Raw genomic sequence first — 130287 nt, 5'->3', positions numbered from 1 at the left:
CCTATTGATATAACAGTGTCCAAAAATTTTCGTCGGCATTGTAATAAATTCAAGCATTTACATACATTTCATAACTCTTAAAGTACGATTCTTGGTTTCCAACAACCTTTTTCACAAACCAGAGTCCCTAACTTCTATTCATTATTCATATACATATAAACACATAATCACATTCCTCATATAGCATGAGCTTATTGATCATAAACATACCTCAACAGCATAATACACATAGTCATCGTAATAATATCATAACACCTCAGTCAAATTCTCACAATCGTTGTAGCTTCCTCCAATAATTTCAAAACCTAAAAAAATTCTCTGCTCATGTCAGAAGTGTCATCTGCCTCAAACGTACTTTAAAAATCATGATCCCATACCAAATACATAATTCAAAGCTCTCATAGTATACAATGGTTCTGAAAAAATATGAACATTTCACAAAGTACAGACAAAATACAGTTTCATAAGTGTGAAGTTATCTAACTGTGTAATTGCGTTAACATATCACTGATGTAGTAAAAAAAATGTTTGTTTCTCTGTTAAATAATCAGGTAGCTGTGTATTTTGTGTTGGAGAAATATGGTACCGATGTGTAAAGTTGTATAAGCAAATACCATACTAGCTAGGGCTCCTTGTGCTTGCCACACACATGGTACACAAAGTAAGCGTGTACCCCCTTGAGGATTAATGTAATTATACCCTCAGGCGTTATATATTACAGCAATGCAATGAAATGTATCATGGAAAACTTTCTTCGTAATTGAAAAATTTTGAAAAATAAATGGTTTAAGTACAAAATTAATCACTCAAATGCGTGTCCTGTAGCGCTAAATGTGCGTCTTGCTGTAAGATAAATCTGTGGAAGTATCATAGTTATCGTCCTCTGTATGCAAAGTTCTCAATGTACTCACCTCTTCATTAAAGTGAAATGCTTTGCGTATAGATATCGTAGTTATTACGTACCTTATCGTGATCAAGAAAGTACTATAATGTAACGTATTGTTGTGCTATGGAAAAGGCTGTCTCCTTGTAGCTATACCACAAAAGTTACTACTAAAACATGTTTTGTTTTCCAGAACAATACAGAAAAACTGTGCAGATATAAAACAGATACACCGCAAAAGCAACAATGTAAATTGTGTCACGTATTAGTAGTGTCGTGATAAAATCGTGTAGTTGTCACATAAAGTAACCACTGTGTCATCTGGTATCTCACACAAATTACTTTAAATCCAGAATGTATTTTCAAGTAACTCAATATGTTGCATTAAAATCTTATTAGCAGTGCCATTATATGCTCTATGTCAGCCTGATAGTCGTTACATAATAGTGCAACTAACAAGCAAGAATGTACAAATAACAACACTGTGTCGTCTGTTCACTATAACAATGCATCTGTAATTTCTGTTTAAAAATGTTCCCTAGGTTCTACACTGAATAGTTAACTTCAAAACATTGTTGCATGTTAACACTTTCTCAGTGTGACAAATTTACTAGTAGCGTGAAATGAAAAGTTTTATGGCAAAGACTAAGTTAAAAAAGCAGATTATCCCTCAATAAACGGTTTTACATGTGAAATGTGGTGCAATCATTTACCCTTTCTAGTGCGCAGAGTTTTCAATTATCATGTTGTGTACGTCGGTAAGGAATGCTAAAATTTTTCTCAAGGCTAGCGCTGGCGTACGCGGCTGCCTGCGGTGCAAGTCATTGTCTACTATCTCTTTGTAGGCGTGCGTCGTTATTGGGATTAGGAGACCTAACTTCTACAAATTCACCTTGACGAGAAGGCCCTGCCCTGTTTGAAGCTCGCCAGTTCTGATGGAATTCAGGTCTGTCGTTTTGTCGATAGTTCCTGTAGTTTCTTTCTTGTCGGTTAAGTGGTCGAGAATTTCTCCCTGAACTATCACTGCACGGTGGTCCGTTGCGCCTGAAGTTATTCTGTCTCCCGTGATAATAATTGTTTTGGTTCCCATATTGTGTTTCTATGGTAGTCTCTGTGATAGTAATTACTATGGAAATGCGATCTTTCTCTGTAATTATTACTACTCTGCCAATAGTTGTCATACAGGTGGTGTCTGTTTTGGTCACGATTTACGTTGTAAGACTAGCCTTGTCGTGTATTATTTCTGTCATCGCGGAATTGTGACAGATGTGACCTGTAATTGTTGTGCTCCTGTTTTCGCGTTCCGCGATTGTCAATGTCAATTTCCAGTTCTTGTAACAGTCCCTGAAAAGCTTCAATGTCGTCTTTGCAACGTACTGCCAAAATAATATGTCGTAAATGTTCAGGTAATTTAGTTAAGCAAATGCGGATGAGTTCTGAGGGGCTGTATGGGTTTGACAGGTACTGATTCTTGTGCAACGTGTCTTCAAAATATTTCACAAGAATGGAAAATTCAGATTGTTCGAAACGTTTCATCATTATGATGCTATGTTTTACTCGGTCTTGTGTAGCTTGAGACCAATACGCTGAGAGGAAGGCATGATAAAATTCTCCTTCACTGTGACAATCGTGAATGACCGATCGCATTCTTACAGCTGGTTCATTCTCCAAGTAGCCACACATAAATTCTAACCTGTGCTCTAATGACCAGTTGGGAGGAAAACAATTAGAGAATTGATGAAGACACGCTCGTGGATGAATGTCGTTGCCGGAATTCTTAAATGTTTTGAATTTACGTGTAGTAATAAACAGCTTATAGTCAAAATCATCATGTCGGCGAGTAGCATATCGGTCATTGTTACGTCGTGTCGGCGGTTCCATCTCAAAATTCGGTGCACCTTGCCAATTTCTTTCATAATTTCCGAAATGTCCTGTGTTATTATTTTGTGGCTTTTCCGTATTTCTAAGTCCCCCTTCCCGTGTTGGAGCGCGAGTGACCTCTGAAATACGTAATTCTTGTATTACCTGTGTCAGCTGATCTTGTACTTCCCGGATTTCTCTTTGGTGTTGCGTATTAATTTGATTCTGATTTTGTTTGAATTTCCTAATTTGTTCGCACTCTTCTGTATCATTCAGATCATCATCTACCTTTGCAGTAAGTTAATGAACTGATCCGAAAGTTCGGCTACTTTCTCCGATAGTGTACTTATTTCCTCAGTGTGTTTTTCTGAACCAAATTTCAGAGTGTCCATTTGTGTTGAAATCGTATCTACTGTGTCCTTTATGTTTTACTGAGTTTTTGCAAGTTGCGTAACCGAATCAGTAGATGTAACTGAGTCAATTTTAGCTTGCAACGTCTCATGATTTTCATGAACAATAGTTTGCAGTTCTTTTATGGCTGATTCGTGATTCTGTAATGTATTTTCATGCCGCGAAAAAATAGGTTGGAAATGCTCACAAATTTGTGTTTTTACGTCATTACAGACTTTTTGACATTTCGATTCGATTTTATGCAACTCAGTAGTTAAATCTTCACGTGTTTGTTCAAGCGTATGTTCCACTGAGTCTAACTTTTGAAGCTTTTCTCCCATTTGTTGCATTAATTCTAATAACAATGCACTGGTGTCTGAAACATGTTCCTCAGTGCTATTCGGCAGTGCATTTGAACCGGCAATATTCGCATTTTGAAAAGCAGAAAATGTGTCTTGATTTATTTGAGAAAACGGTGAGGACGCAAAATCTGAATCTACAGTATTTGAAAGATTGTGTCCTGTCATTTCGGAATCCTGAGGCGAGCTGTTGCCGACCGATCGATCGATAATGCTCCGCTGTTCACTAATTGTTTCACTGCCTACACCATTATTTGCAGCCCGCACCGTTTCCCTATGCACAATTACCAAATCACTACTTTGAACATTAGTTAATTCATTACATGGTGGCTCTAACACACTGCTTTCGTCTTCACTGTCATTTCTCAGTTTACTTTGGAGCCTAGTATTACGTTTTTCACACGCCATTATTGTCACAATATTTCACACGATAACACATAAAAGCACAATTTGAAGAGCAAAAATAAGAGAACACATTAACATAGCACTGAAAATTAAATCTAGTTAATTACAAGCGCAGCTGCGAAATACTTGGTGCAAATCAACATGCATGCCACAACTGTTTTACTGTACAACAATGAAAGACTGCAACTACAAAGGAGATTCTCTCTACAATTACGCGCTAGCAATAAACAATATCTACACAAACTACAAGAAAAAATCAGAAGATTCCAGTGAGGCATCCTAGGCTAAGGGTCTACATATGAAACGTTCCCTCAGAAAAATTGTACAAGACTGTGCTTAAACTGACACATAATATTTTTGGCGCAACGCAATCTGACTTTCAATAATCCCTACAAAAGAATGGCGCTGAGTAACATTAACCTATACCTTTCACAAATCACTTACCTCACCAAAAATCTTCGTTACTCGAACTATTGCAATACAGCGAGCGCCACTACTGCCAACTAAATAAAAGATCCAAACTACTGAAGGCACTAACTACTGATAGGCATAGTCAGCAAATGAAAGATTTTGATAGAGAACAAACAATGTATTTACCTTAATAATCATAATACATATAGCAGTTCATGACATCCATTCTTACAAATTTCAAAACTCCGCCATCTCTCTCCCACATCCACCACTGCTGGCGGCTCACCAATTGCGCAACGCTACGCGCCGCTAACAGCCAACTGCCCAACGCTACAATGGCGAGTATTACAACAATGCCAACCAGCCACAGACTGCACACAGCACAGCCAGTGATTTTCATACAGAGGTGGTGTTAGAAATAAAAAAAACCTAAAAAGACTCCTTACAAAATGTACCAAGGATATATAGATAAGCAGGTACACATGTTTGCTTATTATTTTGACGCGACTTCCACTGAGCAAAGTTTCTGGGAAATAGCCAAAGCAGTTAAGGCTACCGCTTGCGTAAAGTGCGGAATCTGGGTGGAAGTCCTGGTCTGGCACAAATTTTCATTGTTTTCATTCCATTATACACCTGATACTCGTGTGTATTTGCAACTACAAATACATTTTGTATATTTCATGACAGCTGTGCCTGTTCCTTCAGACATGCATGCTTGTCTGAAGGAACATTGCGTAGTACCTCGTGACAACACAGGCACGGCAATATTGTATGTTGGTAAAGATAAGGATGGACTTGATAAGGCTTTTGTAAGTGTAGGAGGTTGTTGTAGATGTAATCCAGATGTCTGACCTGTTAACAGTTTTGTGAACCTGTCTAAATTTTGATAGATCTGATTTTGAGATACCAAATGTTTGTTAGAATAGGAGGTCAAGTTATTGTGATGAATATATAGGGACCATTGAGAAGCTTGAAGAGTTGGTCAAGGGAAAGGAAGCCATATTCAGCTACGTACTGTAGGAGATTGGTGTGGCACATATCTTGATCATATCAGCTAGGGAAATAGGGGATAGGGTATGGGAGTTACTCTTGAGGCACTCTCGTAGGTGGATGGATGTAAGATACAGGATCAGATATAGTTTATGTTGACAAAGTTCAGGCTGCGTGTCAGAAAAAAAGCTATAAGGCAGATGTAATTAAGCAGAAATACATATATTTGCAGTCTGAAAAGGAAACTAGAATACTGGACTCAAGGCTTTTTCAAGGTCAATAGAGACAAAGAGACAAATACAGCATTTGTGCATGGACTAGGTTGAAGAGCTGATCATCTGTGAATATTTGGATGGAAGATACACAGAGTGTTATTGATCGATATGTATGTTTCTACATGTTTGTGGATGAGCTGGGTCAAAATGGATTCAAATGTCTCGCTTAACATGAAAAAAAGACTATTTGTTCAGCTGGAGGGTGGTTCACTGAGAAGTTTGTTAGGTTTGAGATACTGGTGTATTTTGGAGGGCTTCTACCTCTTGGGGTAGAGATCAATGTGTAGGATAGCATTCGGTAACACTGCTAAGTTTGAAACAAAGAACAAATTTGACTGCAACTGAGTCATCTTTAATTTTTTTATTTTGACATCATGTGATTATACAATAAAAAGTTGAAGATAATTTACAATAAGACTGCATTTCCACAGTTTTGTCAACTTGCCCTATTTTCCTCGTCAGTAATTACGCACAATGGAGACTTTACCCATAAATATTCAAAAAAATTGAATTTTGCAGTGTAGGCATACCAGCCATCTGCAAAGCAGGCACTCCAGCTATCAAAGGACTTGAGATACAACATCTAGCTCCGATAATCTGAATCTTCACAAGCTGAGTTTGAATTTACACGAGTACAGACACAAAAATTCCCTTCAGCAGGCCGGCCGCGGTGGTCTCGCGGTTCTAGGCGCGCAGTCCGGAACCGTGCGACTGCTACGGTCGCAGGTTCGAATCCTGCCTCGGACATGGATGTGTGTGTTGTCCTTAGGTTAGTTAGGTTTAAGTAGTTCTAAGTTCTAGGACACTGATGACCACAGCAGTTGAGTCCCATAGTGCACAGAGCCATTTTTGAATCCCTTCAGCACCCGACTCAAAGGAAAATGTGCCCTCAGGTTCCTTCTGGTTGTTAAAAGTTGCCTTAGGAACCGTGCTGACGTGCCACGTAGTAGGGCCTGCCACACCCGATAAAGTCTCCGAGGATGAGAAGAGGTGAAGCTGTACCTTTCTGCCATAAACGGTCACAGCTGGCCATCCAAACAGTGTTGACCAGGTCACTCTGTTCCAAGAAGCGTTCTGCCTGTGCGAATGCGTCGCTGCTGCACAGCCTGCGGGCGTTGCGTGCGTCCTCTAGCGCCTTGGTGGCGCGCGGGTCGAGGCCTGGAAATTCAAATTAGTGCAGCTGGCAAACACGGAAATGTCACATGTCCAACACGGTACTTCCTGGGATAGCAACCCTCAGGATAGGAAACTGTGAAGGAGGACAATGTTAGTACCTTTATCCTTAATAGAGATTTAAACTGAAAATAGCTTATGTAGCCAGAAGGTATTCTTCGAGAATACAAAATTTAGCCTACATATGGACATAAACACACTTGTCACTAACCACACCTTCACATACTTAAATTAGTACAGTTTACCAATTGCATTGTCCAGTCACATTGGTGTGATTGTCAGAAGCCTGGATAACCATCTTTTGTACCGCGAACCCCTGTAAGACGTGCAGGAAGACAGTCAGTGAGGTTCTGGAAGGTATTTACAGGGATGTGCAGTCATTCTAACTGGAGCACCGTGGCCAGCTGCGGTACGTTACTCGATTGAGGATTCATGTTGCGTACAGCCCGAAAGCGGTGGTTCCACGCTTTCTCGATTGGGTTTGAATCCGGGGAGTCTGATGGCCAGGTGACTATAGTAAACTCATCCTGATGCTCTTTGAATCATGGATGCACACAACGAGCTGTGTGACACTTTGGGTGCTCCTGCTAGTATTTGCCATCGTACCGAGGAAAAATGGTTCAAATGGCTCTGAGAACTATGGGACTTAACTTCTAAGGTCATCAGTCCCCTAGAACTTAGAACTACTTAATGCTAACTAACCTAAGGAGAGCACACACATCCATGCCCGAGGCAGGATTCGAACCTGCGACCGTAGCGGTCACGCGGTTCCAGACTGTAGCGCCTAGAACCGCTCGGCCACGCCGTTCGGCGTACCGAGGAAAACTGCATTTAAGGGATGCATATTTGTGCTAATCCATTGTGCCTTCTAGAATGACGAGATCACCCAGAGAATGCAACGAAAATGTTCGCCAGACCATAAGGCTCCCTCTTCCAGCATGGACCCCTCCGACGATAGCTGTAGGGTCCTTTTCTTTTCAGGCGTTTTATGGAGCATAAAACGTGATTCATATGGAAAGGTCACTTGTCGCTCAGTAGACATGAGGTTGCTGTTGTTGTTGTTGTCGTCTTCATTCCTGAGACTGGTTTGATGCACCTCTCCATACTACTCTATCTCCTGTGTAAGCTTCTTCATCTCCCAGTACTTACTGCAACCTACATCCTTCTGAATCTGCTTAGTGTCTTCATCTCTTGGTCTCCCTCTACGATTTTTACCCTCCACGCTGCCCTCCAATGCCAAATTTGTGATTCCCCGATGCCTCAGAACATGTCCTACCAACCTGTCCCTACTTCTTGTCAAATTGTGCCACAAACTCCTCTTCTCCCCAATTCTATTCAGTACCTCCTCATTAGTTATGTTATCTACCCATCTAATCTTCAGCATTCTTCTGTAGCACGACATTTCAAAAGATTCTATTCTCTTCTTGTCCAAACTATTTATCGTCCATGTTTCATTTCCATACATGGCTACAATCCATACAAATACTTTCAGAAACGACCTCCTGACACTTAAATCTATACTCGATGTTAACAAATTTCTCTTATTCAGAAACGCTTTCCTTGCCATTGCCAGTCTACATTTTATATCCTCTCTACTTCGACCATCATCAGTTATTTTGCTCCCCAAATAGCAAAACGCCTTTACTACTTTAAGTGTCTCATTTCCTAATCTAATTCCCTCTGCATCACCCTACTTAATTCGACTACATTCCATTATCCTCGTTTTCCTTTTGATGATGTTCATCTTATATGCTCCTTTTAAGACACTGTCCATTCCGATCAACTGCTCTTCCAAGTCCTTTGCTGTCTCTGGGAGAATTACAACGTCATCGGCGAACCTCAAAGTTTTTATTTCTTATCCATGGATACCTACTCCGAATTTTTCTTTTGTTTCATTTACCGCTTGCTCAATATACAGATTGAATAACATCGCGGAGAGGCTACAACCCTGTCTCACTCCCTTCCCAACCACTGCTTCCCTTTAATGCCCCTCAACTCTTATAACTGCCATCTGGTTTCTGTACAAATTCTAAATAGCCTTCCGCTCCCGTGTTTTACCCATGCCACCTTTAGAATTTGAAAGAGAGTGTTCCAGTCAACATTGTAAAAGCTTTCTCTAAGTCTACAAATACTAGAAAAGTAGGTTTGCCTTTCCTTAAAGTTTCTTCTAAGCTAAGTCGTAAGGTCAGTATTGCCTCACGTATTCCAACATTTCTACGGAATCCAAACAGATCTTTCCCAACGTCGGCTTCTACCAGTTTTTCCACTCGTCTGTAAAGAATTCGTGTTAGTATTTGCAACCATGACTTATGAAGTTCTGTTCGCCCTTACACATCTCCGCAGCCTTCATTCAACCATGTCATCTGTCGCCCGTAGTCCACCACAGCTGTCCCGATGGTAGTTTTGGACAGCGCCGTTTTGCCGTGCACGGTATACTTTAACCACGGCGGCCTCGAACAGTTAACATACTTAGCCGTTTCGGAAATGCTTCCACGCTTGGCCCGAAAGCCAGTGATAATGTCTTTTTGGACATCAGATGAGACGTTCCGTTTACGCTATACGACAACGATTGCCCTCTATTCCGCGTGTCCCCGACACGCTTTATATACTGTGGCGTGCGTACTGTAAGACCTTCGGTACACACACCATCAGATTATTTGACTTGTCGCTCTAACGAAGTAGGTGAGTGTCAGCAATATGTCCCGTGGTCTTATCGCGGCGTGTTTATCTTCTGCCGTTAGGTCAGACGATAGTAATGCCACTTGCACGCTTACAGTAGCAGATTGATGGTGACCAATTTTAAAAAGAACTTGATTAATTTTCACACATTTATTAAAATAATAACAAGCATAAAAATAACTTGGTTCTGGATGTTACACTCCTGGAAATTGAAATAAGAACACCGTGAATTCATTGTCCCAGGAAGGGGAAACTTTATTGACACATTCCTGGGGTCAGATACATCACATGATCACACTGACAGAACCACAGGCACATAGGCACAGGCAACAGAGCATGCACAGTGTCGGCACTAGTACAGTGTATATCCACCTTTCGCAGCAATCCAGGCTGCTATTCTCCCATGGAGACGATCGTAGAGATGCTGGATGTAGTCCTGTGGAACGGCTTACCATGCCATTTCCACCTGGCACCTCAGTTGGACCAGCGTTCGTGCTGGACGTGCAGACCGCGTGAGACGACGCTTCATCCAGTCCCAAACATGCTCAATGGGGGACAGATCCGGAGATCTTGTTGGCCAGGGTAGCTGACTTACACCGTCTAGAGCACGTTGGGTGGCACGGGATACATGCGGACGTGCATTGTCCTGTTGGAACAGCAAGTTCCCTTGCCGGTCTAGGAATGGTAGAACGATGGGTTCGATGACGGTTTGGATGTACCGTGCACTATTCAGTGTCCCCTCGACGATCACCAGAGGTGTACGGCCAATGTAGGAGATCGCTCCCGACACCATGATGCCGGGTGTTGGCCCTGTGTGCCTCGGTCGTATGCAGTCCTGATTGTGGCGCTGACCTGCACGGCGCCAAACACGCATACGACCATCATTGGCACCAAGGCAGAAGCGACTCTCATCGCTGAAGACGACACGTCTCCATTCGTCCCTCCATTCACGCCTGTCGCGACACCACTGGAGGCGGGCTGCACGATGTTGGGCCGTGAGCGGAAGACGGCCTAACGGTGTGCGGGACCGTAGCCCAGCTTCATGGAGACGGTTGCGAATGGTCCTCGCCGATACCCCAGGAGCAACAGTGTCCCTAATTTGCTGGGAAGTGGCGGTGCGGTCCCCTACGGCACTGCGTAGGATCCTACGGTCTTGGCGTGCATCCGTGCGTCACTGCGGTCCGGTCCCAGGTCGACGGGCACGTGCACCTTCCGCCGACCACTGGCGACAACATCGATGTACTGTGGAGACCTCACGCCCCACGTGTTGAGCAATTCGGCGGTACGTCCACCCGGCCTCCCGCATGCCCACTATACGCCCTCGCTCAAAGTCCGTCAACTGCACATACGGTTCACGTCCACGCTGTCGCGGCATGCTATCAGTGTTAAAGACTGCGATGGAGCTCCGTATGCCACGGCAAACTGGCTGACACTGAAGGCGGCGGTGCACAAATGCTGCGCAGCTAGCGCCATTCGACGGCCAACACCGCGGTTCCTGGTGTGTCCTCAGTACCGTGCGTGTGATCATTGCTTGTACAGCTCTCTCGCAGTGTCCGGAGCAAGTATGGTGGGACTGACACACCGGTGTGAATGTGTTCTTTTTTCCATTTCCAGGAGTGTATTTACAGTTGACAATCTGAAGTTCCTTTGGTCTTGGTATGTTAATCTTATTCTCACATCTCTGATACTTGACAAAGTGTCTGTACATTTGTCTTCATGGCTACATCCAGGAATATCATAATCTTATTAGGCGCAGACTGAAACTTGACTATAGACTGGTGCAGACTAATGCAGACTAATGCAGACTGTTGCAGACTGACTAATCAGAGGTCTGTACACTCGTTGTAATACCTCGTACGTTCAGGTATCACTCTGCGAGTGTGATCTGCGAGGAGAAAAGGTTCTACGTTAGCAGCAATCTTATTGGCTGCATTACATATTAATACGTGGATCACCAGAAGCAGAATTTGGTCCAAGACAGCGCCATCTCGTAGTGCGGAGACGGACGAGCGCTGCACCTGCGCTGTTGTGCTTAGCGGGGCGCGCTCTAGTGTGAAAGTTTTGTACGCCCTGACTAAGCGGATCTATGTACACGACATAAACCCACCAGTGCCAGTGCTGCCAACTGCCGTCTATGAGTGGTTATGTCGTGTTGACGTAGATGGGCGGTGTGACTGGAACGTGAATAATGTTTCACTTGAGATAAATGCACACGGAAGATTCGTTTGACCTGCTGTTTCTTGGCCAGTAGGGTGACTGGAGTTAGACTGAAGTTTTCGCACAGGCATCGTAAACTTAGGCAGCAACTTGTGCATTATCTTGTATCCGGCTTTAATGACTGGAAGGTCTGCAGCCAACCCGTCACTCGGTTTGAGTCGAGTAGGACTCCTGTCTTTGTTGTTATGATGCGCTCCTCTTTCATGACTACGTTTAATATTCGCTCTCTCCCTCTTCTAGTGGTATAGGATCTGTGTTGCATCAGTTCTCTCAGGCAGCAGTTGGTAGAGTGTCCACAAATTCCCTAACGGCGAGTTGGGCTTATCTGCAAACTTGAGGCTAGCGCCAATCTATTTGTGGGATACATGTACCACCGTTCAAATGGTTCAAATGGATCTGAACACTATGGGACTTAACTTCTGAGGTCATCAGTCCCCTAAAACGTAGAACTACTTAAACCTGACTAACCTAAGGACAGCACACACATCCATGCCCGAGGCAGGATTCGAACCTGCGACCGCAGCGGTAGCGCGGTTCCAGACTGTAGCGCCTAGAACCGCTCGACCACCCCGGCCGGCTGTACCACCGTAATGAAGCAAAAACTAACCAATGGCGTGACTAGTTAGAATTATCATCACGGTTGTATGCTATGAGGGTGAGACGTAAATTGCGGGTGACCCGTTCCGCAAGTGAATGGTTAGGATAATAATGCCTTGTGGGTGTATGTGAAGTTTCCTTCTCGAAACGGAGGCCCACAAACAGTCTCGTCGTAAATACTGCAGCATTATCAGATACGAAATATTGAGGTTGCTCATAGGTACCAAACAAGGACTAGAAACTACTTATAGTACCTTGCGTGGTCATTACATAGATCGGAAATAATCAGCAAAATCGGGTAAAGCTATCCATACAAAACAGACTAAACCTATTAACACCTCGTGACTGCTACAGATGGTCTACATAATCTATGTATAACCTTTCCACAGGTAAAGTTACCGTCTCAGAAGCCAGCAATTCCTGTCATGTACTCGTCCTTGGTTTAGTCATTGGACAGACCTTGTATGACAGTACCACACGTTAGGAAAAGAAGAGTTTCATGGACCACTGCCTGATAACTCGAAAGATTTTCCAGCAGCAATCCGTATAGTACCCCTAGCTACTGCTGCTGTCAGAACTGTAATTTCCCCTGGCTGTTGAAGATCACACGAATTCATTAAGTTAGACATGAAGACATCCTGCAACGAGAGATCGAGAAAAATAATTATTTAAATATAAAACGCTTTTGATATTTTGATATAACCCGCTTTTAAAACGAACTGAAAAGTATAAAACAATTTCTCCCAGCCACGTACAGGTTCTTAAGCCCATACAGACAGCCCTGAAAATTTGTGCATTTGAAATTTTAGTATCTATGGCCATACCTGAAAAATTTAAAACGAAAAATAAGGGGGGCATACAATAAGATAACTGATATGTGAATACTTCACCTCAATCACTAGTAATTTTATTGAGCTGCAAATTATATGAACTGTTGTGTGATTTATTTTAACGACAACTGCTCTCTGAGCTCTTTACTATTATCCATTGCATGAGCCTCATGTTTTTCGTTGTAAATTTCACAAGTATTGTCACAACTACTAAAATTTCACAAGCACAAATTTCCGGGAGTGTCTGTATTGGGTAAGAGATATGTGTGGAAGTAGGAGACGTTATTTTATTCTTCTTACCAAATTTGAAAAAGTTTTTATTCAAATAATTGTTTTGTGCCTTTTAGTCTTGATGCCTGTGTGACTTTTTCAGTCGATTTCAAACATTTTGACGAGATTACTACAGAGTATGTTGTACATTTCGCATTTTTTTCAGTTTCTCTTCACATGAGTCAACCAATATATTGCTTTGTCCTACGTTTATGTCGCGAAAAGGCCGTGAAGGTAAAACATGGTGCGAGCTCACGCAAAATCTTATCAGGGATCGTTCTTTCCGCGAAGCTTTGGCTTCTGGAACAGGGAAAGAGGGAATTAGCAGTGTTGCACAAAATACCGTCCGCCAGACGCAAGACAAGAAAGCTAGTTTATATTGTATTGTGATTCAGTTGCGAGGGATGCTGAACGTTTCAGGTCTATGGCTCATCAGGAAGTTAGTTTGAAACCAATTGCAAAATGTTTACCAAACAGTCAGTCAGCCCGAAAAAAGCGTCCTCCGACACTCATCATGCAAGAATGCCAGTTAAGTCTGCATTGTTATCCACTTCTGAACTACACTCATGGAAATTGAAATAAGAACACCGTGAATTCATTGTCCCAGGAAGGGGAAACTTTATTGACACATTCCTGAGGTCAGATACATCACATGATCACACTGACAGAACCACAGGCACATAGACACAGGCAACAGACCATGCACAATGTCGGCACTAGTACAGTGTATATCCACCTTTCGCAGCAATGCACGCTGCTATTCTCCCATGGAGACGATCGTAGAGATGCTGGATGTAGTCCTGTGGAACGGCTTGCCATGCCATTTCCACCTGGCGCCTCAGTTGGACCAGCGTTCGTGCTGGACGTGCAGACCGCGTGAGACGACGCTTCATCCAGTCCCAAACATGCTCAATGGGGGACAGATCCGGAGATCTTGCTGGCCAGAGTAGTTGACTTACACCTTCTAGAGCACGTTGGGTGGCACGGGATACATGCGCACGTGCATTGTCCTGTTGGAACAGCAAGTTCCCTTGCCGGTCTAGGAATGGTAGAACGATGGGTTCGATGACGGTTTGGATGTACAGTGCACTATTCAGTGTCCCCTCGACGATCACCAGAGGTGTACGGCCAGTGTAGGAAATCGCTCCCCACACCATGATGCCGGGTGTTGGCCCTGTGTGCCTCGGTCGTATGCAGTCCTGATTGTGGCGCTCACCTGCACGGCGCCAAACACGCATACGACCATCATTGGCACCAAGGCAGAAGCGACTCTCATCGTTGAAGACGACACGTCTCCATTCGTCCCTCCATTCACGCCTGTCGCGACACCACTGGAGGCGGACTGCACGATGTTGGGGCGTGAGCGGAAGACGGCCTAACGGTGTGCGGGACCGTAGCCCAGCTTCATGGAGACGGTTGCGAATGGTCCTCGCCGATACCCCAGGAGCAACAGTGTCCCTAATTTGCTGGGAAGTGGCGGTGCGGTCCCCTACGGCACTGCGTAGGATCCTACGGTCTTGGCGTGCATCCGTGCGTCGCTGCGGTCCGGTCCCAGGTCGACGGGCACGTGCATCTTCCGCCGACCACTGGCGACAACATCGATGTACTGTGGAGACCTCACGCCCCACGTGTTGAGCAATTGGGCGGTACGTCCACCAGGCCTCCCGCATGCCCACTATACGCCCTCGCTCAAAGTCCGTCAACTGCACATACTGTTCACGTCCACGCTGTCGCGGCATGCTACCAGTGTTAAAGACTGCGATGGAGCTCCGTATGCCACGGCAAACTGGCTGACACTGACTGCGGTGGTGCACAAATGCTGCGCAGCTAGCGCCATTCGACGGCCAACAACGCGGTTCCTGGTGTGTCCGCTGTGCCGTGCGTGTGATCATTGCTTGTACAGCCCTCTCGCAGTGTCCGGAGCAAGTATGGTGGGTCTGACACACCGGTGTCAATGTGTTCTTTTTTCCATTTCCAGGAGTGTATGTTGAAAGCTTCAAGGCTTTAACTAATTGGGAAGTTAGTTTAAAATCAATTGCAAAATTTGTACCGAACAGACAGAAAGAAAGGATAACAAAGTGCCATCCAACACATACCAGCCTCAGGCATGGATGTTGGTGATTTCCTTAGGTTAGTGAGGCTTAAGTATTTCTAAGTTCTAGGGGACTGATGTTCTCAGATATAAAGTCCCATAGTGTTCAGAGCCATTTGAACTATTTGAACAAACACCAGACGCGAAAGCAGGTTAATATGATTGTCATGTCAGATCGGAGAGCTTGACCTATTTTCGTTGTTGGTCTAAAATCCGCTGTAATGTCATGATACTGTAAAATTTGTTCCCATTTCATGTGATACCTTTTTAATAAAAGGGAGGCAGACTTATTCTTCCATCTTTTCTTTTTTCATGCTTGTCCTCCGGCCTTCCGTTATATGGTCGTAGAATCCAGTTTACTTCTTTCCCCGAGTAGCCATTTTTCTCGAAAGCGTGCTTCTTTAATTCGGCGTCCAGGTATTCCGGCAAGCAAATCCTTGTGGCTCTATCGGACAGACTTTCAATGACACCTCTCTTTTGTTGTGGTTGGTGATTATAGATCTTAGGTAAATATCTGTCCGTGTGCGTTACTTTTCGAAAAACATGATATTCCAAATTTACATCGGTCTGCCTCATAACTAAACCATCCATGGTGAACTGAATTTTTGGATGTTGACAATTTCTAGTGTATAGCTCATTGGGAAGTTAGTTCGAAATCAATTGCAAACTCTGTATCGAACCAACAAACAAATAAGAAAGCGATCTAATAAATAATAAATATGTGTTGGAAATGGCAAAAAAAGCGAGGAATCGAAGATGAATGGTTAGGAGCATACTACGACATTTTTCGTAGTGAAAACTAAAGTTGAAGGATAATGGAAGGAAACAATCACATTGACAGACCAAGATGTGTACACTGATCAGCCAGAATGTTGTGACGGCCACCTACTATCGACATAAATCCGTTCAGGCGACAGTAACGTCACCTGGCGAGGAATGGTTGCTAGTCAGACACACACTCGGTGTATGCAGTATTAGTGAGCGTGCTGTCCGTGTGTAGAATGGGAAAGGCACGCGATTTATCTGAGTTTGACCGAGGGCAGACTATGTGTGTGTGTGTGTGTGTGTGTGTGTGTGTGTGTGTGTGAAATCTTGTGGGACTTAACTGCTAAGGTCATCGGTCCCTAAGCTAACACACTACTTAACTTAAATTATCCTAAGGACAAACACACACACCCATGCCTGAGGGAGGACTCGAACCTCCGCCGGGACCAGGCGCACAGTCCATGACTGCAGCGCCTAGGACCGCTCGGCTAATCCCGAGCGGCGCCAGACTGTAATGGCCAGGAGGCTCGGCACGGTCATTTCGGAAACTGCGCGACTTGTCGGGGGTTCGAAGAGCGCTGTGCTGAGTGTCTTCAACACGTGACGGAACCAAGGTGGAACCACGTCCAGGCGTCGTCCTCACTACAGGTGTCGGACGTCGTAGGCTGGGAAGACGGGTGAAACAGGACAGGCGGCGAACTGTGGCGGAACTAACATCATCAGACTTTAATGGCGGGCAGAGTACCATTGTGTCTGAACACACAGTGCACCGAATACTCCAAACGATGGGCCTCCGCAACCGACGACCCATGGATCTACATCTACATCTACATGGTTACTCTGCAATTCACACTTAAGTGCCTGGCACAGGGTTCATCGAACAATTTTCATACTACTTCTCTACCATTTCACCCTCGAATGGCGCGTGGGAAAAAGGAACACCTAAATCTTTCCGTGCCAATGTTAACAGTACGACTGAAATGGGCACGTAACCATCGGCACTGGACGTTGGGGCAGTGGCAGAGTGTTGCATGCTCTGATGAACCCCGATACCTTCTTCACCATGCCTGTGGGACGGCGCGAATCTGTCGTCTTCCAGAGGAACATCTCATTGGTATTTGTACTGCCGGACGGAGACACGCTGCCGACGGCTCCATTATGTTTTGGGAAACGTTCACGAATGTGTCCATGGATTCAGTGGAGCTCGTGGAAGGCACCATGATGACCAAGGAGTATCGTACACTGATTGCAGACCCAGTACACCCCTTCATAATGATCATGTTTTCCCGACTGCAGTGGCATTTTTCAACAAGATAATGCGCCATGTCACAATTGTGATAGGGTGGTTCGAGAAACACACTGGCGAGTTCAAATTGATGTGCTGCCCCATCAACTCGCCAGATCTGAAGCCGATCGAACACAACTGTGATGTGACTGAAAGTGGCGTCAGATCTCATCGCCTCACTCCCTGGAATTTGTATGCGCAGATGGGGTGCCAACGCCCTCTAGAAACTTACCGAAACCTCATTGCTCTCATGCCACAACGCATCGCCGCTATTCACAGTGCCGAAGGTACACATAACGGCTGTTAGGGAGCTGATCATAACGTTGTGGCTGATCATTGTATATGGCACAACATCCATTATGTGGGATGCACAGTTGTACTGGAGTGGATTGGTGGCAAGCTATTGCAATGGAGAACTACATTCAAGTCATCGTCAAAGACAAAAAAATAGCTCGAGTGATTGTAAACACTATCCAACGTAGGTAAACAAAATATCCAATTTGTAGAACGGAGTGTAAAAAATGGTTCAAATGGCTCTGAGCACTATGGGACTTAACATCTGAGGTCATCAGTCCCCTAGACTTTTAGAATTACTTCAACAAAACTAACCTAAGGACATCACACACATCCATGCCCGAGGCAGGATTAGAACCTGCGACCGTAGTGGTCGCTCTGTTCCAGACTGAAGCAGAGATTCCGAAATCAGATACTGGATTGTAAGGCCTACCAAGGAGCAGATATAGACTCAGATCAGAATGTAGTAGTGATGAAGAGTGGGCTGAAGTTTAAGAGATGTCAGGAAGAAGCAATATGCAAAGATGTGGAGTACGGAAGTTCTAAGGAACGATGAGATACTCTTGAACTTAGAAAGCTGTAGGTACAGCAATAAGGAATAGCTCAGTAGGCAGTATAGTTGAGGAGAAATGGACTTGTCTAAAAAGGGAAATAACAGAAACTGGAAAGAAAAACATAGGTACGGAGAAGGTAACTGTGCACAAAACCAGGGGTAACGGAAGAAATACTTCAGTTGATCGATGAAAGAAGGAAGTACAAAGCTGTTGAGGGAAATTGAGGAATACAGAGATACAAGTCGCCCAGGAATGAAACAAACAGGAAGTGCGGGGAATCTAAGACAAAATAGCAGCATGAAAAATGTGAAGAAATCGAAAAAGAAATGATTGCCGGAAGGACTGACTCAGCATATAGGAAAGTCAAAATATCCTATGGCGAAGTTAAAAGCAAGGGTGTTAACATTGGCAGTGCCACGGGAATTCCACTGTTAAATGCAGAGGAGAGGGCAGGTTGGTGGAAAGAGTACACTGAAGGTCTCGGGGAAGATTTGTCTGATGAGACAGAAGAAGAAACAGGAGTAGATTTAGAAGAAATAGGGCATCCAGTGTTAGAATCAGAATTCAAAAGAGCTTTGGAGAACTTAAGATCAAATAAGGCATAATTTCTGAACTCATTGGGGGAAGTTACAACAGAACGACTATTCACATTGGTATGTAGAATGTACGAGTGAAGAGTGTATTTGTCTGACGACATGCCATCTGGCTTTCAGAAAAATATCATCCGCACAAGTCCGAAGACTGCAAGAGCTGACAAGTGCGAGAATTATCGCAACATCACCTTAACAGCTCATGCATCCAAGTTGCTGGCATGAATAATATAGAGACGGAAGAAACAGAAAAGTGAGGCTGTGTTGGATGATGATTAGTTTGCATTTAGGAAAGGTAAAGTCACTAGAGAGGCAGTTCTGACTTTGCGGTTGATAATGGAAGCAAGACTAAAAAAAATCAAGACACGTTCTTAGGCTTTCTCAACTTGGAAAAATGTGAAATGGGGCAAGATGTTCGAAACAGGGGTAAGCTATAGCGAGAGACGGGTAATATACAATATGTGCAAGAGCCAAGAGTGAATAATAAGAGTGGACGACCAAGAACGTAGTGCTCGGATTAAAAGAGCAATAAGGCAGGGGTATAGTGCTTCGCCCCTTCTGTTCAGTATGTACTTCGAAGAAGCAATGATGGAAATAAAAGAAAGGTTCAGAAGTGAAATTAAAATTCAAAGTGAAAGGATATAAATGATACGATTCGCTGATGAAATCGCTAAAACCAGTAAAATTGAAGAATAATTACAGGATCTTGTGAATAGAATGAACAATCTAATGAGTACAGAATATGGATTGAGAGTAAATCGAAGAAAGACGATAGTAATGACCAGTAGCAGAAATGAGAACAGCGAGAAACTTAACATCAGGACTGACGGTCACCCAGTAGATGAATTTAAGGAATTCTGCTATGTAGCGAGCGAGATAACCAATGACGGACGGAGCAAGAAGGACGTAAAAAGCAGACTAACATTGACAGAAAGGGCATTCCTTGCCAAGAGAAGTCTGCTAGTATGAGACATAGGCCTTAATTTGAGGAAGAAATTTCTGAGAATGTACGTTTGGAACGCAGCGTTGTATGGCAGTGAAATATGGACTGTGGGAAAACCGGAACCGAAGAGAATCTAGTCGTATAAGATGTGGTGCTAGGGGCGAATGTTGAAAATTAGGTGGACTGAGAAGGTAAGGACTATGGAGGTACTACGCAGAATCGGAGAGGAAAGGAATATGTGCAAAACACTGACAGGGAGTAGGGACAAGACGATAAGACTTCCGTTAAGACATCAGGGATGACTTCCACGTTACTAGAGGGAGCTATACAGCGTAAAAACTGTAGGGGAAGACAGAGATTGGAATACATCCAGCAAATAATTGAGGACGTGTGTTGCAAGGTTGGCACAGGAGAGAACTTCGTGGCCTCAGAAGACTGATGAAAATAAATAAATAAATAACGGTGGCATATATACAGTCTTTTTCCCTCGTTCTATTCATAAGCCGAAAAGGAGAGAAAACCACTAGTATGGGTGCAAGATATCCTTCACCGTGCACCGTATTGTGGCTTGCTGAGTAGGTATGTAGATATGGATGTAGATGAAATTTCATCAGTGGAAATAGAACAAGAGACTTCAATACACTCTACATTACATTTTACAAAATACGTGCAATTATTACAGTGCTAATACCTTGCGATAAAGCACGGTGATATCTTTTAACTCCGAAATGTCAAGTTTGACGGTTGAATTAATCCATTACGTTACCTTGCGCTTTCAACTCCAGTATAATCTTTCCTGTGCTTGTGCCACATCCTGTTCCAAGAAATCGAAAAGGTCAGCAGACAACATTTTAAACTTAGGGCTTGCAGGATGGGAGGAAGGAGGAAGCTTATTTGCGAAGACTGAAAGGACGTTTAAAGCGCATCTGACGCCAGCGAATTCACGGAAGTGAAGTGATGGCTCGAAGCGCTCGTGATGCCGAATGTACGCAGTGAGTGTTAGGAATTTGTCTCGGTGAGGTCTGTAAATAGAGTGAAACAAACAGGAAAGAGACAAGTAATAAAAACCTGTGTTAGAGATCTAGAGAATTCCGAGAAGCATCTGGCATTTACAAATTCATCGCTGCGATCAAAAGACACGAAATGTTCGGTCACGGTGCTTATCTTTCTTTCCAACTTGTCCAGAGCGACTACTTCACTACAAGGAAGTACATTTAGTAGTAATAATTCTTTTAATTTGCAGTAACTTTGTTGATAAAATTGTGTATCTGACAGCCATTCTACACTCCTGGAAATTGAAATAAGAACACCGTGAATTCATTGTCCCAGGAAGGGGAAACTTTATTGACACATTACTGGGGTCAGATACATCACATGATCACACAGACAGAACCACAGCCACATAGACACAGGCAACAGAGCATGCACAATGTCGACACTAGTACAGTGTATATCCACCTTTCGCAGCAATGCAGGCTGCTATTCTCCCATGGAGACGATCGTAGATACTGGATGTAGTCCTGTGGAACGGCTTGCCATGCCATTTCCACCTGCCGACTCAGTTGGACCAGCGTTCGTGCTGGACGTGCAGACCGCGTGAGACGACGCTTCATCCAGTCCCAAACATGCTCAATTGGGGGACAGATCCGGAGATCTTGCTGGCCAGGGTAGTTGACTTACACCTTCTATAGCATGTTGGGTGGCACGGGATACATGCGGACGTGCATTGTCCTATTGGAACAGCAAGTTCCCTTGCCGGTCTAGGAATGGTAGAACGTTGGGTTCGATGACGGTTTGGATGTACCATGCACTATTCAGTGTCCCCTCGACGATCACCAGAGGTGTACGGCGAGTGAAGGAGATCGCTCCCCACACCATGATGCCGGGTGTTGGTCCTGTGTGCCTCGGTCGTATGCAGTCCTAATTGTGGCGCTCACCTGCACGGCGCCAAACACGAATACGACCATCATTGGCACCAAGACAGAAGCGACTCTCATCGCTGAAGACGACACGTCTCCATTCGTCCCTTCATTCACGCCTGTCGCGACACCACTGGAGGCGGGCTGCACGATGTTGGGGCGTGAGCGGAAGACGGCCTAACGGTGTGCGGGACCGTAGCCCAGCTTCATGGAGACGGTTGCGAATGGTCCTCGCCGATACCCCAGGAGCAACAGTGTCCCTAATTTGCTGGGAAGTGGCGGTGCAGTCCCCTACGGCTCTGCGTAGGATCCTACGGTCTTGGCGTGCATCCGTGCGTCGCTGCGGTCCGGTCCCAGGTCGACGGGCACGTGCACCTTCCGCCGACCACTGGCGACAACATCGATGTACTGTGGAGACCTCACGCCCCACGTGTTGAGCAATTCGGCGGTACGTCCACCCGGCTTCCCGCATGCCCACTATACGCCCTCGCTCAAAGTCCGTCAACTGCACATACGGTTCACGTCCACGCTGTCGCGGCATGCTATCAGTGTTAAAGACTGCGATGGAGCTCCGTATGCCACGGCAAACTGGCTGACACTGACGGCGGCGGTGCACAAATGCTGCGCAGGTAGCGCCATTCGACGGCCAACACCGCGGTTCCTGGTGTGTCCGCTGTGCCGTGCGTGTGATCATTGCTTGTACAGCCCTCTCGCAGTGTCCGGAGCAAGTATGGTGGGTCTGACACACCGGTGTTTTTTTTTCCATTTCCAGGAGTGTAAATAATAAAACATGTAGATCATTTGTACGCCTCACGTACAGTAGATTTCATTACACCTTATTGTTAAGCTATCCCATTTTATTCTCGGCTGGAGCACACCAAAAATAATTGTTCTCACGGTTAGTGGTGTACTCCAAAATGGTCAGACGTATTTGTTTCCACTTCATGCGCATTTCGCAGCAAGTGAAGAAGACGACTGGTTCCGTCGTCGAATTTCTTTTTGAGTTATCAGTCTTTTGACTGGATTGATGCAGCCCGCCATAGATGTTCAGATGGTTGTGAAATCTTATGGGACTTAACTGCTAAGGTCATCAGTCCCTAAGCTTACACACTACTTAACCTACATCATCCTAAGGACAAACACACACACCCATGCCCGAGGGAGGACTCGAACTTCCGCCGGGACCAGCCGCACAGTCAATGACTGCAGCGCCTGAGACCGCTCGTCTAATCCCGCGCGGCAGTCCGCCATAATTCCTCTCCTCTGCCAATCTCTTCATCTGAGAGTGGCACTAGCAGCTTACCTCTCAATTGTTTCCTCTACAGCTTTCACCCTCTACAGCTTCCTCTAGCACTATGGAAGTTATTCCCTGATGTCTTAACATATGTAATACCATGTTGTCCCTACTTCTTGTCAGTGTTTTCCATATATTCCTTTTCTCCCCGATTCTGAGAAGGACCTCCTCATTCGTTAGCTAATCAGTCCACCTAATTTTCAACATCCTTCTGTAGCACCACACCCCAAATGCTTCTTATGTAAATTGAAGGTATGGATGCGTGGGGGGCGGGGGGAGGGGGGACAGAAAAGGAAAGGGAAAGAACTAATGATATCAGTTGTATCAGACTGCATGGGGAATCGGCGGTGACGAGTGAAAATGTGTGCTGGACCGAGACTCGAACCCTTGATCTCCTGTTTACTAGGCAATTGCATTAACCACTGCGCCACCTGGACACAGTGTTTATGGCAAATGTACAGACTACCTCGGCATGCTCCGGCTCACATCTCATCCTTACGCCACGTATCCACATTCCCTGCATGGAGGAGATACATGGAGGACTGCGATTTGGGGCACAAGTTGGTAATACGAATCGGCTAGGGAGCGGGCCGAGATAGTCTGTGCATTTGCGATAAACACTGTGTCTGGATTTCGTAATGGTTGATGCAAATGCCTAGTCAGCAAGAGATCCCGGATTCGAATCCCGTTCCGTCAAACATTTTCACTTGTCGGTGCAGAGTCCTCATGAAGCCCTTATTTAGCTGATATCATTAGATCCTTTCCTTTCCTTTCTCCACCTTTCACCTTCGATTTACATAATGTGTATCACAGTTGCGGATTCCGCTGGTTTCTGTTCTTTTGGACATCACTGACAGAACAGACCGCCCCGATAGCTGAGTGGTCAGCGTGACGGACTGCCGTCCTACGGGTCCGGGTTAGATTCCCGCCTAGGTCGGGGATTTTCGCCGCTCAGGGACTGGGTGTTGTGTTGTCCTCATCATTATTTCATCCCCATACGGCGCGCAGGTCGCCCAACGTGGCGCCGAATGTAATAAGACCTGCACCAAGGCGGTCGGACCTGCCCCGTAAGGCCGGCCTTTGTGGCCGAGCGGTTCTAGGTGATTCAGTCTGGAACTGCGCGACCGCTACCACTTAGAGAATGATTTCGAAGATGCGTAATTGGAGACATTGTTGAGTGAAGATTCTCGTCAAACTCAAGAAGAATTGGCACAATTAGTAGGAGTGTCGTAGAAAGCCATTTCAAAACGTCTCAAGCCTATGAGCACGATTAAGAAAGAAGGAACTTGGGTCCCGTGTGAGCTGAAACCAAGAGACGATGAACGGTGTTTGTGCGTTTGTGAACAGTTGCTTCAGAGGCAAAAACGGAAGGGATTTCTGCATAGCATTGTGACAGGGGACCAAAAATGAGATCATTACGATAACCCTAAACGCAAAATATCATGGGGATGTCCCGGCCATGCTTCCACGTCGACGGCTCCAAGATCATGCTCTGCATTTGGTGGGACCAGCTCGGCGTCGTGTACTATGAAGTGTTAAAACCAAGTGAAACAATCACAGGTGCTCGTTATCGAACGCAGTTATTGCGTTTAAGCAGAGCATTAAAAGACGAACGGCCGCGATATAGCGAGAGACACGATAAAGTGATTTTGCAGAGCGTTGCTAAAGAGGTCGAAACGTATTTGGAAACGTTAAAATGGAAAGTCGTACCCCACCCGTCGTATTCTCCACACATTGCTCCCTCTGACTATCACCTGTTTAGATCAATGGCGTCTGGTCTGGCTGACCAACAATTCCGATCTCATGAAGAAGTCACAAATTGGATGGATTCGTGGATCGTTTCAAAAGACGAGCAATTTTTTCGGCGCGGGATCCCTACACTGCCCGAAGGATGGGATTAAGTAGTGGCCAGCGATGGAAAATACTTTGAATGATAGACGTCTAACCAATTTGTTTCATTAAAGCCTCAAATGGTGGGGAAATAACGGGGGAAGCAAAGATGTACATCTTGTATATAAATAATTTACTTTAGAGCCACACTTCAGTTTAACTATTACTAAGGCTTATAGGAGAAAAACGTACGCTATTAAAGAAACAAACAAGAAGAGGAAGGGAGTATGAATGAGGCTGGAAGACGGTGAAGTAGGGGGGAAGAAAGGCGGTTATCTAAGTACACAGATGTGAGGAATAATAAAAGTAAATTACGAAAAATGATGAAAAGTAAAGAAAGTAATATAACGATGGTAAGCAAAATTACTGTTCACACAGGAACAAATCAGGAAGAGGACAAAGCGAAGAGACGAGTGGGACTTTTTAGGCACAGCAGACGCTGCAGACTCTGAACCAAACATGTTACACCATCATCCCTCAAGGATGAAAGGATGCCATTACATTCTATTATAGTATTATCTCCACATGACGACAGGTAACTAAAAATTGGAATCCATGGCTTCAGAGCACTACAAAAAACCAGCATGTGTCTTCATTCTGGCAGATTTGCACTCTTTAGTCTTTTATAGGTACGTATGGTATCACCCACCACATACGACTGTGACTTCTTGTTCAGAAGCCTCTGACCTGCTGCATTCCCTCCACCGTCGGGATCGTGCAATTCATACCCTCCGATCTTGCAATGCACAACAAGCCGGAACCGGTGGTAGTCTGCAGGAAGATTCATGGCACTTCCCGAGAACATCATTCCCTGTGAGCCAGGCGTTGACAGTGAGCCAGCGGTAGAGAAAATGTCTTCTAAGTTCTCTTTGTTGGGTATGCACTGTCGCAGTGCTGTTTTACCTATGAATGATGTGACACGAGACTGCGAACAGTCTCACTCGCCAGTGTAATTCTCCGTATAGTTATACTTGTCACAACATACCTTCAAGTTCTGCACCTGTTTCACGAGTTAGATACTTTTGTGGATCATGCTTGGAATGTCTATCCGCTGCTCTATTCAGAACAGCAAGTGCTCCTTCGCCACTTATAACTTCGTACAAACTAGAGCCTGTTGAATACAGTGGGGTGACAAATATCATGAAATACGTCATCATATCGTGTCTGAGGTCATTTGGCCCACCGTAGAGCAGCAAATGACTTGGTACGGATCCAACAAGTCGTCGGAAGTCCTCTGCAGAAATACTGGAGCGCGCCGCCTCTACAGCCGTCCACAATCGCGAAAGTTTCGCCAGTGCAAGAACTTTTGCGCGAACTGACCTCTCGATTATGTACCATAAATGTTCAATGGTTGCTCAAATAACTTATTCGAATTGTCCAGAATGTTCTGGTAACATGGTGCACTGTCATCCATAAAAATTCTATCGTTGTTGGAGAACATGGAGTCCTTGAATGTCTGCGAATGTTCTGTGTGTGGCCGAACATAGCCATTTCTAGTCAATGATCAGTTCAGTGGGACCAGAGGACCCAGTCCTTTCCATGTAAACACAGCCCATGTCATTACGGAGCCATCACCAGCAGGCACTGTGCCTTGTCGACAACTTGAGCCCATGATTTCGTGGAGTCTGTGCCACACTCGAACCTTGCCATCAGCTCTCACCAACTGAAATAAGGACTCCTCTGACCAGGCCACGGTTTTCCAGTCCTCTAGGGTCCAACAGATATGGTCACGAGCCCAGGAGAGGCTCAAGTTAGCAAAGGCACTCGCCTCGGTCGTCTGCTACCATAGCCCATTAGCGCCACATTTCGCCACACTGTCGCAACGATTACGTTCGTCTTACGTCCCACATTGATTTCTGTGGTCATTTTACGAAGTGTTGCTTGTCAGTTAGCACTAGTTATTCTGCGCAAACACAGCCTCTCGGTCGTTAAGTGAAGCCCGTCGGCCATTGCATTGTCCGTAGCGAGAGGTAATGCCCTGCAATTAAGTATTCTCGGCATACTCTTGACACCGTAGACCTCGGAATACTGAATTATCTTACGATTTCCGAAATGGAATGTGTGGTGTCACTGCCAGACACCACACTTGCTAGGTGGTGGTAGCTTTTAAATCGGCCGCGGTCCGGTAGTATACGTCGGACCCGCGTGTCGCCACTATCAGTGATTGCAGACCGAGCGCCGCCACACGGCAGGTCTAGAGAGACTTCCTAGCACTCGCCCCAGTTGTACAGCCGACTTTGCTAGCGATGGTTCACTGACTTTTAGACTCTCATTTGCCGAGACGATAGCCTTCAGCTGTTATTTGCTACGACCTAGCAAGGCGACATTATCAGTTATTATTGATATTGTCAATCATGTAATGTCAAGAGCGACGTTCACCATTAATGGATTAAAGTTAAGTATTCCACCAGCTACGCACGTTGTTTCTAAATTCTAATTTCCTGGTCCTGTTCCAGACCTCACGCCAGCCTGCGTCAGCTAAAACGCGTGCCTTTCGGCCTCCTCTAGGAACACGGTGTTGGCTCTCCTGCCAACCAACACAGAATGTCTCATGCCTCTAGCTACAACTACCATTCCGCGGTCTGAGTCTGTTATTTCCCGTCGAGCAGCCACTATCACTCCAGAAACCGTTTCACATGAATCACATGAGTACAAATGACAGCTCCGCCATGTACTGTCCTTTTATATCTTGTGTGCCAGATACGATCGTCATCTGTAAATATGCATATCGCTTTACCATGACTTCTCGGTGTAACCGTCTCTAAACCGCCTGTAACCCTCTGATTACTGTGCGATCAGGTGAACCAGTTCCCACACAAAAGGATTTGTCTTTGCTCCTATTGCTATAAACATGGCATGGAATCGGAGCGAAGATCTGTCAGAGATGCCTGAAGATCCTTACAGGGAGATTACGCTGCGGCCATCGGATGGTTTTCTGGATAGATCTAGTTTTAACGACCAAGCACTTGCATAGACACGAACTAGAAACATAAATATACGATCATGATAATGTTACAAAATATTGGGCAGTAGCCTGAAACCTTCGGCTGAAATTGTGGCTACTTTGTACAACAGATTAGAGAATTATTCACAGACTTCAGAAATAAGTGCATTATACGTTTCCTCATCAAACTAAATCCCCAAATATCGCCTTATCAATTTTTCACTAATCAGGAAACCATGTCATCAAGGATATCTGCTCCAGATTGTAGTAATCCTTAATTTGTTGCTTTCAAACCATCGATAAAAATGTGTGACTAGGGCCTCCCGACGAGTAGACCGTTCGCCGGGTGCAAGTCTTTCGATCTGACGCCACTTCGGCGACTTGCGCGTCGATGAGGGATGAAATGATGGTGATTAGGACAACACAACACCCAGTCCCTGATGAATAATGGTTAAATCTACGTTACACTTATGCTCTGTCTGAAGTCTAGCATTTCCAATAACTAATATGAGAATTGTTGATGCACTTGTACAAGTGACCATTGCACTCACTGTGATTTTGCAGTAGTGAATCCATCACTACATGCCAGAAGACGAGACCATATAAAGATCCTTTTATTATCTTCTTTTATCCGTCGTATCAGGAGATTTGCATCTCACTAATGTATCATGATAATGTGAAGAAGTTATAGAAAGATTTAGATACCTGCGAAAAATGAGGGGCATTAGAGATTATCAATCGCTCCTGCGGAGTCTATCATGACAGTTAATTTTTTTATCATTATTATCAATAATGGCAATTGCACACAGAAGAGGCAAAGATAATGAGCTTGTTCAGTCAGTGTAAGGGCGCCAGAAAAGTAGCTAAGTTCAGTGGAAGTCTTTACAAAAATGAAGGGGACTGTGCATAGCGGTGAACGTATTCTGAAAGACAGCATTCTGTTGCGAGCTAGGAAACATTTTACTCCCTTCAATTGGTATCTCACGTACTGAGCACGAGGGTGGAATTAAAGAAATTACATTGTAGACGTATTAGAATCGGCAGTCCTTCTTTTCTCAGATCATCCGCAGTTAGAACAGAAAGGGGGAAGTTATTTTAGTACGCCACTGTACTTCGCAACCCACCTTGCAGTAAATTATGGAATGTTATGGAAACGTACTCGTGTGTGTCATCATGCGGAGCACGTGTCACGCATACGCATCAGAGGCGTTCACGTGCATTTGAATATTAGGATAACAACAGATGAACTGAAAAACAGTAGCAAGGAAATATAATTATTACTTCTCTTCACTTAATGTCCGACAGCTTAGGGCCATTAACATTTTTCACAGTAACGGTCAGTGCTACTTCAGCAACTTTAACTGAGTACCTTTTTTCCCTCTTGTTCAGTCTCGTTTGTGTGTGTGAGGAGAGAGGGGTCGTCAGAGATAGGGCGAGGGAGAGAGAGGGGGGAGGAAGAGAGGGAGAAAGAGAGAGAGAGAGAGGGGGGGAGGGGGGAGTTGGCTGGGCGGAGGGAGTAATACTGCGGAATACCTGTCGTGACCGGGATGGATAAGCGATATAAAAACTAGTCAGGTTCCTTCCTCTCCACGTGCAGTCGTACCATTAAGCATCAGAGAACTTAAGGAACCTGCACGGGTGATTTGTTGCAGATTACGTCTTCTGTGGAAGACGAAAAAAAAGATCCTCCAGGGCCTTGAAATAGCATCTCGCTCTCAACACGCTCATCAGTTCGCTGGCGTCACACCACAGACTGTGTAGTTTCGCGGCTCCTACTGAGTAAGTACGTGCATTATTGATACTAGAGGCCTACTAGTTATTAAAAAAACTCGGATTTCTGTTTAGAATTATTTAATGCTGTGCTCGTGTTTGGTATCCATACTAAACTGTCTCACGGATAACTGGAACTCAAAAGAGTCTGCTAGAGTTCGGAGCAGCTTTTTAATCAGTGTCAGTAACGCTAGGTCTCCCGAAATTTGACGTGGGAGTTTTTCGAAGAACTCGTACAAAGGCCATACTTCGCAAAAGTACAAAAAGGTACGGCCAAACTTTCAGGAATCATTCCTCACACACAAAGAAAGAAAATATGTTATGTGGACGTGTGTCCGGAAACGCTTACTTTCCATGTTAGAGCTCATTTTATTACTTCTCTTCAAATCACACATCACGGAATGTAAACACATAGTAACAGAACGTACAGCGTGACTTCAAACACTTTGTTACAGGAAATGTTCAAAATGTCCTGAGTTAGCGAGGATACATGCATCCACCATCCGTCGCATGGAATCCCTGATGCGCTGATGCAACCCTGGAGAATGGCGTATTGTATCACAGCCGTCCACAATACGAGCACGAAGAGTCTCTACATTTGGTACCGGAGTTGCGTAGACAAGAGCTTTCAAATGCCCCCATAAATGAAAGTCAAGAGGGTGGAGGTCAAGAGAGCGTGGAGGCCATGGAATTGGTCCGCCTCTACCAATCCATCGGTACCGAATCTGTTGTTGAGAAGCGTACGAACTCTTCAACTGAAATGTGTAGGAGCTCCATCGTGCATGAACCACATGCTGTCTCGTAATTGTAAAGGCACATGTTCTAGCAGCACAGGTAGAGTATCCCGTATGAAATCATGATAACGTGCTCCATTGAGCGTAGGTGGAAGCAACTAAAATGAGCTCTAACATGGAAATTAAGCGTTTCCGGACACATGTCCACATAACATCTTTTCTTTACTTGCGTATGAGGAATGTTTCCTGAAAGTTTGGCCGCACCTTTTTGTAACACCATGTATATACAGGGTGAGTCACCTAACATTACCGCTGGATGTATTTCGTAAACCACATCAAATACTGACGAATCGATTCCACAGACCGAACGTGAGGAGAGGGGCTAGTGTAATTGGTTAATACAAACCATAAAAAATGAGCGGAAGTATGTTCTTTAACACAAACCTACGTTTTTTTTAAATGGAACGCCGTTAGTTTTGTTAGCACATCTGAACATATAAACAAATACGTAATCAGTGCCGTTTGTTGCACTGTAAAATGTTAATTACATCCGGAGATATTGTAACCCGAAGTTGACGCTTGAGTACCACTCCTGCGCTGTTCGATCGTGTGTATCGGGGAGCACCGAATTACGTAGGGATCCAAAGGGAACGGTGATGGACCTTTGGTACAGAAGAGACTGGTACAGCACATTACGTCCACATGCTAACACCTTTTTATTGGTCTTGTTCACTGACGCACATGTACATTACCATGACGGGCGAGGTAAACGTACACACGTGGTTTCCAATTACGGAGTGGAATAGAGTGTGTCCCGACATGTCAGGTCAATGTGGTGGCCATCATTTGTTGCACACAATTGAAATCCCTGGGGTAATGAATGTCATCCACGCCGCAGTACATCTGGTGTAACGTCGCCGCAGGCTGCCACAATACGTTGTTTCATATCCTCTGGGGTTGTAGGCACATCACGGTACACATTCTCCTTTAACGTACCCCACCGAAAGAAGTCCAGACGTGTAAGATCAGGAGAACGGACTGGCCAATTTATGCGTCCTCCACGTCCTATAAAACGCCCGTCGAACATCCCGTCAAGGGTCAGCCTAGTGTTAATTGCGGAATCTGCAGGTGCACCATCATGCTGGTACCACATACGTCGACGCGTTTCCAGTGGGACATTTTCTAGCAATCTTGGCAGATCATTCTGTAGAAACGCGATGTATGTTGCAGCTGTTTGGGCCCCTGCAATGAAGTGAGGACCAATGAGGTGTTGGCCAATGATTCCGCACCATACATTTACAGTCCACGGTCGCTGTCGCTCTACCTGTCTGAGCCAGCGAGGATTGTCCACGGACCAGTAATGCATGTTCCGTAGATTCACTGCCCGGTGGTTTGTGAAACCCGCTTCATCGGTAAACAGGTAGAACTGCAACGGATTCTCTGTTAATGTCCATTGAAAGCATTGCACTCGATGTTTAAAGTCATCACCATGTAATTGCTGATGTAGCGACACATGAAACGGGTGAAAGCGGTGACGGTGCAGTATGCACATGACACTACTTTGACTCAGTCCACCGGCTCTGGCAATGTCCCGTGTACTCATGTGTGGGTTCACGGCAACAGCAGCTAACACACCGAGTGCACCCGCTTCTCCTGTGATGGGCCTGTTACGGACGTGTTTGCGTGGTACAATTATACCTGTTGCATACAGTTGGCGGTAGATGTTTTGCAATGTGCGGCACGTTGGATGCTCTCTGTCCGGGTACCGTTCTGCATACATCCTGCAGGCTTCAGCTGCATTTCGTCGACACTCGCCATAGATGAGTATCATCTCCGCCTTTTCAGAGTTCGAATACACCATGGTCACAGTTCCTACAACACTACACTATCACAGACGTCTGGTAACACGGTGTACTACAGTTGGTCTGCGTGCGGAGACGAATGCAGAATAACAATAGCAGCAAGCGCTACATGCGGACACTGCGACAGCTAGACCAAACCACAACAGTGCACTACAGCCACACTCGTAAACACGATCGTCATCGTAAACATGTCCCTGCAGGATGCTGCTCGCCGACCGTGGCTCGTGTTTGTTACAACACGCAACTGAACGCCGGTGGTTTCAAGCGTCAACTTTAGGTTACAATATCTCCGGATGTAATTAACATTTTACAATGCAACAAACGACACTGATTACGTATTTGTTTATATGTTCAGATGTGCTAACAAAACTAACGTGGTTCCATTTAAAAAGACGTAGGTTTGTGTTAAAAAACATACTTCCCTGCATTTTTTTATGGTTTGTATTAAACAATTACACTAGCCCCTCTCCTCACGTTCGGTCTGTGGAATCGGTTCGTCAGTACTTGATGTGGTTTACGAAATATATCCAGCGGTAACGTTAGGTGACTCACCCTGTATACAGGGTGTTACAAAAAGGTACGGCCAAACTTTCAGGAAACATTCCTCACACACAAAAAAAGAAAATATGTTATGTGGACATGTGTCCGGAAACGCTTACTTTCCATGTTAGAGCTCATTTTAGTTTTGTCAGTATGTACTGTACTTCCTCGGTTCACCGCCAGTTGGCCCAATTGAAGGAAGGTAATGTTGACTTCGGTGCTTGTGTTGACATGCGACTCATTGCTCTACAGTACTAGCATCAAGCACATCAGTACGTAGTGCAATGTTTACAAATGCGGAGTTGGAAGATGCCCATTTGATGTATGGATTAGCACGGGGCAATAGCCGTGGCGCGGTACGTTTGTATCGAGACAGATTTCCAGAACGAAGGTGTCCCGACAGGAAGACGTTCGAAGCAATTGATCGGCGTCCTAGGGAGCACGGAACATTCCAGCCTATGACTCGCGACTGGAGAAAGCTGGGGAGAAGCTGTAGGAGTACAAAAACACGCTAACATTTTGAGCAAGAAAGAGGAAAGCCTTAAGGTAAACGGATCCTGGCTTCCCGTACTGCAGCGAACGACCGTCGCAGGTAGCAAGAGGAGAACCGCATGGGAAATGACCGCGGAGAAGCCCTCGGACATTGGCGCGCCAGATACAGTCGTGGACAAAACGAGCGAGACCCCTCGCCTTTTCGTTATGCTGATCCGCACAGCTTTAAAGTCAGCTACACAGTATAACAGGCAAAGCGACGAAGTGCTACCAACATACTGTGCACAGGCGTGAAACTGACAAACTATCCGAGCTTCGTCAGACTTTTTTCAATCATGTGTAAGACTATGTAAATGCTGATTAGTGTGTTAAACACAACACGTAAATATAAGATATAAGTGAAAGAAGAAACGCTAATTAGTATGAACTGTACTAATAAAAATGAGTTTCAGCTTATCGAGATAACACAACTGTTTTAGTAAGACAAAGTACCCAGATCGTTACGAATTAGCAAAATAATATGCTCATTCGGCCGCGAAACACTCTGTGTCAACTTTCAGACCAGTAATACTGGATTACCGTTGCTGACCTACCATGAAAGTGTGCAAATTTAGCAATGCGTGAAGATTCATAACGAAATTCAGTTAAAAATTATTCAGTGCCACACGTAAGTCAATTCAGTTATTGACAGAAGCGGAAAAAGGAAGGCAGTAACAGGTATGAAATTCTACAAGAGTTTCAAATGGACATCCACAGAGCACCAGTACAGAATAAATTTAGCAATAAAACATATTGGGGGCGCGAGAATTTCTTAAAATTGCTTTACTGCTAGTCTATCTGACTCCATGGAGATTAAAACCAAAAACAAACCAGACGTCCCTTGCAGTAGCAAATACCTTTCACTACGCTGGCAGACAAACCAGGCAAATAGCCCTCTATTATTACCCCAGACATGAATAAGCCGGTAATTTCGCAATGAAAATGACAAAATGATCTGCAGTTTCTGTTGCATTGTGCTTTCTGGACTCTACAACATGAATTTTCTACCTTTATGTCACCGCTTATGTGACAATCATTCGGGATGTTTATCGAAGTAACAAAATACTGTTACTAGCGAATAACGGCAACAGGTTCTACATAACGCTGGAAACTACTTTGAAAAACAGTAACAGGTGCAAACATGTAACTCTTTTGTATCGGTTGTGAATAAATAGCTGCCACTATTTAAGTTCCAACCCTCGTTTATAGTCTTACATATGACTGAAAACAGTCTGACAAAGTCTGGATAGCCGACCGAAGTGGCCGAGCGGTTCTGGGCGCTACAGTCTATAACCGCGCGACCGCAGGTTCGAATCCTGCCTCGGACATGGATGTGTGTGATGTCCTTAGGTTAGTTAGGTTTAAGTAGTTCTAAGATCTAGGGGACTGATGACCGCAGATATTAAGTCCCGTAGTGCTCAGAGCCAAAGTTTGGATAGTTCGTCAATTTCACGCCTGTGTATAGTATGTTGGTAGCACTTCGTCGCTTTGCCTGTTATACTGTGTAGCAGACTTTAAAGCTTTGCGGTTCAGCGTAATGAAAAGGCCAGGGGTCTCGTTCGTTTTGCCCACGACTGTACATATAGTCTGCGGCCGCGAACTCGGGTCCAGTTCACCACCGGCAATGGAGGGTGAAGCTTTGACAATGCTAGCCACTCGTGATGGCGAAACGTCAGTAAAATCATTAGATGAACGTCGGCCGAAGAACCCGAGACAGAAGCCAATAGGCAGTTTGTCAACAAGTGGCCACGAGAGCCTTAACAATTTTGTACTTTTGATTTTTATCGGGGGGCGGGGTGGGGGGGAGGGGGGGGGGGTGTTCAACACATTATGCACAGCTCCACTCTGCTGCCTCCATGTCAACAACTGATTTTTGCAAGTGACACTGTCCTGAAAATACTCAGCGTGTTGGATTGCCATTCTCTGGATATTTACTAGTCTTTCGTTTTATAATATGATATAAGCACATTAATTTTGAACTTATGATTCATCTCTTAAAATTGCGATCCTTTGTCCTTCCAGGTTCTCGACAGAATGGCTGATGGAGATTTCGGTGATGCTCTGCAGACGGTGTCTCGAGCGAATGACCTCTTCACATCTGACATGTACAGGGTAGGACTCCACACAATGTCTCACATTCTTCGCTACACTGAAAGGCTGCCCCCTCCACTGTGTTCTTATTATTAGTACGCTAGGAGACATACTGACTGTGCCTGTAGCTAAAAGCGAAAAATGACGTATTCTGGTTGTGCGAGGCGCAAAAAAGGGAGTGGTAACTGGAATGAGATTGTAGAGAAGAGTCTTGCCAAGCATGTAACTCCACCACCAACATAACAAATATTTAGGGGATTTGACAAGGTGACGTGTGTGCAGCAGCAATAACCGATATCACAACAGGTCACTGAGAGAGCTCAACGCACTCAGCAATTATCAGAAGAAAGAGGGTGTGAAATGAATCTTTGCGTGGGGCGGGGTTTGTGGTGGGAGGGGGGGAAAGGGGAACGTACTTGCGTCTTCACGTGAATGTGCGAGCTAACATCCCAAAGATGTTCGGGCTCACATGCGGTTCCTCTTCGTCGAAATGTATAGGGGTTGAACCACACGTGTCGGATTACACGCCCTAAATTAGACAGTTGTGACCCTTTCGTTAAATTGTCTGGCTGATGGCAAGTTTGTGAAATGCAAAGCTAATATAACATGTAACAATAGTAATAATAATATCGGGAATTAAATTAACGACCCATGAATGATGAAGGCCACGCAGTTGCGATTTTGTTAATCTTTATTCAGAAAGGAAACTTAGAGCGAAAGTGGTCGTATTTAGAGTTACTGTTACCCTCGAGCACATATCCATCTGGCACAGTTCAATCATTCACAATCTCATCGCGAAACACACTACTCCATCTCGATATTCACACGAAACGTTATGAGTTCACTCCAGGCGTGCGACTGCTCACCGCTCAGAGACTAAGTCCCGCGATACAACACAACGCGACATTTTCTGAGTCGCTTCACTTCCTAGCTGCCTAAAAACCGACTATTCGCTTTCGCGTCTCAGTCTGAACTGTACCCTGTGGTGTCTCCAGCCGAACTGTCCCCTATGGTGTCTGGACCAGAATTCCCTTTGCTCGTCTCCGACCGTGTTTCCCGCGCGCCGAAAATCCTAGCACAAATGACTGGCGCAGTTCCCTTTCCTGAAGTCGTCCATCTCATTGGCTACCGCTTATTCTATGTTACTTTACATTTTAACATACACTCCTGGAAATTGAAATAAGAACACCGTGAATTCATTGTCCCAGGAAGGGGAAACTTTATTGACACATTCCTGGGGTCAGATACATCACATGATCACACTGACAGAACCACAGGCACATAGACACAGGCAACAGAGCATGTACAATGTCGGCACTAGTACAGTGTATATCCACCTTTCGCAGCAATGCAGGCTGCTATTCTCCCATGGAGACGATCGTAGAGATGCTGGATGTAGTCCTGTGGAACGGCTTGCCATGCCATTTCCACCTGGCGCCTCAGTTGGACAAGCGTTCGTGCTGGACGTGCAGACCGCGTGAGACGACACTTCATCCAGTCCCAAACATGCTCAATGGGGGACAGATCCGGAGATCTTGCTGGCCAGGGTAGTTGACTTACACCTTCTAGAGCACGTTGGGTGGCATGGGATACATGCGGACGTGCACTGTCCTGTTGGAACAGCAAGTTCCCTTGCCGGTCTAGGAACGGTAGAACGATGGGTTCGATGACGGTTTGGATGTACCGTGCACTATTCAGTGTCCCCTCGACGATTACCAGAGGTGTACGGCCAGTGTAGGAGATCGCTCCCCATACTATGATGTCGGGTGTTGGCCCTGTGTGCCTCGGTCGTATGCAGTCCTGATTGTGGCGCTCACCTGCACGGCGCCAGACACGCATACGACCATCATTGGCACCAAGGCAGAAGCGACTCTCATCGCTGAAGACGACACGTCTCCATTCGTCCCTCCATTCACGCCTGTCGCGACACCACTGGAGGCGGGCTGCACGATGTTGGGGCGTGAGCGGAAGACGGCCTAACGGTGTGCGGGACCGTAGCCCAGCTTCATGGAGACGGTTGCGAATGGTCCCTAATTTGCTGGGAAGTGGCGGTGCAGACCCCTACGGCACTGTGTAGGATCCTACGGTCTTGGCGTGCATCCGTACGTCGCTGCGGTCCGGTTCCAGGTCGACGGGCACATTCACCTTCCGCCGACCACTGGCGACAACATCGATGTACTGTGGAGACCTCACGCCACCACGTGTTGAGCAATTCGGCGGTACATCCACCCGGCCTCCCGCATGCCCACTACACGTCCTCGCTCAAAGTCCGTCAACTGGCCATACGGTTCACGTCCACGCTGTCGCGGCATGCTACCAGTGTTAAAGACTGCGATGGAGCTCCGTATGCCACGGCAAACTGGCTGACACTGACGGCGGCGGTGCACAAATGCTGCGCAGCTAGCGCCATTCGACGGCCAACACCGCGGTTCCTGGTGTGTCCGCTGTGCCGTGCGTGTGATCATTGCTTGTACAGCCCTCTCGCAGTGTCCGGAGCAAGTATGGTGGGTCTGACACACCGGTGTCAATGTGTTCTTTTTTCCATTTCCAGGAGTGTATTTAAATAATCAAAGCTTTACCACTTTCTCGTTCTAAATAAAGTAAAAATAATATCCCTTACGTAATAAACGTTAAATTCTTTTACATAAAACCAGTACAATTTCCTTCTTAACTTTGAATGTTACGGCCAGTAGCCTTGCACCAATGTGCTTTCTGATAAATAAATAAAGAACAAAGGTAACTATTATGCACTAAACTTTACAACAAATATTCTGTTACCTAATGATTCTATAAGGTGTCATGCTGTCATCGTTAAATTTCAATAGACGGCTGTGAGTTTCCCCAACTGGTGGTGAATCTGCGCCCTTTGTGCGATGCGATCCTGGACGACAGAGTTCGTTTCACAATTCCTGTAGGCTGACTCTTTCGGCCATACAGTTAAATGTCAGCGCAACGCTCGTTAACACACAAAGGGATCGAAATAGCTTAGTATTTAGCTGCTGGGTCGTGCATTCAGTTAAGTGTAGACGTACATTAGAGCTGTCATAGAATCCGCAGCAGCCTCCTTAGGGGCTGAACGACTTTACTCGACCGAAAGACGACTTTTACGCAGCATCTGTAGATTGCCAAGGTCACTTCCAGTGACAACGTATATGACCTCACAGGCGTGGAGCCGATACAGAACAGACTGACTAAACTCAGAGCAAACTACGGGAGACACATATTAACAAAACGCCCAGACATGGAAGACATTCTGACAACAAGACCACGAGTGAACAGGCCACAAAAATTCAAATACACCCAACCAGCGCTTACAGTAGCACACAACACCAGCCAAGAATACCAAGACCTCGCTCCCATCATGGAACCACTAACCCAAGACATCCCATTTCCCCCACACCTGACCCAAAGACACAGAAACTAACCCCATAAAATACCAACAAACACACTCACACACACACACACACACACACACACACACACACACACACACACACATAGACACACACACATGAACCATAGAACTAAGTTAGACGTTAAAAGTAGCATATACATAAAATTATGTAATGGTTCACCACTGCCACGAAAGTCATCCCCATAAGGTGATTGGAGGACTTGATGTAAACATGAGAGCACCCAATCAAATCAAATCAATTGTACCTCATTAAACTATCCTCGCCTCCCACCTATAGCAGGCAGTATAAAGAAAAATGACACAGTTAACGTTAATGTTAACGCTAATGTTAAAGCATAACTGTCCATATCTATCTATACACATATAGACACATGTGGTTAATAATTAAATAAATTACTTAAGTAGTAACATAAAATAACACCACGACAACTCACACACATAAAAAGAACCACATTAAAGCACAAACGTCAGTCGCCTCAAAGCATTTTACGCAGTGTATATTACTTCTAAACATTCATGGTGGTGACTGATTGTACTATATCGTGTCTCCCTACCACTTTCGCGCAACGACGCTCTGAGCGTGTTTTTTAGGGAATTAACTAGTTTGAACCTGGGACCTGTTGCTGGTAAGGAGACGCCAGACCACACATGACATGTAGAATTCAGAAGCGTTCAGTGAGACTAGCGATGATACAACCAAATACTAAATGATCTCAGCGTCAGCTCCACTGCACTCCCTGTAAAAGAATCTTAATACTAACTAAATTTAGTGGAAAGGGTTCAAGGCTTTCCTATTTTTAGTTAGCTGGTAAAATAACGTCGAAAAAGCAGTTAAGTTTACCATTGGAAATTTTATTCTACTCACATAACATCATTTATAAATTGCACTATTGATAAAAAGAAATGTTTCAATACAGGATGGTAAAAACCAACTGCGTTCAACAAAAATGTGAATGAATATTCCCTGAATGGGTTTCCAAGTTCTACAATCAATCGAAGGATGACCCATGCCATATCACATCTATAATCTAGGTTAAATTTAAGTTTCACGAAAGAAAAAACTATCAAAATGGTCTACAGTGACCCTCAATTATCTTCAATTACCTATCCAACCTGTCGCAAATTACAGTGGCTGATGTGGCTTCTCAACAACTATATAAAAGAAAAATCATCGCGCTTCAGATCTCTACTTCAAGTGGCAAATGTGAACACCATAAGCTTTAATTAACGATCGCCACTAGTATTACGCAAAAACGGGGTGTAACATATGAGACTTCTGCAGTTCTGAGGGAAGCCTTATGCGCTCAAAAATGCGGCATCGCGTGCGTTCATTACCTTGTCGGTGTTTAAGCAGCGTCAGGGCGGCAGCGGCCGGCGGCACAGCTCCGCTCACATCGCCATCTCGGAAGCAACTGTCCTCTTAACTTCTCCTTACTACAATTTACCGAAGTTAGTTTAAAAAAAAACTATCTGGCTATGTTTTCATCTGACCAATCAGGGTCTCAATGTTAACCTTAAGCTCCGCCTACAAAAATTCTGTCTATCCAATGAGAAACGTTATACTTTTCGTGGTGGGGCAATGTTTTTTAAAGTTTGCAACGTAACAGAGACGCGAAAAAGTCTCACGCTAAAACTTGCGGGTGGTAGTGGCCCTTTTTGTGTTATCGCAAGATCTATACTGCTTTTCTGGAGGGCTCTAGCTTTTAACATGGGCTGGGGATTGTCCTTGACATACCTAAGACACGAAAAAGCCTCACGCTAAAACGTGCGGGTTGTATAGTCGTACAGGTAGGCTCGCGGCGTGGGTGCCCAGCCCCTCCCTTATCTAGCTTAACACGGTTCTGCTCTCGGCTTCTGTCCTCGTTTCTCCCCTCGGAACTGCGTCTGCCTCACGGTGGGAAGGTACGACATGCATTTAGGCATTCTTGTGTTAGTCTGTGGTATTCCATTTGCTCACTCGTTACTCGTATTACTTTGGTTAATTTAATGTCACGATTTATTCCGAGCTAAGTGACATACTACTGGATTTGCTTATCATGTCAGGGTTTTCATGTAAGGTGTTGGATTTGCCTGACACCTTACATACTGAACTGTATTTTTATCGTGTGCTACAACTTTATTGTATTCTAATGTATTCAAACAGGATTTATGGTGTAATCATGATGAAAAACATTGTGTAATCTATAAAACTTACACCTTATTTCAATATGAGTTAAAATCTTTAAATTTTCTATTTCTAATTTATTTTATTTTACTTTTAATGTACTTTATTTTATTTTATATTTTTGTGTACTGTCTCATACTCTAAACTGTAAGTATGATCAAATGCAATTTTGCAAGAAATACTGAAATAATAAATAAATAAATGTACTTGTACAGCAAAAGGCTGAAAAGGGTAATGCAAGCCCTCAGGATGGGAATGAAAAGTGCATATATAGTGTGCGGAAAACTGTACGTGGAAATTTCTTTTTTAAAATCGAAAGAAGTAATTTCACGTATGTTTATCAAGCCCTGCAGGCACGCGGCCGATCCACGTGGTCATGTGCGGCTGTGGTGCTCGAGATAAACAAGAACCAAGTTTACATAATTTGGGGGGAAGTTGCTAAATGGGTCACATGTCGGTAAGCATTATGGGACTTAACATCTGAGGTCATTAATCCCCTAGACTTAGAGCTACTTAAATCTAACTAACCTAAGGACATCACACATATCCGTGCCCGAGGCAGGATTAGAACCTGCGAACGTAGCAACCGCGTGGTTCAGGACTGAAGCGCCTAGAACCGCTCGGCGACTGCGGCCGGCCTTATTTGCTAAAGATCACCTCATACTACTTGGCCTGATGACACAGCCAGTTAAGTGGCGGCTATGACCATACGGATCTCAGTGGGGCGTGTTTTCTTGCACATAGGCTGATACGCTGTGGAGATGCAGAGTGCGCAGGCACGATGCAGTTCCTTCACGGAGCACTACATCGCGCGCTGCGTTGTGACGTAGCTAGCCGCTGTGTTTGCTTGTCCGCATTTTATCCCGCACTCGCGCACTAACCCATGTTAAACCGGCGTGTTCAGCGAGCCGTGGCGAACGAGGGCGGCTCACACGGCTTCGCCAGTCGGATGCTGTGCTCTGCGCCCCTCCAATCTCCATTCCATCGTAGTAACAACCACTTTCAAATTTCCGCTTCAGTCTGTTATCTGATCTGTTTGTTATTACCCTGTCTTTCCTAGGGATTCCCTACACACACTGAGGTGACATAACTCACGGTGTAAGGTGTCAGGCAAATCCAACACCTTCAACGAAAACCCTGAAATGATCAGCAAATCCAGTAGTATGTCACATAGCTACGAATAAATCGTGACATTAAGTTAACCAAAGTAATACGAGTAACGAATGAGCAAATGGAATACCACAGACTAACACAAGAATGCCTAAATGCATGTCATACCTTCCCACTGTGAGACACACGCAGTTCCGAGGGGAGATACGAGAACAGAAGCCGAGAGCAGAACCGTTTTAAGCTGGAAGGCCCCATGATAAGGGATGGACACCTACGTCTCCAGCTAACCACCAGGACCACCCGCCAGCCCATGTTAAAAGCTAGAGCCCTCCAGAAGAACAGTATAGATCTTACGATAACGCTAAAAGGACTACACCAGCTGCAGGTTTTAGCGTGATACTTTTTAGCGTCTCTGTTACGTTGCAAACTTTAAAAAACATTGCCCCACCATGAAAAGTATAACGTTTCTCATTGGATAGACGGAATTTTTGTAGGCGGAGGTTAACATTGAGACCCTGATTGGTCAGATGAAAACACAGCCACATAGTTTTTTTAAACCAACTTCGGTAAATTGTAGTAACGAGAAGTTCGAGGAGAGTTGGTTCCGAGACGGCGAGCTGGATGGCTGGTGTGCCTGCCGCTGTCGCCCTGACGCTGCCTGAACACCGACAAGGTAATGAACGCACGCGATGCCGCATTTTTGAGCGCATAAGGCTTCACTCAGAACTGCAGAAGACTCATCTGTTACACCCCTTTTTACGTAATACTACTGTCGATCGTCAATTAAATCTCATGGTATTCACATTTGCTACGTAAGTTAAAATCTGAAACGCGATGATTTCTCTGTTATATAACTATTGAGAAGCCACATCAGCCATTGTACTTAATGACAAGTTAAATAAGTATTTAAAGATAATTGAGGGTCACTGTAGACCATTTTGATAGTTTTCTCTTTTGTGAAACTTAATTTGAACCTAGATTACAGATGTGATATGGCATAGGTCATCCTTCGATCCGCCCCCCCCCCCCTCCCCCCTTCCATGAACCATGGACCTTGCCGTTGGTGGGGAGGCTTGCGTGCCTGAGCAATACAGATAGCCGTACCGTAGGTGCAACAACAACAGAGCGGTATCTGTTGAGAGGCCAGACAAACTTGTGGTTCCTGAAGAGGGGCAGCAGCCATTTCAGTAGTTGCAGGGGCAACAGTCTGGATGATTGACTGATCTGGCCTTGTAACACTAATCAAAACGGCCTTGCTGTTGTGGTACTGCGAACGGCTGAAAGCAAGGGGAAACTACAGCCACAATTTTTCCCGAGAGCATGCAGCTTTACTGTATGGTTAAATGATGATGGCGTCCTCTTGGGTAAAATATTCCGGAGGGAAAATAGTCCCCCATTCGGATCTCCGGCCGGGGACACTCAGAAGGACGTCGTTATCAGAAGAAAGAAAACGGGCATTCTATGGATCGGGGTGTGGAATGTCAGAACCCTTAATCGGGCAGGTAGGTTAGAAAATTTAAAAAGGGAAATGGATAGGTTAAAGTTAGATATAGTGGGAATTAGTGAAGTTCGGTGGCAGGAGTAACAATCCTTCTGGTCAGGCGAATACAGGATTATAAATACAAAATCAAATAGCGGTAATGCAAGAGTAGGTTTAATAATGAATAAAAAAAAATTGGAGTGCGAGTAAGCTACTACAAACAGCATAGTGGACGTATTATAGTGGCCAAGATAGACACGAAGCCCATCCCTACTACAGTAGTACAAGTTTATATGCCAACAACTTCTGCAGATGACGAATAAATTGAAGAAATGTATGTTGAGATAAAAGAAATAATTCAGGTAGTGAAGGGAGACGAAAAATTAATAGTCATGGGTGACTGGAATTCGACAGCAGGGAAAGGGAGAGAAGGAAACATGATAGGTGAATATGGATTGGGACTAAGAAATGAAAGAGGAAGCCGTCTGGTAGAATTTTGCACAGAGTATAACTTAATCATAGCTAACACTTGGTTCAAGACTCATAAAAGAAGGTTGTATACATGGAAGAGCCCTGGAGATACTAAAATTTATCAGATAGTTTATATAGTGGTAAGACAGAGATTTAGGAACCAGGTTTTAAATTGTAAGACATTTCCAGGGGCAGATGTGGACTCCGACCACAATCTACTGGTTATGAACTGTAGATTAAAAGTGAAGAAATTGCAAAAAGGTGGGCATTTAAGGAGATGGGACCTAGATAAACTGAATAAACCAGAGGTTGTACGGAGTATCAGGGAGAGCATAAGGGAACAATTGACAGCAATGGGGGAAAGAAATACAGTAGAAGAGAAATGGGTAGCTCTGAGGGATGAAGTAATGAAGGCAGCACAGGATCAAATAGGTAAAAAGACGAGGACTAGTAGAAATCCTTGGGTAACAGAAGAAATATTGAATTTAATTGATGAAAGGAGAAAATATAGAAATGTAGTAAATGAAGCAGGCAAAAAGGAATATACACGTCTCAAAAATGAGATCGACAGGAAGTGCAAAATGGCTAAGCAGGCATGGCTAGAGGACAAATGTAAGGATGTAGAGGCTTATCTCACTTGGGGTAAGATAGATACTGCTTACAGGAAAAGTAAAGAGACCTTTGGAGAAAAGAGAGCACTTGTATGAGTATCAAGAGCTCAGATGGAAACCCAGTTCTAAGCGAAGAGGGGAAAGCAGAAAGGTGGAAAGAGTATATAGAGGGTCTATACAAGGGCGATGTACTTGAGGACAATATTATGGAAATGGAAGAGGATGTAGATGAAGATGAAATGGGAGATACGATACTGCGAGAAGAGATTGACAGAGCACTAAAAGACCTGAGTCGAAACAAGGCCCCGGAGTGGATAACATTCCATTAGAACTACTGACAGCCTTGGAAGAGTCAGTCCTGACTAAACTGTACCATCTGGTGAGCAAGATGTACGAGACTGGCGAAATACCCTCAGACTTCAAGAAGAATATAATAATTCCAATCCCAAAGAAAGCAGGTGTTGACAGATGTGAAAAGTACCGAAAAATCAGTTTAATAAGTCATAGCTGCAAAATACTCGGGGAAGATCAGTTTGGATTCCATAGAAATGTTGGAACACGTGAGGCAATACTGACCTTTCGACTTATCTTAGTAGGGAGACTAAGGAAAGGGAAACCTACGTTTCTTGCATTTGTAGACTTAGAGAAAGCTTTTGACAATGTTGACTGGAATGCTCTCTTTCAAATTCTAAAGGTGGCAGGGGTAAAATACAGGGAGAGAAAGGCTATTTACAATTTTTACAGAAACCAGATGGCAGTTATAATAGTCGAGGGGCATGAAAGGGAAGCCGTGGTTGGGAAGGTAGTGAGACAGGGTTGTAGCCGCTTTCCGATGTTATTCAATCTGTACATTGAGCAAGCAGTAAAGGAAACAAAAGAAAAGTTCGGAGTAGGCATTAAAATCTACGGAGAAGAAATAAAAACTTCGAGGTTCGCCGATGACATTGTAATTCTGTCAGAGACAGCAAAGGACTTGGAAGAGCAGTTGAACGGAGTGTCTTGAAAGGAGGATATAAGATGAACATCAACAAAAGCAAAACGAGGAAAATGGAATGTAGTCGAACTAAGTCTGGTGATGCTGAGGGAATTAGAATAGGAAGTGAGACACTTAAAGTAGTAAAGTAGACTGGCAATGGCAAGGAAAGCGTTTATGAAGAAGAGAAATTTGTTTACATCGAATATAGATTTAAGTGTCAGGAAGTCGTTTCTGAAAGTATTTGTATGAAGTGTAGCCATGTATGGAAGTGAAACATGGACGATAACTAGTTTGGACAAGAACAGAATAGAAGCTTTAGAAATGTGGTTCGTCAGAAGAATGCTGAAGATTAGATGGGTGGATCACATAACTAATGAGGAGGTATTGAATTGGATTGGGGGGGGGGGGGGGAAGAGAAGTTTGTGGCACTACTTGACTAGAAGAAGGGATCGGTTGGTAGGACATGTCCTGAGGTATCAAGGGATCACAAATTTAGCATTGGAGGGCAGTGTGGAGTGTAAAAATCGTAGAGGGAGACCTAGAGATGAATACACTAAGTGCATTCAAAGGATGTAAGTTGCAGTAGGTACTGGGAGATGAAGCAGCTTGCACAGGATAGATTAGCATGGAGAGCTGCATCAAACCAGTCTCAGTACTGAAGACCACAACAACAACAACATCCTTCGATCCATTGTAGAACTTGGAAACCCATTCAGGGAATATTCGTTCACATTTTTGTTGAACGCAGTTGGTTTTTATCATCCTGTATTAAAACATTTCCTTTTATCAATAGTGCAATTTATAAACAATGTTTTGTGAGTAGAATAAAATTTTCAGTTCTAAACTTAACTGCTTTTTCGACGTTATTTTACCATCTAACTAAAAATAGGAAAGCCTTGAACCCCTTCCACTAAATATAGTTAGTATTAAGATTCTTTTACAGGGAGTACAGTGGAGATAACGCTGAGATCATTAAGTATTTGATTATATCATCGCTAGTCTCACTGAACTCTTCTGAACTCTACATGTTATGTGTGGTCTGGCGTCTCCTTTCCAGCAACAGGTCCCAGCTTCAAACTAGTCAATTCCCTAAAAAACACGCTCAGAGCGTCGTTGCGCGAGGGTGGTAGGGAGACACGACTTAGAACAACAGACACCACGTAGAATGTTAGAATGGTATGGCTATATGCACGTATATAGGGACAGCGGTAGTATCGGCTACACAAAGTATGAAAGGGCAGTCATTTGGCGGAGCTGTCATTGGACTCAGGTGATCCATGTGAAAAGGTGACTGACGTGATTATGGCCGCACCAGGCAAATTAACAGACTTCTAACGCGGGATGGCAGTTGGAGCTAGACAAATGCGACATTGCCTTTCGGAAATCGTTAGGGAATTCAATATTAGTGATCTACAGTGTGAAGAATGTGCCTAGAATAACAAATTTCACGCATTACGTCTCATGACTACTTAAAAGATGGAAAATATCTTCCAAACAGAAAGTAAATAATGATGGTGCAATATTTGAAGTACATTTACTGTGTCAGGAAAGACTTTAAGAATACATAAGTGTAAATATAAAGTCGGATAATATCAACCAGGAACGGAATAATATAAAAGAAGTACTAACTGAAGCAGGAACAGAAGCACTTGACACAAGAAAGAAAAGATTTGTAAAAAGGGGGCTGCGGTACTGAAGATAAGAAACATGCCTACTTAAGAGACGTAAGCTCGCATTTTGAAGTGTAAATACAGGCAGTTTGTCGTGCAGTTTCAATTTCTTCTGAACAGCTAGCTACATAGCTCACTGAGGCATCAGCGTATCTTGATAACACATTAGGAGAGTAGCAAGTTGCTTATCTATATGTCTGCGTGCTTTTATAGTTTACTTTCTCTATGAGTCTTCTTAGGATGAGTAGGATGTGTGTATTCTGTGTTTGGACACGGGAGGAGCAGGCACAGTTTGTTGGTCGATTGGTTGATTTGGGGTAGGGGACCAAACATCGAGGTCATCAGTCCCATCGTATTAGGGAAGGACGGGGGATGGAAATCGGTGCGTTTTCAGAGAAACCATCCTAGTATTTGCCTGATGAAATTTGGGGGAAATCATGGAAAACCTAAGTAAGGGTGGCCGGGAATGGATTTAAACCCATGCCCTCCAGTATGCTAACCACTGCGCCATCTTGCTCGGTCCGCAGCTCGTTAACAGCTGAATGCGCTTTTGGCACCAGTCAGTCACCTTCATTTTGCTGCCTTGGGGTGTAGCAGTAGTGAATAGTCTGGTACGTCACAATGGGGACACCTCAGGTATCACTTGTTTTGCTCAAGGGCTCTGCCGCCGAGGCACCTCCTAGTCTACCCAACTTAATAGATCCGCCCACACAGTGGCGGGTAGCAATACGTTCGCGTCGCTCGAGGTGGAGGACCAATGTGGACACTGTTCTCCTTGCCTCACCGTCACGCTATAAGGGAGACAGGTGGCCGCTCCTTCAGCAGGTTCGGAGCAGGCACACTGGAGGAGATGTTTACTAGTTATCGGGAGCTCCAACGTTAGGTTCAAATGGTTCAAATGGCTCTGAGCACTATGGGACTTAAGATCTATGGTCATCAGTCCCCCAGAACTTAGAACTACTTAAACCTAACTAACCTAAGGACCTCACACACATCCACCTGCGACCGTAGCAGTCGCGCGACTCCGGACTGAGCGCCTAGAACCGCTAGACCACCGCCGCCGGCTACAACGTTAGGTGCATAATGGAGCCCCTTAGGCAAGGAGCGTTCTGGGTTGGAAAGAAAGCCAATGTGCACTCAGTATTGTTTGCCAAACCCGACCGGCTAACCACGCGGTCTAACACGCTGCTTCCCGAGTGGGAAGTCGTGCCAGTCCATGGCACGAATTCGCCTTGTGGGTCAGTGTCGAGGTCCAGAGTGCCGGCCAGCCTGTGGATGATTTTTAACTACTACTCTACCACGCAAACATTTCGTGTGGTATGAGACGTTCCTAGAGGGGGGGGGGGCGTGGAGTGAATGGACTGCTGTAACCTGTTGTGGGGTTGAGAACCACTCAGGGCTACGGAGGGGACGAAGCCTTTCCGTCGTTCCCAGGACCCCAGTTCAGTACAACAGAAATTGTTTGTCAAGGTGTCTTAGCCGAGATGTGGAGGCGGCCTTGCCTGCAGCTATCGAGTGTGCAGGATGCAGTCGTCTGGAAGTTGCAGCTCACATCAGCACCAACGACGGCTCTCAGACGGGTTCTGAGGCCATCCTCATTTCGCACAAGAAGCTGACGGAAGTGCTGACGTCTACTGGTCTCACATGTGAGGTGCAAGCGGAGCTTGCAATTTGCATCATTGCTCCCAGAGTTGATTGGGATCCTTTGGTTTGGAGCCGCGTGGAAGGTCCCAGTCTAAGGATTCATGGACGGTCTAGGCTGCAGATTTATAGACCTGCATTATCGGTTGGGGATTTGTAAGAATCGCCTTGATAGGTCAGGGATCCACTACACAAAGGAAGCAGCTATTCTGGCAGCAGAGTACTTATGGAGTGAGTTTTTTTTTATCCTAGGCAATGGTTTGAGGTACTCTGACGAACACCCACCAGTCGATACGCAGTAAGCGAAGTCAGACACATTCAGAGTAAAGACACTTCGATTGTCAAAATTTTACCATAAATTGTCGAAGTATTCGTAACAAAGTTCCCTAACTTACTGCCCTCCAGAGAAGTTCTAATGCTGAAATTATTCTTGGGACAGAAATCTGGCTGAAACCCGAAGTGGAATGCTCTGAGATAGTTAGCAAGTCATGGAACCTATGGCGGAAAGACACATTGGGGTCCATAGGAGAGGGAGTGTTCACTGCAGTTGAAAAAAAATACTGTCTCTGTTGAGGTCGAAGTTGAGTACCACGGTGAAGATATCTGGTCGAGTCTAGCAGCTCTAGATGAAACCAGATTAATTGTTGGCTATATTTACCTGCCACCTAATTCTGCTGTAACAGTTCAGAGCCATTCAAAGAAATCCTACGCTCAGTAGTGCGTAAATACCCAAATCATCCAATACTACTTGGAGGCGACTTTACCCTACCGAGTATAGACTGGGATCTCTATGCATTCATTGTAGGGAGTACAGACAGACAGTCGCTGAATCACGTTTGAGCACATTCTCTGAAAAATGTCTGGAGCAGCTAGTTCGGCAGCTCACAGGCAAAGGAAATATCTTTGACTTTGTACCTACAAATAGGCCGTGTCTTATCGACAACGTCAGTATAGAAACAGGGATTAGCGATCATGAAGTCGTTATAGAAACTATGGTCATGAAAGTAAACAAATCAGTTAAGAAGGCTACGGGAGTTGTCGGCTAGAAAGAGCAGACACGCATCTGTTTACATCTCACTTAGACAGTGAACTGACATCATTTCCAGTAAGATGGACGTAGAGGAATTATGGGCGAAGTTTAAGTAGACTGTAAATCGTACTCTGGAGAATTATGTGTTTAGTAAGTGGATTAAGACCGGAAAAGACTCATCACGGTTTGGTAACAAGATTCTAAAAATTCTGAGGAAGCAGAGTTTGTTAAGCTCTCGGTTCTAAAGAGAACGTGCAAATGACGACAAGCGAAGGGTGGTCGAAGTTCGAGCGTCTATGAAAAGATCTGTGCGTGGAGCGTAGAACAACTGCCACAGTCATACCTTAGCATACCTTGCAGAGTACCCGAGAAAATTTTGGTCTTATGCAAATTCACTAAGTGGTCCTAAGGCTTCCACCCAGTCACTGGTTGGCCGGTTGGTGTGGCAGTTGCACGTGGAAAAACGAAATCAGAAGTTTTAAATTTCACCTTTAAGAAATCGTTCAAAAAGAAAAATTTTACATCTACATCTACATGACTACTCTGCAATTCACATTTAAGTGCTTGGCAGAGGGTTCATCGAACCACAATCATACTATCTCTCTACTATTCCACTCCCGAACAGCGAGCGGGAAAAACGAACACCTAAACCTTTCTGTTCGAGCTCTGATTTCTCTTATTTTATTTTGATGATCATTCCTACCTATGTAGGTTGGGCTCAACAAAATATTTTCGCATTCGGAAGAGAAAGTTGGTGACTGAAATTTCGTAAAAAGGTCTCGCCGCGATGAGAAACGTCTATGCTGTAATGACTTCCATCCCAACTCGTGTATCATATCTGCCACACTCTCTCCCCTATAACGCGATAATACAAAACGAGCTGCCCTTCTTTGCACCCTCTCGATGTCCTCCGTCAATCCCACCTGGTAAGGATCCCACACCGCGCAGCAATATTCTAACAGAGGACGAACGAGTGTAGTGTAAGCTGTCTCTTTAGTGGACTTGTTGCATCTTCTAAGTGTCCTGCCAATGAAACGCAACCTTTGCCTTGCCTTCACGACAATATTATCTATGTGGTCCTTCCAACTGAAGTTGTTCGTAATTTTAACACCCAGGTACTTAGTTGAATTGACAGCCTTGAGAATTGTACTATTTATCGAGTAATCGAATTCCAACGGATTTCTTTTGGAACTCATGTGGATCATCTCACACTTTTCGTTATTTAGCGTCAACTGCCACCTGACACACCATACAGCAATCTTTTCTAAATCGCTTTGCAGCTGATACTGGTCTTCGGATGACCTTACTAGACGGTAAATTACAGCATCATCTGCGAACAGTCTAAGAGAACTGCTCAGATTGTCACCCAGGTCATTTATATAGATCAGTAACAGTAGCGGTCCCAGGACGCTTCCCTGGGGAACACCTGATATCACTTCAGTTTTACTCGATGATTTGCCGTCTATTACTACGAACTGCGACCTTCCTGACAGGAAATCACGAATCCAGTCGCACAACTGAGACGATACCCCATAGCTCCGCAGCTTGATTAGAAGTCGCTTGTGAGGAACGGTTCAAAAGCTTTCCGGAAATCTAGAAATACGGAATCAACTTGAGATCCCCTGTCGATAGCGACCATTACTTCGTGCGAATAAAGAGCTAGCTGCGTTGCACAAGAGCGATGTTTTCTGAAGCCATTCTGATTACGTGTCAATAGATCGCTCCCTTCGAGGTGATTCATAATGTTTGAATACAGTATATGCTCCAAAACCCTACTGCAAACCGACGTCAATGATATAGGTCTGTAGTTAAATGGATTACTCCTACTACCCTTCTTGAACACTGGTGCGACCTGCGCAATTTTCCAATCTGTAGGTACAGATCTATCGGTGAGCGAGCGGTTGTATATGAGTGCTAAGTAGGGAGCTATAGTATCAGCGTAATCTGAAAGGAACCTAATCGGTATACAATCTGGACCTGTAGACTTGCCCGTATCAAGCGATTTGAGTTGCTTCGCAACCCCTAAGGTATCTACTTCTAAGAAACTCATGCTAGCAGATGTTCGTGTTTCGAATTTTGGAATATTCCATTCGTCTTCCCTGGTGAAGGAATTTCGGAAAACTGCGTTCAATAACTCCGCTTTAGTGGCACAGTCGTCGATAACAGTACCATCGGCACTGCGCAGCGAAGGTATTGACTGCGTCTTGCCGCTTGTGTACTTTACATACGACCAGAATTTCTTCGGATTTTCTACCAAATTTCGAGACAATGTTTCGTTGTGGAACCTATTAAAGGCATCTCGCATAGAAGTACGCATAGAAGTACAAACCGACTATTGTTTGAAAATCGAATAGACCCCAGTATAGACTACATAGTAATAAGGATCCGTGGCATAGAGAAACAAATGTCAACAGGTCCGGATGGAATCCCAAATCGCTTTTTCAGAGAGTACTCTACAGCATTAGCTCCTTACCTAGCTGGTGACCCAAAAAAACTCAGGTGACTCCTGTATATAAGAGGGGCAAAAGAACGGATCCGCAAAATTACAGACCGATATCCCTAACATACATCTACTGCAGTGTCCTTGAACACATTCTCATTTCTCATATAATAAATTTTATTGGGACCGAGAATTTTGTGTCTACGAATCAGCATGGGTTTAGAAAGCATCGTTCTTGGAAAACTCAGCTTGCCCTTTTCTCACATGATGTACTGTGAACTATGGAAGAAGGGCAACAGGCAGATTTCACGTTTTTAGCTTTCCGGAAAGCGTTTGACACGACGCCCATTGCAGGCTGTTAAAGAAGGAACGAGGTTCAAAGATACGTGAGTGGCTTAAAGAGTTTTTAAGAACAGAACCAAATACGTTAACCTCGATGGACAGTGTTCATCAGAGACAAGGGTATGGTCAGCAGTGCCCCAGGGAACATGATAGGCTCGATGTTATTCTCTATGTATACGCATGATTTCGCAGACCAGGTGGGCAGCAACTTTCTGTCTTTACTGATGATGCTGGGATGTGCGGTAAGACGTCGAAGTTGAATGACTGTAGAAAGACATCGGAAAACAAGGAACAGACTGAGCACGAGAGGCAGGTGACGTGCTGTATAGAGATTTAGTAGGCAGAAGAAGATGTTAATGCGTACGTGACGTGCTGTATAGAGATTTAGTAGGCAGAAGAAGACGATATTAATACGTATGTCCACAGGGTACTTGTTTCAAATTCTGGGTCACACTTAAGCTGCTTTCCTGGTGCGTCCTTTTAAATGAACATTTCTGCTGTGTAAGAAATATTTCTATCCGCTGAAGATAGCTTGTCAACAATTTATGTTTTTGTTTCTAGGAGTTGGCCGGTGGGCAAGGTAACTTGTTCTTCTCACCTTGGAGCATACAAGTAATTCTGGCGCTTGCGTTTCTCGGATCTGGCGGACGGACAGCCCAGCAGATGGCGAGAGGTCTGCGTCTACCTGAAGACAAAAATGCCACTGAAGAAGGTTTCAGTGAAATACTGAAGCAGCTGAAGGTGACAAAGATTATATTATAAATTTCGTACTTTTGTAAGGTTCCTTTTAATACCAATGGGATTCTGAATTTATTTGACATTTTAAACAATAGAAAGCATTTCTTCCCACTCGCAGTGATAACTGTCAACAAAATTTCAGAGGTGTTATTTAGATGTTGTGCGTGTTGGTCCTATATGACACCCTTAGTAAGGCCAATCACTTTGTCTCCTACCTCTCTGATATCTTTTCCATCCCTGATGATCCCCAGTTCGATTACTCCCTCTCCCGGATGTTTGCGATCAAACTGGCACCTCTGTCCCTCCCCTCACACCTGGTTTCCAGTACTTGGACAACATTGCACACACGGAACTCAATGCCCCTATCACTACATGGGATCTCATTGCTACGCTCCGCACAAAATTCAACACTGCTCCTGGTCACGAGCGTGTCACCTACCGTCACCTTCATGAAGCTCCTGTCTCTTTCCTCGCCATCCTGGACAGGCTCTACAATGTAGTCCTGTCCACCGGTTACTACCCCGACCTGTGGAAAACCTCCCTATCCTGATGTTCCTTAAACTTGGTAAACCGCCGTCCGCCGTCTCCTCCTACCGTCCCATCAGCCTTACCTCGGTCTTCAGCAAGGTCCTGGAATCTGTCCTCACCTGACACATCCACCAGCATCTCCGCCAGCACCGCCTCCTTCGCGTTGCCCAGTGTGGCTTTCGGCCGTCCTTCTCTTCCGATGACCTTCTCCTTCACCTCACTCATATCCTTTCCGAACAGCTTAATTCCCGTCGCTCCACAATCTTCCTCTCCCTGGACCTCGAACGTGCTTATGACCGCTTATGGCATTCCGGTCTCCTCTTCAAGCTCCAAACCTTCGCTCTTCCCATTAACTACGTCCGTCTGATCGGCTCCTTTCTCTCCCGCCGTCCTTCCTACGTCACCATCGATAATGCGGATTCCTACATCTTTTTCCCCTCCGCCGGTGTGCCCCAAGGCTGTGGCCTCTCCCCCCTTCTGTACCTTTTGTATACGACGGACATGCCGTCGCCGTCACCCCCCATCCACCTTCTCCAGTTTGCTGATGACACCACCTTCCTTGCCCTTGCCCCCACCCTGCAGCGCTCCCAACACCTTCTCCAATCCCATCTTGACTGGTTCACTGCTTGGTGCAACCAGTGGTTGCTCAAGGTCAATCCCTCCGAAACCAAGGCGATCATTGTTGGCAAAACCACCCCTTCCTTCCGCCTCCTCGATTTCTATGTAACCATCTATGGCCGTCCTGTCGCCCTCAGCCCCACCCTCAATTACCTTGGCGTCACCCTCGACCGTCGCCTCTCCTGGACCCCCCCCATCTCTGGATAATCCAAGCCAAGGTACCCTCCCGACTCTGTCTCCTCAAGCACCTTTCCGGCCGTACGTGGGGTCTGGACCCCTCCACCATACTCCACACCTATAAATCCCTCATCTGCCCTATCCTTTGTTACACACATCCGGCCTGAATCTCCGCCCCCCTACCTTTTATAAATCCCTTCAGATCCTTGAACGCCATGCTCTCTGCCTTGCCTATTGCATCTGTCTCCCCTCCCCCACGCAGGTCCTGTATGACCTCATTCCGTTCCCCCACCTCCTCCTTTTCCTTGAAAGGATACAGATCCTGTACTCCTTCCATAAACTCGATCATCCTCGCCCGCTTGTCTCACCCATCCTCTCCCACCCCCGCTCACTGCCGCGCCTGTATTCCCACATCCCGCCCGGTCTTCATCTCTCCACCCTCCTTACTCTCTCCCAAGGTGGCTTCCGCCAGCTCCCCCTCCCTGATGATGTTCTCCTCCCCTCCATCTACCCCTCCTATCAACTCTTTCATGCTCCCCTCCCACTTCCTGTGTCTTTTCCTTTGGGCACCCTCCCTTCCCTCTCTCTCCTTTTACCCCCACCGCCCTTCCCCCACCCCTCTTCCCCCGGGCTTCCCTCCCCCTTCCTCCCTTCCTCCCTCCCCCCTATCCCCCTGTCTGTGGCATCTCTGCTCTCCCCTCTCCCTCTCCCACCCCACCTCCTCCTCTCATGGCAGGACCCCGGACTCGTACACGCTCAGTGGACATTTGCGCACCGGAGATCAGTGTCTTGTGTGTGTGCCTTCGTTTTGTGTTTAGTGTTCTTTCGCCATCACGCCAGCACTGTTCACCTGTGCCGTCAGTGTTCTGTGCGCGGTGTCATCGGGTTTTAGTGTTTTTTCTCGTACAGCGTGAACGGCTTCATGTTTCTTGTTTTTCATGTCTACAGTTTTTGCCCACCATTTTTATTGTCTTATCTGTACCACCTTTGGCGAATTTTTATTGTACCATTAACGGCTGAAGAGCAGCGTACGATGCTGCTGACATCCCACCTTTGTATAAGGTGCTTAAAATAACAATAAAGAAGAAGAAAAATTGGTCCTGTAAGTGCTCTCTTGCACTTATTCGTCAACTTCCGTTAAATTGCGAAACTTTTGTAGAAATGTGATACTAATTTCACTGTTTACACGATTCCAGGCACTACACTAAACAGCATTCCAGTTGATAGACATCCCTCTGCAACTAACAAGTTTTTCTTCTTCACACTAATTCTTCCACTTCGTGTACTTTTTCATTCTCCTCTTTTAGCAAGCCACTTAACAGTTTTTCAACTCTTTTAACGCATCATATCCACAGAATCAATTTTTTCTGTAACTTTTCTCTGTTTTCATTATCTTTATATTTCTTTCTTGTGGTTTTGTATATCTTCTTTTAATTTGATTTCTAAGCAATCTGTATTGATGTTTAATGTTTGAAGTCCTTACAATCTTCTGTCAGATAGAACTAAGACATTTGTGGCACCTTATTTGTTGCTTGTGTTGAAATTGTGCTGGACGTGTTCCTCCTCATTTAAGTTATGATCATAAGAAGCTACCTTCAGTGCTTTCGTGTACGCCCTTGAAGCTGAAATGTTCAAATTCGCTAGATTATTTCAAGATTAGTATAGATTTGACTTAATTCTTATGAATTTAATCTTTTTGGTTGTCACTACTGTGTTGTGATAGTTCAGGGCCGAGCATCCCAGTTTTAAATACATCTATGCATGCTGCAGCTGAGTTTTAATTTTCTTTGTTTTTCAGGTAATTTTAAAGTTTCCTTCAATCTTATTTGTATCCTCAATCGCATGTTCATCAACAATTTTGCTTTACAGTTGTGCACTCTGCTGTAACTATAAGTTTATCTCTTGGGTAACGTCCTTTATTAATTTATGAACGTTTACATACAGTATGTTCCGTATCTTATAAGAGTTGGATGTAATCTGTGGGGAGGCTCAAACTAGAGACAAGAAATCCAACATCAATCTAATATCAGACCCTCTGTGTAGAGAATATTACCGGATAGCGTGGCACCTATATACATTTGTACAGATCCAAATGCAGTTTCGCTATGGACAAAAAATAAAATGGCTTTAATTACCAGACCGCGCCATACCACCAAAACTTTGCGTCATTTTTTCCAGCTGGACTGTCATAAATGCTCAGAAAAAAAACTGGTCATATACTTGGTATGCGGCCCATTTCACGGAACCATTCAGTAACCATGGCAACTTCCGATGTACTGGACGTACAATCTTATCCACAGAAGCTACATTGGTGGACTACAAGCGACAAAGGTGTGGCAGAAAGTACAGTGAAAAGTTTCAAAAGTTTGTAGTCATCATACCCCTGTTTGCGTTGACGAGAAATGCAAGCTGTAAGTAAACGAGGACCGACCACGCTCTCGGAGAGTTCATTGTCTTTGTTTTCGTTGTTTTGTTGTGGTATTCGGTTCGAAAGCTGGTTAAATGGAGCTCTGCACGCCACTTTATCCTGCGAAAATCTCTACATCTCCGAATAACTAGTGTAATCCACTTCTGTTTGAACCTGTTTATTGTACTCGTCTTTTGGTCTCCTTCTGCAATTTTTGCTCCCTACATTTCCCTCCAGAAACAAACTGACAGTACTTTGAATGCCTCAGACCGTGTCCTATCAACCAGTCTCTCAGTTTAGTCAAGTTATGCCACAAATTTCTTTTCTCCCCAATTTTATTCAGTACCTCCTTATTAGTTACGCGATCTACCCATCTAACCTTCAGCATTCTTCTGTAGCGCGGTATTTTGTCTGATCTGTTTATCACCCACGTTTCACTTCCGTACATGGCTGTACTCCAGACAATGCCTATAGAACACACTTTCCACCACATAAATTTATATCCGATGTTTACGAATCTGTATTTTTCAGAAACGCTTCTCTTTTCTGGAGCAGAATGAATATCCTAATCCCGAAGAAGAGATTAAGCACAAAGAATTTTAGTTTGAAGAATTAATATTAAAAAAGAAAAGGCAGAGAAAGAAAAAGTAAAACTTTAAAAAGTAAAGAAAAAACCCAAACATAACAGTTCAGTCGCTCATGTACGTCCGAAATGCAATTTCAATCTGTTAGGAAGTTTCAGTGCTCAAGAAAATGTCGAACGAAATTATAAATGACCTCTTTAGTGTATGGCTTACGCTTTCTTACAGTTTCTCCATTAAATATGAGTCTTTTTTCTGCTTTCTTCGCCGCTAGACATGTGTGATCGTTTCACCTTGAATTACCTGGACAGAAAATGCTGGATACTTGACGATTGTGACTGATTCCAGTGGCTGATCATCGACAGCGTAATAAAACGACGTCGGATCTTTTCGGCTCTTTACTCACATTGCTTCACATTCATTTATGTGAATACTCACACGGATAGCGGAGAATGCTGAAGCACACGCTTCAGGGGGGCGCGGCGAGGAGCCGGCGTCGCATCGAATCCGCCTCGCGCTTGGATGTGATTTTTAGGCGGATTCTGGATTAAACCACTTTTCAGACTAAATACCAGGCTACTACCCATGTCCCACCTCAGATACACACTTCGCAAACGCTAATAAAAGATTATCACACGTGAACGAGAGATATACACTATGCACAGACATCTTCACAGGGTGAGATTGGTGGTGTCAGGAAGGTGCATCCTGCGAGCAAATGTTACTGACACGGCCTGAACCAATATATAAAATGCTAGTCACATAGAGCAACGCCAAAAAAGGAATGAAGGAAATCTGCTGGTAGTCTTTTGCATTAATTGGGATGGTGCAATAGTTGATATTGCACTTGAATTACGCGAGAGCGGGGTTCAAATCCTGTCCGCTCATTCAGATTTAGGTTTTCACAAGTCTCAGACCGATTTATGAGTGCCAGGATGGTTCCTCTAACGCTCCCTATTTCCTTCCTCTCCTTGTCTAATCCGATATCGTCGTCCAGTAGACATTCTACATTATCCTTTCTTACTCGCAACTTTCGCGTCAGTCGATAGTAATCTGGAAGTCTCTCTGAATTAAAGAACGCCTTTCTAATAATGTAATCTTCATGCAGTCTACTGCCATATACATGGTGGTCCAGCTGCCCCTGCCGATGGGTTTTATGCAACCCCTAATGCCTTCAAATAGCATGCGCAAAACTTTCAGATTCTCACGCTCGCTACAAGCAACCCATTAGCGTCTCTCTCTCTCTCTCGACAGTACCAGCCGCGTGATTCCGGACTGAAGCGCCTATAACCGCTCGGCCACCGCGGTCGGCTAGTCTTCATATTATTTAAGAAACAAAATCAGTATCCAGAAGAACCACCTCAGGCCGTAATAACGGCTTTGATACTCCTGGGCATTGAGTCAAACAGAACAGCTTCAACACGATACCACAGTTCACCAAGAGTAGTGACTGGCGTATTGCGACGAGCCAGTTGCTCGGCCACCATTGACCACACGTTTTCAATTGGTGAGAGATCTGGAGAATGTACTAGTCAGGGCGTCAGTCGAACATTTTCTGTATCCAGAAAGGCCCGTACAGGACCTGCAACATGCGGACGTGCATTATCCTGCTGAAATGTAGGGTTTCGCAGGGATCGAATGAAGGGTAGTCACGGGTCGTAACACATCTGAAATGTAACGTCCACTGTTCAAAGTGCCGTCAATGCGAACAAGAGGTGACCGAGACGTGTAACCAATGGCACCCCATACCATCACGCCGGGTGATACGCCAGTATGGCGATGACGAATACACGCTTCCAATGTGTGTTCACCGCGATGTCGCAAACAGGGATGCGACCATCATGATGCTGTAAACAAAACCTGGATTCATCCGAAAAAATGACGTTTTGCCATTCGTGCACCCAGGTCCGTCGTTGAGAACACCATCGCAGGCGCTCCTGTCTGTGATGCAGCGTCGAGGGTAACCACTGCCACGGTCTCCGAGCTGATATTCCATGCTGCTGCAAACGCCGTCGAACTGTTCGTGCAGATGGTTGTTGTCTTGCAAACGTCCCCGTCTGTTGACTGAGAGATCGAGACGTGGCTGCACGATCAGTTACAGCCATGCGGATAAGATGCCTGTCATCTCGACTGCTAGTGATATGAGGCCGTTGGGATCCAGCACGGCGTTCCGTATTACCCTCCTGAACCCACCGAGTCCATATTCTGCTAAAAGTCATTGGATCTCGATCAACGCGAGTAGCAATGTCGAAATACGATAAACCGCAAGGCTACAATCCGACCTTTATCAAAGTCGGAAACGTGATGGTACGCATTTCTCCTTACACGAGGCATCACAACAACGTTTCACCAGTCAACGCCGGTCAACTGCTGTTTGTGTATGAGAAATCGGTTGGAAACTTGCCTCATGTCAGCACGTTGTAGGTGCCGCCACCCGCGCCAACCTTGTGCGAATGCTCTGAAAAGCTAATCGTTTGCATATCACAGCATCTTCTTTCTGTCGGTTAAATTTCGTGTCTGTAGCACGTCACCTTCGTGGTGTAGCAGTTTTAATGGTCAGTAGAGTAGGTGCCGGTGTGGAAGTGTAGTGAGGGATTTACGACATCGAGGAACAGGATCACTTAGGAACTTAGCTGCGCTACTAGCTGTCTTTTGGATATCACGGACGGAGAAAGCTGGTGTCACAAAGATGACCACTACAAAGGAATTGTTTGAACTTCCCACCTGGTCCAGTGGCGTAAGTTCTGCCAACAACATTTCTTAAATTTTTAAATACTTTACAAATTACTTTAAGGTGAGGGCCTGAGCATACTTCAGTTACTACTATCTCTTCGAGCTGTCCTCTGCGAGCAGAAGATCCGTTCCGCAATCATCAACGAAAATTTTTTTTCGTGTTCTCCGAACGCCACTTTCCTCTAGTCATCTAGAACTCCAGGAAACAGCATTTCCTCGTTTGTTGTTTTTAAGGAGACGTGGTTCGTTGAGAGCAGTAATTAATGTTTGCGTACTTTGCTTCAGGAATCCGACGATGTTATCCTTAGAGTAGCCAACAGGATATTTGTGAAGCAGAATTTTACCGTTAAAGAGCGGTTCAAGCAGTCCGCGAAAACATTCATGGCTGGAGCAGAAGAAATGGATTTTAAGGACCGAGGAGCGGCTGGAGCAATAAATTCTTGGGTAGCAGGCATAACAAATGGAAGAATAAAAGAAGTAATTGGAAAAGGTAAGTGACTTAACGTTCATCAGGTTTTATCTTATCGTTTACAAATTTTGTTGTGACTTTATAATAATGTCAGTGTGGCTTTAAATCGTTTTTAACATCGAAAAGTTTGTGCTAACTATATTATTTCTGCTTTACTCCTGCTGCACGTCACCCGTTTCATGAAGAAATCTTTATTTATGCTTGTCGTGTGTGGCAGCCTACACACAATAAGTGCGCCATAAAGAAATGAAAACGCGCTTGATAATAAGAATTACTCTCGGAAAGACACCATGTGTCAGACGAAGCCAATTCGGCTTTCCAAACGGGTGCAGCTGAGAGGTTGTACGCATTAGATACCTGATTCTTCAAAATATTCCATGCAGAAACAAATTCTAACTCACTACAAAGCCGCTCACAATATTACTTCCAAATGCCAAGATGATACGTGCAACAGGTACCTGTTAATTCCAAGTATTAAACATAAACTAGTATTTCATGAAAGATCACCAGGTGGCTGTAACAAAATCTGCACAATGTCCTCCCTGACATGGCTTAGCGACTGCCTTATAATCAAACGTAATAACAGTATAAAATGTGCCAAAGGAACAGCTTCCCTATGCTAGAGTCACCCACGCTCTATATCCATTCAATGATACCATTAACAGAGCTACATAAAAGACATAACATTTGATGATGGTGCACTAAATCAGTTCTTCTTAAACTGGTAACAGTGGACAGTAACTTGTAACACGCGGCGTGCGAAAGCACTATTGTACTTCTTTTTAAGTTACGCCTCGCAAAAAATTTGTGCCCACTTAGGTGGGAACTTCTTCTAAGAGGTTACATTTAAAATATATTTATACTAACTAGGACAGTACTAGATACTGAAGTCAGTGGTGGCTAATTTTCGCAAACGGCTCTTTAGGGCACCCGTGTTTACTGGAATGTTTTTGCTTCTGTTATCCTCCACTTTCACCAGTGTCAGTTTCCCCAATTTATCATATAAACCCAGTGTCCAAATTTTACACTTGGTGCCCCAATCAGCCACTTGTGTCTTAAAGTGGCCCTGCTTGTGGTCCAGCCTTTCACCATTACGTAATAACTCAAGACGCTAGAGATGTATCATATTATCTCCTCAAAAATCTTCGAAACATATAGAAACAAAGCAAACAAATTTTGCCAAACACTTTTCACGAGAATGTAATTTAAGTGAGCAGAATTCTTTCCAACGACGATTTCCCGACAACGAAGCAACAGAAATATAGCAGTAAAACGAAAAGAACGAAAACGCTTTCACTTTTGTGAGGAGGTTTCAATAAGTAATGCCACACATTTTTTCCTTTAAAAGTAGGTTGATTTTATTCAAGATTCCAATACAGCATGTTATTCACCACTCTTTTGCCTGCAAAATCCTATTTTTCGACTTATACCTGTTCAATGAACATCAACAAAAGCAAAACGAGGATAATGGAATGTAGTCGAATTAAGTCGAGTGATGCTGAGGGAATTAGATTGGGAGAGATATGAGACACTTAAAGTAGTAAAGAAGTTTTTCTAGTTGGGGAGCAAAATAACTGATGATGGTCGAAGGAGAGAGGATATAAAATGTAGACTGGCAATGGCAAGGAAAGCGTTTCTGAAGAAGAGAAATTTGTTAACATCGAGTATTGATGTTTCTGAAAGTACTTCTATGGAGTGTAGCCATGTATGGAAGTGAAACATGGACGATAAATAGTTTGGACAAGAAGAGAATAGAAGCTTTCGAAATGTGGTGCTACAGAAGAATGCTGAAGATTAGATGGGTAGATCACATAACTAATGAGGAGGTACTGAAAGGGATTGGGGAGAAGAGGAGTTTGTGGCACAAGTTGACTAGAAGAAGGCATCGGTTGGTAGGACATGTTCTGAGGCATCAAGGGATCACCAATTTAGTATTGGAGGGCAGGGTGGAGGGTAAAAATCGTAGAGGGAGACCAAGAGAATGCACTTAGCAGATTAAGAAGGATGTTTTTGCAGTAGGTACTGGGAGATGAAGAAGCTTGCACAGGATAGAGTAGCATGGAGAGCTGCATCAAACCAGTCTCAGGACTGAAGACCACAAAAACAACAACAACAACACATGTTCAATGCGACGGCCTTATGCCGCCTTGATGGGAGGGCCAATACAACCATATGGTACCACTCTACTGGTCGAAGCCAACATTTTGCTGCATCAATAACCTCCCCATCATCCACGTACTGCTTCACTTGGAGTGCATCCTTCATTGGGCCAAACAAATAGAAGTTGAAAGGTGCGAGATCAGGGGTGTAGGGTGCATGCGGAAGAACAGTGCAACGACGTTTTGTATGTTCCTCTGGGGCGCACATACTTGTGTGAGCCTTGCGCTGCTTCTTAAGTTTCATCAGTATCCTGAGGGTAGTACAATACACTTTAGAGGTGATCGTTGCGCTGTGAGAGAGGACTTCAAACAGAATAATCCCTTCAGAGTCCCATAAGACTGTTGCCGTGACTTAACCGGCTCAGGGTGCGGCTTTCAAGTTTTTTTCGGAGGGGTGGTGGTGTGGCGCCGTTTTGTTTCCGGTTCGAAGTGATGTACACATGTTTCGTCGCCTGTGATGATGTCCGACAAAAAATTGTAACGATGAGCCTCGTAACGCTTAATCAATGCCGCACAGGTGGTCCTTTATCACTCTTTATGGTGTTTTTATGGCGGCGAGGAACGCAACGGTCTCACACCTTTGAGTATCCCAAAAGGTGAACAAGTGTGTCAACGCTACCAAGAGAGACATCCAATTGTGCAGCGAGGTGTTTGACTGCGATCCGTAGGTAACCTCGAATAAGAGTGTCGGCACAATCCAACGTTTGAAGTCACAGCTGCGTGCGGCTGGCCGGAACGCTTGAGACGGGACAGGTTTGCGCAGACTAGTTCCGATGATGACAGACGCCTCACCCAACGACTCATTGTGCCTCTGTTCACTGCCAGGTTTTCGCAGACATTTTGCTAGCGCATATGAATATATCCGATGCTCTGGTTTCCGCTAAAAGAAACTCAGTGACAGCTTTCTGCTTGGAACGAACGTCCGTTACTGACACCATTTTGAAGGTTACGTATTTCCCCACCACCTATCGGAACTTCATGAAAACTATAGTGACTGCAGCGGCAATATCCCACGATGTCCCACAACCAAATCTGAATTTTTTTTAACCGTAATTGGCATGATTACGCTTAATCCATATGCTGGCCACGTCACACTGGTCGTGAATAATTTGAAACAATGCCATCTACTTAACTGCAATGTAGTGGCAGAAAAATGAAAGTGGCCAGGTACAATGCAACGTAACTGCTTATAGAATTTTGAACTGGTAATTATGTAAATGGATTTTAACTTATCTTTTCTTCACACTTATAAATCCTTGATCTGCCTCATCCTTTGTTATGCCATTGCCATTGCTTGGATTTCTGCCCCTCCTAGGTCCTATAACGCCCTCCAAATCCTCGAGCAGCATGCACTCCATCTCGCCTTCCGTACCAACCTTCCATCCCCCACACGCATCCTCTATGACCTCATCCCTTCCTCCACCGTCTCCTTTCCCTTGAACACATTCGCACCCTGTATATTGTCCGCCGACTAGATCACCCCCACCCCCTGGTGTCCCCCTTCCTCTCCACCCCTAGACCCTTGCCACATCTTTACTGTTGCGTAACACCCTCTCTCCATCTCCACACCCTCCACCTCCTTTCCCAACACAACTTCCAGCACCTACTCCTCCCAGATGGTGAGTTTCGCCCCGACGTCTAACCCTCCTACCAACCCTAACCCCACCTTCCTCCTGCCTACTCCTAAGTGCTCCCTCTCCTCTCCCTCCCTTCTCCTGAGTGGCTTACATCCTGCTATACTCTCCCCTTCTCCCGCACTCCCCTTCAGCCTCTCTGCACTCCCTCCTGCCTTGTCTTACCTCTTCATCTCCCACCCTATCTGTCTCCTGCCTCTTGGTACACCCCCTGCCCCCTATTCCTTTCATCCCGCCCCCTCTCCCGCTTCACCTTGCTCTTCCCTCTTTTTCCATCCTCTCAAGCCTCTCCCTCAGCAGGTCCCTCCTGGCAGTTTTTATTGTTTGTCAAGTGTGTGCTTCATCTTAAGGTGGTTTTAAGGTGTCTTTGTTTTGGGATGGCCATCTTTTAACCTGTGTATGTCACTTCAGTGTCTTTTTCCCTTTCTGCAAATCGCCAACTGCATTTTTTAAATTTATGTTGACTTGTTTTTAATTGTCCCCCCATGAATGACTCCATGTCAGTGTGTATTTTCCCTCCATTGTCTCCCCTTACTCTATTTTTATGTCCCCATTTTTATCGCCTTTATATGTATAATTTTCTTCTTTTGGTAGCTGTCATGTCACTCAGCTGAAGAATGGCGGACTGTGCCACTGCCAGCCCTCCCCTGCCTATATGAGGCGGGGGAATGAAATCACAGTACAGGAAAAAAATATCTTTTCTTTGTAGAAATACTGAAATAACAGTGGCTGATGATTCTCATTTTAACTCAGAAAAGACGAGAAGATTTTAGTTCGAGACAGCATAGTTCACACACCCAAAAACGCAACTAAAGTACATTCAAATCGCTGTATTGTAAGTTATATTGTGCGTGATGTCACTGAGTGATGAATTTACAAACCTGACTGTGGCCTAAATGAGGAATAATAATAGGTCCTCGGCATGTTATCATAGCTGTGCAGATGTAGGAAGATGCTGACAGCGCCTATACCATCGTCAATGAGCAATTTCACACTTGCTTGATCGTGATTCATCTCCACGAGTACTGGTATGGACGTCTTCTCCACACACGTATAATCCTCCTTTAATCGCCCATTTACAAATGCTCAGCTTACAGCGTGACATCGCCTGCAGCTCCTCTCCTGCGCTCGTGACCGTATCGCTAGGACTCTAGACGACTGGAAAATCGTGGCCAGTCAGATGAGACCCGATTTCAGATGGTAAGAACTCATGGTAGATTGGGAGTGTGCCTCAGACCCCGCGATGCCATGAACTCATGTTGTTAAAGTGGCACTGTGCAAGCTGGTGGTGGCTCCATAATGGTGTCAGCTGTTTTTACATGGAATGGACTGGGTCCTCTCTTCGAACTGAACCAATCATTGACTGGAAGTAGCTAAGTTCGACAATTTGGAGACTATTTGCAGCCATTCGTGAAATCGACAAACCCAAACAACGATAGGATTTTTGTGGATGACAATGCGTCATGTCACCAGGCCAAAATTGTCCACAACTGGTTTGGAGAACATTCTGGACAGAGCGACATGAATCCCATCGAACATTTGTGGAACATAATCGAGAGGTCAAATCTTGCACTGGCAAAACTTGCGCAATTATGGACTGCTATAGAGGCGACATGGTTCAATAGTTCTACAGGGCTCTTCCAACGACTTTGTTGAGCCCATGCCATTTCCAGTTTCTGCGCTATATCGGGCAAAAGGAGGTCCGACACGATGGTAGCAGGTGCCCCACGACTTTTTCCACCTTAGCGTATTTTCGTTAAAAATGTATAACAGATCATTTGGGTTTACGGAAAGTCGCATAAATGCTTTGTCTGAAGTATTAGAAACAGATGCTGAGTAGATGAGGATGAACAGCGGCTTTTTTTCTAATAAGGTTTTTGCCTTCTAATATGCTTTATCATATCTAAATAATCGCCAAATCTACATCTACGTCTACATTTATACTCTGCAAGCCACACAACAGAGTGTGGCGGAGGGCACTTTACGTGTCACTCTCATTACCTCCCTTTCCTGTTCCTGTCGCGTATGGTTCGCGAGAAGAACGACTGCCAGAAAGCCTCTAATTTTATATTCGTGATCTCCTCGGGAGGTATAAGTAGGGGGAAACAATATATTCGATACCTCATCCAGAAACGCACCCTCTCGAAACCTGGACAGCAAGCTACAACGCGATGTAGAACGCCTCTCTTGCAGAGTCTTCCACTTGAGTTTGCAAAACATCGCCGTAACGCTATCATGCTTACCAAATAACCCTGTGACGAAACGCGCCGCTCTTCTTTGGATCTTCTCTATCTCCTCTGTCAACCCGACGTGGTACAGATCCCACACTGATGAGCAATACTCAAGTATAGGTCGAACGAGTGTTTTGTAAGCCACCTTCTTTGTTGCTGGACTACATTTTCTAAGGGCTCTCCCAATTAATCTCAACCTGGCACCCGCCTTACCAACAATTAATTTTATATGATCATTCCACCTCAAATCGTTCTGTTTCCATACTCCCAGATATTTTACAGAAGTAACTGCTACCAGTTCTTTGTTCCGGTATCATATAATCATACAATAAAGGATTCTTCTTTCTATGTATTCGGAATACATTACATTTGTCTATGTTAAGGGTCAGTTACCTCTCCTTGCACCAAGTGCCTATCCGCTGCAGATCTTCCTGCATTTCGCTACAATTTTCTAATGCTGCAATTTCACTGCATACTACAGCATCGTCCGCGAAAAGCCGCATCGAACTTCCGACACTATGGTCCCGTAACACTCCCCTGTGGCACGCCAGAGGTTACTTTAACGTCTGTAGACGTCTCTCCATTGATAACAACATGCTGTGTTCTGTTTGCTAAAAACTCTTCAATCTAGCCACACAGCTGTCTGATATTCCGTAGGCTCTTACTTTGTTTGTCAGGCGACAGTGCGGAACTGTATCGAACGCCTTCCGGAAGTCTAGGAAAATAGCATCTACCTGGGAGCCTGTATCTAATAATTTCTGGGTCTCATGAACAAATAAAGCGAGTTGGGTCCACACGATCGCTGTTTCCGGAATCCAAGTTGATTCCTACAGAGTAGATTCTGGGTTTCCAAAAACGACACGATACTCGAGCAAAAAACATGTTCTAAAATTCTACAACAGATCGACGTCATAGATATGGTCTACAGTTTTGCACATCTGCTCAACGACCCTTTTTGAAGACTGGGACTACCTGTGCTCATTTCCAATCATTTGGAACCTTCCGTTCCTCTAGAGACTTGCGGTACACGGCTGCAACATACATCATTCTGAATCTGCTAACTCTATTCATCTCTTGGTCTCCCTCTACGATTTTTACGCTCCACGCTTCCCTCTAACACTAAACTGGTGATCCCTTGATGCCTCAGGACATGTCCTACCAGCCGATACCTTCTTCTAGTCGAGTTGTGCCACAGATTCCTCTACTCCCCAATTCTGTTCAGCACCTCCTCATTAGTTACGTGATCTACCCATCCAATCTTCAGCATTCTTCTGTAGCACCACATTTCCAAATCTTCTATTCTATTCTTGTCTAAACTATTTATCGTCCATATATGGCTACACTCCAAACAAATACTTTCAGAAAAGATTTCCTGACAAATCTATACTCGATGTTAATAAATTACTCTTCTTCAGAAACGGTTTCCTTGCCATAGCCAGTCTATATTTTACATCCTCGCTCACCAATAGATCCGTACCTACAGATTGGAAAATTGCGCAGGTCGCACCAGTGTTTAAGAAGGGTAGTAGGAGTAATCCATTTAACTACAGACCTATATCATTGACGTCAGTTTGCAGTAGGGTTTTGGAGCATATACTGTATGCAAACATTATGAATCACCTCGAAGAGAACGATTTATTGACACGTAATCAGCATGGCTTCAGAAAACATCGCTCTTGTGCAACGCAGCTAGCTCTTTATTCGCACGAAGTAATGGCCGCTATCGACAGGGGATCTCAAGTTGATTCCGTATTTCTAGATTTCCGGAAAGCTTTTGACACCGTTCCTCACAAGCGACTTCTAATCAAGCTGCGGAGCTATGGGGTATCGTCTCAGTTGTGCGACTGGATTCGTGATTTCCTGTCAGGAAGGTCGCAGTTCGTAGTAATAGACGGCAAATCATCGAGCAAAACTGAAGTGATATCAGGTGTTCCCCAGGGAAGCGTCCTGGGACCTCTACTGTTCCTGATCTATATAAATGACCTGGGTGACAATCTGAGCAGTTCTCTTAGGTTGTTCGCAGATGATGCTGTAATTTACCGTCTAGTAAGGTCATCCGAAGACCAGTATCAGCTGCAAAGCGATTTAGAAAAGATTGCTGTATGGTGTGTCAGGTGGCAGTTGACGCTAAATAACGAAAAGTGTGAGATGATCCACATGAGTTCCAGAAGAAATCCGTTGGAATTCGATTACTCGATAAATAGTACAATTCTCAAGGCTGTCAATTCAACTAAGTACCTGGGTGTTAAAATTACGAACAACTTCAGTTGGAAGGACCACATAGATAATATTGTCGGGAAGGCGAGCCAAAGGTTGCGTTTCATTGGCAGGACACTTAGAAGATGCAACAAGTCCACTAAAGAGACAGCTTACACTACACTCGTTCGTCCTCTGTTAGAATATTGCTGCGCGGTGTGGGATCCTTACCAGGTGGGATTGACGGAGGACATCGAGAGGGTGCAAAGAAGGGCAGCTCGTTTTGTATTATCGCGTTATAGAGGAGAGAGTGTGGCAGATATGATACACGAGTTGGGATGGAAGTCATTACAGCATAGACGTTTTTCGTCGCGGCGAGTGCTTTTTACGAAATTTCAGTCACCAACTTTCTCTTCCGAATGCGAAAATATTTTGTTGAGCCCAACCTACATAGGTAGGAATGATCATCAAAATAAAATAAGAGAAATCAGAGCTCGAACAGAAAGGTTTAGGTGTTCGTTTTTCCCGCTCGCTGTTCGGGAGTGGAATAGTAGAGAGATAGTATGATTGTGGTTCGATGAACCCTCTGCCAAGCACTTAAGTGTGAATTGCAGAGTAGTCATGTAGATGTAGATGTAGATCGACCGTTATCAGTTATTTTGCTCCCCAAATATTAAAACTCATTTACTATTTCAAGTGTCTCATTTCCTAGTCTAATTTCCTCAGCATCACCTGATTTAATTCGACTACATACCACTATCCTCGTTTTCCTTTTGATCATGTTCCTTTCAAGACACTGTCCATTCCGTTCAACTGGTCTTCCAGGTCCTATGGTGTCTCCGACAATATTATGTCATTAACAAACCTCAAGTTTTATTTCGTCCTCATGGATTTTAATTTCTACTCCAAATTTTTCTTTTGCTTCCTTTACTGCTTGCTCAGTATACAGATTGAATAACATCGGAGGTAGGCTACAACCCTATCTCACTCCCTTCCCAACCACTGATTCCCTATCATGCCCCTCGACTCTTATAACTGCCATCTGATTTCTGTGAAAATTTGAAAGAGAGTATTCCAGTCAACATTCTCAAAAGCTTTCTCTACATCTACAAATGCTAGAAACCTAGGTTGGCTGTTCCTTAATCTATTCTTCTAAGGTAAGTCGTCGGCTCAGTGTATTAGTACTTGTCATAATGTTTAATCAGTGTTCTTAACAAAAGTATCATGCAATGGCTTCTTCTGCCTATTAAAGTATAATGTAACGAGTTTCACTTCCATGAAGGCTGTCCTCCAAGATGGAATTTGTGGAACACTGTGTGTGAATGAATAAAAGAGTGGATTATGTTCAAATGTCAGTAACGAACCATTATTTCAGGTGCTCTCGGTGAACGCACTCGTATGGTACTGGTCAATGCGGTTTACTTCAAGGGCAACTGGAGCGTACAGTTCAACAAATATTTCACGGAGCCCCAGCCTTTCCATCCACCATCACAACCAACTAAAGATGTCGACACCATGTTCGTCAAGAATCTATATAAGTATGCAGAGATAAATGAGCTTAGTTCTCAGGTCATCCTGCTTCCGTACAAGGTATTTCGTCTGAAGAGGCGTGAATTGCATTACTTTAATATGCAAATCGAGGAAACATGCAGTAATGTCATTCTTAAATCTTGATTAGCTTGAATTGCTTTTTTTGCAAGAAATAACATCGTTGCACGTATGTTTTTGAACAACTCCAAGATAAATTATTCTAGTAAATCAGTTTCAAGTAGGTTTAAGCAATAAAACGAATAATAAAATACGTTATATTGTGTCCATACCGTAACTAATTAGATGAGAATAAGAATTTATCCTTGTTTTAACAATCAGTATGAATATAATGTATGATACTCTTAACAAGTAATGGAGTCTAAAGTAACAATATTTTGCATAGCTATTAAGCCAGCCACCAACATTTTAATACTTTTCATGATATACACACAATAATATTGAAAATAATACTACTGTTCCATTTCATAATAACTGTCATACAGAGCTAACATCCATGTTTTTATGGTGAGAATAATTAATGTACTAATCTCTTAAGCCCCTTGACTTTTAAATAATTCCATGTCTACATACTGGTTACAGCATGAAGCAGTGAAATAAGAGTTTAGTTACACAGCTCCATACAATGTTTGCCAAGGTACGAGGACATTCATTTATTAAGGTCCGATCGGTTGCGAAATGGAGGCCATAACGAAAATCATTTTTTTTATTTGGAACAATTAGCTACACTTTCCAGCTAAATTGGTAAGAGATCGAACTGATCCCCCATGGTACACAAAACAGGCCCGAACGCTGTAGCAGAGGCTACGGAAAAAGTATGCGAAGTTCAGAAGAACGCAAAATCCCGAAGATTGGTTAAAATTTACAGACGTGCGAAATTTGGTACGGACTTCAATGCGAGATGCCTTTAATAGGTTCCACAACGAAACATTGTCTCGAAATTTGGTAGAAAATCCGAAGAAATTCTGGTCGTTTGTAAAGTACACAAGCGGCAAGACGCAGTCAATACCTTCGCTGCGCAGTGCCGATGGTACTGTTACCGACAACTGTGCCGCTAAAGCGGAGTTATTGAACGCAGTTTTCCGAAATTCCTTCACCAGGGAAGACGAATGGAATATTCCAGAATTTGAAACACGAACAGCTGCTAGCATGAATTTCTTAGAAGTAGATACCTTAGGGTTTGCGAAAAAACTCAAATCGCTTGATACGGGCAAGATTTCAGGCCCAGATTGTATACCGATTAGGTTCCTTTCAGATTACGCTGATACAATAGCTCCCTATTTAGCAGTCATATACAACCAATCGCTCACTGATAGATCTGTACCTACAGATTGTAAAATTGCGCAGGTCGCACCAGTGTTTAAGAAGGGTAGTAGGAGTAATCCATCGAACAACAGACCTATATCATTGACGTCGGTTTGCAGTAGGGTTTTGGAGCATATACTGTATTCAAACATTATGAATCACCTCGAAGGGAACGATCTATTGATACGTAAGCAGCTTGGTTTCAGAAAACATCGATCTTGTGCAACGCAGCTAGCTCTTTATTCGCACGAAGTAATGGCCGCTATCGACAGGGGATCTCAAGTTGATTCCGTATTTCTAGATTTTCGGAAATCTTTTGACACCGTTCCTCACAAGCGACTTCTAATCAAGCTGCTGGCCTATGGGGTATCGTCTCAGTTGTGCGACTGGATTCGTGATTTCCTGCCAGGAAGGTCGCATTTCGTAGTAATAGACAGCAAATCATCGAGTAAAACTGAAGTGATATCAGGGAAGCGTCCTGGGACCTCTGCTGTTCCTGAGCCATGTAAATGACCTGGGTGACAATCTGAGAAGTTCTCTTAGGTTGTTCGCAGATGATGCTGTAATTTACCGTCTAGTAAGGTCATCCGAAGACCAGTATCAGTTACAAAGCGATTTAGAAAAGATTTCTGTATGGTGTGGTCGGTGGCAGTTGACGCTAAATAACGAAAAGTTTGAGGTGATCCACATGAGTTCATCAAAAAAAAAAAAAATCCTTTCAATGTCGATTACTCGATAAATAGTACAATTGTCAAGGCTGTCAATTCAACTACGTACCAAGGTGTTAAAATTACTAACAACTTCAATTGGAAAGGCCACATAGATAATATTGTGGGGAAGGAGAGCAGGACACTTATAAGATGCAACAAGTCCACTAAAGAGACAGCTTACACTGTACTCGTTCGTCCTCTGTTAGAATATAGCTGTTCGGTGTGGGATCCTTACCAGGTGAGATTGACGGAGGACATCGAAAGGGCGCATAAAAGAGCAGCTCGTTTCGTATTATCACGCAATAGGAGAGAGAGTGTGGCAGATATGATACGCGAGTTGGGATGGAAGTCATTAAAGCAAAGACGTTTTTCGTGGCGGCGAGATCTATTTACGAAATTTCAGTCACCAACTTTCTCTTCCGAATGCGAAAATATTTTGTTGAGCCCAACCTACATAGATAGGAATGATCAACAAAATAAAATAAGAGAAATCAGAGCTCGAACAGAAAGGTTTAGGTGTTCGTTTTTCCCGTGCGCTGTTCGGGAGTGGAATGCAAGAGAGATAGTATGTTTGTGGTTCGATGAACCCTCTGCCAAGCACTTAAATGTGAACTGCAGAGTAGTCATGTAGATGTAGATGTAGATGTACTTTACATAGTTGCCTTTCCGACTTAGACGTTCTGTCGTAACGTAGTCAAGTTTCTAGTATCCTTGTCATAGAAGGCAGCCGCCTGTGCTTTCCGCCAATTCTCTACGCTGGTCTGCAGTTCGTTGTCTGTGTCAAAATATTGTCTTCATAGCCAGCGGTTTACGTGAGCTCTTCATTGCCTTTGCGGTATGCGGCCGAGCGTTATCGTGAAGAAGGAGATGAATGACAGTTACGTTTTGTGGGCTGCATGAAAGAAGGCGAGATCTATCAGCAGACACTCATACTTGGCAAGAGACACTATTTTCTAGGCATCTTCAAGTGCTCACTGTGGGCTTAAAACTGTAAAGAGGAACGTGACGAAATCGATGGGAACTCTAGACACACTGCCCATCCTATCTGTGGTGCGAAGAAGTATCAGGGGATTTTCACTGTGTGTTCCATTTCGCGACCGGTCGGACCTTTATAAACGGATAGCCCTCATATTATTGTAGTCTCTAGTTGATTGCTGTGCTGCGCCGTTTACGTAATATCAGTTTAATTGTGTTTTTTGATCTCATTTCTTACATCAGGGTAACAGAATAAGTATGCTGATAATTTTACCCAGAGAATTAAATGGCCTACCTGACGTCGAGAAGAATCTAACGAATGTATCTCTTCAAGAAATAATTTTCAGAATGTACAAGGCCGAGGTACATGTATATTTACCTAAATTCAAAATGGAGTACGAAGCAGGACTTACAGGAGCACTCAAGAAAGTAAGTGTAATTCTGATAGCTAGATGTAATACTGAAGGAGTGTGATTTTTGACATGTTACAGTTTTTACTTCCATGAAAATGCTGTATTTCTCAATTGTTGTATTAGTCGGCATCGTTAGTCACATAAATGTAAATCTGCTAATATGGAGCAGCGTTCTATGATGAAGTAAGAACCGACAACTTAACATTCTTCAGGAAAATATTCGATTTGGTGAAGGACATATCCATATGAACAGATGTCAATAATTATTTCTGTAACAATTGACGCCAGTATTTCAATTATTGTGAACTCGATAAATTTTGTCACTGGATGAGAATTACATTTTTTCTCCTTTGTTGATCCTAATTTAATCCGTGGACCGTTTATATGCTATTTGATCGCTTTTGCTCGAGAACATTTTTCGTGCAATACTACGCTCTTTAAAATGTAGAGTCGGTACACTGCTTGTAACCCTAGTAAAATCTTTCAGCAACGTTGTTCGACGTACAAGGTATGGACATCCCTTGTCTTCATCTTGCGAATAGTATAATCTCTTTGTATTCTACGGAGTTCCACATCTCTTTTCTGGCTATAAAAGCAAGCCTCTATGAACTGTTAGGACGAAAACTTAAACAGAAGTACCAAAAGGCTGAATATTTCTCTCTTTTGTGGAAATAAGTGCTATACTTTAGCCCCAACCTAGCATAATGATCCAATCAATGGCGCAAATGGCCTGTAATAGAGAGAAAACCAGGCTGAAACATGCTGTCATTAGAATTTCAAACACATATGACAATTACAACCCTCGCTAGATTAGATTAGATTAGATTAGATCAGTTTTTCGTTCCATAGATCCGTGTTGAGGAGATCCTCGTGGATGTGGAACGTGTCACCTTTTTTTTTATTTTTTATTTTTTTTAAGGTGAAATGACAATACTAATAGTACAAATATATACAACACATCATTTGTTTCTATTAAAAAATTCGTCAATGGAGTAGAAGGAGTTGGCCACTAGTAAGTCTTTCAGGCTCCTTTTAAACTGATCTCTATTTGTAACTAAATTCGTTATGTTTGCTGGCAAATTATTGAAGATGAGTGTTCCCGAGTAGTGGACCCCTTTTTGAACTAAAGTAAGTGCTTTTAAGTCCTTGTGCAGATCATTTTTGTTCCTGGTATTGTATGTATGAACTGAGCTGTTTGTTGGAAAAAGAGATATATTATTTAGGAGAAATTTCATTAAGGAGACATATACGGAGAGTCAGTAGTTAGTATACCCAGTTCTTTGAAGAGGTTTCTACAAGACGTCCGTGAGTTGACTCCACAAGTAATATGTATTACACGCTTTTGGATTCTGAAAACTTTTGTTTGACTTGAAGAGTTACCCCAAAATATTATACCATATGACATTATGGAATGAAAGTAGGCAAAATATGCAAGCTTTTTCACTTTTATGTCGCCTATGTCTGCTAACACTCGAATTGCAAATACAGATTTGTTAAGGTGTTTCTGCAGTTCTGTGGTGTGCTCCTCCCAACTGAATTTATTATCAAGTTGTAATCTTAGGAATTTAAGACTGTCAACCTCTTCTATCTACTCTTCTTCGTACTTTATGCATATGCTGGGTGGAAAGCTCTTACAGGTTCTGAATTGCATATAGTGAGTCTTTTCGAAGTTTAATGTCAGTGAGTTGGCTTTAAACCATTTATTAATATCAATGAAAATATCATTAGCAGATCTTTTTAGAACTACACTCGACATACTATTTATTGCAATACTTGTGACATCTGCAAACAAAACGAACTCTGCTTCTGGAAGTGTAACTGATGAGAGATCATTAATGTGCACAAGAAAAAGCAATGGCCCTAAGATGGATCCTTGTGGGACACCACATGTAATTTCTTCCCATTCTGATGATGACTGATGACTTAATTCACTAGTCCCTTGCACTGACACCCTTTGTTTGCTGTTAGCGAGGTATGACTTGAACCATTTTGCAGCACTGCCTGTGACACCATAGAATTCTAATTTATTTAAAAGGATGTTGTGGTTTACACAATCGAATGCCTTTGACAAATCACAGAAAATACCTGCTGCTTGTAACTTGTTATTTAATGAATTAAGTACATTTTCACTGTAGGTGTAAATAGCCTTTTCGATATCAGAACCCTTCAGAAATCCAAACTGTGTTCTTGATGATATGTTATTTGTGGTCAGATGGTTGAGAAGCTGCCTGTAGATTACTTTTTCTAAAATTATTGAGACTGTTGGCAAAAGTGAAATCGGTCTGTAGTTTGATGGCATCTCTTTATCCCCTTTCTTGAATAGAGGCTTAACATCTGCATATTTCAGCCAATCAGGAAATGTCCCAGTTATAATTGACTGGTTACACAAGTAACTTAGAATTGTACTAAACTCACAAGAACATGCCTTAATTAACTTTGTTGATATTTCATCGTAACCACTTGAATGCTTTGTTTTTAAAGATTTTATTATGGAAGTTATTTCTTTTGGTGATGTGAGTGACATATTCATGTACCTGAAGCTATTTGTAAAGGCTAGTTTAACATATTCAAGGGCATTATTTACTGATCCTGACAATCCCATTCTATCAGTAACGGATATAAAGTACTTGTTAAATAGATTTGCCACACTATGCCCATCGGTTACTAATGTGTCATCTACCCTTAGTGCTATTTGCTCCTGTTCCTTTCTGGTTCTACCGATCTCCTCTTTCACTACATCCCATATTGTTTTTATTTTGTTTACTGACATTGCTATCTTCTTCTCGTAGTGTATTTGTTTAGATGCCTGCATTACTTTTTTTTAAATATTTTACAGTATTCCTTGTATTTAGCTAAATCATCAGCATTGGAGCTATTCTTGGTCGACAGATACATTTTCCTTTTTGTCTTGCAGGAAATCTTTATTCCTAGTATAAGAAGCTAAAACGATAAGACAGCTATCCAGACGGTATGTACCCAACACCGCCAAAACAAGCTATGCCCTCTGTTGAGAGAGGGCAAAGAGATTGCGTGTATTATACAGGACTCGAAGTAGGGTTCAGCAGCAACAAAGGCCAAATGAAATAAAAAAGAAACGTATTCAGGACGTCGTTACCGTCGCTGACATTTGCCGACCACTAGCGGTATCGCCATTGTCTTGGAATAGCTGCTCCTATTAGCTGCGATGACGCCAGAGAATTCCCCAACATTGTGACACTTATTTAGGTATTCTGTTTTGTGCGTAGCTTCCTTAATATTTCATATTCAAGGCTCAGGATTTTACTCAACACACCTACATACCTCTTCTTTTGAATTCCTTTTCAAAAGATCTACCTCTTATAGGAGGGGAAGGGTGAATTTCTTGTGTGTGTCATTTGACTGAGAGCGCAGGTCACCCAGCTATGCGACACACCACATCTCACAGGGAAAAATCATTCACAGTGGATGTGTCACATTGCTGTAGTGCATTTATTGGAATTAACGCATTCGAGTTAAATTTTAGCCCACAACACATCCAAAAATAAACTTCCAGGTAGGAGTCTTAAAAACAAATCAGATGATTCTTGTAAGAACAAGAACAAACACACACTTTCACATAAAAGAATGGGAACTGAACAAGGAAAATCACTTCATTTCCAAACTTTTTCCTTGAAATAATAAACCAATTTTCCACTGACCGCACGTCAAATCACCCGCTCCTTGACCGACTGTAGCGTGTTCGTAGTGCCTATCCCCTCCCCCCTCCTTTAACTCAGGATAAACGTTTTCAGCCTTGTCAGCCAGCTGAAACGGGGCCAGCTCTCTCGCCGCACTGCCACACATCATTCATTACACAGATTGACACTTTAGTAGCATTTTTAATAATTTCCGGGTGCTTGCAACCTCTTTTTGCTGCCACTTTCGCAGAAGCTGGTTCATCTGTTAAGCCTCATTCGTCATATCTTCAAATACTCTTTGGAGGGACGCCATGCTACCTAGTTTCCAGATTACCGAAAAACAAATTCAGCACCGACCCCTGCTCTGTAACGCGAAATGCTCTGTGACACTCTCACCCTCAGTTTTCCATGTCTTCCCAAAAACATGTCATCCCACTTTCTTCTGTCAGATTATCCTTGATCTCAGGAACAGTGCGACCAGCTCGTGTTAAATAATGCTTTACAATCAGCTGCAGTTCGAATTTATCATTTGGAAAACCACAGATCGCAAGAGCGATTACATGACCACAGATTATATTCTCTTCAAGCTCCTCGTTGTCTGCCTAGGTTGTGAGAGGTCAAAGATCGGTTTTCCTTTTTCAGTTTCATCCTCTTATAAATCACATTTCGGTGTATTCTATACCCTTTATTAGCTTGGCGAGCTATGGTCTTTTCACTCTTCACTTCATCCGAGATCTTTTCCAGCAATTCCGGTGGAAAAATTTTATATTGCCGACTAACCACCTTTGTTCTACACACTAAAAGCCACTACTGTGGTAATGAACACAAAGATACGTCACCTAAATGTCAAAGAATTGAAAAAAAACTAGTATCATAATGTTGGGTACCCAAAACCTGAACGAACGATCAATTCAAATTGCGAAACTTCTCATTTTGTAGCTGATATTGTTGAGGTGACCATACAAACATACCAGGTTTCTCAGGAACTAGATATGGTGAAGTCAGAGGAGTCTGTATTAATCATGTTAACACACGAACAACTCGCACTAAGTTTTGTAAACGTGCAGAAACATGGAGTCGAGGCAGATAGCACGTGGAATCTGTTCCAGCTCTTCCAGACAGTGGCCCGTACTTCTTCCGAAACTTCAGGTTGATCACAACTACCGCTAGGGAGCTCTGTATGTCAAAACCAGTGTCACAAAGTTGGGAGTGGGACGCTGTTACATGGTTGGGAGGTTTTACGGCATGTCTGCGATAAAGGATACGAATACAGGGAATATCAGGTTGTTACCGTCCTAGCCATGCTTGTCTGCTTTTGCTCAAATGAATCTGATAGAGAGAATGAGCACTGCAATATTTTTCGGGACCACACGGCTGAGTACCTAAGATGAATTTAAGTTCCGCTCTGGACTTGTATGGTATAAAACACGACAGAATCAGATATACTGTATATGTATTCAATACACAAGACATACGTGTCCGCATGCGAAGATGGTATATTACGCATACAGGGTGTTTCAAAAATGACCGGTATATTTGAAACGGCAATACAAACTAAACGAGCAGCGATAGAAATACACCGTTTGTTGCAATATGCTTGGGACAACAGTACATTTTCAGGCAGACAAACTTTCGAAATTACAGTAGTTACAATTGTCAACAACAGATGGCGCTGCGATCTGGGCAACTCTATAGTACGATATTTTCCACTTATCCACCATGCGTAGCAATAATATGGCGTAGTCTCTGAATGAAATTACCCGAAACCTTTGACAACGTGTCTGGCGGAATGGCTTCACATGCAGATGACATGTACTGCTTCAGCTGTTCAATTGTTTCTGGATTCTGGCGGTACACCTGGTCTTTCAAGTGTCCCCACAGAAAGAAGTCACAGGGGTTCATGTCTGGCGAATAGGGAGGCCAATCCACGCCGCCTCCTGTATGTTTCGGATAGCCCAAAGCAATCACACGATCATCGAAATATTCATTCAGGAAATTAAATACGTCGGCCGTGCGATGTGGCCGGGCACCATCTTGCATAAACCACGAGGTGTTCGCAGTGTCGTCTAAGGCAGTTTGTAGCGCCAAAAATTCAGAATGCCCGCCACAAATTCAGAATGTCCAGATAGCGTGATGCAGTAATCGTTTTGGATCTGAAAAATGGGCCAATGATTCCTTTGGAAGAAATGGCGGCCCAGACCAGTACTTTCTGAGGATGCAGGGATGATGGGATTGCAACATGGGGCTTTTCGGTTCCCCATATGCGCCAGTTCTGTTTATTGACGAAGCCGTCCAGTTAAAAATAAGCTTCGTCAGTAAACCAAATGCTGCCCACATGCATATCGCCGTCATCAATCCTGTGCACTATATCGTTAGCGAACGTCTCGTGCAGCAATGGTAGTGGCGCTGAGGGGTTGCCGCGTTTGAATTTTGTATGGATAGAGGTGTAAACTCTGGCGCATGAGACGATACATGGAGGTTGGCGTCATTTGCACCGCAGCTGCAACACGGCGAAAGAAACCCGAGGCCGCTGTTGGATCACCTGCTGCACTAGCTGCGCGTTGCCCTCTGTGGTTGCCGTACGTGCTCGCCCTACCTTTCCAGCACTTTCATCTGTCACGTTCCCAGTCCGTTGAAATTTTTCAAACAGATCCTTTATTGTATCGCTTTTCAGTGCTTTTGGTTACATTAAACCTCTGTTGAAAACTTCGTCTTGTTGCAACAACACTGTGTTCTAGGCGTTGGAATTCCAACACCAGAAAAATCCTCTGTTCTAAGGAATAAACCATGTTGTCCACAGCACACCTGCACGTTGTGAACAGCACACGCTTACAGCAGAAAGACGATTTACAGAATGGCGCACCCACAGACTGCGTTGTATATCTTTCACATCACTTGCAGCGCCATCTGTTGTTGAAAATTGTAACTACTGTAATTTCGAAAGTTTGTCCGCCTGAAAATGTACTGTTGTCCCAAGCATATTGCAACAAACGGTGTATTTCTATCGCTGCTCGTTTAGTTTTTATTGCCGTTTCAAATATACCGGTCATTTTGAGACACCCTGTACCTTAAGTGCTATGAGCACATGTTCATCATCGATACTGCGAAACACATGTCTTTTATTGCAAGCTCTTTGGTTTCTTTATTATTGGGTGAGGTATTATACACAAAAAAAGAAAATGTACAATAAATATGGGCTCTAAAATGCATCTATTACACTACTGGCCATTAAAATTGCTACACCACGAAGATGACGTGCTACAGACGCGAAATTTAATCGACAGGAGGAAGATGCTGTGATATGCAAATGATTAGCTTTTCAGAGCATTCACACAAGGTTGGCACCTACAGCGTGCTGACTTGAAGAAAGTTTCCAACCAATTTCTCATACACAAAAAGCAATTCACTGTCGTTGCCTGGTGAAACTTTGTTGTGGTGCCTCGTGTAAGGAGGAGAAATGCGTACCATCAGGTGTCCGACTTTGATAATGGTCAGATTGTAGCCTATCGTGATTGAGGCTTATCGTATCGCGACATTGCTGCTCGAGTCGGTCGAGATCCAATGACTGTTAGCAGAATATGGAATCGCTGGGTTCAGGAGGGTAATAAGGAACACTGTGCTGGATCCCAACAGCCTCGTGTCACTAGCATTCGAGGTGACAGGCATCTTATCCGCAGGGCTGTAACGGATCTCCCTGAGTCAACAACAAATGATGAATTGTACAGCTAACATATCGTAACATAAATTAAATCGTCAATCTACAAAAACTGTGTTAGATAGTATACTCATTCGTGTTACAATTACAATCAGCGTTAACGCTGTGAACTGGTTCAGTGTTTTATCATCTGATGATAATGATTTTATGTTTCGCTTAACGTGTTGCTGTGAATATTTTTATAAACGTGATTATGGCCATACAACTGAAAATGGTTGTATAAATAAAAAATTTTACCACCAGCTCAAGGCGGCCATACAACATTTTTCCAGATTTGTAACATGTGTTTACGTGGGCATAGCCGCAGGCAAGAAGCTCAGTTAATGAATGTGATAGCACTGAAATAAGTAAAAAAGCTTGCTTAAACTATTAACTTAACACATTATTACACCAGAATGCGATTTTCACTCTGCAGCGGATTGCGCGCTGATATGAAACTTCCTGACAAATTAAAACTGTGTGCCGGACCGAGACTCGAACTCCAAACCTTTGCATTTCGCGGGCAAGTGCTCTACCATCTGAGCCACCCAAGCGCGGCTCAGAACCCCTCCCCACAGCTTCAATTCTGCCAGTACCTCGTTTCCCACCTTCCAAACCTCACAGAAGCTCTTCTGCGAACCTTGCAGAACTAGCATTCCTGGAAGAAAAGGATATTGCGGAGACACGGTTTAGCCACAGTCTGGAGAAAGGTAGGAGAGAGGTACTGGCAGGATTGAAGCTACAGAGAGGGGTGGTGAGTCGTGCTTGTTTACGTCAGATGGTAAAGCACTTGCCCGCGAAACACAAAGGTCCCGAGTTCGAGTCTCGGTCCGGCACACTGTTTTAATCTGCCGGGAAGTTTGATATCAGCGCATACTCCTCTGCAGAGTGAAAATCTCATTCTGGAAACATCATTAAAACAAAGGCGTTTCATGTTGCGACGGAATATTCTCACGAAATTCCAGCCACCATCTTTATCCCCCAAATGCGAAAACATTTTGTTGACACCGACCTACATAGGGAGAAACGATCACCACGATAAAATAAGGGAAATCAGATCTCGTACGGAAAGATAGAGGTGTTCGTTCTTTCCGTGCGCTACACGAGATTGGGATAATAGAGAATTGTGAAGGTGGTTCGATGAACCCTCTGCCAGGCACTTAGATGTGATTTGCAGAGTATGCACGTAGATGTAGATGGTGCATATCTCGGAAATCGTTGCATCTTGTTCGCTGGGGATTACTTACCTGGCAAAAATATCTCACAGAGATTTGATGTGACCTCCACTGACAGCGCAGCGTCGTCTAGGTGATAATCGACATACTGTCACACATTCACAAGTGAATATGTGAGCAGTCGTACCTCTGCCGTAATCCGGAAACGCAAATTTTTAACACCAGCCATACAATTCTCTTTTAACAAACCGTCACAGAAAGAAATCCAACGGGGCAGTGATGACAAAAGTACTAAGTCACGAATGTTGGTGTCACAGGAACTCTTAGTTATGATGATTCGTGTATTTTACCAAATATATAAGCCAGTTAAATAAAGCCGCGATATGCTTGACGCAGCTCTCTATCCGTAGAAGAGAAAGGTGAACTTGAATCTGCAAAGAGAACAAGCCGTGATGTCTGCAATTTTTTCTAGTAGCTATTAGCAGACGTGTATCTGAGTGATCTATTGCGGTTTATCTGCACCGGGGCAGTTAATTGTTTCTGCTACAGATAATGCCCACTCTCTTTTCGGTGAAATCTTCCGATGCAGTCTAGTCCACAAACCTTCCTGTTAGAAAAAAAATCAATGTTGCTCGACTGGACAAGCTGTAGTAGAACCAGACACGCCAATTGTATCTATAGGTCGCATTAAATATTTCAGTTTACGTGTAAACTCATCTATTAACGGATAGATAGTCTATGCGTGAAAACTTCGATATATTGTTACTCGTTTGATACAAGAATCCGCCAAGTTCGTGCTGGTGTGTAGTTATAATTTCGACACACAAACTCGCACACATCCAGTCACGCACACACATCACACACTCACACACACACACACCATTACAGTCACTCATCATAGAAAGCTTATGGTATTTAACAAAACGTTTTACGGGAAATATTGCAAAACAGGTTGTCTGTGACAGAATGCTCGTTCGAATACTACATAAATTGACCACCGTGAATGTCCAGTTTGTAGTCACAACTTGTATAACGTACCACGCAGTTTTCGGATTATTCAAAAGTCGCAATTTACACAGAAAAATCGGAATTTCGCGTGTTCGTCTTTCTCACTCGCTTGCGGTTACTTTGTGGCTCTCTACGGTTAAGATTAACTCATAATTCTCTAAATTACCACATTTAGAGGTTCGTATGAGTACATGAAGGCTGAGCTCCAAACTGAACTTAGATTGTGTACCAGGTAGGGTTGATAGAAGAGATAGAGAAGATCCAACGGAGAGCAGCGCGCTACGTTACAGGATCATTTAGTAATCGCGAAAGCGTTACGGAGATGATAGATAAACTCCAGTGGAAGAGTCTGCAGGGGAGACGCTCAGTAGCTCGGTACGGGCTTTTGTTAAAGTTTCGAGAACATACCTTCACCGAAGACTCAAGCAGTATAATGCTCCCTCCTACATATATCTCGCGAAGAGACCATGAGGATAAAATCAGAGAGATTAGAGCCCACACAGAAGCATACCGACATTCCTTCTTTCCACGAACAATACGAGACTGGAATAGAAGGGAGAACCAATAGAGGTACTCAGGATACCATCCGCCACACATCGTCAGGTGGTTTGCGGAGTATGGATGTAGATGTAGATGTAGAAGTTTCGGTCTTGGATTTGCCGATGATACAAGTATAGCTATCACACCCAACAGACAATAATTAACTGGTGAAATTGTAAACGGTGTTTTTCAGAAAATCATTAAGTGGATCTCTGCAAACGGGTTCTCATTAAACTTTGACAAAACACAGTATATACAGTTCCACACAGCAAATGGAATGACACCACTAATAAATATAGACTTCGATCAGAATTCGTTAGCTAAGGTAGAATATTCAAAATTTCTAGGTGTATGCATTGATGAGGAGTTGAACTGGAAAAAAACACACTGAGGATCTGCTGAAATGTTTGAGTTCAGCTACTTACGCTATTAGGGTCATTGCAAATTTTAGAGATATTACATCTCAGTAAATTAGCGTACCATGCCTATTTTCATTCTCTGCTTTCATATGGCATCATATTCTGGGGTATCTCATCATTGAGTAAAAGAGTGTTCATTGCACAAAAGCATGTAATCAGAATAATAGCTGGAGCTCATCCAAGATCATCCTGCAGACACTTATTTAAATAGCTAGTGGGTCTTCACTGTAGCCTCACAATATATATATTCACTTACGAAATTTGTTATTAACAATCCGAACGAATTCAAAAGTAATAGCAGTGTACATGGCCACAACACTAGGAGAAAGGATGATCTTCACTACTCAAGGTTAAATCTAACTTTGGCTCAGAAGGGGGTAAATTATGCTGCCACAAAAGTCTTTGGTCACTTACCTAATAGTATCAAAAGTCTGGCAGATAGCCATATAACATTTAAAAGGAAATTAAGAGAATTTCTGAATGGCAATTCCTTCTACTCGTTAGATGAATTTTTGGATATAGTAAGTGGGTAATTTCCCCAACTCCCTCTCCCAAAAAAAATTAAAAATATTAAGTGTCATGTAATATTTTGTGTTAACCTGACGCGGTTCACATCATTACGAAGTGTCGTATTCATGATCTATGGAACAAGTACTAATCTAATCTAATCTTCACAAAACAATTCTCTGGCCGACAATATACGCGCCAAAGTATTGTCCTCTGGCTGAGATACAGCATAGCCGAGCTGATAACAGTATTAGACCACGCAACCCCGTGACTTTTACATTTAACCAATCACAACTTTTGATAAGCAGTTTATTAAAAGAACAAATTTATAAATTCACAGATACAATAATAGATCACTCAATAAATAACTGAATTAGCCTAAGATGTTTCATGTTTCCCAGTTCCATAATCTGTCTAATTGCACTTTACAAACCTTCCCCTGAGTATACTACTTACACTCTGTACATACACAGTACTCATACTAACGTATATTCCGTCAAAGGACAAAACGATATTTATTTATCATATTACTTTGCATTCAAAACTTTATTAACACTAATGACTAAACATATTGAATCAACGATAATTAACAGAAGTAGAATAATTTTCACAGCAGAGAAAGTTTCATTTCCAAAATACTGGTTTTGACTTCATTATTTCATGGTCCGAAAGATGCTGGAACCTTTCTGCCGAAGCCGTAACTACGTATTAGAAACTGCTGCATCATAAGAACACATCTGTTGCGGTAGAACAATGTGTCATGTATGTACGTATCTGGTAGCTACCGTCAGAATTATATAGCGCGAAGCAAGTCGCAGCATACCCAGACAGAATATCTTCCTTAATTACAATAAATCTGAAGTACTGTTCTGTATTGCTGCTGCGAAAGTTAGATAGCAATAGAGTTCAAACTCTACACCAATATTTCTGCTGCTCTCGTTGACGAAAAACCAAATTATTTACCTTTTTAACGCGCCATTATTAAGAGTAATTTATGCCCACTTTGGTCGTGTAAAAGTTACTAAGAGGTGTGGTTCATAGGGATTTTAGATGCACTGGTAAGAAGTTAGAACATATTTGGTGGTGAATATCGTATTAATTTCATTCAGTCTCCCTTCCAAAAGTTCGAGGTATTCTCCACTAAGCAGTATGTCACCGTTAGAAACTTCTTAATACTGTCTGTCAACACAGCTGGTGGAATGAACTTAGAACTGTTATTGCAATTTCCGATAACATATATTATCTAAGGAAAAATGCGACGAATATACAAGAAAATCGTGTTTTGAGCTAAATATTTCAATTTCAGCTGGGAATGATTGATATGTTCGATGATGACGACGCCGATTTTTCTGGAATTAGCAAGAAACGACTTAAAGTGGATGATGTGTTCCACAAAGCTTTCATCGAGGTTAACGAAGAGGGCACAGAGGCTGCTGCAGCAACTGGTAAGTAACCTGCTGCCCAAGAAGAAACCAAAAACTCATTGTGTGGTTTTCATTACGTCATTTTTCTCTGACCCAGGGACGAAAAAATTAGAAAATTGGGACCTCTAGTTATTTAAACATTATTGTGATTGTATCCCTGTTTCTTTTAGATAAACATTTCCCTAAATACGCGGACAATAACACACAATGCACACTCACGCCAGAAAACAGAGCCCTCAACAAAAAATGGCATACCATGATATACAACAAACAGATCACACACGAAATTAGAAACATCTTCAAAAATCCTTCAAGACAAATAGCATAATACAAAATAAGCTGTGACAGAAAAGAATAATAAATACAACAGTTCAGGCATATACCAATTAACATATAACAGCTGCAACTCTAAATATATTGAGATGACTGCAAGAAATTTTAACATCAGCTACAAAGAACATATAAGGGCACCGACGAATGGATGTATGAACTTCACATATTCTGAATATCTAATAAAATAAAATCGCCGTCACACTGGGATAAAAACAGACTTTCCAATCTTGGGCAACGATAACAAAAAGAAGGGAATGCTCACTCTACTGAAAGAATATTTAATACAGAAGGCCATAAATAAAATTCAAGATATTCTCAATGACAAAAAGAACGATAACAGAGTATCGTAGCATATGACCAAGATGAGTGCAAACATGTGCAGTTTTCTAAAGTATAGGTTATGTGTTCGGAAGTATTTGCTTGAAGAAACCTGTACCATTTGCATTTAGCGCCTATAAAACTACAGACGACTGGATGAACAGATCACAAAAATGAATGTGAATAGAAAACACAAAAGTATAACTGTAAATAGAAATAGCTTGATCTACACAAATTCCAAAAATCACCACACATGTCACACCAAATCTACATAATTAAATAATTTTATGTCTATTGAAGACTACTGAGGATGCCTAACATGAATAGGCGGAACATGTGTGGAGTAAAGAATAAACTTCGGCTGCAAAAGACGAAATTTTTGAATTTACAGTTCAGCTGGCAAGTTATGGATTATGTATCACTGAAATGTACCAACTACTCAACGTGATTATTTATCTTCCAGATTCCAGATAGCCAGATGGTCATTTGAGCAATGTGTTGCATTTAATACTAATGGTATATAGCAGAAAGATGGTAGACGAATTTTGTAAGCGTAATTGGAAGTTGCTGATAGTAAACCAATAACTTCCATAGTATATTTTCAAACCATGTTCACTGCAAGTATAACGGAAGTATTGATGCCCATTTTGTGGCTCAATCGTTTTATCGTTGAAAACATATTTGTTGTCCGTCTGCCGTACATTTATGTAACTTTCTAGTTATCTATACGCTGGGACACTCAGCTCAATAGATCTTGACGATGACTTCACTTAACAAAGTCTGATTATACCCAATATTATTGTATTTGATAACGACTTAAAGCCAAAATCATGATAGTAATATGAAATAAAGAAGTCTGCACGTTCAAATGGCGGAGATCTCGTTCAAACATTATGATACGATAGTGGTCCAAAAATATGAGGAAAGTATCCACAGTATGTAATTACGCCATGTCTCCGCAATATCCTTTCTTCCAGGAGTGCTAGTCTTGCAAGTTTTCCAGGAGAACTGTTACGTTTTGAAGGTAGGAAGTAAAGCTGTGAGGTAGGTCGTAAGTCGAGCTTGGATAACTCAACTTATAGACCACCTGCTTTGAAGGTAAAGGTCCCGAGTTCGAGTCTCGGTCTACACACTGTTTTAATCTGCCACGAAGTTTCATGTCAGTACAAACTCCATTGCAGAGTGAGAATATCACTCTAGAGATTTAACAATTTTGGTGCATTATAAAAGTTTATCAGTTCTGTTTATCTTAGCAGCTACTGGACTCTGCATTAAATACCAAATGCATTGAAAAATATCAGTATGGTTCCGGATGATGTATCTATCATGTATCATAGACGTTGCTCAGGTACCAAGATAATGAAGATGGAGGCCTTTCCCCATTACATAATTAACGCATTGCAGCTACCTGAGATACGCTTATGGCACATGAAAACCTCTCTCCAAAGAGGACAGGTGCTGCAAACATATGATGCACATGAGAACCACCGCATTAATATCTCCGAGGGTATTCTTCTGAAAGGAGTGCCTACCATTGTCTGTAATGCTCCTTACGGTATATGTTGGATGCTGAACAGCGATGGAGTCATTTCTGCTCTGTACGACTAACATGCTGAAATCAGTCGGGTCACTTTACTTGCTAAGCGGACCGTGTCAGGGATCGTGGCGCAGTGAAGTAGGTGCGCCAGGTGCTGAAATACCACCAACTTGGTGCAGCTTGCGCCCAATAACACATGTTTACAATTAATGTCAAGGCAAAGTTTTGAAAAAGAAACTTGCTTGAATGAACACGGAAAACAAGTAAATGAGTTTTAGTTGCGGTCAAACTCTTCGGTGCTCTTACTGTAAGCGATCACCGTGTGATAGCTGAAAGTAATTAGCAGTGACGACTATTTGCAAGGTTTATAAAGTGCAACGATTCTCTTACGTTTAATTTAAATTCTGTTATAGATCTCTACTCGGTTACAAAATGAAAAGACAAGTTTTCAGCCATCAAAGCAAATTAGGTATAGGTAATTATTGAGTTACATGCAACCTGAAATGCTGATTTATCTGTTGCAGGTGTTCATATTATCCCAGCGCCAAGTGTAATTACGACGCCTCCACCACCGATCTTTTTCAAGGCAGACCATCCTTTTCTCTTCTACATACTGGATCAAAAGACGAGAGCGGTGCTCTTTGCTGGACGCATCACCGATCCCTCACATTAAGAAGCCTACTGTTGTTCAGTGTGAACACATTGTTTGCTGGTACCACGTCAGTTCTCTGCAATTCACCGATATTTCCTGGTGACTGTAATCGATGCGGTCTATCAGTTTATCGTGCATTTATGTAACCTTGCACTCTATTCAGTTTAGCGTTGTTTCGAACCTCTAAATAAAGGAAAATGATTAATACACATATAGAGTAATTTTGTTACCACTTTTAATTACAGTTGTAAGACAACAAAATTCAATAAAAGATTGGGTATTCTAATATTTACCACACTGCCTCAATTTGAGTGTACAGATGATTGTACATCACTAGACAAGATCGTCTTCTGAAGTTCCACTTCCGATGTTCTTCTGGTTGTTGACAATGCATGAGTTCTCGTATGTGCAGATAGCGGACGAAAAATATAGCAACACCATAAACATATCACTTTACGATGCCCAATACGGTGCAGCAAACCCGTTGGCATCCAAAATAGCTTCCACTCGTCTCGAAATGGATGACTGCAGGTCCTGTAGCATTTTGGAGCAAATCTCATACCATTGCGATATGGTGAAAGACGGTTGCGGCGCTGTGACCCAGTGCCGACCACCACAGATGAGCTATGTAACCAAGTGAACGCAGCGTGAATGGCTATGCAACGGGACGCCATTTGCGCCTTATACTCGTCGATCCCATCCCGCATGGAACATGTTATCGGGGCCCGCAAAACAATGGTAACTTCAGGTAACGGTGGTAAAGTAGATAGCGATGGTATACCCTTCTCTCCAGAGTAGTCCACGAAGCTGTTCTGACTGTCGCGGGCAGTAGAGATGCGACAGTTTATCCTCATGCTCACAAAACTAGTCCTGAACGATGGGATCTGTGTGGTCAGGGATCCTGACGGAAACCAGCATAACTATTGGGGAACACGTATTGTGTCATGGCTTTTATCTGTACAGAATACGGATCGCATTACCACAACTGCAGCACTTACATTTCCGCCAAAAACAAGCCAGAGTGAGCCAGTCAGCACCACATGACAGCCATGAGATGAATAGCCTAGAAACTTCCTTCTACGTCCTCAGCTCCTAGTTTAAAGAAGTAATTTAAAAAAAATCTCCAAGTGTAGGGAATGACTCAATGCTATTGCCAAAGTGACGAATCAGAATATTTCTTTTTTCACGAAATAAAGAGAGGAGCGCAACAGAAACGTCCCACTCTTGGTGTAGCAAAGAAGAGGTTGGTACTGGTCCGATGTCAGACTTACTGATCAATATCTTCCCTCCAAGAATGGTGCCAGAGGTCACTTATGTGACTCGGTACACCACAAATATGGAGCAAAAGCAACTGACTTTCTCATGCTGCTCAGGTGGTGCCATGGCGTCCCATCTTTTGACGTCCACATGGAAAAGGCAAAAAATGCCATTCTCAGTTTCTCTCTGGGGAGAGCAGTTGAGGCATGGTGGTCTCTGCTCTCAGTAAGGACAGGCACCAGTTCTAGCCGACAAAAGGACTCAGCTGACCGTGGCAACACTTTCATGAAACTCTTCAACTTCCTGTAGATGCTGACCTCATCAAGAAAGACTCACTGACTGCGTAAGAGTAAGAGGGGGTGGAAATCTCTTCTGAACAGCACATTCAGCCGACATCCCAGATATGCTCAACAATGTTCATGACTGGGAAGTTTGGCGGCCAGCGGAAGTGTTCAAAACTCAGAAGAGTGTTCCTGGAGGCAATCTGTGGAATTATGGACTTGTGGGGTGTCGCATTGTCCTACTGTAATTGCCTAATTCCCTCGGAATACAGAATGGAAATAAACAGATGCAGGTGATCAAACAGGATTACATACGTGTCACTTGTCAGAGTCGTATGTAGACCTATCAGGGGTTCAGTATCATTCCAACTGCACACGCCCCAGACCATTACAGAGCCTCCACCAGTTTGAACAGTCCCCTGCTGACATGCGTGGTCCATGCATTCATGATGTTGTCTCTATACCCGTACACGTCCATCCGCCTTATACGATGTTTCCAGTCATCAACAGTCGAATGACGGTGCAGACCGGCCCAGGCGAGTCGTAAAGCTTTGTGTCGTGCAGTCATCTGGGGTATACGAGCGGACCTTCGTCTCCGAAAGCCCATATCGATGATGTTTCGTTGAATGGTTCGCACACTGACACTTGTTGATGGCCCAGCACTCATATCTGCAGCAATTTGCAGAAGGGTTGCACTTCAATAATGTTGAACGATTCTCTTCAGTCGTCGTTCGTCCCGTTCTTGCAGGGTCTAAATGCTTTAAATGGCTCTGAGCACTATGGGACTTAACTTCTAAGGTCATCTGTCCCCTAGAAGTTAGAACTACTTAAATCTAGCTAACCTAAGGACATCACACACATCCATGCCGAAGGCAGAGGGAAACAGAGACTGTTAGAACCTGCGACCGCAGCGGTCACGCGGTTCCACACTGTAGCGCCTAGAACCGCTCGGCCATCCCGGCCGGCTTGCAGGATCGTTTTTCGGCCTCAGGAATGTCGGAGTTTTGATGTTTTGGCGGATTCCTGATATTCATGGTACACTCGTGTAAAATGGTCGTAGGAGAAAATCCCCACTTCATCGCTACCTTAGAGATGCTGTGTTCCATTGCTCGTGCGCCGACTGCAACACCAAGTTTAAACTCATTTAAACCTTGACTACCTGCCGTTGTAACAGCAGTAACGGATATAACAACTGCGCCAGACACTTGTTGTCTTATATGTAGGTGTTGGCGACCGCAGCGCCGTATTCTGCTTGTTTACGTATCTCCGTATTTGAATACCCATGCCTATACCAGGTTCTTTGGTGCTTCAGTGTATTACTGATAAAAGAGCCTTGTCAGAACGGAGAATACCCACATTCACAAAAAAAAAATTTGTCCTCAAAAATTAAATGTATCTTACCAATCAGTTTATTGACGGTCTTTCTTGAAGGCTGAATGGCACAAGGATCACAATTTTCGACCTTTCGTTGTGATTCTATTCACTGTCGTATAACAATTAAACTCCTTATGAACTATTTTTTGGCAGTTTCCTTCCAACCTTATGAGTAGCAGTCACTTCGAAAACACACGGCTTTGAGCAGACTTTTACACGCACACAATAGAAAATCAAGACACGAAACCCGAATAGGCAAGCTAATAAAAGAGGCTTGTCAGAATGGAGAATACCCACACTCAGAAAAACCATTCTTGCTATCACATCATGCTCTACTGCAGCTAATTAAATTAAACATGCTTTTGTAATTATTTTAGTGCAGCTAATAAGTAAGTAATGTAACTTAAATTATCTATATAATTTTTTGTTTATGTATATTTCTATTTTTTTGAGTAGATCATGAATAATTCCCCCTCCTCTTTTATGCGTGGCTGTGTCGGTCCTAGGTCTCTTTCTGCTTTATTCTTCGCTTCCCTTCCGTGACCACAGCATCTATGGAAATAGCTGCTTCTTATCTCCCAAATTGCGCTACAGTAAAATAAAATAAAATAAAACAGAATGTCGATCTTCTGACTGCTTTGATTCTACATGCACCATGAATTCCCCTCTTGTGGCAACCTGATCGTCTCAGAGTAGCACGCGCAACCTACGTCCTCGGTTATTTACTGGATGTATTCCAGTCTCTGTTTCCCTCTACTGGTTTTACCCTCTACAACTCTTAACAAATGTCCTATCACCCTATCCCTTCTCCTTGTCGGTGTTTTTCATGTGTTCTTTTCCTCGCCGATTCTGTGGAGAACCTACTCCTTAGCCTATCAGTCCATCTAATCCACCTAATTTTCAACATACTTCTGTAGCATCATAACTCAAAGGTTTGGATTCTCTTCTGTTCCGGTTTTGTCAAAGCCCACGTCTCACAACTACAACGCTGTGCTGCAAACGTACATTCTCAGGAATTTCTTCCTCAAATCAAGACCTTTGATACTGTTGGAATTCTCCTGGCCAGGAATCCCCTTTATGCCAGTGCTAGTCTGCTCTTGATGTCCTCCTTGCTCCGTCCGTCATGGGTTATTTTGCTGCCGAGGTGACAGAATTCTCTAACTTCATTTACTTCGTGATCATCAGTTATGATGTTAAGTTTGCCGCTTTTCTCATTTCTGCTACTTCTCATCTACCACAACGTAAACATATTTATTGCCACTCTTAGTATGTGAAAGCGGCCCTAGTTAATCCACAACAACTTATCCATCAACTTCTTTTCCCGACTAGGTTGTTACAAATCAGAACGAGAACTGGTATTGGGCTTTCTAACATCTGAATTAAGGGCTGCCCAAGTAAGGTGTTCTGTAATCTTCATAAGGTACACAAATGACCCCCCTGGTAAGGAACGACGCAAGTATTTGAATACCATCAGGATTAGCTCTTTGTGGAGACAAATCTTTAACTTCCTGTCGTAAAGGGTACAATGACTTAGATCTTTGTTAAGATGATGCCCACTGAGAAGCCGACCCTTAAAAGTTCCAAGCCCTTGGTCCCATTGCTGTCCTCTCCATGCTATCGAACATTAACTCAGACTCCCGAAAAGTCGCCGTTCTTTCCGTCAAATTATTCCATTATGTAGTATGAATTTGTAAGATTCGAGTCCTTCAACAACTCCACTTTACTCTTTATCAGCACTCAGTAGTTAATAATATTATAAAACTAAAGTTAACTCCTCAAGAACAGGCGACGAAGGCCCAACGGCACCGACCGTCTGCCGTGTCATCCTCAATCAATAGGCGTCACTGGATGCGGATTTCGAGGGCCATGTGGTCAGCACACTGCTCTCCCGGCCATATGTCAGCTTCCGAGACCGAATAACATATAAAGAACGACGCTAATTGAGGCAAGAGTGGACCTAATAATATACGATTCTTTTCTCGAGACAATAATCAAAGAAACATTCCCCCTCCAAAAATAACACACAAACGAAAAGAAATCTTGTAGAAGTTAACAACACTGTACACAATGCTGTTCACAATCATCACGAATGTGGTGAAGAAACCACAAAGCCTTGAGTCACCAAGGAAAGTAACTCGCTAAATAAAAAGCAAAGGAAAACATAAGAATTAGCACATAGACACTGCCATCTTCTAGCTACCGCGCACCTAAACTACATTGTATAAGTGTTATAGAATACTCAGTGTTGTAGAACACTCAGTATAATGTCGTTTATTGAAATTGAACTACACTTCTCGAACAATCACTACATACACACAAAGAAAACAAACAACTTGTAGACGACCATTCATCAAGAGCGTCGGTGAGGTCCGTCGGAGCTGGTCCTAGCTTGGCGAGAAACTGGTTGTACTGCTGCTGCGCTGGCCTTATAAAGCCGGCGGAGGTCGGCGGAGTACTACAACTTTCCCTGTATCTGTGAGGCGACCTCTGCAGAAAAACGTTCTCCTTAGTCTCTAGCAAGTTCTGTTTGTTTTGAAGAATTGTTTTCCTCTTGGTTGCGCCTGCAAGTGCTTGAGTATGTTATATGGTACACAGGGGTGTCTTGAGTGTAGTCTGCCTGGCAGGCGCCGTCTGTGGAACACGTAACAAGTGTGATCCGCACAGTACGAATTTTTAGTCAAGGGTCGCCCTGACGGAAATGCTATGTGGGGTGACTAAATCAACTGATCCAAGTTCCCGTTTAAATATGACGACGGGAAAGGATTCTGGTGAGTGTGACTGTTTCACAGATAAATGCCATCCTAAAAATTTACAATTACATTCATATTGTTTAAGTGCGCTAAGCGTTTGTTCGGGTGGTCGGACAAATGTAATTATTCTACAGCAAGGGCGGCACAGTACACGACAGACTCCTGCTGCGGTTGGGAACCAACAACCTCAAATTTCCTTCCATCCCGCGTCCAGAGAGCGATCTCTCCTCTATGTGAGAACTCGGTCAGTCGTCGCCGATTAACAAAGCCTTACAACAAATTCGTCTAGACTCCCACTACCACACTACGTCAATATGGGAGCCAATACTATTCATTCCTGCCAATTCCCGTCAGTGACTGCAAGCATGTTCTGATGTAACAGTCGGGCCGCTTGTCACAACCTCCATCAGAACTTCGCACAGAAAGCTTTGCAGCGACGGTGCCAGTGGAGCATGTGATGCTGTCCTGTTGGCTATCCCGTGGAGCTCAGAGACCATTTCTCCAAAACGTCCCAAACAATAGCACAGATGTAGCGCCAAGCTGGCTCATTCCTTTCCAAAACATGACACTTTTGCAAGAAAAACGCCTCCAGCTATTGTAAAAGTAGCGAGGGTCCGTCGCTCTGGCCTCTCATACCAACATTAAAAGAGAAGGCGCCATCCGTGGGTCAGCACTCCGTCCGCAATTCCGTGAGGACAGATGTCTCCCTACCACCTGCTATTGTGAGCATCTGGACTTGTTTCTGCCCAGAAGTTACCGACCGTCTCCAGTATGAAATGAACAGAATTCTAATATGCGTTCAGCTTATACCCAGTCAAGTACATGGTGGTACGTAACACTGATTACCTGCTTTGCATGACAGTATAATACAGCTACGAAAATACATTAATTTGCGTGTGCGCAAACTTTGACTTTAGAAATGCAAGAAAGGCTGGTTTGATGGCCCTTAAATAAAGAACACTAATACGCAACCTGCAATGTACCATGCTTTCATTTGTAAATCTTTAGAGGCTGTGGACCAATAGAAAAAAATTTAAATATTTAATTCTAGAATTTTAAGTTTATGTTAGAAATGGCGAGATAGTGCAATGTTTGACCTGTGTCAAGTGGCTCTGCTCCTGCTTAAGTTTAACAAAGTACAGTATACTACTACTAAGACAGACAAAAACATTTTAACTAAAATATGTTCCCAAAAATATATGTCAAGTTTCAAAAAAACATATTAACGCCTGTAAAGACAGGCAGTGAGAACGGCCCAATAAAACTGTAAAACAACATGAAATACAGACCAGAGAAATATCGTTTGACCTCTCAGAAATAATTAAGTAGAATACAAATCTCATCTAAAAAACAAGAAGCTTAAACTTAAATAGAAATGACTGAAGGTGGTTTTGTAAAATAATGTAGAAATACTATACAATTTAAATAAGAACGCCCCCAAGGATTCACTTAAAACACAAATCAGTATAATTAATCTTGAGTACTAAAATCAGTTGCGTAAAGGCAGCACAAATAATATTCACAAGTTAGGAACCAGGTTCAAACCAGACGGACAGATATAAAAATGGCCTAACGAATTTCATCATTTTAAGTTAGGCCAACCGCCAAACTCTTCACACGTATCTGGGATTAACTCTGACCTAAAGCACATGGTACAAAGAACCGCACGGCACAGTGGATAGCTCCGACTAGCAGCTCATACATGTACAGTGACAATAAATCCAGACGCGTCGGCGGTTCCATATTACGAAGATTTTTGTAGATACAAATAACAAAGCTTCAGGGTCGCCTTCCATTAAAGCCTGGCGGCGAGATTCTGAAGCATGTAAATTGTTAGACTAACATGACAGACGCGCTCGAAATGATATTCAGTTTCGTTAGTAGCTCATAGCGTCCATGTCCTTTACGGCGGCCAACACTCGTCCTTGATTGGAACACGATACATTGGGAAATACTCCTCCTCGGCAAAAGGTCCATCAAGTTCCACTTCTGTCGATCCCGTACACAACTTGGAGATCCCACCTTATGTACTGGCTCTGTTAGACTTGGATGACTGAGAGGGAGCTGACGCAAACTGCCGTTACGTTGATGCGGCATAGTCCAAGTATGTCCCCTGACGAGATGCGAAGTCGCTTTGCTTAGCTACGTAGTGCTTTTGAGTAGATATCGAAACAGCACCCGTGTCAATCCTCCAAAATTGCTTGAGCGCTTTCCCCTGGTTCTATTGAGATCCACCATCCTGACAGTCATTACGACGAACACCAAACTTGACTTGACTGAGATGGACCATTCTAGTTGGTTGGTGGCCAAATTTTTAATTATGTGACTAACAGGAGTGGGTACATTTAGAATCTGACAGGGCCCAGCAAAAAGCGGCAAGAGCTTGGCAGAAATTTTGTCTGCTCCCTTGCTCAGGGCAAAAAGTTGTTTACAGAACAAGTCCACTATCCTTAAAGGGGTTTTCTTAAGCTCCTCGCGCACTGTGCGACTGAAAGCAAAAGCAAGCCATTGAAAGGATTTATCCCAGTTATTCTGAGACTGGCTATGATAGATAATCTGTGCTGATTTTGGGTTGCATTAACAAGTTCCATGAAGGATAGTTACTAATAGTATGGGATGATATGCGATATGGCGCTACCAAAACAGAAATTCCTAACTTCTGTAGAAGTAAACGTTGGCACATTTTCAATAATAGCTTCAGAGGGTCAAAGTCAGAATTTTTTTTATCAAGATCTAACATACCTCCCAGTCGTTATGACACGTCCTTACCACTTTCCACACTCAGAGATATCTGACAGAGCTAAAGCGCCTCTGAACCCAGGCCCTGCAACGTAAGGAGATTCTGGATGAAGTCATAATTAGAGATCAGAATAATTACCGTCATACACGCCCTAAAATATTTCAGTGAGGAAGGGTTAGCCTCTACTCTAGAACACACAAACAACTGTTATCTGCAGTAAATCTTTTCATTACAGAATCACCATACACATTGGATTCAAGTCTGTAGTTGGTGATGATGGAAAATCCTCTATAATTAGGAAGATCCTGACAATGAATTCACAAACTAAATAAAATTAATTAAAATTAATCACGATAGACTTGAACACATAACAGTCTTTCAAAAGCTTTCTTAGAAGAGAAAAGAACCCCTAATGTAACTCAAAATACAATGATCAGAAAACAATTTACCCTCTAAAATATTACATTCACAAGACTTCAATAAGTTCTACCGTCTATACTATTTTAGCTGGGCAACAATGTATATTCACCAATACCTTTCTCGACTTTTAAGCCCCATGAACACACATGTGATACGTGGATAACATGGACGTGAGGGAATGAAAAGAAACTATGTAACACAACTCCAGTCTCCAATAAAACTGAAGTGCACAAACGAGCTAGTGATTCCCTTACTGAGCTCCTGAGCAGACGCGATATTCACCGTGCTTAATCGAAGGCTGCTGTGGTAGGCAGTGATGTATGATGGTGGCGTACTGATGCTGTGTGGACCTGTAAACCTCCATACTATTCTGGCCTTGACTGTGTCAGCATTCGGAAACCGTCCTGGGTTAATGTGAGGCGAAAAACTGTGCTTTTCTCTAGCCAAACTATTGGCAATTTCCATTCAATCAGGTTTAGCAACGTGTACACCTCTGCCCTCTTTAATTCTTCCCCAAATGTAACTACTTCACGTCGAAATCCTTAATCTCCACTCCGGAGGTGTTACGAGATTTTCGAACGCTGTGAATGCAAGTGTTCACAAAAAAGCTCTTCTAGGCTGACAGAACAGGAAGTGTTCTGTCTACATACGGCCCTGGTCTGAGACCTCCCTCCTTCTACTCATGGCCCCAGTGTGCATCTTTTTTCTTCCCCCCTCTGTACCTTGTGTTCACCTCCTACCACAAGTCATAAAGGCCAATGCTGATGTGGTACACCTTGCGGCGTTTCCGGGCACAGTGAAACTTGAGAGGTATATTAGGGATGGAAACTATTTTCATTCTGACCTATAGCATTCGTGTTTCGGTCCTATACTCTCAGACTCCCCCCCCCCCCGGCCCCCCATGAAACATGGACCTTGCCGTTGGTGGGGAGGCTTGCGTGCCTCAGCGATACAGATGGCCGTACCGTAGGTGCAACCACAACGGAGGGGTATCTGTTGAGAGGCCAGACAAACGTGTGGTTCCTGAAGAGGGGCAGCAGCCTTTTCAGTAGTTGCAGGGGCAACAGTCTGGATGATTGACTGATCTGGCCTTGCAACATTAACCAAAACGGCCTTGCTGTGCTGGTACGGCGAACGGCTGAAAGCAAGGGGAAACTACAGCCATAGTTTTTCCCGAGGACATGCAGCTTTAATGTATGATTAAATGATGATGGCGTCCTCTTGGGAAATATTCCGGAGGTAAAATAGTCCCCCATTCGGATCTCCCGGCGGGGACTACTCAAGAGGATGTCGTTATCAGGAGAAAGAAAACTGGCGTTCTACGGATCGGGGTGTGGAATGTCAGATAACTTAATCGGGCAAGTAGGTCAGAAAACTTAAAAAGGGAAATGGATAGGTTAAAGTTAGATATAGTGGGAATTAGTGAAGTTCGGTGGCAGGAGGAACAAGACTTCTGGTCAGGCGACTACAGGGTTATAAACACAAAATCAAATAGGGGTAATGCAGGAGTAGATTTAATAAGGAATAGGAAAATAGGAATGCAGGTAAGCTACTACAAACAGCATAGTGAACACATTATTGTGGCCAAGATAGATACGAAGCCCACACCTACTACAGTAGTACAAGTTTATATGCCAACTAGCTCTGCAGATGACGAAGACATTGAAGAAATGTACGATGAAATAAAAGAAATTATTCAGATAGTGAAGGGAGACGAAAATTTAATAGTAAGGGGTGACTGGAATTGGAGTGTAGGAAAAGGGAGAGAAGGAAACATAGTAGGTGAATATGGATTGGGGCTAAGAAATGAAAGAGGAAGCCGCCTAGTAGAATTTTGCACAGAGCTAACACGTAGTTTAAGAATCATGAAAGAAGGTTGTATACATGAAAGAACCCTGGAGATACTAAAAGTTATCAGATAGATTGTATATTGGTAAGACAGAGATTTAGGAACCAGGTTTTAAGTTGTAAGATATTTCCAGGGGCAGATGTGGACTCTGACCACAATCTATTGGTTATGACCTGTAGATTAAAACTGAAGAAACTGCAAAAATGTGGGAATTTAAGGAGATGGGACTTGGATAAACTGAAAGAACTAGAGGTTGTACAGAGTTTCAGGGAGAGCATAAGGGAACAATTGACAGGCATGGGGGAAAGAAATACAGTAGAAGAAGAATGGGTAGCTCTGAGGGATGAAGTAGTGAAGGCAGCAGAGGATAAAGTAGGTACAAAGACGAGGGCTGCTAGAAATCCTTGGGTAACATAAGAAATATTGAATTTAATTGATGAAAGGAGAAAATATAAAAATGCAGTAAATGAAGCAGGCAAAAAGGAATACAAACGTCTCAAAAATGAGATCGACAGGAAGTGCAAAATGGCTAAGCAGGGATGGCTAGAGGCCAAATGTAAGGATGTAGAAGCTTATCTCACGAGGTGTAAGATAGATACTGCCTACAGGAAAATTAAAGAGACCTTTGGAGAGAAGAGAACCACTTGTATGAATATCAAGAGCTCAGATGGCAACCCAGTTCTAAGCAAAGAAGGGAAGGCAGAAAGGTGGAAGGAGTATATAGAAGGTTTATACAAGGGCGATGTACTTGAGGACAATATTATGGAAATGGAAGAGGATGTAGATGAAGACGAAATGGGAGGTAAGATACTGCGTGAAGAGTTTGACAGATCACTGAAAGACCTGAGTCAAAACAAGGCCCCCGGAGTAGACAACATTACATTAGAACTACTAACGGCCTTGGGAGAGCCAGTCATGACAGAACTCTACCAGCTGGTGAGCAAGATGTATGAGACAGGAGAAATACCCTCAGACTTCCAGAAGACTATAATAATTCCAATCCCAAAGAAAGCAGGTGTTGACAGATGTGAAAATTACCGAACTGTCAGCTCAATAAGTCACAGTCCGTAGAAATGTTGGAACACGTGAGGCAATACTGACCTTACCACTTATCTTAGAAGAAAGATTAAGAAAAGGCAAACCTACGTTTCTAGCGTTTGTAGACTTAGAGAAAGCTTTTGACAATGTTGACTGGAATACTCTTTTTCAAATTCTAAAGGTGGCAGGGGTAAAATACAGGGAGCGAAAGGCTATTTACAATTTGTACAGAAACGAGATGGCAGTCATAAGAGTCGAGGGGCATGAGAGGGAAGCAGTGGTTGGGAAGGGAGTGAGACAGGGTTGTAGCCTCTCCCCGATGTTATTCAATCTGTATATTGAGCAAGCAGTAAAGGAAACAAAAGAAAAATTTCGAGTAGGTATTGAAATTCATGGAGAAGAAGTAAAAACTTTGAGGTTCACCGATGACATTGTAATTCTGTCAGAGGCAGCAAAGGACTTGGAAGAGCAGTTGAACGGAATGGACAGGGTCTTGAAAGGAGGATATAAGATGAATATCAACAAAAACAAAACGAGGATAATCGAATGTAGTTGAATTAAATCGGGTGATGCAGAGGGAATTAGATTAGGAAATGAGACACTTAAAGTAGTAAAGGAGTTTTGCTATTTGGGGAGCAAAATAACTGATGATGGTCGAAGTAGAGAGGATATAAAATCTAGACTGGCAATGGCAAGGAAAGTGTTTCTGAAGAAGAGAAATTTGTTAACATGGAATATAGATTTATATATCAGGAAGTCGTTTCTGAAAGTATTTGTTTGGAGTATAGCCATGTATGGAAGTGAAACATGGACGATAACTAGTTTGGAGAAGAAGAGAATAGAAGCTTTCGATATGTGGTGCTACAGAAGAACACTGAAGATAAGGTGGATAGATCACGTAACTAATGAGGAGATATTGAATAGGATTGGGAAGAAGAGAAGTTTGTGGCACAACTAGACTAGAAGAAGGGATCGGTTGGTAGGACATGTTTTGAGGTATCAAGGGATCACAAATTTAGCATTGGAGGGCAGCGTGGAGGGTAAAAATCGTAGAGGGAGACCGAGAGATGAGTACACTAAGCAGATTCAGAAGGATGTAGGTTGCAGTAGGTACTGGGAGATGAAGAAGCTTGCACAGAATAGAGTAGCATGGAGAGCTGCATCAAACCAGTGTCAGGACTGAAGACAACAATAACAACAACTCTCAGACTTCGCCCATACACGAGCTGTCCACGTGAAACCTCGTGTTCTCCTTGCCTGCATCACGTGATATGCGAGTATTTTTTAAAAATAGCCCTGCTTTCCACTGAGGCCTGTTTTCTGTTTTGAAAAAAAAGAAATATGGTGTCAATGCTTTTCTTGCTTTTCACAGACCTCCCGTTGTGATTCCGAAACCATTCCTTTCCTACAAGATTTCCCAGGCATCAGATGTGGTCTTTATATGTGTGTTCTATCCAGTCGTCTCTGTCCCACTGTTAACTTTGTTTTGTGCGACTGAACATTTTTCGTAAATGCGAATTCCATGTATTGATCCTCTAAGGTTGGCCACATGGGCCCCTGCTATGCTAAGACGTTTCTTTACGTTCCACGCAGGTGTGTGTCAGAGAAACTCGCTTAATGGCTTATTGTAAGCTAATGGTGGCTGCCTCTCTGCTGCGAAGGTTATTTTTTTATGGTCCCTCTCGAAATGTATTCCATGGGAAGGCTGGGAAACCCCTGCATCCACTTCAGTTCAAAGTGATTGTGAGACTACGTGCCTATTAACATGCTAAGCAGGAAATGCTTGTTAGAATCGAGTTCATGTCGGTCACAATGAATGATTACTCTTCTTACTATGCAAATAAGTACCACTTTACTTGTAGTAGGGCATGCATGGTATCAAACCCCTTGACTTGATGAGTAGATTACGTTTCTATATTTAAAATATTATGTTAAGGGGCAAAATTATACTGCCACCTTACAAAGATGCTGGATTGTAAAACTCTACTTGCAACAAACATTAAAAATCGCATATGAACACTTTTTTTATCAGTCTTCTGATTGGTTTGGAGTGGCCCACCACGAATTCCTCTCCTATGCCAACCTCCTCACCTCAGAGTATCGTTTGCAACCTACTTCTTTTGTGTTAGCAAAAGAAGCAACACCGTGTTACGATTGGAGGTCGAAATGCACGCGTTTTAGCTCACGGGAAGAACTATACTGACGTGAGGTCTGGAACATGAGAAGGAATGAGAATTCAGAAAGCGGACGTAATTAGATCGATACTTGGCGTTAAACCATTAATGATGAACGTCGCTCTTGACGGTACATGATTCACAATATTATCTGTTCAGAATACATTCTTGAAGTAATTATAGTAACTGAATATGGCGCCTTGCTAGGTCGTAGCAAATGACGTAGCTGAAGGCTATGCTAAACTGTCGTCTCTGCAAATGAGCGCGTATGTAGACAGTGAACCATCGCTAACAAAGTCCGCTCTACAACTGGGGCGAGTGCTAGGGAGTCTCTCTAGACTAGACCTGCCGTGTGGCGGCGCTCGGCTGCAATCACTGATAGTGGCGACACGCGGGTCCAACGTATACTAACGGACAGCGGCCGATTTAAGGGCTACCACCTAGCAAGTGTGGTGTCTGGCGGTGACACCACATTCCTCCCCCGCAAATCGGCGGACGGTTGTGGTATAGGGCCTCCGCCCGCCGTGGGGAGGACCCCATGTTGACGTATGCGATGAGGTGGGGAGCCTAACAACAGGCGAGGCTGTGCCACCCGCACCCAGCCATTCGGAGCGCGAGGAGCTAGGGAACCCCTGAAAACTGTGACGGTACGTCACATAAATGGACATTTGGAGAAAGGGTAAGGAAGTTTTTGTTATGAGGCGTGTCAATTATAAATTATTTCAAGACTGTGTACATGTGCGCGATGTATAACAAATAGTAAAGCACGTAATTTGTTATTATCAGAACACAAATATCGATGCAATTAACAAAACATTGTTTTTTTTGGTATAATCTCTATGTAACATAGGCCATGAAGATCAGAGACAATGCTTGATTGAACGAGCTCTCCTGTTTTGTTTCGTCTAGTAGTAGGCCGCCATTGTAGTGCTGTCTGATAATTAAGGTAAGTTTTATCTGTATTTTGAAAAATATAATATAAATTGTCATTAGAAAGTGTGTATTATTTACTTAGTTGTCACCTCTCATGATTGCAACCATTAATTATAATTAACAAAATTTTTACAGAACTTCGTAGTGCAGGGAGCTCATCTCCCCTAGCAGGATTTAGTCGGCCATTACGCTGATTGTATTATTTAATTAAAATTTCAAGTTATAATATTAAATGTAAATGTGAGAGACTTCTCAATTTTGATCTTTATTTAATTTCAAAGTTAAAGAGAGTCAAAAGAGATTTCGTTTATTAATATTTAGAATACTGAGTGAGTTCGGTATGTTTCATTTTGGCCGCCTAATGCCAGACGAGATTCTCTCCAGCTTTGCCTTGCAAATAATGAAAAATAAATATTAAAAATCATTACATTACGCAATATCTCAGTTAATTTTTGTGTAACTTGGTACATAAATAACCAGTAGACACTGAGAAAAATGCGTATTATTACGCCAACTGTAATACGCATATTTTCTTTTCTAAAGAGCAGTGCTCACGCAAACTATTTATTAGAAGGCGGTGAGTCGCGCGCTGTGTTTAAAAAATATTTTAACGTACATACTTCGGGGCAGCCGATGTCCGTACGAGTGTTATCGCGGTTGAAGTTAATTAAAAGTCTCATGCTAGCCCACAATATTTAAAGCCACCCCAACCAAAATCATAAAATATATAATTATAAAAAATAAAAATTTACACTTATACCGTGATAAGTGGCGCCCAACAACGTGAGGGCCCGAAATTTTATGTACCAATATTAAGTTCACAGAAAATGACTGAGATATGGTTGTCCATCTAGAAAACTATATTTAATAGAAAAATTTTTATGTACATAATTATATGTATGTGAAATTAATGCCATGTATGTAATCTATTTCCATGTACCACAAAATACAAAACTTGTACGAGATCCAACTAGTGAAGATAAATGGACATGAAGCTGACTAGATGCGTACCATTGTCTCGATTGCGATAAAGATAACACCAAGCAACAATAACTAATAAATGTAAGGGTGTATATGCATGCGCTTCTGGGCTGGAAACTAAAGGAAGAAAGGATCCGGAGGCCATGTACTGTGTTTATCTTCTTGAGTAAAAATTTGTCAGAAGTGTTTATTCAGTTTGTTTTAACGTCAGCGGATGGTGAAAATTTGGTCAGATTCATTTACTATAACTTAGTACTAGTGAGTAAATCAGTGATAGAATTCTGAGACAGTGATTAGTTTTCTGGATTTGAGGTCACACAATCAGCTGTGTGAATCAAATAAATGCTAGTGCAGTTAATTGCCAAAGTAATATTTCAGCACAGAAAAGCCAAGTCTAAATGCAGTTGTTCTCAGACGATACACCAGAAATCATACGGGGAGATAGAGTTAACAGGGGACGCCAGGCGTGTCAGAGGGGTCACAAAAGATAACGACGCAGCCAAATAGCCGAGGCGGCGGTCCAAGCGGCCAGGCAGCTGCGCGTGATAAGCAAGGAAGCAGACTCAGCTATTAAGATAAACAGGGCGCTCTGGGCAGGTCCCTTAATAAACAATAACTTGCAGTATCAACACTCTTGGCTAGAGGGAGAAGTCTGGGAGCGGAGAGAGAAAGAAAGAGGGCCCTAGGTGGGGACCGCACTACGTCATGAGGAGCCAATGAAGGGCTCAGGACGCAGTGCGTGACCATATAGGGAGAGGCCCCTCTACCCCTCCACCCAGCTTCTGAAGAAAAGTACTGAAGTTAATACTAAAACAATCCCTAATAAGGAAAAGTTGCACTCGACGCTACGTCATGCCAAGCGCTGGCGGGGTCGAAGGGGGAAGAGCTAACAAAACTCGGAGGCACGCCGCTCCGGGGATCTCTCTCTCTCGGGTTTAGGCAGCGACGGTAGTCAGCGTGAGTAGCAGCCGACTTGGGCTGAGGGCGGGCTGCAGGCAGACAGTTGGAGATAGTCGCCGATGAGCGTTTAGGCAGCGACCGCGGGACTCTGACGTAGGGTGCTAGTGTGGGCAGCAAAGTGCTGGAAAGTTCTATCAGGCAGCCAGAACGGTGGAAGTCAGTCACCGTCTCTGTAATGGGCTTGGCTATTCTGTAGGTACAATCACTACGCAGTTAGGGTGATCTGTATTCTTTATGAATAAATTAGAACTTTTATAACGTCCATACGAGTTTACTTCTACCAACATCCTAGCCTTGTACCTTCACACCAGGGAATTTAACATCTTAGCCAGATCAAAAGTCTCCCTCTCAATTAGGTCAACCGGCTAATTCCCGTTTACGAACCGTGTCGCTCAATCCCTCGCAAAACCCACGCTTGGGACGCGACATAAAAAAAAGTTTTGGTGTCAGATTTGGGGTACCACAAAGGCATATAGGCAAAAAGGAGATAGGAGCCAGTAGATTTTGCTACAGCGACTGTGGCAATTAGCAGGAAGTTGTGGCGACTCGCAACTTTCAGCATTAGTAGCCCCACTACGACAGAGTCCAGAGAAGTAGTCCTCGCGGGTGCAGGGCAACGCAGGATAGCGGCAGCACGACGCGGAGCGACGAGGCACAGAGGTGCCTAAGCAGCCAGCGTTCGAGACCGGGGGTCCGGGCCGAGCAGCGGCAGCAGCCGTAGCAGCGGCAGCCGAGGCGAGCGACGGGGTCGGCACAGCCCAGCAGAGCGGCGGCCGACGCATCGCGGCAGCGCGGAACAGCGCGGGCATAGAGAGCACAGAGACAGCGCGGAGCTGCGCGGCACAACGCGGGACAACGCGGATCAGCGGAACAGACGGCGCACCACAAGAGAAGCGGTACATATAAAATTATATTAAGAATTTTGTATCTTGTATTGTAAAGTGCTAACATAGTTAAGTTGGTAAGATGGCCCAAACTAACGAAGTTCCGTCATCCTCCAGTAGCGGTAAGATATCAGTGAAAGAAGCCTTGTGTATAGTTCCAAAAGTGTTCGAAGGAAATAAGAGAGATCTTAGGGAGTTTATTGAAAATGTAGACGCTGCATTTGAACTTGTGAAACCGGAGGAACACGAAACGTCACTGAAGTTTGTTAAAGCCAAAATAACCGGAGAGGCCAGATCGAGGCTGCAAGTAAGGGAACGCACGGGGACATGGCAGGAAGTAAAACATGTTCTAGAGGAAAATTATGCGAGTAAGCGTACCATTGACTACTACGCGTGCAAGATATTTCAATCGAGACAGGGACAAGGAGAGCCAATTGCGACATGGGCAAGCCGAATAGATGAAATGCAAAGGGATTTCAGGGAAGCAGTAAGCAGAGTTACGGCTAGGGAGAACTTAAAGGGCGCAATAGAACTGGTTGATTCACTAGGAAGAGCATGCTTTATACAAGGGTTAAGCAATGATAGAATACAGACGATAGTAAGAAGTAGAGGCGATGAAATCACGCTAGCAGCGGCCGTGGAACTAGCATTGCAAGAAGAAAGTGCAATACTGTCAATGAAAGAGCGGGGACTAGCCCCAAGAGTAACTTTCAACCGGGGAAAGGAAACGGTGAAGAATACCAGAGATATTAGAGATTTGAAATGTTTCAATTGTGGATTGAGAGGGCACATGGCAAGCAAGTGTAGAAAGAATAGGCCAGAGGGAAGAGTACGGATAATGACGGGCAAAGAGTTTACGAATTTTTGTTACGGGTGCGACAAGCCAGGACATACAGACGCGGAATGCCGGGTAAGATTAAGAAAAATTCAGCCGATAGATACAAGAGACTTTAGAGGAAATCATAGGGAAGCTGATGGAGGGTTACGAGAGTGGAGGAGCTCACAATGTAATCTACCAGGGAACTGTGGAGCTCCGTGTACGAGGGTAAAAGACGTTGCTTGTTTCAAGTGTAAGCGGCCGGGACATTACGCGAAAGATTGTCACGCAGGGCCCTGGCACGCATGGAGAAAAGGCAGGGTGCCAGTATCGAGCAAAACCGGTAAAGTGGTGCAGGGAAACTAAGAGGCGGCAAGGCCGCACAGTCGGGCCTTGTTGCGATAGGTAAACCCTCAGTTAGGGTAATCGACTGTGCAACAGAAAATGACGTTTTGGTTTTATACTGCATGGAATTAAAAAGATATTTGAAGTTGCTAATAGACACTGGAGCACAGTTGTGTCTGCTCAAGAGAACGAGTATTCCGATAAATAGTACACTTGCAATTAATGAAGCGGAAAGGCTTCGGCTAAAAGGTGTAACCAGTGAGGCCGTCAGCACAATAGGTACGGTACAGGTACACTTAAGTGTGGACGGTTCTGAGCAAGTAGGGCAAAAATTTCACGTGTACGGGAGAGGATTAGATATTCCGTACGACGGACTGATAGGCAGAAATTTCTTGACAGAGCATAGAGTTAAGTTAGACTATGCAGGTAAAATAGTGAGACTAAAAGGGCGAGATATACCCTTAGTAGTAGAGGAAGAGCCAAAGGGACATGAGAACGAACAAGATTCAGAAGTAGGCGGGGAAATAGGGCCCCGAGAGGAAAAAATAATGTTATTAAAGGTGGAAGGAAATGTAAAAAGGGGAATCGAAAAGGAAATGATTATTCCTAGGCAGGAGATTGCACAAGGGATACATGTACCTGAAGCGTTAGTAAAAGTGCGAAATGGGAAATGCATAGTAAGTGCATTAAACTTGTCAGAAGACAGAGTGCAGTTAGGAAACGTCAGGTTAATGACGGAAGAATTAGAAAAAGTAGGGAAAATACGCGAAGTAAAATGTTGTACTAATGTCATAGGAAAGACAGAAAGTCGTACTAGTGTGTTGCGAAGGCAATTAAGAATGGATCATTTGAACGCTGAAGAGAAAAGCGCTCTAGCAGAGGTTTGCGCGGAATACGGAGATGTATTTCATCTACCAGGGGACAACCTGTCCTATACTTCCGCAGTGAAGCACAGAATACCGATTGCACCGGAACACGCGGGAAAGGTAGTAAACGCTAGACCGTACAGGATCCCGGAAGCGCAAAAGGAAGTGCTAAGGGAGCAAATAGAGCAGATGCTAAGAGATGACATAATTGTCGAGAGTAAGAGCGCTTGGAACGCACCGTTACTGTTAGTTCCAAAGAAGCTAGACGCTAGTGGCAAACAGAAATGGAGAATCGTAGTGGACTACAGACGATTAAATGATATCACTGTAGGCGATGCATTTCCACTACCGAATATCTCCGAGATACTGGATCAGTTAGGGCAAGCTAAGTACTTCTCGACGCTTGACCTCGCAAGCGGGTACCATCAAATATTGACGGACGAGAAGGACAGAGAGAAAACGGCATTTAGCTCAAACTATCAGCATTACGAATACAAACGAATGCCGATGGGACTGAAGGGAGCCCCAGGATGTTTTCAGAGACTGATGAATACAGTCTTGGCAGGTTTACAAGGAGTGAAATGCTTTGTATATCTAGACGACATAGTATGCTATGGGAAAAACCTGCAGGAGCATAACGAAAAGCTCCGGGAAATATTTGACAGGTTGCGAGAGCACAATTTGAAGCTGCAACCAGACAAGTGTGAATTCCTGAGGAAGGAAGTAATCTTCCTAGGTCATTGCATCACTGACAAAGGAATATCACCAGATATGGCGAAGGTGGAGAAGGTGAAGTTCTTCCCACAGCCAAAGACAACCAAGGAACTAAAAGGGTTTCTCGGATTGATAGGTTACTACCGCCGTTTCATTGCTAACTTCAGCAAGATTGCGAAACCTCTCCATGAGCTCTTAAAAAAGGGAGTGGAGTACCGATGGAGCGAACGTCAGAACAATGCGTTCGAAGAACTAAAAGAGAAATTAATAAACCCTCCGTTACTTCAGTACCCTGACTTTACGAAACCGTTCATCATTACAACGGATGCGAGTAACGCAGCCTTGGGTGCAGTGTTATCGCAAGGTAAGAAGATTGGCGAAGACTTGCCCATCGCATATGCATCCAGAGCATTGAACAAAGCCGAACTAAATTATAGCACAACGGAAAAAGAGTTGTTGGCTATAGTTTACGCAGTAAAACAGTTCAGACCATATGTATATGGCAGAAAGTTCACTGTAGTGACAGACCATAAGCCACTAACGTGGATATTTAGTGTCAAAGATCCGAGTTCGAGACTCCTGAAGTGGAGACTGAAACTCGAGGAGTATGATTATGAAGTAATATACAAGCCAGGAAAGTTAAATAGTAATGCGGATGCGCTGAGTAGAATAAGGCATGAAGGGAAGGAAGAGATAGATGCGAAGCAGAAGGTGGAGACAGACATCTCGGCAGCAAAAGTAAATGGGGAAGAAAGTTCCGTAAACGTGCGGCAAGCACAAGTGTCGAGTGAAATAGAACAGGAAACGGATAGTGGTGAGGAAATTAGTCCCGAAGAAAAAGAAAATATACTAAAGGAAATGCATGACAATCCCTTGGGAGGTCACCAAGGAATGGACAGGACACTCGAAAGAATTAAAGCATACAAGCAGTGGCGCGGAATGAAGCGTGACATTGAAAATTACATTAGGAAATGCCCATCGTGTCAAAAGAATAAAAACACGCAAATGAAAACTAGGATGCCCTTAGAAATTACCGACACAGCAGAAACAGTATTCGGAAAGTGTGCGATGGATATAGTGGGTCCACTAGATGTATCTAATACAGGAAAAAGGTACATGTTAACATTCCAAGACGATCTGAGTAAATTTACCTTAGCAATCCCAATTGACAAACAAGATGCCGAAACAGTAGCTGAGGCATTTGTGGAAAACGTAGTATTAAGGTATGGAATTCTATCAGTATTATTAACAGATCAAGGGTCTAACTTTCTGAGTGATGTATTTAAAAGTGTATGTAAATTGTTGAAGGTAAAGCGTATAAATACTACAGCGTACCACCCTGAATCAAATGGTGCACTAGAAAGAAGTCATAGAACTATTGTAGAGTATCTCAGACACTTTGTAACAGGAGATCAAAGTTCTTGGGACAAATGGGTACCGTATGCAATTTTTGTGTTCAACACTACACCACACAGCAGCACAGGATACACACCATTTGAATTACTATACGGAAGAAAGGTTAACATACCAGGAGTACTGCAGCAAGAAACACAGCAGGTAAGTTACAATTATGAAATGTATGTAAATAAACTAAGAGCGAGAATGCAGGAAGCCCACAGAGTGGCCAGAGACTCGATTATAAGAAGTAAGAAAATCAGTAAGGAACAGTATGACATGAAACAAAATCCAAAAAACTTCAAGGTAGGAGATAAAGTATTACTGCACGATGAGTCGGTGAGACGGGGTAGATCTCGGAAATTAGATTCACAATGGAGAGGTCCATTTGAAGTAGTAAAAGTGGAAGGTCCTAACGTAGTAATAAAAGTTAAAAGAAATTAGGAAACAAAAGTACATGCCAACAGGCTGAAACAATTCTTTTAAAATTCAGGTATGGCACTCAAGTGGCAGGTCGTGAAATTCGTCATAGTGATAACAGCATACTACATCACTGCATCAGAGCATGCAACAAATGAGTACCAAGTGACGCCATTTCCGAGTTCATCAGGACTATATTACGATAATACAGGACAGGTAGAAATATACAGTACCACATGGAGAATAGTCACATACGTAAATCTAGATATAATAACAGAAAGGTTTCAGAATGCAGAGAGGTATGGTAGGGCAGCGGTACAAAGGTGCCGAGAAACACTAACACAATTAAATGTAGGATTAATAGAATGCAGGGTACTAGACCAACAAGTAACCCATCATGTGGAAAAAATCACAGGATTGCAACTTTTAGTACAGCAGCTAACGAAACACGAGACCAGAAGGAAGAGAGGAGTATTCAACTTCGTCGGGCAGGTAAGTAAAATACTGTTCGGGTCGTTGGACGAAGCAGATGCAGCATACTATAAGGAAAGAATAGACGCTATGGAGAAAAACTCAGAAGGGTTGTTGAGGCTAACAAAGGAACAGGTGGCAGTGGTAAGAGCCACATTGGCGGGAGTAAACAGGACGGTATATACACTAGAGTCAAATGAGCACGTTCTGAAGACAGGTATGCAAAGACTAGAACGATTCATGAAGGAATACGTGAAGGAAACCGATATAGGGTTTAAACGTGTAGCGTCCTTCGCCACAGTAACAGAGTAAGTATTACAACTATCGGCAGTGTTTGGTCAGATCGAAGAGGAATACGAACAAATGATAAATGCCATTGTAAATGCTCAGAAGGGAATACTACAGCCTCATATAATTAATCCAGTCCAAATTGTAAAATACCTAAGTTTAATACGGGAAGAACTAAAAGATGTAAAGTTTCCTGTTCCTCTTACGGAGTCCTCAGGTTATCTATTGTTAAGAATAATTGATTTAGATGTTTTCATCTCGGGTAGCATACTAGGATATGTAATTAATATTCCATTAATAAATAATAACAATTTCAATTTGTATAGAGTACTCCCACAACCAAAAGAAATTCCAAACATGAAATGTAAATATGTGTACATACAGCCAGAGAAAGAATTCTTACTAATAGATGAATCCAAAAGGCAGTATGCGAAACTTTCTGCGGAGGAACTAAAATGCAAGGAGCTAAGTAAAAATAGGAGACTGTGCAAACAAGCATTCGCCTTGCTGTCAACATTCGACCACGAAGAGTGCGAAGCCAAATTGTTGCAACCGGTAAGAGAAATTCCGGAAGATTGTGTGCGAAAAATAGTCGCACTGAATCAGAGCCTTTGGACTCATTTAAACAGTAACGAATGGCTATATGTAGCACCGAAGGAAGAAGGCTTAACAGTATTGTGTGGAAGGGAACCACCAAAGGACCTAGTAATAAAAGGGGTAGGAAAAATTAGTTTTTACAGTAAATGTAAGGGGTATGGCACTAGAGTGTTCATACAAACAGATAGAGTGATTCAGAGTAATGTGACGAAGAAAGACATAGTTCCGCAGATCAATCTAGAATTCGATTGTTGCGTGGTAAACAAGGAAAAAAGGAATGTCTCAACGTTAGCATTAGATTTGCCATTGGACCAGGTAATAACACAGTTAGACGACTTGAAAGTCGCAGGAAAAAGACTGGATGATGTCCAGAAGATGGTAGAGAGACAAGAGGAGGAAATGAAGTACTCCAGGTACTTCACACATTACTCCATAACTACGTATGTAGCCATATCAGTAGTTATTCTAATCATAACAACATGCTGTTGTAAAAACTGTAAATGTTGTAAAGACTGTTTTAAAAGTATATGGAAATATTTTGAAGACAGTGATTGTTGTGGAAAAGTATGTATAAGAAATACCATAGTGAACCAATACCCAGAGACTAGTTCAGCTAGAAGACACAGTAATAAAGAAACTGAAGAGATAGTAATTTATGAAAGATGTGGAAAAGACCAAGGTGATACGGTCGCTTTCAGAAACAGACGTTAAATAACTGTATTTGAAATGTGTAATTGAAATGTAACTGTATTTGAAATATGTAATTGAAATGTAACTGTATTTGAAATGTGTAATTGAAGTGTAACTGTATTTGAACTGTAATTCTAATTGAAATGTGAATGTATGTATCAATGAAAGTGTCTTTTGATTTTAATGCAAATGCTTTTGATATAACTGAATGTTAGGCATGTATAATGTAATTGTATTATTGTGTGTTTAATGAATTTGACTTTACTAAATGAAAATGAAAAATATAACATATCAGATGCTAATGTAATAAACAAATCTGTAAAGCATGTAATGGAAAAAAAATAAGAGTCACAATTGACGCTACTCTGAGGAGTAACGCCAATTTCCCTGGCGGGGGAGGTGTTGTAAGCGCAGAAAAGCCAAGTCTAAATGCAGTTGTTCTCAGACGATACACCAGAAATCATACGGGGAGATAGAGTTAACAGGGGACGCCAGGCGTGTCAGAGGGGTCACAAAAGATAACGACGCAGCCAAATAGCCGAGGCGGCGGTCCAAGCGGCCAGGCAGCTGCGCGTGATAAGCAAGGAAGCAGACTCAGCTATTAAGATAAACAGGGCGCTCTGGGCAGGTCCCTTAATAAACAATAACTTGCAGTATCAACACTCTTGGCTAGAGGGAGAAGTCTGGGAGCGGAGAGAGAAAGAAAGAGGGCCCTAGGTGGGGACCGCACTACGTCATGAGGAGCCAATGAAGGGCTCAGGACGCAGTGCGTGACCATATAGGGAGAGGCCCCTCTACCCCTCCACCCAGCTTCTGAAGAAAAGTACTGAAGTTAATACTAAAACAATCCCTAATAAGGAAAAGTTGCACTCGACGCTACGTCATGCCAAGCGCTGGCGGGGTCGAAGGGGGAAGAGCTAACAAAACTCGGAGGCACGCCGCTCCGGGGATCTCTCTCTCTCGGGTTTAGGCAGCGACGGTAGTCAGCGTGAGTAGCAGCCGACTTGGGCTGAGGGCGGGCTGCAGGCAGACAGTTGGAGATAGTCGCCGATGAGCGTTTAGGCAGCGACCGCGGGACTCTGACGTAGGGTGCTAGTGTGGGCAGCAAAGTGCTGGAAAGTTCTATCAGGCAGCCAGAACGGTGGAAGTCAGTCACCGTCTCTGTAATGGGCTTGGCTATTCTGTAGGTACAATCACTACGCAGTTAGGGTGATCTGTATTCTTTATGAATAAATTAGAACTTTTATAACGTCCATACGAGTTTACTTCTACCAACATCCTAGCCTTGTACCTTCACACCAGGGAATTTAACATCTTAGCCAGATCAAAAGTCTCCCTCTCAATTAGGTCAACCGGCTAATTCCCGTTTACGAACCGTGTCGCTCAATCCCTCGCAAAACCCACGCTTGGGACGCGACAAGAAGTGTTTATTCAGTTTGTTTTAACGTCAGCGGATGGTGAAAATTTGGTCAGATTCATTTACTATAACTTAGTACTAGTGAGTAAATCAGTGATAGAATTCTGAGACAGTGATTAGTTTTCTGGATTTGAGGTCACACAATCAGCTGTGTGAATCAAATAAATGCTAGTGCAGTTAATTGCCAAAGTAATATTTCAGCACAAGTAAAATTTTTCACAGTGCAACGGAAATACTACGAGTGCGAAAGTGTAACTGTTAGTTTCAGTAATAATAGTATTCGGTAGCTTCTTTGCTTTACGTGATTTCAGCGTTCTGTATGTGCTTTGTGTAGTGTCGTTTTGGGGGGAAAATAGATTTTGTGTGTAATCGTGTCTTACCAGTCAGGATTAATACTAGTCGACATGGCGAAGACACGCAAGGACAAACGGTTAGAGGGGGAAGATCTGTCAGGCTGTGACACAGACGAAAATATACAAGACTTTCCAATGAGGAACCCACCCACAATGACAGGTTCTCAACTTCCAAAACCGGAAGCTGAGCAACCTGAAACGGACGAAATATTAGGCACTGATCAGGATCAAGCTCAATTGAGCAAAGAAATCCACTCCATTACTGAGACAGGGAAGGAGGATCCTACTGAGTCGACAGCTAATGTTGTACAAGTACCTGTACCAACGACCGATTTTCTAACGGTGCTGATGGCACTATTAGACATGAGAGACAAGCAACGGGAGCAGGCATTAATTAATCAAATTAAGGACATTTTAGCGCAAGAATGTCTCGAACGTGAGGAAAAGGAAAGACAGGAACACCTTGAACGCGAACGCAGGGAATAGGAGCGTGATGCCCGGTTCCTGGGAAAAATGAATTTGACAAGGTGCTAGTGTTATATTTGACACAGGACATTGATGTAGTAAAACAGCAAGTGGCTGAGTTGGTAGGCCAGAACAAAGACATTCCCCGAAAGGCCACGTAATTGGACGAGCGCGTGGGTCAATTAAACGAAGCTCAGTGTGTGTTGGAAAAACAAGTGAAGGATATTGTTGAAACTGTTGATCAAATTTACAGCTCGCTTCAGCAGCGAGTCGACGACTGCGTAACACAAGCGGTAGCTAGATTACAGCGGGTCGAGCGGTCATCGATCCCTGCGATACCCAATAGTCGAGTACTGAAATGTGCCGATACATGTATTCCGAAAGATGAACATCAACAAAAGCAAAACGAGGATAATGGAATGTAGTCGAATTAAGTCGGGTGATGTTGAGGGAATTAGATTAGGAAATGAGACACTTAAAGTAGTAAAGGAGTTTTGCTATTTGGGGAGCAAAATAACTGATGATGGTCGAAGTAGAAAGGATATAAAATGTAGACTGGCAATGGCAAGGAGAGCGTTTCTGAAGAAGAGAAATTTGTTAACATCGAGTATAGATTTAAGTGTCAGGAAGTTGTTTCTGAAAGTATTTGTATGGAGTGTAGCCATGTATGGAAGTGAAACGTGGACCATAAATGGTTTGGACAAGAAGAGAATAGAAGCTTTCGAAATGTGGTGCTTCAGAAGAATGCTGAAGATTACATGGGTAGATCACATAATTAATGAGGAGGTACTGAATAGGATTGGGGAGAAGATAAGTTTGTGGCACAACTTGACCAGAAGAAGGGATCGGTTGGTAGGACATGTTCTGAGGCATCAAGGGGTCACCAATTTAGTATTTGAGGGCAGCGTGGAGGGTAAAAATCGTAGAGGGAGACCAGGAGATGACTACACTAAGCAGTTTCAAAAGGATGTTAGTTGCAGTAGGTACTGGGAGATGAAGAGGCTTGCACAGGATAGAGTGGCATGGAGAGCTGCATCAAACCAGTCTGAGGACAGAAGACCGCAACAACAGCAACAATGTATTCCGAGTGGAAAAAGCTAATTGCGAGAAAGTGCAACCGTACCCGCGGGTCAACTGTTCAGGCGAACGGAGAGGCAGCGGTACCAACTGTAGCGCAAGTAAAGCGCGAGGAATCAATATTTGATGAGAAAACGAATGTCCATCCGGTAATATTTATAAAAAATTTCCGGAATGTGCTCCCGGCATCATGGACAGAGCACCAAAAGTTTCAGTTTGTGATCTCTTTTATCACGGGCGACGCGGCACTGTGGGCGATGGAAATCGCGGAGCAGCGTCCGTCGTTGTCTGAATTCGAAAGTAAATTTTCTTGCCAGATACTGGTCCAGGTCTGTTCAGGAGCGTCTCCGGAAACAAATGTATAGCCCGGAACCATTCAATCCCCGTTCAGGTAACTTGAGAAAATATTTTGAAAGATACCTGAACAAAACAAGATACTGGGACGAACCCATGCTTGCCAGGGACGTTCTTAGAATTTTGAAGGGTGAACTACCTGTAACGATTAGAGAGAAGTTCGTACACGTCCCTGACACGGGCTTGGAGTTGTTTATGGCAACCACTGACTCCCTCGATTTAATACACGAGGATGCCAGGCAGGAAGATCAGGGGGGTACAAACAACGGACAAACGAACGGTAAAGGCAAAAACCAATCCAATAATAGCCCTCGTAAGAACGGGAATTCAAAGAGTGACGCATATTCGCAATGGGAAAACTTAACTAAGAAAGGAAACACTATGAATAGTGTGCCCACTGTGGATGGTCACTGGCACACCACTGGGTACAATACGTACCAGCATGGCCAGTCAAACTCGTCTTCACCAAAAAGAGGTGGAGGAAACTACAATAGAAAGAGAGGAGGAGAAGGGGGAGGAAACTCCAACTTCGGCAATAAAAATATGAGAACTAACAATGAGCAGTGGCAACGGGCAGCCACATCAAAACGTGCCGTCAGGTCATGTGCCTGTTAATCACATCAATGTCATCCCGATGCCACCTCCTCCACCTCAGCCCCAGGACAGTCATACGTGTATGCACCGCAGTGCACGTCACTAACTGTGACTGATAACGTTCGAATAACCGATGTGTCTGATCACGGGTCGCCAGGGTGCGACAGGCCGTCAAACTCTGGCCGACCTCTGTAGGCCCTTCCCAGACGGAGGGCAAGATGAAAGAGGGGGGGCAGACAGAATGTGGGGGTGAATATGCTGCGCTACAAAGACGGATGCGAGATGAAAGATGAACTGACAGTTGATCCGCGACCTGCGGACCAACAAGAAATAGAAAATGTGCAGGCTGCCTTTGTGGCAAAGATAAATGGGGTCGAAGTGATAATAATATTGAATACAGGGGCGAGTGCTTCTTGTATTGACGAGCAGTTGTTCAAGTGCGTGGATCGTGTGAAATAATTACCGAGCCCTACGTATCCCTACGGGGCAGGGTGCAGCTAATAAAGAATCAGGTGCAGGCAGAGATTGCCCTGGAAAATGAAGCCATACTGTGCTCATTCCTGGTGGTCAAAAATCTCACATGTTGCTAAGCCAGAGTGAATGGACATTGCCAATAGTTTAGCTAGCGAAAAGCACAATTTCTCGCCTCACAAAAACCCAGGACGTTTTGCGACTGCAGACACAGTCAAGGTTAGAATAGTATTGATGTTTACAGTTCCGCACAGCATCGACACGCCACCATCATACATCACTGCCAAACACAGCAGCTGTCGATAAAGCACGGTAAGTATCACGTCCGCTCAGGAGCTCAGTAAGGGAGTCACTAGCTCGTGTGTGAACTTCAGTTTTATTGGAGACTGGAGTTGTGTTACATATTTTCTTTTCATTCTCTAATGTCCATGCTATACATGTATCACATGTGTGTTCATGGCGCTTAGGGAATTGAAGGCAAAAATTGACCTCTCCCGAGCCAGATGCACCTTAACCTATCTAAACCGACAAATTGATCTGGTATTAATGAGGACTCCGGACGCGTATGTGAACTACTGCCGGAACGTCCGGGTAACTTTGCAGGATCCTGACGCGTTGAATCACAACTGTGTTGTAAATCAAGAGAGCAGCGAACCGGAACCCGGTTGGGAACGGGACAATGCTATTATTAAGCATCATATTGAGTCAAAAGTAGCCGCATCTCCGTACCTGAGCCTGTCACAGCAATCTGATTTGAGTCAAGTGCTGAACCAATCTGTACAAGTGTTTTCAGAAAAACCGGGGATAATAAAAGAGTATGAGTTCGACATGCAAGTAAAACCTCACCAAACTTTTTGTCGTGCCTTCTGTTATATACCGTTGTCGAAAAGACAAACCATGGGGAGAGAAATTCAGAGAATTCTGCGGTGGCAAATAATAGAACCGTCAACATCACCATATTAGTAGCCCGCTGTTAGCGGTTACAAAAACAGGCGGCAGCGTTCGGCTGGTGCTGGACGCGCGGCATTTTAATAATATAATAATACCTGTTCGGACCCGGCCTGAAAATATAGAGGAACAAATTCAGAAATTTCAAGAAGTACTTAACAAGCCTAGATTTAAAAAGTTCGTACTGGCAGGTGCCGTTAACGCCAAATTCAAGAAAATATACCGCGTTTATATTCGCCGGTAGAAGCTATCAATTTCGAGTTTTACCGTTTGGGCTGAATGTAAGTGCGGGCGTGTTCATTGCAGCTCTGGACACCATGTTAGGACCTGATCTTCTTGAAAGGGTAACGGTGTATGTCGATGACATTCTTATCGCCACAGAAACCTGGTCTGAGCGCATCGAGATTTTATACGGTGTGCTGGCAAGATTTGCAGCCGTCGGTGTTACTGCCAACCTCGAAAAGTCAAAATTTGGCTGGTAAAAAATAAAGTTCTTAGGACATATTATTCCTCCGGTAGGGATTCTACCTAACCCAAAGAAGCTGAAAGGGATAGAGGAGATGCCTTACACCAAGACGAAACAGCAATTCAAAGCATTCCTTGGAATGGCCTCCTTTTTTAGGCGGTTTTTACCGGTGCAGTTGCTAAACAGTGAGAACTTGCTAGGTCTGCCTCGAAAGAATCGGCCGTGGAATTCCACGGAAGAATGCAAGACAGACTATGACCAAATTAAAACGGCATTAGTGAATGCAGAAATCCTACATCATCCTGACATGTCACGAGATTTCTATCTAGCAATAGACGCATCTTTTTGCGGGCTAGGATGTTGTTTATTTCAAATAGACAACAATGGCCTGCAAGCAGAAGTAAAGATAATAGGATTTGCTAGCCGAGTGTTAAATTCATGCGAATGGTCCTATTCTGCAACTGAGTTAGACGCGCTTGCAGAAATTTGGGCCTTGAAGAAATTTCACTACTAGGTACATGGCAAAAGAGTCATCATCTTTTGCGACCACCAGGCGCTCAGCTACGTGCTTACGTGCCGTTTGTTGCACAAGCGATTCACGAGGTGGAGTTTAGCTCTACAGGACTATGATTTTCAAATCAGACATGTGAAAGGGTCGGACAATGAATGTTGTGGCAGACGCGTTGTCTAGATTACCCCGAGCATTATCAGGATTTGCAGGGCTTGTAGAACAGTCTACACAATTCAAAATCTTGGTACTGGGTGATTCCATCCGGCGGAATAAATATGTGCGTATGTGTCGAGAGATCGCACACATGCAGCATGATGATCCGTTTGTGGTGTAGAATAATGGATTCTCTAAGCAATGATCCGTATGGGGAACTTGCCCAATTAAATATGACACAAAATGATATTTTGTACCACCTAAGGGCTGAAACATCTGAAAACTGGTGTGCGTGTATACCAACAGTCAGTAGAGAATTTAATATGGTACACACACGATTCTTTGGGACACTTTGGCGGAAAGAAATGCGCAGACTTATTGTCTAGGTACTGCTACTTCCCAAACTTACATAGTAAGGTGAAGGCTCTAGTGAGAACTTGCCTTATTTGTCAAAAGACAAAACGGCGCACTCGTAGTGCGAGACACGAGCTACACCCAATAGTGCCGACAACACCAGCACAGATTGTTGCTGTTGATGTGACAGGACCCTTGCCGATAACAAGAGGCGGGTTGAAGTACGTTGTAGCAGCCTTGGACATTTTTTTCAAAACATGTGAAGTTGTATCTACAAAAATGTCTACCGCAAAAGCAATAGTCAGGAAAATGGTATCAGATTACATACCGAACGTCGGAAAGCCGATGACCTTATTAACTTATTTTAAAAGCCACAACTGGAAAGTGTTTGTTTGGGAACATAACATCAAGCATGTTTGGGTGTCATTGTATACCCCAAGCGCGAACCCTGCAGACCGTTGCTTCCGCTACTTCAACAGGTTTGTCCGCACATGTGCGGCAAACCATCAAACGAAGTGAATTGAGTTAGTATCTCAATTCGAGAAAATACATAATAATATACCCCATGAATCCACTGGGTGCACACCAAATGAACTCATGACACCGGATTCACCCGACGAGGAGTGGTTAAACCCTTTGCCACGAATTACACGACTTGTAAACAGAGAGCAGAAGCTGCAGCAAGCCCTGCTCGCAATGCAACACAAAGCAACCATTAGGAAGAAGAAGTACGATCGCACATTGAATAAACTCTACACGTACAGCAGAGGAGACTTTGACATGCTCAAGAGTCATCCCAAGTCCTCGAGTATCAAAAAAGTCAACAGAAAGTGGCAACTCTTGTATACAGGACCACATAGAATTTTAGAGATACCACGTGACGGGTGTTACCTGTTGGCACACTCATTCCAGCTTGAAGGCGCTTGCAGGTACACCCGGGCTTAAGCAACCCAACTGCAAACGCAACAATGACAAAAGTTTCTGAATCACTGTTAAATGAATATAAAGAACATATGTAAAAATCCTACTGAACTCACTAGTCCAGAAAGACCAATTGGTTAACACTTTAAATAAGAGGTGCCAAGTAGATCAGATAGATCAGTAGAGCGATATTTCTTATGTAGGGCAAGTTGTTGTTGTCGTGGTCTTCAGTCCTGAGACTGGTTCGATGCAGCTCTCCATGCTACTCTATCCTATGCGAAGTTCTTCATCTCCCAGTACGTACTGCAGACTACATCCTTCTGAATCTGTTTAGTGTTTTCATCTCTTCGTCTCCCTCTACGATTTTTACCCTCCACGCTGCCCTCCAATTCTAAATTGGTGATCCCTCGATGTCTCAGAACATGTCCTACCAACCGATCCCTTCTTCTAGTCAAGTTGTGCCACAAGCTCCTCTTCTCCCCAATTCTATTCAGTACCTCCTCATTAGCTATGTGTTCCACCCATCTATTCCTGTAGCACCACATTTCGAAAGCTTCTATTCTCTTCTTGTCTAAGCTATTTATCGTCCACGTTTCACTTCCATACATGTCTACACTCCATACAAATACTTTCAGAAACGACTTCCTGACACTTATATCTACACTCGATGTAAACAAATTTTTCTTCTTCAGAAACGCTCTCCTTGCCATTGACACTCTACATTTTATAGCCTCTCTTCTTCGACCATGATCAGTTATTTTTCTCCCCAAATAGCAAAACTCCTTTACTACTTTAAGTGTCTCATTTCCTAATCTAATTCCCTCAGCATCACCCGACTTAATTCTACTACATTCCATTATCCTCGTTTTGCTTTTGTTCATGTTCATCTTATATCCTCCTTTCAAGACACTGTCCATTCCGTTCAACTGCTCTTCCAAGTCATTTACTGTCTCTGACAGAATTACAATGTCGTCGGCGAACCTCAAAGTTTTTATTTCTTCTCCATGGATTTTAATACCTGATCCGGACTTTTCTTTTGTTTCCTTTATTGCTTGCTCAATATCCAGATTGAACAACATCGGGAATAGGCTACAACTCTGTCTCACTCCCTTCCCAACCACTGCTTCCCTTTCATTCCCCTAGACTCTTATAACTGCCATCTGATTTCTGTAGAAATTGTATACAGCCTTTCGCTCCCTGTATTTTATCCGTGCCACCTACATAATTTGAAAGAGACTATTCCAATCAAAATTGCCGAAAGCTTTCTCTAAGTCTACAAAAGCTAGAAATGTAGGTTTGCCTTTCCTTAATCTTTCTTCTAAGATAAGTCGTAGGGTGAGTATTGCCTCACGTGTTCCAACTTTTCTACGGAATCCAAACTGATCTTCCCAGGGGTCGGCTTCTATCAGTTTTTCCATTCGTTTGTAAAGAATTCGCGTTAGTATTTTGCAGCTGTGACTTATTAAACTAATAGGTCGGTATTTTCACATCTGTCAACACCTGCTTTCTTTGGGATTGGAATTATTATATTCTTCTTGAAGTCTGAGGGTATTTCGCCTGTCTCATAAATCTTGCTCACCAGATGGTAGAGTTTTTTCAGGACTGGCTCTCCCAAGGCTGTCAGAAGTTCTAATGGAATGTTGTCTACTCCGGGGGCCTTGTTTCGACTCAGGTCTTTCAGTGCTCTGTCAAACTCTTCTCGCAGTATCGTATCTCCCATTTCATCTTCATCTACATCCTCTTCCATTTCCATAATATTGTCCTCAAGTACATCGCCCTTGTATAGACTCTCTATATATTCCTTACACCTTTCTGCTTTCCCTTCTTTGCTAAGAACTGGGTTTCCATCTCAGCTCTTGATATTCATACAAGTGGTTCCCTTTTCTCCAAAGGTCTCTTTAATTTTCCTGTAGTCAGTATCTATCTTACCCATAGTGAAATACGCCTCTACATCCTTACATTTGTCTCCTAGCCATCCCTGCTTAGCCATTTTGCACTTCCCGTCGATCTCATTTTTGAGACGTTTGTATTCTTTTTTTCCTGCTTCATTTACTGCATTTTTATATTTTCTCCTTTCATCAATTAAATTCAATATATTTTCTGTTACCCAGGGATTTCTACTAGCCCTCGTCTTTTTACCTAATTGTTCCTCTGCTGCCTTCTCTACTTCATCCCTCAAAGCTACCCATTCTTCTTCTACTGTATTTCATTCCCCCATGCCTGTCAATTGTTCTCTTATGCTCTCCCTGAAACTCTGTACAACCTCTGGTTCTTTTAGTTTATCCATGTTCCATCTCCTCAAATTCCCACCTTCTTGCAGTTTATTCAGTTTTAATCTACAGTTCATAACTAATAGATTGTGGTCAGAGTCCACATCTGCCCCTAGAAATGTCTTACAATTTAAAACCTTGTTCCTAAATCTCTGTTTACCATTATATAATCTATCTGATACCTACTAGTATCTCCAGGGTTCTTCCATGTATACAACCTTCTTTCATGATTCTTAAACCAAGTGTTAGCTATGAAGAAAGTTGTGACAGTCTCTAGTGCTGAGTAGTGATCACTTAACAAAAAAACAATGATTAAATCCGAGTAGTGAAATGTGTGAGTTCGAGCCAGAAACGTATTAAGGAACTGGACCTCATACGTTCGTACGTTATATCGGTGCATTCAAAAACAGTAACCACGAAAGATTAAAAAAGTTAAACAATACCACCAAAAATCACAAACATCGACGTGAGTTAAAAAAAGAACATTCTTTTCATCTGTGTAATGAAAATGAAAATGACAAGAGACTATTGCCTTATTGAAAGCTCTCCTGTTTTTGTTTTGTCTAGAGGTAGGCCGCCCTTGTAACGTTGGATAATATTTAATGTAATGGTTGTAATTCAGTAAAATATAATTGTTATTAAAAAGTGTGTATTATTGACTTAGTTGTTACCTCTCATGATTGCAGCCATTAATTATAATTAACAACATGTTTACAGAACTTCGTAGTGCAGGGAGCTCATCTCCTCTAACAGCATTTAGTCGGCCATTACGCATGCGAGAGACTTCTCAGTTTTGATCTTTCATTTATTTCAAAATTAAAAAGAGTAGTGATGGATTTCATTTACCAAAATTCAAAACAGTTAATGAGATTTTGGCCGCCTAACGGTAGATGAGATTCGCTCCAGTTTAGCCTTGCAAACAATGAACAAGAAATATTGAAAATCATTACATTCAATAAGCTCTGCAATATCTCAGTTAATCTTTGTGACATTTGGTACATAAATAACCAGTAGCTGCTGAGACCCATGTTAATAATTACAGTTTGCGTAGGAATACGCATATTTTCTGTTTTAAATAGCAGCGCTCACGCAAACTATTTATTAGAAGGCGGTGAGCCGCGCGTTGTGTTTAAAAAAAAAAATATCGTACGTACTTCGGGGCAGCCGATGTCCGGACGAGTGTTATCGCGGTATAAGTTAATTAGAAGTCTCATGTTAGCCCACAATATTTATGGCCACCCCAACCAAAATCACAAAATATCTAATTACAAAAATAAAAATATATAATTATGCCGGAATAAGTGCCCACACGCACACACAGTTGTACCGTGATAAACCGTCGTCCACCAGACTGCGAGTCCAGTGGGCTGACCACTATGCCACCTTGCTCGGTGCAGCGAGACGTCTGAATCATCAATGTTTACGCTTCCAAGGGCATGGCTAGGCGGCGGGAACGGTCACGATTCTCTTCAGAAGACATCGCTACTTTGTCTCTGGGCCGTTACGATCTTATTATTTTTGGAAATTTGTGGTAAGATCTTATGGGACCAAACTGCAGAGGTCATCGATCCCTAAGCTTATACACTACTTAATCTAACTTTAACTTACGCTAGGGACGACACACAGACCCATGGCCGAGGGAGAACTCGAACCTCTGACGAGGGGAGCCGCACGGACCGTGACAAGACGCCTGAGACCGCGTGGGTATTATCTTTGGTGGCAACTTCAGTTGTGTATTATTCCCGAACAACCAACATCCCCATTCCACCACATGCCAGGAACTCAAGATGCTAGTGCACCAACTAAACGTTTCCAGCACTTGGGACTGTATGTACGTCTATCGACCTCTCTCTAAGTAAGTTAGCAGTCATCTAACGAGTCGTCTTCTCTGTGCCTACGTTTTCTCAGGGGTCACAGCTGCCACACTTGACGCTGAGCTGTGGCCTGCAGCCTTCTCTGACCGTATCGCTAATATTTGCACTGTTCCCCTCCAGCTGCAGAGAATGTGGCACATGGAGGCTGAATGTCGCAAATCTCCAGCCACCAGAAGGCAGGCAGCTCGCTGAGACGACTTGGAACATCTGCGGGAGACGCATTTCAGCATGTTCTTCGACGCCCCGGTGGTGCCCATGAAAAAATGCAATGGCACTGCCATACCATCGAATACTATTTCACAATACAATGTCCAGAAGACTGTTCTGGACATCGTCAACTTCAGCTGATGGTGCTGTTCTGAAGGTGGTCTAAGACTAGGTCGAAACCAGTCGTTTTAAATGAAATAACTATTGCGATCCAGACTGTTTTTCGCTAATTTTAAACAGTTTACAAGGACGCTGTTCCACGAAAACGTTACCAAAAATTTTGGATAAATTTATAAAATGAAAATTGAGTCTTCTTCATCCTGTACTAAGGTGAAGATCCAACAAAACGGAACAGAACATAGACAGGTTAAAAAAAAGTATTGAAGGCGACTGCTCGTGACAAGTGAGAAATCCGGCCCAGCACGAATTTTCAATGTCGCCATTCCATTATACAACAAAGGGTTGTCCATGTTAGAAAATGCGAATGCATTTCACGCACAGTCAGTTAAAGTCTTATGAGAGACTTGTAGGTCGAAAATGCTAACACACAGAGCAGAAGCAATCATTACATGATTTTGTGAAGAAATGGCACACTTCAGCATACACACACAAATGAATACGCAGAACAGCAAATAGACTGAAGAAACAAGAATTCACAGAGCATAGAGAACAAGAAACACGCTCCAGTCATATTAATAAACACCAACAGAAAACCCGAACAGATGCGAAGGAGCTGGTGTATACCAACTGGAATGCCTAGACTACACATCAGTGTATCTGGGTATAACAGAATGAAATTTGAAAACTAGATGGGAACAACACATGAGAAGCTGGAGGTATAAAAATAGTCATACTACCTCTGCTGACCCCCCATGAACCATGGACCTTACCTTTGGTGGGGAGGCTTGCGTGCCTCAGCGATACAGATAGCCGTACCGTAGGTGCAACCACAACGGAGGGGTATCTGTTGAGAGGCCAGACAAACGTGTGGTTCCTGAAGAGGGGCAGCAGCCTTTTCAGTAGTTGCAAGGGCAACAGTCTGGATGATTGACTGATCTGGCCTTGTAACAATAACCAAAATGGCCTTGCTGTGCTTGTACTGCGAACGGCTGAAAGCAATTTTTCCCGAGGGCATGCAGCTTTTCCTGTATGATTAAATGATGATGGCGTCCTCTTGGGTAAAATATTCCGGAGGTAAAGTAGTCCCCCATTCGAATCTCCGGGCGGGGACTACTCAAGAGGATGTCGTTAGCAGGAGAATGAAAACTGGCGTTCTACGGATCGGAGCGTGGTATGTCAGATCACTTAATCGGGCAGGTAGGTTAGAAAATTTAAAAAGGGAAATGGATAGGTTAATGTTAGATATAGTGGGAATTAGTGAAGTTCGGTGGCAGGAGGAACAAGACTTCTCGTCAGGTGACTACAGGGTTATAAACACAAAATCAAATAGGGATAATGCAGGAGTAGCTTTAATAATGAATTGGAAAATAGGAATGCGGGTAAGCTACCACAAACAGCTTAGTGAACGCATTATAGTGGTCAAGATAGATACGAAGCCCACACCTACTACAGTAGTACAAGTTTATATGCCAACTAGCTCTGCAGGTGACTAAGAAATTGAAGAAATGTATGATGAAATAAAAGAAATTATTCAGATAGTGAAGGGAGACGAAAATTTAATAGTCATGGGTGACTGGAATTCGGTAGTAGGAAAATGGAGAGATGGAAACGTATTAGGTGAATATGGATTGGGGTTAAAAAATGAAAGAGGAAACCGCCTGGTAGAATTTTGCACAGAGCACAACTTAATCATAGCTAACACTTGGTTTAAGAATCATGAAAGAAGGTTGTATACATGGACGAACCCTGGAGATACTAGAGGTATCAGATAGATTATATAATGGTAAGACAGAGATTTAGGAACCAGGTTTTAAATTGTAAGACATTTCCAGGGGCAGATGTGGACTCTGACCACAATTTGTTGGTTATGACCTGTAGATTAAAACTGAAGAAACTGCAAAAACCTGGGAACTTAAGGAGATGGGACATGGATAAACCGACTAAACCAGAGATTGTACAGAGTTTCAGGAAGAGCATAAGGGAACAATTGACAGGAATGGGTGAAAGAAATACAGTAGAAGAAGAATGTGTGGCTTTGAGGGATGAAGTAGTGAAGGCAGCAGAGGATCAAGTAGGTAAAAAGACGAAGGCTAGTAGAAATCCTGGGGTAACAGTAGAAATATTGAATTTAATTGATGAAAGGAGAAAATATAAAAATGCAGTAAATGAAGCAGGCAAAAAGGAATACAAACGTCTCAAAAATGAGATCGACAGGAAGTGCAAAATGGCTAAGCAGGGATGGCTAGAGGACAAATGTGAGGCTTATTTCACTAGGGGTAAGATAGATACTGCTTACAGGAAAATTAAAGAGGCCTTTGGAGAAAAGAGAACCACTTGTATGAATATCAAGAGCTCAGATGGAAACCCAGTTCTAAGCAAAGAAGGGAAGGCGGAAAGGTGGAAGGAGTATACAGAGGGTCTATACAAGGGCGACTTACTTGAGGACAATATTATGGAAATGGAAGAGGATGTAGATGAAGATGAAATGGGAGATACGATACTGGGAGAAGAGTTTGACAGAGCACTGAAGGACCTGAGTCGAAATAAGGCCCCCGGAGTAGACAACATTCCATTGGAACTACTGACGGCCTTGGGAGAGCCAGTCCTGACAAAACTCTACCATCTGGTGAGCAAGATGTATGAAACAGGCGAATTACCCTCAGACTTCAAGAAGAATATAAGAATTCCAATCCCAAAGAAAGCAGGTGTTGACAGATGTGAAAATTACCGAACAATCAGGTTAATAAACCACAGCTACAAAATACTAACGCGAATTCTTTACAGACGAATGGAAAAACTAGTAGAAGCCGACCTCTGGGCAGATCAGTTTGAATTCCGTAGAAATACTGGAACACGTGAGGCAATACTGACTTATCTTAGAAGAAAGATTAAGGAAAGGCAAACCTACGTTTCTAGCATTTGTAGACTTAGAGAAAGCTTTTGACAATGTTGACTGGAATACTCTCTTTCAAATTCTAAAGGCGGCAGGGGTACAATACAGGCAATGGCAAGGAAAGCGTTTCTAAAGAAGAGAAATTTGTTAACATCGAGTATAGATTTAAGTGTCAGGAAGTCATTTCTGAAAGTATTTGTATGAAGTGTAGCCTTGTATGGAAGTGAAACGTGGACGAGAAATAGTTTAGACAAGAAGAGAACAGAAGCTTTCGAAATGTGGTGCTACAGAAGAATGCTGAAGATTAGATGGGTGGATCACATAACTAATGAGGAAGTATCGAATAGGATTGGGGAGAAGAGAAGTTTGTGGCACAACTTGAGCAGAAGAAGGGATCGGTTGGTAGGACATGTTCTGAGGCATCAAGGAATCACCAATTTAGTATTGGAGGGCAGCGTGGAGGGTAAAAATCGTAGAGGGAGACCAAGAGATGAATACACTAAGCAGATTCAGAAGGATGTAGTTTGCAGTAGGTACTGTGAGATGAAGAAGCTTGCACAGGATAGAGTAGCATGGAGAGCTGCATCAAACCAGTCTCTGGACTGAAGACCACAACAACAGCAACAACCTCTGCTGAATACCTAATAAAGTACTGAGATGGGCCATTTAACACGGACAGGATGTGAAAATTCTGAGGATGAACAATCGCAACAGAAAGCTCTCACACCGCAGGAAAAATTTCACGTACAAGAGGCCTTGCAATGAACAAGAAAGTAATAAATGATCAAATCAATATAAGTAACAACTCATTAACGATATTAGTCAAAAGAAAACTCTATGCGCAAATAAAAAGTAGTGAAAACCGTATGGCACAATAAAAACAGCCTTTCATTTACTTGCATTAGACGAGGAGCCCATCCTAAGAGTATGAAAGTGCAAAAACCTTTTAAAATACTGCGTCACGGCATGTTGGACTTATTTACTGCATTGTGTCTTTCTGGAAGAAGAAAGTAATTCATTGTTTCACTCATAGTCCTCTGAGTCAGTAATCGACAGAGGAACAGTGTATGGTTTAAGATATACAAAAACTTTTAATCGTAGTTGCTTTACCTCAGTGGGACTG

The 130287-nt window shown here is 43.4% G+C and overlaps 1 protein-coding gene across 2 annotated transcripts; it reads left to right on the top strand.

Moving 5' to 3' along the window:
• Positions 1 to 29575: 29575 nt before the first annotated feature.
• LOC126335471 (serpin B6-like) lies at positions 29576 to 89683 on the top strand. 2 transcript variants are annotated; one of them, XM_049998788.1, is made up of 8 exons: positions 29576 to 29692; positions 35369 to 35458; positions 53349 to 53528; positions 60855 to 61059; positions 70634 to 70848; positions 74040 to 74225; positions 86515 to 86653; positions 89345 to 89683. In XM_049998788.1, the coding sequence occupies exons 2-8, from the start codon at positions 35381 to 35383 to the stop codon at positions 89491 to 89493; spliced, it is 1152 nt and encodes a 383-aa protein (XP_049854745.1). In that variant the 5' UTR covers positions 29576 to 29692; positions 35369 to 35380; the 3' UTR covers positions 89494 to 89683. The 2 variants fall into 2 exon arrangements, with proteins under 2 accessions (XP_049854745.1, XP_049854744.1); XM_049998787.1 differs by having other exon boundaries at positions 29577 to 29688.
• Positions 89684 to 130287: the final 40604 nt, after the last annotated feature.

The sequence above is a fragment of the Schistocerca gregaria genome, chromosome 2 (assembly GCF_023897955.1).
Source record: "Schistocerca gregaria isolate iqSchGreg1 chromosome 2, iqSchGreg1.2, whole genome shotgun sequence".
NCBI lineage: Eukaryota > Metazoa > Arthropoda > Insecta > Orthoptera > Acrididae > Schistocerca > Schistocerca gregaria.
Note: the sequence above shows the minus strand (reverse complement) of the source record. Positions and strands in the feature narration are given on the sequence as shown.

Coding starts and splice junctions, on each gene's coding strand:
- LOC126335471 (XM_049998788.1), top strand. CDS start 35,381: ATGGCTGATGGAGATTTCGGTGATGCTCTGCAGACGGTGTCTCGAGCG. Junction 35,459..53,348: donor TCACATCTGACATGTACAGG/GTAGGACTCCAC, acceptor TTTTGTTTCTAG/GAGTTGGCCGGTGGGCAAGG. Junction 61,060..70,633: donor AAAAGAAGTAATTGGAAAAG/GTAAGTGACTTA, acceptor CCATTATTTCAG/GTGCTCTCGGTGAACGCACT.